The sequence below is a fragment of the Erinaceus europaeus genome, chromosome 12, assembly GCF_950295315.1.
Source record: "Erinaceus europaeus chromosome 12, mEriEur2.1, whole genome shotgun sequence".
Taxonomy (NCBI): Eukaryota; Metazoa; Chordata; class Mammalia; order Eulipotyphla; family Erinaceidae; genus Erinaceus; species Erinaceus europaeus.
This window is the reverse complement of record NC_080173.1, coordinates 51,303,995-51,425,890: the sequence shown is the minus strand read 5'-3', so window position 1 is coordinate 51,425,890 and position 121,896 is coordinate 51,303,995. Positions and strand designations below refer to the sequence as shown.

At 49.6% G+C, this 121,896-nt stretch overlaps 1 protein-coding gene across 8 annotated transcripts; it reads right to left on the bottom strand.

Annotated features, from left to right (window-relative positions):
- Nucleotides 1–4,839: 4,839 nt before the first annotated feature.
- SRCIN1 (SRC kinase signaling inhibitor 1) lies at nt 4,840–80,011 on the bottom strand. 8 transcript variants are annotated; one of them, XM_060203603.1, is made up of 23 exons: nt 79,716–80,011; nt 51,133–51,434; nt 48,233–48,331; nt 41,439–41,462; nt 36,846–37,041; nt 36,129–36,327; nt 35,629–35,722; nt 34,314–35,176; nt 33,212–33,304; nt 32,939–32,982; nt 31,913–32,100; nt 30,737–30,912; nt 25,665–25,795; nt 25,427–25,574; nt 24,219–24,465; nt 23,523–23,757; nt 21,867–22,021; nt 21,407–21,559; nt 20,858–20,980; nt 18,059–18,637; nt 17,199–17,345; nt 8,368–8,401; nt 8,023–8,154 (listed from the first exon to the last, which is right to left on the bottom strand). In XM_060203603.1, the coding sequence occupies exons 1-22, from the start codon at nt 79,837–79,839 to the stop codon at nt 8,399–8,401; spliced, it is 4,323 nt and encodes a 1,440-aa protein (XP_060059586.1). In that variant the 5' UTR covers nt 79,840–80,011; the 3' UTR covers nt 8,023–8,154; nt 8,368–8,398. The 8 variants fall into 8 exon arrangements, with proteins under 8 accessions (XP_060059585.1, XP_060059590.1, XP_016047105.2 ...); XM_060203602.1 differs by lacking the exon at nt 8,368–8,401 and having other exon boundaries at nt 4,840–8,154; nt 79,716–80,010; XM_060203604.1 differs by lacking the exons at nt 8,023–8,154; nt 8,368–8,401; nt 18,059–18,637 and adding an exon at nt 12,747–13,237 and having other exon boundaries at nt 79,716–80,009.
- Nucleotides 80,012–121,896: the final 41,885 nt, after the last annotated feature.

Here is a 121,896-nt window from a genome sequence, read left to right as displayed (position 1 = left end):
CTCTACCGCCCAACTCTCATATATATTTTTTAAATATATGTATTTTCCCCTTTTGTTGCCCTTGTTTTTTTATTGTTGTAGTAGTTATTGTTGTTGTTATTAATGTCATCATTGTTGGATAGGACAGAGAGAAATGGAGAGAGGAGGGAAAGACAGAGAGGAGGAGAGGAAGATAGACACCTGCAGACCTGCTTCACCGCCTGTGAAGCGACTCCCCTGCAGGTGGGGAGCCGAGGGCTCAAACCGGGATCCTTACGCCGATTCTTGTGCTTCATGCTACGTGCACTTAACCCACTGTGCTACCACCTGGCTGCCACCTGTATTTTTGTCATCTAAATATCTTTGTTATCTCCACTTTATATAAGGCACAGAAACAAAGACACAGAGAAGTGACATTATTTGTCTAAGGTCAGAGAGCTAGCAAGTGGTGGAGCCAGGGTAAATCTAAACTCAGAGGAAGGACAAAAGAGCAGGTGCCCACTGGGTCACCTTTTCTGGACTATAGTAGGCTTTGGATAAAAATGCATCAAAATCCTTTACTTTCCTTCAAAAATAAAGGAGAAGTGAAACAACTCCTTTAAAGAAAAATGGAGTTCATTGTTAGTATACTTGTCCTACAAGAAATACTAACGTAAGCTGAAATGAGACTAGATAAAAATCCCCACAAGTGAAAATTCGCATAAATGGAATTTTTAACCCACACAAAGAAATAACAAACACCAGTAAAGGTGATTACATAGGTGTTGTGGAAAAGACAGTATAAACATCTTTATTTTTATTTATTTATTTATTTTATTTAATTTTTTTTTTTTGCTTTTAATGAGAAACTGCATATAGCAACAATTACAAGAATACTGACAATTTTATGCAGATAAAAAATTCCGAGGCAGGGCCAGATTGTTGAGTGCACAAGTCACAATGCTGAAGAGCCCGCTTGAGCCAGTGGTCCCCCAGCCACAGGGAGAAAGTTTCACGAGCGGTGAAGTAGACCTTCAAGTGTCTCTGTCTCTCTCCCTTTCTCTCTTCCTGCCCCTCTCAATTTCTCTCTGTCTTTATCCAATAAACAAAAATTTAAAAATATATAAAAAAAGAAAAGAACAGGAGGCTGGGCGGTGGCACAGCAGGTTAAGCGCACGTGGCGCAAAGCACAAGGACCAACATAAGGATCCCAGCTCGAGCCCCCGGCTCCCCACCTGCAGGGGAGTCGCTTCACAGGCAGTGAAGCAGGTCTGCAGGTGTCTATCTTTCTCTCCCCTCTGTCTTCCCCTCCTCTCTCCATTTCTCTCTGTCCTATCCAACAACGATGACATCAGTAACTACAATAATAAAACAATAAGGGCAACAAAAGGGAATATATATATATATATATATATATATATATATATATATATGAAAACTTAATATTGGGAGCTGGGTGGTAGCGCAACGGGTTAAGCACATATGGTGGGAAGAGCAAGGACCAGTGTAAGGATCCTGGTTCAAGCCCCCTGTTCCCCACCTGCAAGGGGGTTGCTTCGCAAGTGGTAAAGCAGGTCTGCAGGTGTCTATCTTTCTCTCCCCCTCTCTGTCTTCCCTCCTCTCTCGATTTCTCTATGTCATAGCCAACAACAACGACAGCAATGACAACAATAATAATGATAACAAAATGGGGAAAATGGCCTCCAGGAGTGCAGTGGATTCGTAGTGCAGGCCCTGAGCCCCAGCAATAACCCTGGAGAAAAAAAAAAGAAAGAAAGAAAGAAAGAAAGGAAGGAAGAAAGAAAGGAGGAAGGAAGAAGGGAAGGAGGGAAAGCAATGATGGTTAATGTCATATTAAGTTTATCTTAAGACTTGAGGTAGTACAGGACTAGAACTCTGGACTTGGAGATATGGGGTCCTGAGTTCAATCTCCAGCACGGAATGTGCTAGAGAGATGTTCTGCTTTTCTCTCTAGTAAAGGAGAGAAGACTAGGCCTTCATCAGATTTCAGGTGTGTTGTTTGTTGTTTTATTTTACTTCTTTTGTTCACGGGGTCTTCCTGCCCCCAGGACAAATTTTTCAGCTAGAAAGAGGTAAAGAATGAAAGTTACCACAACTCTGAAGCTTCCTCCAGTGCAGTGGGGACTGGGCTCAAACCTGGATCTTGCATATGACAAAGCAGGTGTGTTATCCAGGTGAGCTATCTTGCTGGCTCCAGATTTCAATCTGTAAGGTAGTCTCTTCTCTCCTATCAATTAGGATCCCACTCTGAGGCTAGCCTGATATTAGCTGAATCCTGCTTCATTCATCAGATTTCTCCATCAGTAAAGTGGAAGTAATAACTGTAGACCAGGGACACTTAATAACTGGCAGTGGTATTATGAAGCATTAAGAAAGCATGGCCCTTGGGAGGATTAAGTCTGGGTTGGAATTCTGGCGCCATCATTTCTGAACTACAAAGTTTCTGAGGCTCACTGCCGTTCACTTGCCATGAGTGTATTAGGTTTGAGCCCAGGAAGCGCCACCTGCCCCCGTCTACACACACACACACACACACACACACACACACACACACACACACACACATACCAGCTCTGCTCTCATTCTTGTCTGCCCCTCCTCTGCTCACACACTGCAGTCAGAAGTAACTGCTGAATGTCAGACTGTTGGATCATGTGATTTCCGTACTGTAAACCCTCCAAGGGATCAGGGCTCTAAGAAGAAATCCACCTTTAAGCAAAGAGCTCTCAGAAGGCATCTACCCTGCACTCTGACCTCAAGGCTTGCCTCCTTCCCACTCCTTGTCCTATTTGAATTTCATTCCAGGACCCACAGAGCACTTCCCACTTCAGGAACTGCTGCTTGAGACACTCAGCCATCAGTTGCCACGAAGCCACTTGTCATTTGTAAGGTCTCCACTCAAATGTGACCTCAGGGTCACTCCACTGTGGTGGCCTCCATTATTCACTGCCAGTGGCTACAGACCTGCTTCCGGGTGGCACTACTCACTCTCTGTCTAGATTTGCTCAAGTATTTGCATCCTGAGGCTGGCTCCCCTGCTAGGTACTGAGCCACAGTACCAGCAAGCAGATGAGTAGTGCCCTGTGGAAGAATGAAAAAAATGCCAGGTATAACTCCTTGTGACCAGTTGGTGATTTCATTTGTTACTTGATTTTGAACCATCAATGACAGTTCAGGGGGTGACTCTAGGAGATAAGGGGGTTTTGTACATACTCCCAGATTTCTGGATATTGGAAGGGAGAAAGAAGGCAAGATCTGCTTGTCTTTTTTTTTTTTTTTAAAGGACATAAGGAATGAGGTCTGACTGGTTGAGAGTCTGGAGGACTCTTACAGAAACTAAGCAGAATCACCAGTTCCTATCTCCCAAGAGGCTATTGGCCTTTAGAAGAAAAAGGTGATGGGGGCTCCAACAAGGGCTGGAAGGGCAAGGTTCCATGACCTCATGGATTAGAAAAGATGGTTCTTGGTGGGCGTGGGTGAAAGTTATGGAAGACCAAGAACATCTCAAGCCTCAGTCAGGCAAAATGCCTAGAAGGAAAACCTCCAGAACTTTTAGAACTTGCTGGAACAATGTCACAGCCTTCACAATCCTAAGAAACCCTGAAAACTCTCATCAGGCTTTCTGACACTCCCCCCCACCCCCCAGGGACAGCTGGACTCTGACATGGTAATGTGCAAGAATCCAGGCAGTTTGCTGGCTACAGGGTCAACACCCAGGGCTTCCACTGAACAAAATCAAGGGTAGATCTCCTCAGGGGGTCATGTAATTTCAGAGATTATGGGGCAAGTGGGGTTAGCCAACCTTGGCTGAGGAGAACGAGGAAATGAAATATGATCAAACCTGAACCCAGATCCTCAGATATTTTTCAGATTGAGTGTTTTGACCCATTAGAGCCTCATGAAATCAATCCAGTGGATTATGACCAAAGTGTTCAAAATTTAGTGGAAAATTCCAGAAAGCACTGTGTACTCTAAATGCAATTTACTAAATATGTGGGTGGTCATGCATACATAGCTCAGTGATTAAGATGTTAGAAATACTTTAGATTTTATTTTTATTTATTTATTTTTAATTTTTTCCCTTTTGTTGCCCTTGTTTTTTATTGTCATTGTTGTTATTGCTGTCATTTTTGTTGGATAGGACAGAGAGAAATCAAGAGAGGAGGGGAAGACAGAGAGGGAGAGAAAAAGATAGACACCTGCAGACCTGCTTCACTGCCTGTGAAGCAACTCCCCTGCAGGTGGGGAGCCAGGGGTTCAAACTGGGATCCTGATGCTGGTACGTGTGCTTTCTGCCATGTGTGCTTAACCCCCTGCGCCACTGCCTGGCTCCCTAGATTTTATTTTTAAGTTTGAAAACTACTGTTTTGGAGAAGATGGGCAGACACGGTAAAAGGGTCATTCTACCCAAAGTGTGAGATGTCAAGAACTAACCCAGGGACCTTGCTGGAGATATTCAGAGCCAACTTGGTTTTGGTGGGGAAAGTTTGCAGTTAGGCAGAGCTGGGTTCAGTCCTTACAAGTTGGATGACTCTAGGCATGATGCTTAATACCTCTGGCTTTGTCATTTGCACGCAGATGTAAGTGATGCCAGTAGCTTCCTCACTGGGAGAGGGGAGGCACCTGGCTGAGAGCTAGTACTCCACTGAGTTAGTTAGGCGCCTCTCTCAAGAGTCCTGGATGCTGTTGCTTCCCTTCCAGGGCAGTGGTGGCCCTACAGGCCCCTGCTCCTTAATGCCCACCTGCTATGCTATGGGGCTTTTCTCTGCCGTGGCTCCCCCATCCATTACCTCCATTCACACTTCCCAGGATGCAGATGAGAAATAAGGAAACTGCAGCCTCTAAGAAGGAGATCCAGGAGAGGAAAAAGAAACCAGTTTTATTGAAGCCCCAAACACTTGGCTAGAAAAACCGAGAAGGAAAGAGCCAGGAAGTAGGGGAAGAAAAAAAGGACATTAAAAAAGAGAGACAGAGAAAACACAGCAACCCTTTTCCATTTAGAAATTGTCAAGTTACACTGACAGAGGTCACAGAATATCCACAGAAGCCGTCACTGTACACCAACACAGGCCCTACGGGGTGGATGGGGTGGGGTATGGAGCCAGGCTCGCCCTGGAGGGACCACTCGGGATCCCTAGCAGAGCCCCGGGCCTGAGACTCCTGGGGAATCAGCGTATTGTGGCAGGGGTGGGAGAGAAACCCCCCATGCGAATAAAACAGCACAGAGGGCAGGAGCTGTGGGGACCACTTATAGGGGTCCCCCCCAGACATTTTGGTTTTGTCTTGGGCAAGCACACACTGATGGACAGAGCAGCGAGGCGCATGCAGCTGGGGGGCTTGGGCGTGCTGCCGCCTTTGAGAGGGCCTTGGACGGCTCGGGGAGCAAAGCCACAGCGGGCTGAACGGGGGAAGATGGCGCTCTTAGGCATCACGCATGTGCACACGCACATGCCCACCACCTCCACTGCTCTATCCGCGCACGTGGCCCCACACAGACAAGGCTTTCAGCCCCGCACACCTGCACACACATGCACTCTCACACAGAGCTGCTCCCCACTGACATGCAGGTGGGCACGTGCTGGTGCGAAGGGGCCACATGCACCTGTGAGCACACGCCTCCCTGCAAGCTCATGCTTCCCCTCCCTCCACGCATACACGAGTCAGTGGGCCCGGGCCCGTGCATGCACGCTTGCACTCGTGGGCCGGGTGTGGCTCCATGCAAAGCACGCCTCGCTGTCCGTGGGTGAGTGAGCAGGTACGCAAGCAGAAGGAAGATGCGAATCCCGCAGGGCTTCATGTGAGCCGGCAGTGTGGGCCCTGCGACTCCCTCCACCTGCCTCCGAGTGGCTAAACACCTCCCCCCACCTCCCTCTCCCCCACAAAGGGACATTCAACTTAGGACAATGACGGTGGGGTACACATTCAGGTCACAGGGCTGAAGGGGCAAGGAAGGGGACAAGCGAAAAGTAGCAAGCAAAGAGTAATGGAGCAGAGGAACAGGGACACCGCTCCCCATTCCCCTCCCAAGTCCAGGGGTTTCTATACAGCCAAATCAACCAAACCATTTCACTGGACCACAGAAGCCAGGCCGGTAAGCCCACCCTCCAAAGCCCTCCCCTGCCAAAACAGCGGCCAGGGAGAGAGTGCCGTGGTTTTCTTCTTTTTTTTTCTTTTTATATATTTATATATATTTATATTACGTATATTATATATATATAATATGTAAATATATTTTTAAAACAATATAAAATGTTAAGACACTTCACTTAAATGTAAAGAGTTGCCTGCAATTAAAAGTAATTGCATCATTTATGAGGTCCTTTTTTTTTTTTTCTATTTTCCAGGGTTGTTTTTTTTTTCCCAGGAGGGATTTTTTTTCCTCTTCTTTTGTTATTTTTCAAAAAGGCATGCTTGCCTTTATACAAAAATGATCCAAAGCTATAAAACAAGGATGAATCAACGAAAACAAAACAAAAAAAGAGAAAGAAATGGAGAAACACAACCCAATTTGCCCTCCCTTCCCAACCCTCAACAGCTCCTCCAGGCCCTCCCCCTTCAGGATAGAAACCTTCTCCCACCAGGCCCCAAGGGTCTAGGAGGTTCAGTCCCTCTGATGTCTCCTTCATTCTGTGCTTACTTGGGGAGACTGATCCTAGCCTCCTCCCCTGTGCTCACCCCACTTGTGCTACAAATAGAAATCCTCTTCCCTGGGGACCCCAACTACCCACAGAATCTCCCCGCTGAACCTTCACTGTGCCATCTGGGGGTCCAGGGCTGAGAACAAACATTGGTCTCTTCTCATGACCCAGCCCAAAGCCTCAGTCAACAGCCTCTGCAACACAGGTGTCCATGTTTTGGGGCTGCTGACTGACTGGTTAAGCCTTGGGGACCTTCAAGGATCTCACCAAGGGTTGCTGGCTGCCCATTTAAAACCATGCCTCACCCCTTCCCTGAAAACCCTCAAATCTCAAGAAGATGGCTGAAGTTTAAGTCACCATTCGGCCAGAGCCGTCTTCATTGTCCCCCAAAAGTCCCCTTCTCAATGCCCCCACCCCCACAACCAGACCATTCCCACCCATCAGGCCCCAAAATCTAGAATGTAGGCCCTTCATTCTTGCCCCCCACCCCCTTTTAAATAAGTTAATGTCATTTAAAGTGCTAAATTAGGAAACTAAAAGTACTATGTACCCCATATTGGGGTTGCCCTCTTGCAAGGCAGTGTCCCCAGTGTCAGGCTGCCTGCTCAACCTGCTGTCCACACATAGTCCCATGGGGCCCCTTCTTCTGCAGGGCCCAGGCTGCTCCTCACCACAGGAAAGGAGGCCTGAAAAGTCAACACCTCTTCCAGCACACACAGATTCAGCAACCTCACTCCCATGCCAAGACCCTTCAGACTGGCCTCCCCACCCAGCCCATCTGCGTTGGTTCCAGTCCCGCCAGGGCACAAGTGGAAGGGAACAGCAGAGTTCAGTCATGTCTGGAGGTTGGACAGGGGGTGCCTCCAGGGTCAGAATCTTCCAGTGCCTCTTGTTTTCCAGCCTGATACTGAAGTTGGTCCAATGTCCAGGTTTTCTTCCAGGAAGGTTTCCAAGGAAGGGGAGAGGGTGTCTCGTAGCTCCAAGTCTCCGTGGCTCAGAGTTTATTTGGAGAGCTCTTGGGAAGTTCCAGGGAAGGTGGGAAGGGAGGGGAGGGACTTCAGGATGAACATGGGAAAGAAGGAGGGAAAGAGAAAAGGGAGGGATAATGACAGGAAGTATGCCATTTTGGAACAGGAAATCAAGTGGTGTGTTTTGGTTTTTAGTGTTACTGTTATGCTTTTTATTATTTTTTTAAAAGATAATTGGAAGTGAATTATTAAAACAGAACCAAAAACACCCACAGGGGATGGTACAGAGAGGGCTGAGGAGGACCACATCTGTGGCAAACCCTTAGGAAGGTCTTGAGAATGGGGTAGGGTGAGTGGAGAGGAAGGGAAGAAGAGGGAGAGAAATGGCAGAGGTAAGGAGGAAGGCAGGCTAGGGCAGAGGTGTGAGAGGACTTCTAGAAGGAGATGGAAGAGTTCCTTGCCCCAAAGGAAGTCAATACGGGTATGGAGGTTCTGGAAGCCGAGGGCTTTTCTGAGACTGGGCTTGAGGTCTCATTTGACCCGCTCATCTCTTTAGATGGTTTAGTGGCCTGGAAAAAAACAGGGGTCAGGGGTCAGAGAGGAAGGGAGAGCCTTCATGCAGGCTCCCAGCTGAAATGTGTTAAAAATGAAAAACCTCCACAAACCCAAGAGAAAATCAGCTACAAATGGAAGAAACTAGAAGGCATCTGGGGACAGGGGCAAGAGGTGGGGGCTACAGCAGGGGCAGAAAGGGGGAGGTGCATAGGGTTGGACCAACGGACCTGGAAACTGGGTGGGAGGATAGGTCTGTGGTTACTGATAGGAGAGAGAAGGTGGAAGAGAGAGAGAGAAGTACAAGGAGACCATGCCCAGGGCGGGCAGACAGGGGTTGAGGAGGGGTCAGGGGAGGGAAGGGGAGAAAGAAAAAGTGAAATGTTAGCTGCCACAGGGGTGTGAGCCCTTGGTGCAGGGAGGTTTAGGAAAGCAGCTCTGCCTGGTCCCAGCCAGAGCACCTCCAACCTCTGCAGCAAGCTGATTCTTAGGTCTTGTAGTGAGCTCGTCCTCCCTGGTTATCCTTCCCTAAAGAGCTCTACACCCCTGGGAAGGTGGGAGAGAAGGTGCCCACCATTGCACCCAACCCCCCAGGCAAGGTTGGATGCCCCCCTGCCCCCCCCCTACAAGTATTTTCTGTTCAAAGCTGCTGAGAGGCACTGCCCATCCCAGCAGACTCTCTGAGTTCATCTGTCTACTCAGTCTTGGAGCTTGGTGTGGCCACAGAAATGTCTACATCACCTCAGGGGTGTGCATCACAAATCAAATTCCTAGACCCTGCTCCACACTCCATCTCCAGCATGGGCTCAGGAAGCTGCATTTCAGGCCAGTGACACAGGATTTTCTGTGCTCCACCAGCTGTCAAGAGTCTCTGGATTCGGACAGCACAGGACAGGCTGGGTCTCCTCCCTGTAGGTGTAGTCATAGTCCCTAGATCTTGATTAGCTACTGGTGTGAGAAATCAACTAACTTGATTTAAAAAATAAAAATAACAGAGTCAGGAGACAGTTCACCTTATAGAGCACACACTACTCATGCACAAGGACTGGGGTTCGAGCCCCAGCCACCACAAGGGAGGGCCATGCAAAGGGGGAGCTTCACAAGCAATGGAGTGGTGCTGAAGTATTTTTCATTTTCTCTGTCTCTCTCTTCTCAGCATCATTTACCCACTGCCTAAGGGGGAAAAAGGAAGAGCCCACCAAAAGTGGTGGAATCACTAAAGGGGAAAACCTAGTTAAGCCCTCATGGGGGGGGGGGGAGAAGAAATAGGAGGAGGAGGAGGAGATGGAGGAAAAGAAGATGGAGAAGGAGAAGAAGGAGGAGGAGGAGGGGAGGAGGAGGAAGAAGAAGAGGAGGAGGAAGAAGAAGAAGAAAAAAAAAAAGAAGAGGAAAAACAGAAAAGTGAACAGGGAGGTGGCTCAACGGGAAAAGCTTGCATGCATGCATGTGGCCCCAGGTTTAATGTCCAGCACCTCAAATCACAAACTGTGAAGCAGTACTCTGGTGTATCTCTCGCATAAAACAGATAAATATCTTTGAGGAAAGTCTTTTGCAGAGTGCCAACCTGGTGTAGTGGCTCTGTACATGGACTCTGAAACTGACAGAGCTTCAGGTTCAAACCCTATTCTCACCAGAAGCCAGTGGTTCACCCCTCCTGTGGGGGGGGGGGAGAGAAAATCTTTCTAGTGGTCTGGGAGGTGGCACAGTGGCTAGAGCATTGGACACTCAAGCATGAGGTCCTGAGTTCAAACCTCAGCATCACATGTGCCAGAATGAGGCTCTGGTTCTCTCTCTTATTTTGTTTTTCAAGTCGTTCTAATATTAAAAACAAAAAGGACAGAAATAGGTGGGTTGGGAACATTCTAACACTGACAGAGCCCTCCTATAGATCAGGGCTAGGTGGGGCCGCTCCATTTCCCAGGACCTGCACTGTCTCCCACTGCTGAATAGGTTCTATCTACTAAGAAAGGGAGAGCCAGGTGGTGTCTCCAGGGGAAGGAGGAGGCCACAAACCTACCTTCACTGTGGCTGATCTCCAGTTCCCTGTGCACATATGCAGAGCAGGTCTTCCAGGCTGCTCTCTGTCTATATTTGTCTCTCTGGGTCCTCTGCTACCCAGCTCTCTACCAGGGCTGCCAATTCTCTACCAAGAGGTCCTGGGCCTTAGCCACAGTCCTTCCATTTGCCCAGTCTTGTTCCAGGCCTGGCCCTATTCACGGGGCCTAGAGACAAACTCGGTTAGGAGAAGCTGAGCTCTTCTTTGCTGGTCACCTGCCTAGACTCCACACAGCCCTCCCCCCCATCCTTCCATAGCTGCTTCCAAAGCCAGGGGAGGGGAGCACTTGACACAACTCCCCACATCCCTGGCCCCTTTCTGGCTACCCTCTTTATTCTCAGCCCAGCTCTTTACTTAAAAGCGTCTTCTGTCCCTTCCCTTTAATGTTTGTCAGGAGTCTATTCTGAGCTTTGGTCTTTGGGAAACCTGTCTTCCAGGTGGAGCCACCAGCTGGCTCCTGTATTTGCTCAGGTGGTGTGTCCTCAGTGGAGTGATGTCCTCCTTCTCCCACAGCCAGTGACCAGACCTTTAAACATCAGCACGTGTCACACAGTGGCTGGTGTTCTCCTACTGCTGCTCTGTGAGCATCTGCTGTGGAGAGCCCTCTTGAGCCTAAGTGACACCCCAACTCCACTTTCCTGATGCAAAGGGAACAGGATCAGCAGCACTTGGTGACCCTGCCCTGTGCTGCTTACAATTTTCACACTGCTTGTATCTCTTCCATGTCACCAGTCAGTACTCCCCTGCTGCTCCCAATTCTGTCCAGAGAAACAGAACTATTCACCTTTGTGTCAAGATGCCTCACAGATGTGGGGCATTCAGATGGGGCAGTCTAAACCTCACACCCACAGCTCCTACGGATCAGTCCAGCACCCACTCTGCCCTGAGCATGCTGACTATATAGATTTCCATATGGAGATAAAGCAGCCTGGTGTACCAAGCCCTTCCCAGGCTGCACCCTGCCCACATCCCTTTCTTCCTTTTTAGTTGCCCCAGACACTGAGCTCTCAGGAGAGGTGGGGTTCTCCTCAACCCAAAGGGGGCATGGGTCCTAATCTAACTTCCAGGATTCCTTCCTCCTTGCCAGTGTCTGATTTAGGAGCAATGAGAACAGACAATATCAACAGGGGTCTTCTGGGAAAGGTTCTCCTACTCCTAGAAAGATCTGTGTGAGCAAGGCCCCTGGGATGAAGCCAGCAAGGGGGCTGAGGATGATTCAGGCCCATAGGACTGAAATGTGAAAGGAACTCAAGTCCTGATAACTCTAGGCTACTGAAACCCCCAGCCTAGGGACCACCTTGCTTCCAGACTTCGTGTTTTGTTAGATAATACCTTCCCCGGTTGCTGAGGCCATTTTGCACTGCAGTTTCAGTTACTTGTAGCTAAAGAATTTGCACTGATACACGAGGCCCAGTGCTACTTCTCTGAAGCTCTATTCAGAGCACTACTGTCACCAGTGTGATCTCACCAAGACTTGGAGATCCCCACGGGGGTATGTTCCCTGCCAAAGCAAGAGAGTCTGGCATTAAAACAGCAAAATCGTGCAAAGCGCAGAGACTGGCGTAAGGATCCCGGTTCAAGCCCCCGGCTCCCCACCTGCAGGGGAGTCGATTCACAGGTGGTGAAGCAGGTCTGCAGGTGTCTCTCTTTCTACTACCCAACTCCCATAAATAAATAAATATTTTTAAAAAGTAAAGAAAAAGCTTCTCCTGGGAGTCAGGCGGTAGCGCAGTAGGTTAAGCGCAGGTGGCACTAAGTGCAAGGATCCCAGTTAGAGCCCCCGGCTCCTGGTCTGCAGGTGTCTGTCTTTCTCTTCCCCTCCTCTCTCCATTTCTCTGTCCTATCCAACAATGACGACATCAATAACTACAAAAATAATAACTACAAAAATAAAACAACGGTAGGGCAACAAAAGGGAATAAATATATAAAATAAATAAAAAATAATAATAAATAAATAAAAGAATTATTTCAAAAAAATAAAACAACGGGAGCTGGGCGGTAGCACAGCCGGTTAAGCACAGGTGGCTCAAAGCGCTAGGACCAGCTTAAAGATCCCGGTTCAAGCCCCTGGCTCCCACCTGCAGGGGAGTCACTTAACAGGTGGTGAAGCAGGTCTGCAGGTGTCTGTCTTTCTCTCCTACTGTCTTCTCCACCTCTCTCCATTTCTCTCTGTCCTATCCAGCAACAACGACATCAATATCAGCAACAATAATAGCTACAACAATAAAAAAAAAACCCAATGGCAACAAAAGGAAATGAATAAAAATAAATAAATAATAAATAAAACAACAAGGGAGTCAATATTTTTAAAAATTAAAAAAAAGAGAAGCTTCTCCCCATTCCTGCTCCCCTTGGTGCTTGTGACAGGCAGCAGCTCCTGTCCTCTTGATCTTTCTGGATTCCCTACCCCACTCCCCAGGGAGACAATATCCTATGCTCACTAGCCTCTGGGTGCCCCAACATCCCTGTTAGTTTCCTCAACCCTCTGCAACCTCCTTACTGGAGCCACTGGAGACTCACCAGGAGTTCAACAGACTTTTCAGCCTTAGTGCAATTTCACACCTGGACCAAGTTCTTGATCCTTGTACCATGGGCATCTGACTTTATCCCATCCTTGGGACCGAGCACAATACCCTAGGCCTTGTCCTCCAATCATTTCCTTTGATTTTTCTGCAGTATCCACCTGCAAGCCCCCCCCCCCCCTTCCTGAACTTCTCTGTCTCTGGCCCTGCACTTCTCTTCCCCTCACCCTCACTATCAAAAGCAGTTCAATCATGTCAGAACAACATGATTGTTGTTCTGGGATAGCTCTCTGCCCAGTTCTGTCCCTGACAACCGTGCAGACCAAACAAGGACAGAGAAGCACATTAAGGTCCTCAAAGTTCTTTCCTGGGGAGCCAGGAGATGGCTCACCTGGTAGAGTGCACACATTACCATGTACCAGGGCCTGGGCTCAAGCCCTCCGCTACCACATAGGAGCACCATACATGGCACAGGAGAAGTTTCACAAGCAGTGGAGCGGTTCTGTTGTGTCTCTTCTCTCTGTGTGTCTCTCTCTGTCTCTGAGATTGAAAGGGAATTGTGGGAAGTTGGGCGGTAGCGCAGCAGGTTAAGCACAGGTGGCACAAAGTGCAAGGACTGGCGTAAGGATCCCAGTTCGAGCCCCTGGCTCCCCACTTGCAGGGCAGTCGCTTCACAGGCAGGAAGCAGGTCTGTGAGTGTCTGTCTTTCTCTCCCCCTCTCTGTCTTCCCCTCCTCTCTCCATTTCTCTCTGTCCTATCTAACAATGACATCAATAACAGCAATAATAACCACAACAACAATAAAAAGACAACAAGGGCAACAAAAAGGAAAATAAATAAAGTAAAAAAAAAAAAAGGGAATTGTGCAGGTAGAAAAAGTACGATAGCAGCATGAGGTCATAAATTCAGTCCCTGGCAGTTCATGTACCAGAGTGATGCTGTGATTCTCTCCCTCTCTCTCTCCCCTCCTTTCTCTCTCATTAATAAATTATTATTATTTTAATTTTATTATTATTATTTTTACCAGAGCAATGCTCAGCTCTGGCTTATGGTGGTGCAGGGGACTTTGGAGCCTCAGGCATGAGAGTCTCTTTGCAGGACCATTATGCTATCTACCCCCACCCTAAATAAAATCTTTAAACATATTTTTTAGACGTCTCAGTAACAAAAAGACAAAACAAAACAAAAACAGAAAAATTAAACAACAGAAAGTTCTTCACCACACCCTATATGAGATGAGCTCAAGAACCCTGCTGCTGGGCTTTCGTCCCCCCTGTTGTCTTGAAGAAAGAGCCTGGAAAAAGCAGAGGGCTTGTTCAACAATTTGTCTGGCTTTGTATGTTAACTCTCTTTTCAGCCACCAGATTCCAGATGCTAGAAGGATGCCGACCAGACTTCCCTGGACAGACAACCCTACCAATGTGTCCTGGAGCTCCGTTTCCCCAGAGACTCACCCTACTAGGGAAAGAGAGAGACAGGTTGGGAGTATGGACCGACCTGTCAATGCCCATGTTCAGCGGGGAAGCAATTACAGAAGCCAGACCTTCAACCTTCTGCAAGCCACAATGACCTTGGGTCCATATTCCCAGAGGGTTAAAGAATAGGAAAGCTATCAGGGGAGAGGTTGGGATACGGAGTTCTGGTGGTGGGAATTGTGTGGAGTTGTACCCCTCTTATCCTATGGCTTTGTCAGTGTTTCCTTTTTATAAATAAATAAATAAATAAATAGATGAATAAATAAATAAAAGCAGAGGGCTGGCCAAGGTCACTGACAAGTGGCTGTTGAGCAGCATCTGGGCCGAAGACAGAAGGTTAGGTGTGTGATGCAGTGTGAAGGGCAGAGGGGCTGAGTTAGGCATGAAGCCTGGTCACCACATGAAGGGTTGTGTTTTCTCCCCAGCAGGGCCGGGGTTTTGAGCTGGGTGCTGTTTTCGTATACCCATCCCCCACTCCTTCCCACCAAGGTTGGGGAAAACAGGTGTGAGGTGACAGAAATCCCAGAGATCTTTGAAGGACCTGTGTTTAGGTAGTGAGGCATGACATAATCATCCCCTACCTTTTTATATTTTTACTTTTTAACTTACCCACATGGAACATGGCTTACTGTATTAAGGAAAAACATTGTTAAGACTACTAGAAAAAAGCAGAGATGAGAAAGAGCCAGCAGACCAGCCACTGCAGTGTAGAGAGAAGAGAATTTTGTATATTTAGGTGAGGGAGAGGCATACGTGGGCGGCTGCCTGGGGGCGGGTGACATTTCCTGAGGGGAAAGCAGTTGGGGCAGGCTGGAGCTCAGAACAGGGATCAGGCAGGACAGATGGTGCGTGTGTGGCATGAGGAACCAGGTGAACCTGAGAGGTGGGCAGAGGGGAAACGCCCAGTAGGCCGTCAGGAGGGTCAGGGGAGGATGGGGGGAGATGTCAAGGAAAGGGAGTCTACACAAACTGGAAAGAGGGAGTGTGTGTGTGTGTGTGTGTGTGTGTGTCTGTGTCTGTGTGTGTGTGTGCTGCAGAGGCAGAGTGAGCATGTAGTGAAGTGCCCTTGGAGCCCAGTTCGGAGTGAAGACTAGAGGTAGGTGGGATGAAGCATGAATGGAAGACTGCATGGAGGCAGTGGCACTGAGCTGTGGGCAGGAGAGAAGACATCAGGAGGAAAAGCAGGGCGCTGGGGGAGTGAAGTGATGTCAGGGTGAGAGATAGTGGGACAGAGACAGTGCTGCTAGCTGAAGATGTATGTCTGCACCTGAATCCCACTCCACCACTCATGAGCTATGTGACTTCACATAGAGAGCTTCACATTTAGAGCTTCAGTTTCCCCTATCTGCCATGTGGGGATAGTAAGGGCCTTCCTTGGAGAGGTATAGAATGAGAGCACATGTGTGCCTGGTACTAGGAAGCCCCCCAATAACATCCACGCCTCCTTTTAGCTAAAGGAGGAACTAGTTTTCACAGGATGAGGGGAATAATCCACCATGGAGCCGGCAGAAGTGAGAGGAAGGTTTGTAGGCTGTATCTGGAGCTCTGAGAAGGTGAGGGGTGAGTGAGGAGAGGCTGGTCAGGGGGTGGGATGGCCTACCTCTACCAGAGTCTCAGGAAACCCAGGGCTGCCGAGGGCATGTGGAGGGGAGGACCGGGGCTCTGGGGCCCCACACCTGGCTCCATGTCATCTTGCAGTGTACTCTGGGGAGACTCTTTCCCTTCTTTGAGGGCCCTTCATCGGTAAAGTAGGTGGCAGGGCCTGTCCATCTGAGCATAGAACCTTCTTCAAGTCACAACATGGGGGCATTTCACAGGCCCCATTTCCACCCGGCGTCCAGAAAAGGCATGGCATACAAGGATGGCTCAGAAATTTATACTTGGGAGTCAGGCAGTAGCACAGCGGGTTAAGTGCACTTGGTGCAAAGCACAAGGACTGGCAGAAGGATCCCGGTTCGAGCCCCCGGCTCCCCACCTGCAGGGGAGTCGCTTCACAGGCAGTGAAGCAGGTCTGCAGGTGTCTGTCTTTCTCTCCCCCTCTCTGTCTTCCCTTCCTCTCTCCATTTCTCTCTGTCCTATCCAACAACGATGATGTCAATAACAACAACAATAGTAACTACAACAATAAAACATCAAGGGCAACAAAAGGGAACAAATAAATTAATTAAATTTTTAAAAAAAGAATATATACTCAACTAAGCCAGTCTCTCTTACTACCCAGGCCCAGGACCAGCTGGTACCTCTGACCTTACCAAGGGTCACAGGGTAAAAAGACTCACCCATAAGGCTGTCATTTCTATATACTGTCTCCAAATCTGCCACTTGGGGGCCACAGTACCACCCCTCTTTGAATGTCGGCTGGGAAACTATGGAAAACCTAAATACAAGACTTACAGATGAAAAACCAGTGTCTTCCTTGGGAGACACCTCAAGAGCTAAATGGCATGGCCAGTGGACAAGGCCTCAGACTCTTGAGCATGAGGTCCTAAACTTGATACCCAGCATTACATATGTTAGAGTGATACTCCGATTCTCTCTCTCTCTCTCTCATTAATACATAAATACATCCTTAAAAAAAAAAAAGCTAAGAGGGAGGCTAAGATGGGTGGGTGAGGGCACTGGGAGGGGGGAGAGACAAAACAGGTATGACCTGAGGCAGAGAAAGGAGGAGGAAAGGATCAGAAGTTGAAAGACAAGACCCCTCCCACACCTCAGGCAGACCAGGCCTTCAGAAGGGATCGAGGAGCACTGAGGAGAAGACTCTCTCTGGCCCTGAACCAGGGGCTTCCTGATAAGGGAGGTGTGTAGGATCTGCTCTCAACCAGATTCAGAGTCCTGGGGTTACAGGCAGGAGGGAGAGGATGGTTCAGGGAACTGGAGGGGCTGTCCTGGCAGGAGGCATCTCTCTGGGCAGTGAGTGGTAAGGTGGTTACAGAAACACTGGCAGGAGATGCCCAGTACACAGCACTGGGGTGGAGTGTGTGCCCCCAAGGTGCCCAGGCTTACCTGCTGCTGGGCCTGGATCCGCATGTACTCGGCCCTCTGCTTGCCGTGCTTGCCTTTGTCGGGGCTGCCTGTTTGGCCCTGGGCTGCTTTCAGGCGAGAGGCCCCCGGAGTCACCACCTTCATGGGTGGCACACTGCCACCACCACTCTGCGGAGAAGGAAGAGGGTCAGGCATGAAGGACCCCATGTGGTGTGGAATCATGCAGGAACCCCAGGCACAGTTCCCCGGTGGGGTTCCTTGAGGCCTGGGGGACTCCTCCCGGGCCCCACACCTCACACTCAGAGGCCAGTTTGAGGGCCTCCCTACAGAGAAGGACGGTGGGGGAGGCTCTCAGCTGAATCCCCAGCACCTCCCAAAATGAACTGAAGGATCAGCAGCCCCAGGCTGCGTCTTACTCTGGTGGGGTGGGGGTGATGTCTCTCTGGAGAGGGCCAAGTCTGGAATCCCTGAGCCACCCCAGGCACCAGATTTGCCCAGAAGGGCTTTAGGGAAGCAGAGGCGCAGGCAGAGAAATGGCAGAGACAGAGAGTCAGACTGGGTGGGGGGAACAGGAGGTAGAGAAGGGACAGAGAACTTTATTTGTGAATGTCCAGATACAGAGCAGAGGGGAAGGCTCCGGGCATTGCCAGGTGGGGGGGGGGGGCAGAGCCCCGGGTAGGCCAGCTTCCCAGCCACCCTGGGGTTCTGTCCGCACATCTCCTCCAGGTGCCGGGTCCCCAGGGAGGCAGGTAGGAATGGAGAACAGACTGGCAGGAGGAAGAGGCTGGAGAGGCAATCCTGCAGACCCCCACTCCCAACGGCTTGGAAGACTAAGACTGGAGTATGAAGACAGGATGGAAAGACAGGGAGGAGTCAGCCACCTGGGGGATAGGGGGCATGGGTGGGGGACTTTCAGGGGGCCCCGCAGTGGGATCCATGCCCATCTGGCTCAGGGTGGCTTCTAGTTCCCGGAGAGTCTCTTCCAGACTGTCCACACGCCGGGTACGGTAATCTCTTGCTGCACAGCCTTCGCCAGAAGCTTGCTGGCCCTGAAACTCCATGTTTCGGGGCTGAGCATCAGGTCCAGAGTTCTCAGGGGTCTCTTCAATGGTAGAGGGCTCCTGAGTCCTTCCTGGAGCTGGTCCCAGAAGACAGGGCCCCTGGGATCCTCTCTCTTCTGGGTGGCAGCCCAAGGTCAGACACTTCTTCACCATCAGTGCTGCCTCTTCCTTCTCAGGCATCAAGTGGGTCCTGGGAAGGGAGGGCCCTGCCACACCCCCTGGTGGGCCTGGTGCTCCATCCCAGCCCCTCCCACTGCCCGCCAGTGTCCTGGGCCTTGGGGTTGGGATCATCCTGAGACTGGGTGCTTCAAGCCTGGCTTCCGGTGGAGAGGGAGAGCTAGGGGCACATTCTGTCAAGATGATCCGGGGGACGCAGAAGACCCTGGGGCCTGGGGCAGCCTGGGGAGGGAGAAGAAAGAGAAGGACGAAGTGTGATCCCTGCAAACCCAAACACTCCAAGCTGAGGGAAGGTGGTAGAGCCCAGACCCTTTCCTTCATGGGTAGGCAGATTGAGGGAGAGGAGGGTCATGACTGAGTTTGTCCAACAAATTAGAGGCAAAGTTGAGACTAAAATTCAGGGACTTCCATCACACCCTGGGGACTCCCCGTTTCTGAGAGAGATACCACTCAACCTATCACCCATGCTAAAGGTTGGGTGCAAGCCTTATGGACATGTCCGTGAATGCAGCCTGGCCATCTCTGCCTCAGTCCACAGACGTGGGTCTGCCAGGGCAGAAAGTGAACTCACGGATGAGCTGAGAGTGGCGCTCGGCATGCTGTGAGTACTCCATTAGTACTCTCTGTGGAATCTGACTGAACACCTGAGACCAGAAGCAACATGGGGACAAGGGCCAGGTGGTGGCCTCTGGCCCCTAGGGAGGGGCTGCTACCCTCTCAGGCTAGAGGCTCCCGGCTCTGATCTCTACTACTGTGAGCTCTCTCCAGGGGCCTCACCACCACACAGGATCCAGCTGAGGTCCTTACTGCACACAGACTGGGAGAAGCCAGACTATCTGCTTGTGCATGTGCAGACCAGTTCTGGACATGGCAGGCACAGAGGGAGAACCCCAGCCATCGTCACCCAACTTCTGAAGACTCTGGTCTAATTCTGAGCACTGACCTTATGTCAGGCTCTGCCATACTTGTCTTCATCTGGAATCCTTCCTGCCACCAGGGAATGGCTAGCACTGTCCTCTCCCCTACTTTATAGGAACCAAGGGTGAGGGGTGACATGATTCCCCCTTAGCTAGTCAGTGGTGGAACTAGGACTTGAACCTAGGCAGTCTGGCTCCAAGTACAGTTCTCTTTCCACTAAGGAAGCAGGGGGAGGTTTGTAAGGGAGGCAGCATGGACGTGAGATGCCCCCCTCCCAAGGCAGGAAACCCAGAAGCCCTGCCACCTGCTTACCTTGAAGTGTGGGGTGCAGACTGGGAAAGCAGAGAGGCACCCCATGCCTGCCCAGCTCCACTGCCCGATGGTGCCTCAGGATGCAGAGGGTCAGGCAGGCCCCCAGAGGCCAACAGAGGGGCTTTGCCCACTGGGCTCCTTCAGGGCTGGCTCCCCAGGCCAGAAAGGGGGCAGGGGCTGGATACAGTGGGCCAAGGAGCCGAGGGCACAGCCAGTCTGGGGAGCACCCCTTCCATACTGTTCACCCTGGGGCTGCTCTGCCCAGAACATAGCTCTGTCCCCGTCTGGTGCCTGTCTACTCTTCCTGGCCTGGGAGACAAGGCACCTCCAGAACTCATGCCAGGCCATAAATCTGGTGGCAGCCAGTGTGGCATCCACCACAGGCCAAAGAGAATCAGAGAGGCAGAGGAGCTCTCTGGTGCTCGAGAGACCACTCTCCCCTGGCCAGCGGCATTCCTGCCCCAATCTACTGAGCACAGGGAGCAGCTCCCAGCCCACCCCCCACTCAGCTCCTCCTCCCCAAGCACAGGCCCCTGGGGATGCAGACAGCAGGTTCACCCCAATTCCCAAGAAAGAGGAAGTCAGTGCGGCAGGAGAGCAGCAAGGCTGAAGTTAGAAGGAAGAAGCTCCTAATGCCGAAAGATGCAGAACCAGCAGCCAAGGAAGGGCAGGGTCTCTTCCAATCCGACCTCCCTGAACAGAAGGGCAAGAGGGAGCCCCGGGATTGAGGGCAGCTGCTTTGGAGATGAACCTTCCACCTGATCTCAGGCACCCTGGTCCCAGGCACAAGGCCTGGGCTCTGGTAGGAGATGTGGAGCCTCACATGGCACAGGCATCAGAGTTGCAGGTGGGTCCTAAGCAAGGGCTCAGGAAAAAGTCAGACTTGGAGTTGGACTCGTGAGCAAGATCCAAAATCTAGTCTCAGATCAAGGCAAAACAGACCATCTCGGGCTGAGGGCCAAGTCTGGGAGAGAAGAAAATGCAGAGCCAAGGGCCTGCTAGCATTTCCAAGAGGGAAGGAAGGGTTGTACCCATCTTTGGATTGGGGGTAGAGGGAGGGGATGAGTTCTTGGGAGTTAGGTTGTGGCAGTGGTGGGGACTAAGGGCCGTGACTAGTGTTCTAGCAGGTTAGCATGACAGGTGCAGAGAGGAAGCTGTGGAGGCACAGGCAGAGAGAGCTGTGAGAGGTGCTGGTGGCGGGCAGCCCGTTACCTTCCATGTGGGGCCTGGGGCTGAGACCCCGGAGGACCCCAGGTCCTGGGGGGACAGCAAGGTGGGGATCGGCTGGCGGCGGGGCGTAGGGGGGAGAGAAGACACTGAGCTTCTCTCAAACACCTGGGGAGCAGAAGGTGGAGGAAGGTTTGGAGGAGGGAGTACAGGTATGCTGCAAGCCTAGGGCTCTGGCATCAGCAGAGAGGACTGGCCAGGGTTGGCACCCCACCTCACTCCTTGGCCACTCATCACCATACTCTCCAGTATGTCACTTGCCACAGAGGCTCCAGGGAATCTAGTCCCAGGGTACGGGAAGGGTTGAGGGGGCTGAGAATGCTTGAATAAGGGTGGCTTACAGCACTGAAAGGGGCTCAAAGCACTTGGGTCTGAAGGTGTCTGAGGGAGACAGAGCACTCTGCTAAAGCGCTTTGTTCTCAAAACATTTGGGGAGGTGGGTCTCAGCACAGTGGGGTCTTGGGGAACTGAGGTCAGCTCATTAGGGCAAGGGGAGGGGTCTGGCTGATACAGGGCCACGAGTATCCCACGCACCTCCAACTCTGCGATGATGCGGTCCTCGTCATCCTCATCCTTAATGGCAGAGGCCATGATGGGAGGCGTGGAGGCTGGGCGCACCACCTCCGACACTGTCCGGCGCAGTTTCACCTGTGGCTTCTGTACTTCCAGCTCCTCGGATTCAGCCTTCTGCAATACCCAGGCCCCGTGGAGACCAGGCTCTGGCTGCCTCGAGCACTGGCTCACGTCCTAAGCCCCCAATTATCTCCCACCAACTCCATCTCTTCATTTGCCATCCCCTCTGTCCCTTGCCAAGATGGCAGCCTCCCCACAGCAAGATTCCAAGCCTGGCAGGTGTAATCACCACTGGCCAATCCCCTCTTATCCCTCTATTTCTCCAGAGAGGGAGGCCTGCCACAGGGTCTCCAGAGGTTGTCTCAGGCACAACCCCCCCAAGCTCAACCCCCTCATCTTTTGCCCAAGGTGGGGATGGTACCTTGATGAAGGCCGAGTCCTTCTTGCTGGTGACCACAACCTCCCCTGTGCGTGTGGTGGTTAGGCCATGAGAGGAGGGGAAGCTCCGGCGGGGAGGGGGTGGCGGAGGAGACTTTGAGGGCTTCTCTGTGCGGTAGCGGGGCACCGTAAGTTCATCTGCAGACAATTAAAGGCTAGCTGTCAGGTCACCTACTGTCCAGGAGCCTGTGAGCTACAGCTGACACCAGGGAGGAGTGGAGAAGACACAGGTCTTTCCCTCCTGTTCTATCTCCCTCTGCAATCCATCTCTCCACACCGTGTAGACTCTCTTTTCTTACTCCCCAGAGGCTGGTCCCTGAGCCAGCAGCACAGGACACGCCCAGATGTTTATTAGAAAGGCAGAAGCTCGGGCTTCAGCCAGAGCTGCTGAATCAGTATCCACTTTTGAACAGAACCCACAGTGACATCATATGCACATCCAAGTCTGAGAAGCACTGTTCTAATCCATCCCCTTCCCACCCCCTACCCCCAACCCTTAGTCCCTGTCCTAGTACGGAGAGCCATCTTGTCCCCATTAGACTGGTAAAATATTGCAAGAGTCTGTCCTTACCCTCTAGGCCCTCTTTTCCCTACAGTTCTAAAGAGGGGTGGGAGGGTGGGCTAGGGAGGAAGGGGTGACTAGAGACTGTTTCCAAGGCAACCTGCAAAAATGTCACTGGAAGCTGACACTCTTTTGCTTTTGATCTCCAGTGGCTTCCAATTACCTCTACCCTTACCCAAGCTCCTTGGCTCAGCGGTTTCTGCACTTGCCAATCTTTCTGCTCTGTTTGCCCTGGCACAGACCCAGCTTGGCAACACCACACACACACCCTCCAGGCATCTGCACTAGCACTCCCTGGAATGCCCTTCTCTCACAAGCCAGGGACACACCTACTCACTTACTTGTTTTCAAGACCCCAGTGGAAAGTTCTCTCTTCTGAGAAGCTCCCGTCCGTCCCCTCATGGCCACCACTGACATTACAGTTAGCACCTGCATTCTATTTCTGCTTTATACAATGTGTACTGAATGGGACATATCACTTAAGCAATTTGCACCTTACTCTCCCTCACCTGTAAAATGAGAATAATTACTATAATTGCCTTCTGGGTGGTTGTGAAATTATAAGGACTGGTACACAGAAAGCACTTTGCATTCTTGTCACATGATAACTGCTTGGTAAACATAAGGCTTAGTTCTACTGTCTGAATACATCTGAAGTGCCCTAAAAGTAAGCAATTTCGAATCTCATCCTGAGCAGCTAGCACACAGTAGGTGCTTAGTACACAAGTGTGTCAATTAATGGATGATGGCTGCCATTTCAGAGATGAAGTTCTGCCTCCCCTTCAGGCCCCAAAGCCTCTGGGAGCACAGTCTCTATGAATGGACCCAGTGCGCCCGGCTCAGGCTCAGTGAGGATGTGCACGCAGTGGCCTTCTGTGGTCCGCTATGGACTGGAGAATGCTTGTACAGAGTGCAGGGTTTCCTTTTGGAGACCAAGGACCTGGCTGCAGAGGTGCCAGCACCTGCCTGCCCAGGCAACCTGGCCACAGGGACTTCCAGCCCACGGGCTTCCCCCCTCGACCCGGGAGCTCCTGGGGAGGGGGCAACCTCCTCTGGGCTCTTCTACCTGCCCCATACCTGAGCCCCTCCTCCCGCTGGGCTCCGTTCTGGGAGCTGTCTTCTGACCATGGGGGACTTTGGGGGGCTTGTGGTCAGGCGTGGGGGCCACACCCGGGTGGACCTTGCTCGCACAGTCCAGATCAGGGATGGCCTTCAGCAACTCCGCCTGTGTCTCTTCCAGCAGCCGGTTGATGTCCTTAGCACTGTACTGGGTCAGGGCTGCCCGTTTCTCCTCCCAGTCCCGCTCAGCAGCCTGGAGACAAAGTGACAGGAGTCAGGACTGAAGGGCTGGCCTACTTGGGTCTTGGCTCTTCAGTTCCCTCACTTACACGCTCCTAGCCTCATACATGCAAAGGACAGGAAGGGAGTCTCATGTTCAGTTGGCCCTGCAGGGCCCTCAGACTTCTTGGACATTGGCCACTTTCTCCAGGAAACTGGAAAGCTACTTTCACTGTATGCCTACTCTCTTAATATATTGAGATTCTGTTTCACTGATCACATATTAACACCACATGGCTTTCATTATTATAGATTTTGCATATGTTTTTCTGTCTACCAGGGCTGTCACTCTTTGTGTGCTTCTCTGACTTCTGTGAGGTGTGAGGGAATTGACTCTCCTCTCCCAGCATGTAGGACTCACATGTGGCCACTCTCACCCTCCCTCAGATGTGAAGTTAGCTCAAGTACCCCACTCCCTAATCCAGAGTCCAGCACCTCAACAGACACAGCCTTGTCCATGCTTCTCTTGCCAGAAGTGTCCAGGACTTTGGTAGGGTTGCTCCCCTTGGGGACAGGAGGGACCCCTTCAGTGGGTCCACTCAGCTCATGGAGACTTATCAGAGGGCTGGGAGGTGGCATTTCAAACTCCAAGTTCTTGCTGAAGTCAGTCTCGGCCATCACCTTCTTGGGGGACTGATTCAGGAGGTTGTTGGGGGGTGGCCACAAGCCCTCATCCACTTGCCTGAAATGTAGAGAATCAGGAGCAGTCTTTAGATAAATGGGGATGAGTGGGGGGGGACATGGGAAGAAGACTGGTCCTAAGGAGGAATGGTGTAAGGAGGGCTCTGGACTTTTGCAAGGAAGACAGAAGGGCCTGGGAAGGGGTGGCTGATGCAGAGAAAGGAGTCACAGCATGCAGGGGCTCACAGGACAGGGTGGAGGGCACCACCAGCCAGCACATGGTGGGGCCACTGTGGGGCACAGGCTGGCTATAGCACTGAGCTACTCAATGACTCCAGGGGACAGTGCAGGTCAAGATAAGTGAGCAGAGATAGGGGTCAGTGCATCTAGTATAGTGAACATACTACCATGCTCAAGAACCTGGGTTCAAGCCCCTGGCCCCACCTACCACAGAAAGCTCCATGGGCAGTGAAGAAGTGTTGCCAATATCTCTCTTTTTCCCTCTCCCCTTCCCTAACAATTTCTCTCTGCCTCTCTCTCTCTCTTTTTTTTTTCTTTCTTTTTTTTAACCAGAGCACTGCTCAGCTCTGGCTCGTGGTGGTGCAGGGGATTGAACCTGAGACTTCAGAGCATGAGAATTTGTTTGCATAACCATTATGCTATCTACCCCTGCCCTCTGACTGTCTCTATTCAATAAATAAATAAATAAATTCATTTACTTTAAAAAATATTTATTTATTCCCTTTGTTGTTTTATTGTAGTAGTTATTGTTGTTGTTATTGATGTCGTCATTGTTAGATAGGACAGAGAGAAATGGAGAGAGGAGGGGAAGGCAGAGAGGGGGAGAGAAAGATAGACACCTGCAGACCTGCTTCACCGCCTGTGAAGCGACTCCCCTGCAGGTGGGGAGCCAGGGGCTTCTTATGCCAGTCCTTGCACTTTGCGCCACGTACTGCCCGACTCCCTCATTTACTTTTAAAAGTTAAAATGTTAAAAAGGAGAAAGAGCAGGGATGGACTGACCTTCGGATCTGAGCCAGTGTGTCAGTGACCCCACGGCAGCGCTTGAGCAGCCCATCTAGGCGCTGGGGCTCCTCCTTCAGGAACTTGACGGCTTCCACCTCCACGCGCAGCACCACCCGCATCTTGCTCTGCAGGCCTGGGAAGTGAGCTGAGGGGCAGGGCAGGGAGCATCAGCTGGGGAGCAGGACAGGGTGGGGTAGAGGTAGCGCTATGGCAGAGACCCTGCCCCCAGCCTCACCTTTGAGCTCAGTCAGTGTCTCTCCAAGCTGCTTCAGCACCAGTGCCTTCTCCTCCAGCTCAGGCCCAGGGACCAGCCGGTGGTTGTGGGACACATCTCTCTGGATCTTCTCCACTGACTTCTCCAGATCACTGCAGCCACAGAGAGACCCTCTCAGCCCCTCTGGCCCCAGCCCAGCCCCCTGAAATTGGTTAGCTAGAAAGAAATTAAACCATCAGTCAGATCAAAATTTAAAGTTATCACTAGGTCACAGGCCCAAATGAAGACAGAAACCCCCATCCTCAGTGGTGAGACTTCAAAAATGCTCCCTAACAGACATCCTGGGACCTCCCTGGTGAGATTCAGATCTTAAGTATCTTTATTATAACCTGCAGCCTCTGGTTCTCATTCTGCCAGGAAACATCAGAGCACATGACCCTCAAGGGACCCCCTCTACCTTTTCTCAAAAGATCTAGATACTCAGAATCTTTTCTTGGGGACAAAAGCTGCTTGCTGTTTTCAACTGGTTTATACTGAGCTTGGTTCTTGGAAACCTCATATCATTCTAAAATGAATTTTTAAAAGGAAAAAATAGCCTCTAGGAGCTGTGGATTCATAGTGTTGGCACCAAGCCCCAGTGATAACCCTGAAGTAAAAAAAAAAAAAAAAAAGCAGGCTTAGGGCTGCCCGTTTTCCTCTAATTGCAACCCCTTTTCTTTCTTTCTTTCTTTCTTTCTTTCTTTCTTTCTTTCTTTCTTTCTTTCTTTCTTTTTGTTGCCCTTGTTTTATTGTTGCAGTTATTATTGTTGTTCTTGATGTCATTGTTGGATAGGACAGAGAGAAATGGAGAGAGGAGGGGAAGACAGAGATGGGGAGAGAAAGATAGACACCTGAAGACCTGCTTCACTGCCTGTGAAGCGACTCCCCTGCAGGTGGGGAGCCGGGGGCTCGAACCAGGACCCTTACGCCGGTCCTTGCGCTTTGCACCACGTGCACTTAACCCGCTGCGCTACCGCCTGACTCCCTGCAACCCCTTTTTCTTGCCTTTATGGCTTGCTCTGTTTAGAACCGTCTATAAAATCTTAGAGGTCCTTATATGTGCTACTACTGTCTGGGTTTTTATAACACCACTTCCTCTGCCTAGCACAGTCCATTCCCTTATACAACACACACACACGCACACGCACACGCACACGCACACACACACACCTAATTTCCATTCATCTCATGTCTCAGTGGGAGCCTATTCCCCACTCTCCCTACTATAGGGTTGGGGATGGGAGAAAAATCACTAGAGTTCCTACTTGACTCTAGTTGGACTGTGTACTCTAGACCACTAGCCCCAGGCAGGAAGGAACTATGCTTTCTGGATTTATCTCTGACTCCCAGCACCTGGAACAGTGCCTGCAGCAGAGCTGTGCAGCAAATAATTGTGGAATTAATAGTAAGTGAAAGAAGAATCTGTCCAGGTAGGTCATCTCAATCCGGTACTTGAATCACTGACACTGCTGACCCACATGTGGGCCTTTACATGCATTTCTGTCAGATCCCATCTTCCGGATTTCAGCTCAATGATCTGGGTGGGAACAACTTTCGCATCTCAGCTTAACCATCCAACAGATTTGCTTCCCTTTTAGCTCTGTGTCATCAGCAAATCTTATCAGCATGCCTCACACATCATCCAACAAGAAGGTGAAAAGAGAGACAGCGGTGGAGCTGAGGACAAACTCCCATGACTCACTCGGCGCTGCCGTTGAAGGAGCTGTCTCGTGTGAAGTGTTTACCACATGCCAGGTGTCACGTCCAGCCCCTCACTTATATCACCCCGCTTCACCCCCACAGCAAGTCCTCAAGGGGAGGCCTGTATTAGCCTTGGTTGACACATAAACACCAGCTCGGACACTAGGCTGTATTCCCCCACTTCCCTTGCAGTTAGGAGTGAAGGTGGACATTTGAAGGTGGCTACTGAGGCCTGAACAATTGTAGTATGTGTGAAGGGGCACATGCTGCTTCCAGACCTAGCCCAGAAAACCTGCCTGTGGTGGCGCACCCAGCAGAGCACACACATTACCATGCACAAGGACTGGAGTTCAAGCCTCTGGTCCAACCTGTTGAGCAGACACTTCACAAACAGTGAAGCAAGTGTCTCTCTTTCTCTCTCCCTTCCTCTCTACCCCCCTCCTTTAACTCTCAATTTCTCTCTGTCCTATCAAATAAAAATAAGTAAGTAAGAAAACTCGCCTTTGTAAGCACTTCCATGCTTTTCCCCCTTACTTATCTCTACCTCTAGGAGATCCTAGGAGGCAGCTGTTGAAGATGGCAAGTCTTCCATCACCCTGGGCCCCTGAATGACTGCATGAAGCAGCATCATTCCAACAATCCACCAATACTCATGAATAGGAAAGACCATCTCTACAACTGCTGACCATCACACAATTGTTAGCACTGCTTACCCTAAAGATCACGAAGGGTATGGCACTAAATAGCAAAACAATGATGAAACTCATGCAAGACTTGTGTGGCAAAAATGTGATCTACTCATGTGTGACTTCAGTCATGTTCTGCTGCATCTCACTTCTGTTCTAGACTCTTATCACTCTACAGCCATCCACGGTCCTACTAAGTCCTCTCTCTACTACAAGGGTTCAGAAAAGCAACCTTCCCTTGCCATGTGTGAAATCTGACTAGCTCAGGGTGGACCAGTGGTGGGAAATGGCCACTCTCCAGCATCATTCTGAGGAATAAGGCTTTCGTTTAAAGGACTCAGGTAAGCTTCCAGGGGAAGATAGCTTAGAAACTCTCAGGCAGAAGAGTACAGACCCCTTTGGTCTCAATTAGCACCTCATTTGTTTTATTATTCACTCTGTGCAAATTTGGAGGCTACTACCTTGGAGAAACTTTGCAAATGAGTTGCAGACCAGCAAAAGTCCAGACACTGGCAAGTGGATGGACTTGTCAGATCCCATTTTCATCTTGGAGGGAGAGGATCAGGACAGAACCAGTTACAGAATTTGTGGGGCCCAGTGCAAAGTTAAGATCGCTACTAGTTCAAGAAGTACTAAGGATTTCAAGACAGCAATAAAAGAGTACTAAACCAAGTAACAGGCCCCTCTAAGTGTGTGTGTGTGCGTGTGTGTGTGTGTGTGTGCGTGTGTGTGTGTGCGTGTGTGTAAATCACATGTCCACAAAACCAGCCTAGGTGAGGAAAAAGAAGACTCCAGAAACCAAAAAATATCAGCAGTTGACCCTAAGTCTTACTTACACAGAGTTCAAGTTTGACTAGATGGACAGGTGTATGAGTCAAATAGAATGAAGCACATATCAGTCTTAACATCCAGCAAGGTATCAGGGCAAAAGGAAGGGGCAGGACAAAGCAGAGAAAGTGCACAGGGGTTACAGTCAGAACAGGAGTGGGAATGGGTCTGCTGTAGGCTGACCCATTGAAGGCCCAAGGAGGCTATTGGGAGTGGGACAGGGAAGCAACTGTTGGTCACACTGGAGCCACTAAAGTACACAGCACAGTCTAGGTCCCATCCAAGAAGAAAAAAAAAGGGGGGGGGGCAGAAACACCCTTCAAAGAGGATAGAGAATCCTGCCAGAAACAAGACTTCAGCCCCTAATTTCTCACAAATGAGCAGTCAGCCTGAGTAATGGGCTTTATATCAGGGGACACGGTGGAGAAATCTGTGTTCCTGGAGAACTGAGGCTCCTGGGAAGCTGAGGACCAGACTCTCAGATGGTGGGAGGATAAATCCATCCTTTCATCTCTTCTGCCTCTGTGCTTTTATATTTCCTTTCATTTTCCTTTAATGTCTCAGTAAAGTTCCTTTTGAAATTCCCAACGCAGCTCTTCTGTGAAAGTGGAAAGGGACAAGGAAAGGCTGGAAAGTTGGGTAAATGGAGTTGGGGGAAGGAGGGTGGCAGCTGCCTTTCTGCTTGGAGATATGACTGGAAATGCCATAGCCTTGCACACCTGGAGTGATGGGATGACTGCTAATCTATCTCTGTGTGGAGTGTTCCCTTCTATCACCTCAGACTCCCCACATGGGGTCACAGACTCTGCCTTCTGTTTTGCTGGGAAGCACAAGAGCTGCCAGGCTGCATGGGTTTGTGGCTTAGGCAGACTTCCTTCTCAAGCTGACCTCTTGCAAGAGGAACTGCCAAATATGATGTGGTGAGGAACTGGGTACCTCCGAGGGTCTTGCCTGGTGCCCTGAGTCTCTGGCCAGAAGAAGCTAAGCTCTCTCTGGGAAAAACTATGGACATCATCACACATCATATGGCTGAAGGAACTCATGAACAGAGACCGGCAGACACTGCTTTATGACAGCCTCTTAGGCCTGCAGCTGCACCTCAGGTCCCATCACAACCTGTGCCACCAAGAGGGAGGGCAAATAAAGGAGCAGGGCCCTTACCTCAGACCACAGTGGGGTGGGGGTGAATGGACAATGAAAGGCAGCTCTTCCCTTCAATGGTGCCAGACAGTCTAATCTTGGCCAGACAGTCACTTGCTAAATTTGGATCAGAGGACTATCTCCTGTTAACCCTTCTATGGCTAAGCATTTGGGGGGAGGGATGTGAAGTGTCCTCTGCTTCTCATTCCTTCTGGGGAAGCTAGGGCCTTGTTTCAGCTGCAGTAGGATAATGGAAAGAGGGTTTTCCTTGGCTAGAGTTGGTCTTAGAGTGAACTGGGGTGGTAGCAAGTATCACTGATTGGCAGGAAGCTGATCAAGCTGGAAACACCTGAATTCCACTCATGGTGTGCACAGGTCAGAATGAGGCAGGCAGAGGACAGAGCTAAATCAGGCTGCAGGCCACAAGGAAGCCAAACTGTGGACCACTAGGAATCAAGACCGTAGCAAAAGCAGGCTCTGAGCCAAACAAAGAAGTCAGGCATTGTGCCAGATGGACAAAGGTTTGTGGGTCAGAGAGAAGCGGGCCACAGAGAAGGAAACCAGGCTTCGGAACAGAGCAATGTCAGTCACCTGTGAGTCAGAAGCAAGGGAGCATCGTCTCCCAGTGCACACAGGTCGAGGGCACCGGGGCCGCACCCTCAACCCTCAACCCTCCCGGGCAGCTGGGCCCAGCCTCACTTGAGCTGTTGGGTGATTAGCTCTTCGTCGTTGAGGTAGCGCAGCCGCTCCTCCTCCACCAGAGTGCGCTGCCGCTGCAGCGGGTCCTCCTGCCGCCGCGCTGCCTCTGACACGCGCATGCTCAGCTCCGCCTCCGTGCCCTTCAGCAGCGCGCGCAGCGACTCCTGGTTTTGGAGCTGCAGGGTGCAAATAAATGGACTGCTGGACAGGATGGGAAGGCTGGAGGCGCATACCACGGAGAGGGCTGGCTAGGAGCAGGCTGGCAGAAGACTGCCCGATACGGGGCGGCTGCACAGAAGATGCCATTTCTTGGCCGTGGCCTCGAGCAGATCAGAGGGGGGTTAAGGGAGGAATGAGGATAGTGGAGGGAAGAGTGCTAGGCTGGCTTCTACTGGAGGCGGAAGGTGCGGTTGGCTGCAGGGTTGTGGTGGTGAGCAGCAGTGAATGGAATAGGGTGATGGCAGCAGGAGGCTAGAGTTACATTCTAAGGAAATAGGCAGAACAGGACTTTGGGAGGGGGGACCAGAGGTGGCCTTCTAGGACCCAGCCTGCCTCACAGCTGCAAGGTCAATGGCTTCAATGAAAGACTTTAACCCTGGGCGTGATAGAGTTAACGTGGCTGAGATGGAAACATTATGGGGAGCCCTTTTTTTTTTTTTTGCCTCCAGGGTTATCGCTGGGGCTTGGTGCCTGCAGTAGGAATCCACTGCTCATGGAGGCTATTTTTTCCCCTTTTGTTGTCCTTGTTGTTTATCGCTGTTGTTATTATTATTGCTGTCATTGTTGTTGGATAGGACAGAGAGAAACTGAGAGAGGAGGGGAAGACAGAGAGCCCCCATGGGGAGCCAATTCTAAACTCAGTTGGTACATGGTGAGGGCAGGAGAGATCTTAGCCATTGCCCATATGGCCACTCTGTGCCCCCTTTCCAGCCTGTCTCTGCTCATTATTCTCACCTGACGGGCCTAGGATGACAGGCTCTTGACTGGTGGGACCATCTGCCAGGCAGGGCAGTGGGAGGGAGACTGCGCTAGCTTGGGAAGGGGGATCTGAAGGGCTAGGGGGAGGGCTTCTGCCATAAAAGGGGAAGAGGAAGGAATGCATGGGCAGGAAGGAACTAACTGGGACTGCCTTGAGGGATACTGACAGAGGCAGGGGGCTGTGTGGGGTGGACGTACCTGGAGTTTCCTCAATTGCTGAAGCTGATTGCGCAGGTCACTGGTGCTGCTCTGCAGGCCACGCAGATACAGCTGCATCTGCAGTCGGCTGACAGCAGTGGGCTGCCCTGCGGGGGTGCTGCTGGCTGAGGGTGCTGGAGGGCCAGACACTGGGGTGACCCCACTGCTCCTGCCTCCTGACCCGCAGGCTGCAGAGAGGGATCACGGGCATTGGTGAAAACAAATTGTGAGCCTGGAAGAGTCTGGGGGCAAGAGCCTCTCCACTCTACTCCACACAGTAGCCAGTGAAGCACCTGGTTCTTACTTCCTATCCCTGTTGGTAGCCAACCCCTCTGTAGGAGCCAAAAGGTCAGAGTGAAATAAAACATGTCAGGTTAAGGTGATTCCTTAGTCCAGTGGATCCTGACAGTGTAGCTGTTGTTTAAGAGAGGAACAGGGGGGAGTTGGGTGGTAGCGCAGTGGGTTAAGTGCATGTGGCGCAAAGCGCAAGGACCCTCGTAAGGATCCCAGTTCAAGCCCCAGCTCCCCACCTGTGGGGGAGTCACTTCACAAGTGATGAAGCAGGTCTGCAGGTGTCTATCTTTCTCTCCCCCCTCTGTCTTTCCCTCCTCTCTCGATTTCTCTCTGTCCTATCCAACAACGACAACAATAATAACAACAACAATAAAACAACAAGGGCAACAAAAAAGAATAAATATCTAAGAGAGAGAGAGGAACAGGGAAGCTTGGAGGTGTGGACTGCTTGACTGCACATTTTATCATGCACAAGTACCTTAGTTCAAGCCCCTGATCCCCAGCTGCAGAGAAGAAGCAGTGCTACAGATGTCTCTATCCCTCTCCCTATCTCCCCCACACACCTCAATTTCTCTGTCCTATTAAATAAAAAGAAAGAAAAAAAGAAAGAAAAAAAAGCCACCAGGAGTGTCAGATTCATCATGTAGTTATCAAATCCCCAGTGATAAGTCTGGTGGCTTTTTTTTTTTTTTTAAAGAGAGGGAGAGAGAAAGGGGTGGAAGGGTCACTCACGTGCTGAGGGAGTGGCTGCTCCATTGGAGCCTTCAATCTTCTCACTGTGACACAGGAGAAAGATGACCCTCAGGAGGCTGCCCTGGTTCCAGGCTGTCATACTAGGGGAGACCTCCTCCCATCCCCTCATCCCAGGGTGAAGTCCCAGAGAAAGGGAAGAACTCACTCAGGGTCACGAGGCAGGGCACTGACAGAAGTGAGTCCAGGCTCCTTCTGCCTTTCCTGTCTGCCCTCAACCATAGACCCCAGCACTGGTTAGGAGAAGAGGCTTACCTGGGTGTCTCAGGCTCTGAGCCACGAAGTAGAGCACTTTGCACCAGGCCTGTGAGGCTGGCGATCTGCTTCTCCATGGCCTCCATGCGTTCCCTGGGGTGGGGGGTGGGGTGTTACAGACATCATGAGGATACCCTCCTCAGAGCATGGGGCTCCTCCTGCCCACCACTTGCCATCTGATAGTACACAGACAAGTCACAGGGCCCCAACACCTAACATTAAGAGGACAAGCCCACAGTCCCCCTAACAATGGCAAGTTCCTTCTCCATCTGACAGTCACCCCCTGCCTCTTCAGACTCCTCTCTCACTAGGATGGGTCCCACCCCAGTCTCTTTGTGCCTCTGCAAACATTCTTCCCTGCCTGGAACCCCCCCCACACACACACACACACACACACACACTTCTCTAATGTCACCCCAGAATCCCCAGTAGCCTTGAGAACTCCCTCCTCCCACACCACGTGTACGACTTCTCAAAGGAATGCAGCCATATGTGCCTCCTCCACCAGAATGGCAGGAACCAGGTTTGCCCAGCATGGAATCAGTACTCAGTGGAATCAGTACCCAGTGTAGTGCCTGGCTGTGCCCTGCTCCCAAGAAAGCTGTGTGCATGTGAGCCACCTCTCACCTCTCAGCAGTGCTGCCTGATGGCAGAGAGGTTTGACTAGTTCCCTTAGTGCCTTCTCATCCCATCACCATTAGGAGAGAGTGGAAGGAGTTCCATTTCCTCAGCTCAGAGGCTAAAAGAATGTGTGTTGCTATTTCTCCCTGTACTCAGTCCCTACTGAACTTCAGCCCACCTTGTGCTGGACAGCTCTCATGGCTGCGGATTGGCCCAGCAGGAAAAGCACTATACAATTCTGATTTAGTCTCATGTTTAGCAGGGGAAACTGAGATTCTGGGAATTGCTGCAAACCCGGGTCTCTAGCGTCCTTGCCTAGGGTCCCCTGGTGCAAACTTCAAGGTTATGGCATGCCAGTCCCTCCAGTGCCTCCTCCACCATATCCAAGAAACGCCAGCTATCCCTCCTGGTCTACTCTTCCTGATCTGCCCTGTCCTCTTCCCTAGCCTTAAGTCACCCTCTTCTACCCAGCTTCCTTCACCTGGTCTCCGTGTCCTTGGCCGGCACCGGCGGACCAAACCCGACGAGCGGGCGGTCCCCAGGCCCTGGGAAGAGCTCGGGAGGGGGAGCACCGGTCGTTGAGGAGCCCCCGGTGCTGCGGGTCTTGCCTCCAGGGCTCTCGGCGAAGACAGACGAGGAGCCTGAGTCTTTGCGGAAGGACTGTCGCACAGGTGAGCCGCGACTGGGAGGCCCCGAGTAGGGGCTGTGCGGCTGCGGAGGGGCTCCCGGGGGCGCCGCCACGTCGGTCAGCTTCTGCGGCGACGAGGGCGGCAGGCGGAAGCCGTAGCTGTCACCATAGAGCTGGCCGCCGCCCGCCGCCTTATACAGGGAGTCCTCCAGGTCGGACTGCAGCGCGGCAGCGGAGTAGGTGCTGAGCGAGCGCACCGAGCCGCGCTTGTACAGGCCTCCCGCGCCGGGGTAGGCGAACGGGTCGCCGGCAGCCGCGGCCAGGCTCAGGCGGCCCTCGTGGAGCAGACCGTAGGGGTCGGCGTAGAGGCCCTCGCCCTTCACCAGCACCATGCCGCCGGCCTTGCCCGCCAGGTCTTCGTCGGGCTTCACGTCGCGCCGCTCCAGGATGGCGCTGGGACTGGGACTCACGCCCTGGGCGGCAGGGGCGCCTCCCAGCCGCTCGGCCGCATGGTGCACCGGGCTGCCCGCATAGGAAGGAGGGCGCCCCCCGGCGTAGGACAGGCGAGAGCGCGAGGGCGAGCCCGATGGCAGCCCCGACGGCAACCCCGAAGGGAGCCCCGGTGGGGGCGAGCCCGAGGCCAGGTGCTGCGCTGGAGACAGGTTGTTGAGGCGCCGCGTGGGGGACGATTCCCGCGATGCATACACCATCTCTCTCTGTGCAGAACACAAACCCCGCACCCCACGTGGCTAGTCACAAAGGATAGCCCTAGTCCCTAACTGGAGGGGCCACCGGGCGCTTAGGATGTCTCACGGCCTTGCTCCTGATACATGCGGAGCCCCTTTCCCATCTGGACTCCCAGCGTGGAAGGAAAAGTAGCAGATGGCGAGGCATCAGAGGGGCAACCGCAGCCCACCCCATGTGAGGGCTAGAGAAGCAAGAGGAAAGGGTGATTCCTGAGAACAACCCCCCCCCCCAGTCTTGAGATGTGTTAGAGAAAACCTGAGCAGATAAGGGGAGGGGCTCCCCCAGGTAAGTCCACAATTCACTGCTTCAGGCCCTATGTCCACTTCTCTAAAGCTAGCTCAGGCTCTTAGTGCCAACTGTCCAGACCCCATGGAACCCATCTGCCCAGCCTCCCTCATGCCTGGGGCATTGCTAGTCATACCCGGAGGTCCCCGTTGGTGAGGTGTGAGCCAGGGAAAGCAGCATAGAGAGGTTCCTTCCTGTAGATCTTGATAATGCTGCGGTCCTGGATGTCCCTGGGGGGTGCGGGGAGGAAGATGCACAGTCACCACCACCGCCCAGCTCAAGATGAGGAGGGGTAGCGTGTACTGCAACCAAGAGGGATCAGGAGTTTCACCCCCTCCTAAGACCTTGCTCAGTGGACCTCATGCCTCAGGCTAAAACACACATGCACACACTCGCACACACATGCACACCACAACCTTCACCCTGCATCCACTTTCCCAATCCTCGAGGGCCATCCCCAAGCCCCACAAACGAGTGGAGAAAGGTTTGGGGGAAGGACGGGACTGGGAAGACAGGTAAGGGTAGGGCTGTAGCGCCCCGCCAGGAGGAGAGGGGAAGGCGAGTGTCCCAGGTTGTGCAGCACCCCTTCAGGGAAGGATTCTAGGGAGCCCCACCCCACCCCGAGGCCACACCCACCGGACGTCCTCCAGCTCGTAGAAGACGTTGCGCGCTTCGTCCTTGATGAGGATGGCGGTGTTGGGCGACTTGAGCATGCCCATGGTGAGCTTCTGCGGGAACATGTGCGCGATGAGCGCGTGCAGCGTGTCCAGGCTGCTGACCTCGTGCGTGATGTGCACGCGCCGAGTCTCCTCCCCGAACTGGAGGAACAGTACCCCTGCGGAGGCGACACCGCGCTCTCGGTCAGTACAGCCAGCACGCCGCCGGCCCGGGGAGCCCGGGGGGCCTTGGGGAGCCGCGCTGGTCCCGCAGAGGCAGGGTCGGAGGCCTGACGCCGTCCCGGAGTGCAGATGTACCCAGTGGCTCATGCTGCCCTTCTCGAGACGGGTCGGAGCCCCGCTGGCAAGGAAATGGGACTGGGGGCTGGAGCAGGTGGGGCAGAAGCTGAGAGGTCTGGAAGGACAGAGTGGCTGGACGGGCATGGGGGAGGGGTGAGACGGAGCGGATGGGGGAAGGGGTCAGTGCAAAGGGGTGAGAGGAAAAGAGAGAATGCTTGCAGAGAGATAGGGAGGGGGGTAAGGGGTAAGGCAGCGGATTAAGAGATGTTAGAGACAGAGGTGTGGGAAAGAGAGCCAGAGAAGAGAGAACTGGAGAAGACAATGAAGGAGGGATCCTGGGCAAGCAGAGAAAAGGGAGGAGCCAGGGACCAGGAGGGAGGATGGACTGAGGATGTACCTGGCGAGCGCAGCTTGGTCTGGCTTGCAGAGCGGGAGAGGGGCAGGCTCTGACGGAAGCGGTTCATCCTACTGAAGCCCAGGGGCAGCTCAGCCTCAGACATGGTCTCCAGCGACTCAGCTGAGGCATATGACAGCTTGGCTGCCTGGTCTGCCAGCCCGGGCTGGGCTCCCTGAGTGTGGCGCGAGCTGCGGGTCTGCAGAGGCAGGGCGGGGCGAGAGGAAGCAAGCCTGAGCCCCCACCTCCAGGAGCCCCCTCTAGGCAGTGACACTCTGGGGAGAATCTTCAGGATTCCAGCCTATCTGTATGGCTGCAGGAGAGCTCCCCTGCCTCCTGCCTCTTGGGGCCTTGCCTCTCTAGGACACCCAGCAGGTGAGAAGTGGGCAAAGGACTCAAGTGCCCTGGGAAGCGAGTCAAGAAACCATCTGAGCAGGAGCCATGGGCACGCCTGCTATTTTAAGCTTCTAGAGAACAACAACAACACAAATTTGTCACCGAGGTGAGCAGCAGAATCATTGAGCAAATTGGGGCATTAGTTCCAGACATTAATTAAGCGGCGGGTTTGTAAGCGGCGAATTTATCCTTGGTGGAGCTCAGAGGGTGGGGTAGGGGAGTGAAGCAGGGCCCGGGGAGAAAGTAGAGAGAGCTAGGAACCCCAGGGCCCCAGCTCTGGGAAGTATGGACCCTCATAAAACTGAACAGAATGGCGTGGGGTAACTGACAGAGCCACCATAAACACTCCAGGGACAGCTGGGCCCCAGTTTTTCTTAAGACAACCTGCTCAGTCCATGCAAAGCACATGCTAAGTTCTGGGGGTCCACATAAGTGCATGGCAGATGTGTCAGTTCTCAGCCAGCCATTCAGGCCACAGGCCTGGCTACCCTCCCTGAAAGGCCTCCCCTGCTACCTAGCATGGCTGCCCCTTACCCTGAAGCTACCACTGGGAGGGACCCATCTAGCACAACAGGGGTAGAGAGGGTAGGGTGTCACCCCTTGGCCTTCCCCTATCCCAGGGCAGGACTGCCTGCTCTTTTCAAGTACTGCCTATTGACAGGCCATGTTCCAATTACGCTTTAAGAACCTAGTTTTACAAGATCAGAAGAGAAAACACAAGTAGAACCTGATTGGAATTGGTGTATCGCACCAAAGGAAAAGACTCTAGGGTGGGGGTGGGGAGAACACAGGTCCAAAAAGGATGACAGAGGACCTAGTGGGGGCTGTATTGTTGTATGGAAAACTGGGAAATGTTATACATGTACAAACTACTGTATTTACTGCCAAATGTAAAACATTAATTCCCCAATAAAGAAATTAAAAAATACTAAATAAATAAAATACAGAACTATCCCCTTTTAAAATCATTTGTGTTGAGTAACAAAACCTAAGGCATTAAAAAAAAAACCAAAATGTCAACTGGGACATCACTATCTGACAAAGCTATAAGCACTTTTGTTTTCAGGGACCAGGTAGTAATACACCTGGAAAAACATACATATTATCAAAACCTATCATATTATCATATTACAAAGACCCAGGTTCAAACCCCCGAGCCCCTACCTGCAGTGGAAAAGCTTCATGAGTAATGCTGCAGGTGTCTCCCCTACTTCCTGTTTCTCCCTATCTCAACCTTTTACTCTACCAAAAATAAAAATAAATCAATACATATTTTTATTTTTCTATCACAATTTTCTTTAAGTCATATATCAGCTTGAATAATGTATTTATCAGCTTGAATAATGTATAGTTCATGTCTAATGAATTCATGCAGAAAAGCTAAAGCCTTTAGGTTTAATCATCAAATGTTTAATAAAAATACAGGGTTATTTTTAGGGTTATTGAAATGTTTATAATACCTTCTGGACACAAAACCCCAGTAAGGGAATTACTAAAGGAGGTTATGTGGAAAACTGAGAAATATTACACATATGCCATCTACTATATTTTACTGTTGGCTGTAAACCATTAACCCCAATAAAGGAAAAAATATTTATTTAAATAGTAAAAAACAAACCAACAAACAAAAAACCTAGTTTTAGCTAAAGGCTGGGGCTGTCACTCACGGCCTCAGCTCCTGCCATTTTACCCCAGCCACCCCTCTCAGACATGTTCTCCACACAGAAATTCATTTATTTCAAGGGGAAAGAGTAAATGAATCAGGTCAGCATTCCATGTTATGTTTATATGCATGTATATGTATCACACATCCATGGATATTATTCAGTGTCAAGAATAATCTGGTTTCCTTATTGTATTATTTTTAAAGAACTGCCTATTGACAATAACAAATGACTCAAAACCATTAACATTGGCTATTTCCAGGTTGAGGTAGAGCATTCTCTTTTAATTTCATGTATCTCTTCACTGGGTAAATTTTGTACAATCAGAATAGACTGCTTTTGCCATAAAAGAAAAAAAAATCTCTAAAAGGAACCATTTATTCTCCTCAGCTCCCTCCTTCCTCAAATCCTGATTAGCTCCTAATTAATCTCTATTTTCGTATTAGCTCAATTTAATGTTCCAATCGGATTAACATTTTCAAAAAGAGAGGATCTTCCTGTGATGGGTAGTATACTCACTATCTCCATGGTGGCTTCAGGGGGGTTGGTGAAATAAAAGGTCAGATTTGAGGGCCTCAGACAGTATCCACCCTCAAGCACAATGTTAGTGGGCCTGAGTGTGGAGAGGAGAGGTGTAGCTTAGGGACTAGATCCCCTTGGAGGATGTGTGTGGCCCTATTTGGGACTCCAGCTGAAGTCTAGACTGATTACAGTCTAGTGCTAGCCTGTACTGCTCTGCTACCTCAGTCCTGAGCAAGTGTGGGGGAAGCAAGTCTGGTGGTCACAAGTTCACCAGGAAACTGAGATGTCAGTGTTTGTCAGGCTGGTGTGACCAAGAAGCTACAGAATGCAGGCAGAATGGAGCAGCTGTGGCAGGGGGCATACTGCCTGGGTGTACAAGGAGAGGTACCACTAAAAAGATGGAACAAGGTTCAGGATGAAGGGGCAGGGAATTCTAGGGATGCTAGCTGCTGAGAAGGCAGAACCCTGCCCAGAGGACCCTGGGAGATAAGATGTTCATGTTTCTTGTCCCACGAGTTCTTGTGTCCATCCTGGCTCTTCGGCACCTTTCCCTATTCACAGTCTTTGTAGAAAACCCGTTAAGGTGAGAGGAAGCCCCCAGCACTCCCCTCTATCCCTGGGCTGAAACAAAAGGGCAGAGGACAGCAGGATACTCAAAAGTATGTCTTGGCTAATGAGGGAGAAGGCAAGAGAGCAGAACAGTGGTTTAAGCAGAGCTCTCCAAAGATGGGAAAGTGATTGCTTCCCAAACAGCACCCATCAGGGAAGCAGTTTTATGTTGGAGCCAGTGACTGGGCAGAAACTGGGCAGTGGGAATCTTGAATAAAAATTCCCAAAGGCTGTCCAGAAACTGCAGCAGAATCACTTGAGAACTGTTAAAACACTACAGCAGCCCACTGGAGTGAATCTAAATCTTTGGGGCAAGGCCTGGGGCTCAGGACTTTTGACAAATTCCCAAAGTGATTCTGATCTGCAAGTTTAGGAATCAAGTCTGCACCTGCAACTCTGACAGCCAAGGAGGTCACTATGTAAGACTCCACATGAGACATGAGTCCTGACTAGGACATTCATGTTTTCCATCTTTATAGCAGTTCTATGATGAAAAAAAAAAAATCTCCATTCTATAAAGGAACAATTGAGGCCCTGGAATCATGCAACTTGTCCCAGGGCACCGAACTGGCTAGCAGCAGACTTGAATTCACCACCAGGCAGCCAGCCTCTGGTTCTGCACTGAATCACTGTACTCTGCTGCCTCCTCCTCCAGAAAGTCTGTGCCTGAAGCCATGATTTACTGCCTTCAGGCCTTCTCTCTGGGACAGTGCAACTAACAAGATTCCCAGGGCAAGATAACACTTGTAGAGTCTGGGATGATTGCCTCCCAGCCCATCATGATAGTTAGGAGACCAAGGGCTGGAAACTCTAGGAGGCCAGCAGCAGTATAACATGGTTCAGCTTTAGCTCTGGATACCACAGAAGATAGAAGAGACACCCCAGGGATCAGTGGGGCACATTTTGTGGGGAGCAGACAGCTCTCTAGCTGTAAGTTATCCAAATCCTCCTGAAGAGGCACAAGAAGGCACCCCTCCCTGGGCTGAGCCCTGCAGTTGAGTAGCAGGTTAGGGTGCTGGGCTGTGTCTTGCCCAGAGCAGACCAGTTCTCCCACAGTGAGGAGTAAGAGGGATGAGAACCCACTACAGACCCAGAGTCTCCCTGAAAGGGGGAGATCAGAGAATAGGGCTCTGAACAAAATCCTGTTCTTCCCACCAGTCTGTTGTTCCCCCCTCATGGTGTGAGGACAGAGTATCAACAGCCCAGACCCCCAGCAGAGGTGGTCCAAACTCCCACACTGGCAGGTGAACCCAGACATTCTCAAAGCAGCAGCCACAGCCTGCAGACTCAAGGCCCACCGCCCGCAGCAGACACACACCCCTGTGCCAAGCGTGGCGGGAAGGGGCAGGGGTGGGGCAGGACAGAACATGCAGGTGTCACAGAAGCAGAAGCACCACACACTGACCTTAAAGCTCCAGTAGTTTGGCTGCTGATGGAAATAAGAGAAGAGATAGTTACAAGGAGCCCAGGATGGGAAGGCTTGGGGCAGGAGGATGCTAGAGACCCTTGGAGCTCATCACTCACCCCAGAACATGGGCCTTCCACCCAACCAGGAACAGGAGGGAGGGAGGAGCTACTGAGAATGAGTATACACCACTCTCTGCTGAGACCCAGGAGGCTTGAGCACCTCCAAACCCTGTTGGTAAAGGAACATTCCAGGTGTTTACAAGCCACTTATCTTCATCACAGTAACTATCTTCAGAGAGTTAAGGCAGGCAGAAGAGCAGGGGGCCATGATACAGGGGGACCATGAGTCACTGGAAGAGCTGAGTCAGAGCTTTGGGGTCACAGCAGTGACCTTTGGGTGAGGGGCAACTTCAGGGGTCAGGTGAATTTGAACTGGGTCTTGGAAAATGAGCAGATGGAAATTGGGAGGAAGTGCATGCTGTGCTGAGGCAGTGTGGACAGATGCCCAGGAGGTAGGCCGGGGGAGAATGTGTTGTGGGAACGGTCATCAGTCCAGTTTGGCTGGGGAACAGGGCATAAGAAAGCAGAAGCTTAGTTTGCAAAGAGAGGCTGGGGGTCTAAAGAGTGCCCTTCACTACTGAGTGAAAGTAGTGAGACTCAGCTGAGGGGACAGGCAGAGAGCATGAGTACAGCAGGATGAAATCAGAGTTGGACCCTGGAGGACTGATGGAGCCAGAACAGAAGAGAGGCCTAGAGGCCAAGGCCAGGGCAGAGTGGATGGATAACAGTAGTGGACAGATGTCATTCACCCCACAGCACTGGGTCATGGGTGTGAAGTCAAGGGCAGCAATAGGTACTGGGGAGACTGAGAGCATGGGCCATATTTTTGGCTGGATAGATGAAAGCAGGGGACTCTGAAACCCTAAGATGCAGGACCTCAGGTACTCCCCATTCATAATAACCTGGGGTCACCCAACCCTCCCTGGAGACCAGAAGGCCCTTCCAGATGGCTAAGAACTAGGGAGGAGTGGCCTGGAGGCTGGGCTGACTCTTGGCAAAGCTGCAAGTACCCTGCTGACCAGTGCCAGGCTCAGTAGAAAGACAGAGGTCACAGATGGCTTGGCCCCGGGGTGTCTGGCACCAGCAGACAAGATTCCCCAGGCCTCAAAGCCACTGATGGAGTAGAGGGACACTGAGGACCCCTGGTGGGGGAAGGACACCTGGCTGGGACTTCCCGTGCCATCTGAATTCTTACTGAAAATTTCATCTATTAAGCAGAAAGGAGCTGGACACAGGCTGACTGAAGGAACACCAATGGGATGAAGGCTTTACTAAGCTATACTTTCAAGGTGGGGTGGCACTGGGTGAGAACTGAGAAGAAGTCCACTCATAGGGGGTCGGGTGGTAGTGCAGCAGGTTAAGTGCACTTGGTGCAAAGCACAAGAACCTGCGGAAGGATCCTGGTTCGAGCCCCCAGCTCCCCACCTGCAGGGGAGTTGCTTCACAGGTGGTGAAGCAGGTCTGCAGGTGTCTGTCTTTCTCTCCCCTTTTCTGTCTTCCCCTCCTCTCTCCATTTCTCTCTGTCCTATCCAACAGCGAACGACATCAACAACAACAATAATAATCACAACAAGGCTACAACAACAAGGGCAACAAAAGGGGGAAAAATGGCCTCCAGGAGCAGTGAATTCATGGTGCAGGCACTGAGCCCCAATAACGCTGGAAGCAAAAAAAAAGTCCGCTCACCAAGAGTACCCACACACACACCCTGAGCCATGATCACTCTCTCCCTCTCCAGAACTGACTCCAAGACACACACACACACACACACACACACACACACACACACACACACCTCTTTTGCTGGTAAAGGGAAGGGAGCAGCAAAGTGAGCAGCAAAGTCTGTGCCTTATCCAGTGCTTGAAACAATCTATTGGCACATGCCACCCCCATGGGTACCAATGGTGCCCACAGGTGTTAAAGGGAGAGGAGGGGCTGGAGTATCAGCCCAGATCCATAGCAGCTTGTAGCTGTGGGGTGGTGGCAGCAGAAGGAGTGGGTGAGAGGGAGCAGGGAGAGGGCATAAGAAGGCCAGCTCTGTAGAGAAGGTGGTGTCCCCCACCCACCACCATCATACCAGGGACCCAGGCCACCCACAGAGCCTCTCAGCTGGCCTCCAATGAGGACATCACCATGAACATACCCAGAAGCAACAAAAATAAACCCACAAAGGGATACAGACTCCTTTCATAGTTAGCAATAACCCCAGGAAGAGAATCTTAGGGAAAAAGATATTCACATGTAGCCCTCCCCTACTTACACACCAACACATGAACCAAGGAACCTGACTTATTCACAGACACTCCCACCTGTCACAACCCATACTAACCCCTAGAGTGACAGAAACAGACTCAACATCCATTCATGTGCACACACTCACACTAACTTCAGACAGACAGACACACACACACACACACACACACACACACACACACCTGTACACAGTACAGACATACATACAAAGAGGTCTTATTCCTTCTTCACTAGCCAAATCATGGTGCCTCTGACCACCTCAGCCACTGCCCATGCCTATCATGTCCCAGATACCACATGTCATGTAGATAAAATCCTGATTCAAAAAAGACAAAAATAGATGCCTCCTGTCCCCATGTCCAAAAGTCAGATTCTGGATGTGCAGGTGACTGGAGTCCCTCTCATATATCTGGGGTGGGGAGAGGGATAGGCCTGGCTACAGTATGCCAGCTGTGCCCTCAACTTGGGTCTGCCTCCAGGGCCTGGGGCCAGATCACAGACATGGGGTACTCAGACCTGAAAGAGTGGGGTCAAGACTTGAGGATGGGAGGCAGCAGCAGTTCCAGAGGAAAGGCCAGCCCAGCCTCTCTGGAGCAGAAAGATGGAAAACTGGCTTAGTGGTTTGTGCTCTGTGAAACAGAGTTGGGCTGAGCTAAGAGTCCTAAACCTCTGGACTCCGCTCCTTCATCCTCTGGATAGTGGGGAGAAAACCACCCTTTTGTTGGCAGAAACAGGAATGAGTCACACAATCCCCAGGTAACTCAGTGTCCTTGGGGGGAGGGGAGTGGATGAGAAGTCCCTGGGGATTCAGTTTCTTTTTTTCAGGGTGCTAACTCCACAGGATGGTTTGGGGTGACTTGACAGAGGGCTCCTCCACTGCTATGGTAGGGCCCTCTCCCTCCAGCCCTTTACCACTTCCCCTTTTTCTGGGTTGTCTGTTTCCCCTGCTCTGCCTATGAATGAATTTTAAGGAAAGAGGACCAGCCCCAAATGATGGGTGTGTGTGTGTGTGTACACCCTGGGCTGGCAGTCCTCGGTCTTCTGGTTTTTCCCTCGAAATTTCCTGGCACCCAAACTACATTGGAAGGAGGGCAGAGGGCAAAGGGCACTTTCCTCCTAACCCAGCAGAAGCCTCTGTCCTCCTTCAGCTTCCTCAGGGGGGGGGGGGGGCGACACACCAGACACTCACTTGGTGGGAAAACTTAAAAGGTTAACGGGGAGGGACCCCACCAGCGGGTGAGCATTTGTAGAGAAGACTATTGCAGGACTGAGGCAAACCGAGGTGGGCTCTGGCAGATTAAGACGTATGCAGCCACCCACTGCTTGGGGACAAAGCTTCAGAACGGGGGAGGAAAGCTTCCCAGAGACTCGAGGAAGGAGACCCGGGTGATCTTGAACTCCCGGGGTGGGGGTGGGGGTTAGAAACCCCTTCTTTCCCCTAGGGCTGAGGCGTGTACCCTCTGTCTCCCTCCCGCAACCCAGGTCCCCTCAGCTGGGTTCCTTCCGCCTGCAGCTGGTTCCCACTCCCAGCCGAGGCCTAGGATGGGTGATGCCTGGGTTCCGAGGATACTGAGTTGGCCCGCCCAGGTCTGTCCCCTCCCACCGCAGGCGTCCCTTGGGTGGGAGGAGCGACCCCCTCTCAGCCTCAAGCCCCCACGACTCACCCTCCCGACTGCGGGGACAACCCGTAGGTGGTACCCCGCTCCTGAGCCCCTGACTCTGGCGCGTACACCCACATCTAAACTCGGGTTCACCCGCGTCCGCGTGAACCCCCGCCCCCAGGATGGGGTTCCGAGGCGCGCCCCCGCCTCCCTCCGCCGTGCACAGCTCGGCGCTGCCCGTGGTGCCCACAGACATCCTCGCCCCAACCCGGGGCGGGGGGGGGGGGCTGCGGGACCCGCGCTGCGCAGGGGGCGAAGGCGCACACCCGAAGGTCATGACTTTTCCGAGGCTGGGGGAGGGGGCGCCCGCTGCATTTCGGGGAAGGGAACAGAAAGCTGAAAATGCGGTGGGGGAAGGGAAGGGGCGTTTCTCGGGGACCCAGAATCGCAAGCGCACCCCTCCACCAGTGCGGCCCGGGTCGCCGAGTGGATCCCCCACCTCGCCCTGTACCCCGCTCCTCCCCCCAAGAACCCTAGGCGGCGCCCCCGACCCCCGCAGCCGCTCCCCCTTACCTGCGGCCACAGGTGTATGCGCGGGGACCCACAGCCCCGGGTCCCGCGTGGGGCGGGGGAGGGAGGGCGGCCCCCTACTTCTACCCGCCCGGGTTCTCCCCTCCCCCGGCCGTAGCCGCCGCCGGTGCCCTTTGCTGCAATGCGAGAGCCGCCGCCGCCGCGCCGGCCCGGGCCCTGGTCGCCCCGGTAACCGCGACTCCACCTGGCGCGGCGCGGCGCGGCGCAGTGCTCATCCTCCCTCCAGCCCCCTCCCCGCGCGGCCCCGCCAGCGCAGCCCCGCCGAGGAGCGGCGGAGGCTGGTGGCTGCGTCGCCGCGGTCACCCGATACGCCCGCCCGCCGCCCGGGACTCGGGTTGCAGGAGGGAGGGAGGTTAGACAGCTAGTGGAGGCGGGGGAGGGGCTGCGGTGGGAATTCTAGCATCTTCCCCTTCCCGGGAGTCCTTTCCTGAGCCTCATCCCTAAAGATCTGCCTGGGGCAGGCAGGGGGGAAGAAGGGAGTCCTGTATCCTGACCTGACACACCCACCCCAGCCTCTTCCCACCCGGGTCTCAACTGTGCACGCTGCCCTGTAAACTCTCTTTCCTATGACTCAATCCCCAGCCAAGCTTGGAAGGCTTGGACTGCCTGGGTTTCCTGGATGGCCTCTAGGCCTGCTCTGCTGTGTGACTGATGTCTCTGGTCAGGTGCTTTACAAAAAAAAAAAGAGCTCCTGGGGGGCCAGGTGGTGGTGTACCTGGTGGAGTGCACACACTACAGTGCTCAAGGACCCAGGTTCGAATCCCTGGTCTCCACCTGCAGGGGGAGAGCTTCACCAGTGATGATGCAGGGCTGCAAGTGTCTCTCTATCTGTCTCTCTCCCTATTTCCCTCTTCCTTCTCAATTTCTAGCTGTCCCTATCCAATAAATAAAGTAATAGTGATTTTTTTTAAAGCCCCTGACTAAGCCATGGGGAATGACAAGTACGGTACGCACTAAGTTATCACATGACAACAACAAGGCCACTTTCCTCAGTAATCAGCCTTAGGGCCAGGGTTCCTTCAAACTCTATTCTCCACCAGAGCAGATTCTAGATGTGGACAGACATAGAACCCATGGCCTGGAAGAGCTGAACTCCCCTTAGTCAAGCCTCACTCCTCTCAGGCACTAATTCCAACCAGCCCAAAGGCACTCTACTGAGGGAGGACTTCAGAGTGCCGGGGCCTACACATTTGTCCTCTGCCCTCACATCCCTGCCTCAGCACCAGGCTAATCTCTTCATGCCTCTACTTGGCCACTCAGGACAACTCTGTCCCTCCTGTCACCCAACCTTGAGGGCAGACACATCTTTGTTCCCTGGAGTCTAGTCAGGATGGGGCAGCGAGCAGGAAGAGGAAGTGGGTTGAATGCCCCAAGAGTGATGCCAAGTGTGCCAGTCTGTTCCTAGACTTGAGTTACATGCTCTGGAGCCTTGTCCTGGGCTGCCACATTTTTCCTCCTAATTCCCTTAAAAAGGTCAAGCTTGGCTGCCTGTGCCCAGTGAGGACGTGAAGCTGGCACCATGCTGCCCATTGGCTCTCCTGCTCTACACCCCCTCCACCTGCCACAGCAAAGCACCTGCAGCCAAGACATCCTTGGGGCTGTCCCTTCCCACTGTCACTCCCTATTCCTGGCCTGAGGTGTCTCCTTTTCTCCCAGGTGTGAGTTTGGAGCCCAAGCCCTGCCTCCATGTGCCCTCTTCTGAGCTAAATACATCGTCTCATCAAGGAAACTGAGGGTTGGTGGGGAGTCAAGGAGCAAGTTCAAAACAAATGGCTTGATGCAAAAGCCCTTTTAGCACTTTGAGATGAAGCCTTGAACAAAACAAGGGGGATGAGAGAAACATCAGGGAGGGTGAGTCTGCTCTAATGTGGAAGGGTGGGTGGGGACAGGGGACAGGAGAATGAGATGACTGTGAGGGGAGGAGGTGAGTACAGGGCATAAGAGACTCCTGAAAATCAAGTGTGGGTAGAGAGACAAGGAGGAGAGGGACTCTTGTTTAAAGGAAAAAAGAATATATATATTTCAAAATCTGAACATACTCCCTCAAAAATTCCTTCCCCAGGCCAAACGTTGCCATAGGTTTGAGGAGGGAACAGAAAGAGTAAGACATCTCTGGGAAGAATAAAGGCCATAGGAGTCTCCTGAAAATATGGAAGGGGTACTATGTAAGAGAAATGGGCACAAAATTTTTTTTTAAATCCTGGTTATCCCCCCTCCAAAAAAAATGCCTCCCCAAAGCCAAACTCTGTTGTAGGTTTGGGGGGTGTGGTGGAGGTGGGTGACTCACCTGGGCCGGCTGGCCAGCCCCGGAGGGGGCGGAGTCGCCATGGAGGTGGGAGCAGAGGGAGCTGAGGAGGCACACAGGGTCCACGGTCCAGCCGCCAACCTGTGTGTGCGAAGCGGGGGGGGGGGGGGGGGGGGGGTGTTGGGGGGGGAACACCCCATTAGGGGGAGTGGGCAAGAGCCGCTGGGGTTGTGCTGGGACAGGCTAGGGAGGGGTAAGCTTTGGCATGGAGCTCAAGCCACAGAGGGAACCTGTGACACTGACTTATCGCTCACTTGAGTCTCAACTAGAATCCTGCACCTGTTTCTGGATTTTTCTCTCCTGACAGACTGGGTGCTCCCAGAGTCCTTGAGCCTGAAACCCATTTCTCCCTTACTTGGCCACCTGCCTCCCTGTCCACTATGCCAGGCAGCTGTCCATCACCTCCACCTCCTCCAGCTATCTCTAACAATGTCACCCCCTATTTCAGAGAAACAGAAGCATCCAGAAGGTGCCTCAGTCTCCACCAAACACTCTCTCCCCTGGCATCTTAGAGGGACCGACTGACTTTTTTCTTCTTTCTTCTTCCAGCCTTAGGAGGCTGCACCATGCCATTGACTTGCAGCCCATGCCTCCTGACTTCTCCAGGACAGGACCTCTTCCCCCTCCCATCCTCAGAGTCATTCATCTGCATTCATTCCACAGTGACTGAGCCAGCAGCATGCTTAGGCACTAGGCAGTCCAAGGCAAATGAAATGGCTGTGGATGCTGCTTACATACACTCAGAGGGAGGGAACGGATGAGCAAATGAATAAAGGAATGAATCTGGAAGGGAGTGGCTGCACCATTAGCCACTTACTAAGTGTTTCCTGAGGACCTACTCTGTGCCAGTGAACATGCCAACCTACCACCTCCAGAGGATACCACCTGGGAAGTCTCCAGCTTTTTTGCAAACCTCTGCAGATGGTGTGAGGTTTAGGCCAGGGTCCTATGCCCACAACACCTCCAGTCTCCCCTATACCCATCCCAAACTGGCTGCTACCTTACCATCCCATGAGCAATGGCCACTCTGTCCCTCTGGACCCAGTCAGTTTTGATGTTTCTCTCACCCATCCTTTCTGTCTTCTGAAGGGCAGGGGCCCTTCTTACCTCTTCCTGTAATGCTTCCCCCTGCCCCCAGCTGTCCGTGGGCCTCTCCTCTCTCAGGTCCCACACTATCTTGGCTGCCATGTTTATGGCCCAGATTCTGCTTCCTGTCCTGATTAGGATCAACCCCCTCCTGAAGTCATGGACCCTTTGGAGTCTTGAATCAAACACACAGTACGGATTCCCTTGAATGATCTGTACCCACTCTGAATCCAGCTGCCAAATCCCTCAAATGTTCCTCTCCCAACCCTCTAGTTTTCTTGAAGGCACCACCCACTGGCACTCCACACTTCCCGCTGTTCTCACCTCAAGCCTCCTGGTCCAACCAGGTGGGGTTCTGTGCCATTCCCCAAACAGACCCAGATCTATGCTCACCTTCCATCTCCCATCCCCTAAAACACCATTCTTGTCCCTGATGCCTATTTATAACCTTTTTTTACTTTCTAACTGTACTTTAAGTACCTTCTTCTCCAGGAAGCTTTCCCTGACCAGTTCACCCACCTGACCCCCACTCCTCTAAACCCTCTCCCAACTGACTATGCTTAAGTTTAAACATCCTTTCACATACTAGGTAATAAATGTCCTGCTTCCTCCTGCAGCCAGAGCACACAGTAGTAGAACCCACAGAGAGGGGCTCCCTGAGGGTAAGGACGTTCTCTCTCCTTCACCTGTAACCTTCCCTTATGCCAACTGAACTCTGCTCCAAGAGAACTCTGAATCTGGGGACAAGTAAAAGCCAAACAGAACTGGTAGTGACATGGGGGTGGTGGTGCAGATAAGGTACCAGAAATGCACCAGTGTGTATCTGTTCCCTGAAGTGAGGATGGGAGTAGGGACACTCTCCCTTTTTCCCAGACAACTCCAGCGATACTGGAAAATGGACAAATCCAGACAAGGATGGGAGCAAGGACTGAGACCCCAAGACTCAACTGAAATCATGCTGATGAGGTGCACCCCCCACCCCAGAGTGAGCGAGTAATGCAGGTTTCAGTCACCAGGGAGGTGCTTCACCAGCATGAGACCGTGAACAAAAGACTACTCCCAAGAACCAGCCTTCCTACACAGAGGAAAGTCATTCTTGGATGGACCGACGCATCCAGGAATCCAAGGATCTGAGAGTAGAAGCACCCAAAGCATCCCACCCCTTTGGGTGGAGGAAACCATCCTGATGCTCATCCCAAGTGGGCGGGGTGCACTGACTCCTCTCTTAGCCTGACTGGTGGCAGCAGAGGAACCAATCCCCAAAAAGAGGGGCCTTCAGCTCAGAGTCATAGTGCCAGTGTGTGTGTGGGGGGGGGGTGGGGGGGTGCAGGAGGGAAGGTGAAAGCCAGAGGAAGGAGAGAAAGGGTTATGGCAGCTCTGGGCTCTGGTTTTTGAGGCTGGGCATGTTAAATTCAGGCTGCTGAAGCTCTCTAGAGACTATGTCACAGAAATGCGACCCCAAACATCCCAACAGAGATGGATGGACCTTCACAATCGACATAGTCACCAAGGCTGGCCCTTCTCCCACCACTCCTTTGGTCTCTAGGCCTGCTGTCTTGTCTAAACACTGGAGTTCAAGACCAGGCTCTCTCCATCCAAACTTCAGGATTGCAGGCAAAGATCTGGAGGCTGAGTCCCCATCCCCATCCTCTCCTGGCTCCAGAACAGGCCAATCTGAGCAACTGCCCAAGTCTCCTTGTCCTACCACTCTCCTCCCCAGGTGGCTCTCAGAAGACATCTGGGGGCAGAGGATAACAGGGGCATCCGCTCCCGGCCCACAGCCCAGCCACACTCACCTGCTCTCGCATCCTGTCCTGCTGGCCCCTGAGCGCCAGGGCGTGCTGCGGGTACTTGCTCTTCAGGTGGTCCATGAAGGCATCACGCTTGCGGTCCGCATCGGCCTTCTGGAGTCCGCTGAGCGCCTCCAGGCTCTGGGCGGCGATCACCGTGTGCCGCCGCTCAGACGTGTGTACCAGCCCCACGTTGGAGAAGCGCCGGCCCCCGCTGCCCCCGCCACCCCCACCCCCCAGGGTCCGGTACTCCCGCGGGTACTCGGCATCATCAGCAGACAGCATGGGGGGGCTACTCCGCTCTGGATCTGCGAGGGGGGAGAGGGGGCACAGCAGGGTCATGGCACGCCCAGCCTGGGCTGCAGATCCCCCCACCCAGGACGCTGCCCATCCCCACTAGGGGCCAGATGGGGATGAAACTAGCGCTCCAGGAAGGTGGGGACAAGGGCAGGGGTCAGCTTCCTACTCTTTAGCAGGTGGAGTTGGAGGGCTAATGCCTTAAGGTGGGGTGCTGGTCTCTGAGGCTACAGAGTGTTTGGAAGAAGGGGCCCTGGACGTAATACTTATCTCCACACACTGATGTGAGCAGGGAAGAGCAGGGAAGCCGCTTTCAGTCGTTTCCTGAAAGCGCGGGAAGGACCCTGCACTGTCTTTCTCTCTTGAGCGGGGTGTGGGGGAGTGAAGTGTGTGTTAGCCTTCTCCTTCAGGCTAGCGTGCCCAGGACATGCTGACCAAAAGGACTTGGGAAGGGGGTATTTGGGAAAGGGCCAGAACTGGGCTCCACTTTGGAGAATACTACAACAATCCCACTCAGGGTTTCTCAAGGAGACGGAGGCCCAGAGTCTGGGGCATGGAGCCTCCCCGCCTCCCCAGAGACAGACGATAGACAGGAGAGGTTGAACACAGAACAGACAGTGAGGGATGGACTGGGGACAAACTCAAAGGAGAAAGCAGACAGACAATTCAAGCTCTCCCCCCTGGGGCCCTCCCCCTTGCCCTTTATTTTAGGCTCTCCGACTCCTCACCAATGTACACACAAGCTCAAGACCTATAGGGGACACACAAGGGACAAAGCACAGTACAGAAGCAGAACAAAAAGAGGCCGGGGGTTGCGGTCCCCACGCAGAACTTGGAATCCTTTCCCCAGATTCCTGCCAGCCCTGAATGCCTGATCTTCCCAGTTACAATCATGTCCCCTGCCCCTGGTGGTGACTCTCCAGAGTCCAGTAGAGGACAGTATTATGCATACCCCTTGGGGTGAAAGCTTTTGGGGTTCACCCCAAATTCCTACCCATATATGTCCTCCCTTGTCCCAAGAAGTCTCCTCTGCTGGAGACTAATATAGTCTCCCCCATGCACCTGTAGCACCACAATCCAATAGCCTTAAAGCAGCACACCCTAAGCAGGGCCTAGGCCTGGGGCATCAGGCACCACAGCTGACATGTACCTACGAACATCTGACTGGGCAAAAGAGGAGCATGCTGTAGCTTCTTGAGACCCAGCCCCGCAGCCGCACTTCAATGCCCTCCCTGCATATAACCATTGAGCACCAGACCCCTGCACAGCCACAGGAGGAGAGAGAAAAGCCAGACACCTTTCAGAAAAGCACGCTGATACCCACAAATATGCAGTACCCCCCCACACACACACATACACACACCCTTTCTCTCTGCCCTGGCTATCACTGAGGTTACATAGTTCTGGAGGACAGAACCCAAAGGGACCCAGCACCTCCCTCTCAAACCAAAGGAAGAATTGGCCCCCTGGAAGCAGAAATGCAAACTTTCCAGGACCATCACCCTGGACTGTGAGCCTCCCAGCCCCCTGTTGGGTGGTGCTATTTTGGTTCAATTTCTGAGATGTGACTGCCAAGGTGGGAGTAGTCCAATCCTATGTTAAAATCACAGTAAAGGTTTAGAGAGGCAGCTTGCTGACTAGAGCACCTGCCTGCCTGCATCAGTCCCTGGCACCACATGGGAGTTGTCACTGGCACTGGGAGAAGTTCTGGTGCTGTAGTTAGTGTCTCTCTATCTCTCCATAGAAAAGTAGCCTGGTGGCAATGAAATCACACATGGTGCAAGGCCCTGTGTCACAAAAAAAAAAAAAGTGGTTGGGTGGTGGCACACTGGGTTGAGTGCACGTATTATAGTGTACAAGGACCCAAGTTCAAGCCCCCAGTTCCCACCTGCAAGGGGGAAACTTCATGAGCAGTGAAGCAGTGCTACAGGTGTCTTTCTCTCTATCTCTCCCTCTCCCTTTCTCAATTTCTTTCTGCCCTACAAATAATAAAAAAAAAAATCGGGGGTTGGGTGGTAGCGCAGCAGGTTAAACGCAGGTGGCGCAAAGCGCAAGGACTGGCATAAGGATCCCAGTTTGAGCCCCTGTCTCCGACCTGCAGGGGAGTCACTTCACAGGCGGTGAAGCAGGTCTTCAGGCGTCTATCTTTCTCTCCCCCTCTCTGTCTTCCCCTCCTCTCTCCATTTCTCTCTGTCCTATCCAACAACGAACAACATCAACAATGGCAATAAAAGTAACCACAACAAAGCTACAACAACAAGGGCAACAAAAGGGGGGAAAATGGCCTCCAGGAGCGGTGGATTCATGGTGCATGCACCGAGCCCAGCAATAACCCTGGAGGCAAAAAAAAAAAGAAAGAAAAAAATCTTAAGTGGTCATTTTAAGTGGCTAGAGAAATTACTTAACTGGCTGAGCGCAGGACTCACATGCCTTAGGCTCTGTGTTCGATCCCTAGTGTCACATTTGCAGGAGTGGTGTTCTGGCTTCTCTCATGTGAAAACTCTCCACTTCATATGAATTTTTAAAGCACATCTTTTAAAACTAAGGTCACTGTGAGTTCTAGAAGTCAGAAACACAGTGTCTGTAAGGACTCCCTCCCCTCCTGGCCAGACAGCAGTTCACACACACACACACACACACACACACACATACACACACACACAGCTCTGTGGCTGGCACTGGATGCTTCTCCTTGTTCACCTACTGTCTCCCCACCATGGATGGCACTAGGTTTGAGGTCCTGCTGCTGTGCTCCTCAAAGCAAAATTATTCAGATACAGAGATGACCTTGCAGGGAATAGCTAAACCTTTGTTTTCGTAACGTTAAGAAACCAGATGAGCCAATCACTGACTTTGTGGAGCTAGTCTCTTGGGATCTTAGTGAGAGGTTTCTTTTTAAATGAATAATGAAGAACACTGAGTTAAGGCCACACACAGGCTCCCTCATCTAGAGGGACTTCCTGAAGCTGGCCCCTGACTGAGGTGTGTTAACCTGCTCACCCTGCCTCAGGCACTGAAGAAGATTCTGGCCACAATGGTGGAGAAAGCTCGTTGCTCTGAAGTAAAAGACACTGCAGGAAGGTGGGCTTGTTGGTCCCCTCAGGACTGCCTGCTCACTACCCCTGCACCCACTCAGACCCCAAGTCTTTCAGTGGCCCTGACCCTTGGGAGGACAGACGAAGCAGCCAGTGAAACTCCAGACGATGGATTCCTGTCTAGCAAGCACCAGCTTGGACACAGAGCAGATCAATACTTCCTGCTCAGGGCAGGGGAATCAGTGAGGGGCCATCTGGGCAGGGATCTTGAGGTGGGGGCACCAAGGCAGGCATCTGGGAGTTCTAGAGGCTGGGGTCTACTGGGGCAGGAACATGGGAAAGACAAGAAGTTCTTTTGGAAGGGGCTGGGTGGAGAAGGCCTGGAGGGAGCAGCAGAGCTAGGGACACTAGAGGGACACTGGGAACTAGGGCTCCTGGAGGGGGGCAGGGACTGGAGGGTTCTCTCTCCAAGGACCATCCATGTGCAACAGCCATCACTAGTTTTTTTTTTAATATTTTATTTTATTTATTTATTCCCTTTTGTTGCCCTTGTTGTTTTATTGTTGTAGTTATTATTGTTGTTGTTGTTGTTGTTGGATAGGACAGAGAGAAACGGAGAGAGGAGGGGAAGACAGAGAGGGGGAGAGAAAGATAGACACCTACAGACCTGCTTCACCGCCTGTGAAGCGACTCCCCTGCAGGTGGGGAGCCGGGGTTCGAACCGGGATCCTTATGCCAGTCCTTGTGCTTTGCGCCACCTGTGCTTAACCCGCTGCACTACAGCCCGACTCCCATCACTAGTTTTTTAACCAGAGCATTGCTCTGGCTTATGGTGATGCCAGGGATAGAACCTGGGACCTCAGATCCTCAGGCACAATGAAAGTCTTTTGCATAAACATTATGCTGTCTCCCCAGCCCTCCTTATTATTTTATATATATTTGGCACTAAGAAATGCACCCAGGGCCCCACAAATGTATAATACCACTGCTGAGAACCTCCACAGGCTAATTTTCTATTATTGATTTTTATGAAGAGGGAGGGAGGAAAGGGGGGGATAGAGAGATAGGCAGAGAAGGGGGGGAGGGAAGGGGGAAGAGAGAGATAGGCGGAGAAGGGGGGAGGGGAGGGGGAAGAGAGAGAGAGAGAAGCTTCAGACACACCAGGGAGAGACAGACAAAGGGGAGAAATAGCAGAGCACCACTATACTATCCATGGAGCTTCCCAGCACCATTTATGGTACTGCCATGTGGTGCCAGGGTTCAAACCCTAGACCTCACACTTGGTAAGGGATAGGCTCTAACAGGTGAGTTCCCTTGCACCCCTTCCAACCATCCTATCGGAGCCAGAGAGTCAAGCTACAGGGAAGATGCCCAGGACAGGTGACATCCAGTTCAGAGGAAGGGAGCTCTACTGAGCCTTTCTGGGGTAGGGCAGTGGGAAAGATGAGGAACCTCAGGCAGGGGTGAAGAGGGAAGGTGCTCTCCCCCCCCCCCCCAGTGGCTGGCTGCACATAAGGGTGCAGGTGCTTGGCTGGAGAGCAAGGCTGGTATTTGTTCCATCCCTTCCAAATTGCACGTTTATTTATGAGCCTGATTTATTTTTATCCTCCTCTGCTTTCTTTTTCATGAGCTCACTGTAACTCATGAGGAGAATTAAGAGTCCCAAGTTTCAGTGGCACTGTCTCCTAAGCCATCAAACCCACCCCCACCTGGTGTCTTTATTCCAAAGTCACCATCCCTGCTCTGTCCTCTGGCTGCTGTTAGGCAACATTCACACATGACATCATCTTTAGAGGAAAGGAATGTGGAGGACAAGAGAGGGGGAGGGAGAGGGAAGGAGAAAAAGAGAAAGGAGAGAAGAGCCAAGCTATAAGCTGTAGAAAAGAGAAATTCAAGGACTCTGGGGGGAGGGGGATACCTATGAGGAGTCCCCCTTACCCCCCCATACACACTTTCTATGCTCAAAACCTGGAGTCCAGGCCCCTGTCTCCCTCCCCAGAAACCAAGAGGCTGGGCAGGGTCCCTTCCCTGGGGATCTGAAAGGCCTCACCAGTAGACAGAGGTGGGGGCCAGACACCAGCTCAAGGAGCCCCCGAGGCCAGGGTCAGATCCCAGCAGAGGCCTATAGGTGGGGCAAGGGAAGGGGTATAGAATTGCTAGAAGGCTGAAGAGATAGACCCTAGGGTGGCCACACAACAGCTTCACCACATGCAGCTCAAGGCTCCCCTGGCTCCACCATCTACAGCCAAAGCAAGAGGAGCCCAAGTCACCCAGGAGGAGCCCCAGGCAACTGTCACCATCAATTGTGCTTGACAACTCCATCCTGCCCAGTGCCAGCTTCAGGCAGGAAATACACCATGTCGGGAGGTTGGAGGCCAGAGGACAAAGGTCATTGAGGAACCAGCTACATCCCAAGCTTGGAGGGGGGGGAGCTGGGTCCCTCAAGAGGGCTGTCTCCACCCTCACCGCCCCCACCCATCCCCACCCACCACTGAAAAGAGCCGGCCTCAGCACTGGGTGGCTGAGCGCACTTGTTACAATGCACAAGGACCTGAGTTTGAGCCCCTGGTCTCCACCTGCAGGGGGAAAGCTTTGCAAGTGGTGAAGCACTCTCTCCCTCTCTATCTCCTCCTTCTCTCTCAATTTCTGGCTGTCTCTATCTGATAAATAAAATAAAAATAAAAAAGATAATTGAAAAAGGGAAAAGAGCTGGCGTCTCTAACTTGAGGTGCCCTTGGTTCTGCACTCTTGTGTGACCACAGCCCTGCACCCCTGTTGTCTGTCTGTCTGTGTCTATTTTCTAAAACCATCTTTTCCACTCCATACCACAACAACCAGTCATTTTCCGGGTAATTGCCTTTCTGTAAACAATCCTGTGTAATGTCCCCCCAAATTGCTAATGCCCAGCGCCCTGTTGAGTCTCCTTGTCACTCCAACCAGAGCCTCAGTGGTTGGGGGCGGGCAGAGGGAGGACAAGCCAGAGAGGGGACTGGCAACTGGCTGGGGAGTGAGAACAGGCCTTTATGTACAACTCCTGTAAACCCCCTCCCCACCATGTTTCTCCATTCCTTACTAACCCAGCACCCCCAAATGTCAGGTCACCTCAGGAGGAAAGAAAAAGGAGGGGGAGCCCTTGGGAAGGAAGCCTGAGAGGAAAGCAAGTGGGAGGTGGTTGGACAGTAACAGTAACTTCCTGGTGACTCAGAGCAACACTAAGGAGACAGGGGCAAGGACATTGGAGAGCTGTAGTCATGGGGTCCCCAAGGAAGGCTGGCTTCCCTGCCCTTGATGTGAAAGGGAGGACAGGGAATCAGGAAGAAGCCAGGTGGAGCCAGTCCTCCTAAGTGGGCCCCCACATATAGGCTGCAGTGGTGGGGCCAGGAGACAGGCAAGAGGGTACCAGAGGCAGGGTGGTCCTTGGTGGGCAATATGCCTGGTGCCCACACCCTCTCAGCACTAATGTACAGAACCCCATGGGGAGGGGCCCAAAGAGTTGTTAGGGTGGTAGGGCCTGGCTCTTGCTGCTCCTTCTAGAGCTTTCTGTGCTTTCTCCAGGGATAGAGGATGGGCTGGGGTGAAGTTGAGGCAGGAATGGTTAGAGAGAGCATCACCCTAGCCACATGCCTTCCCTACCAGCCCTTCCTCCTCCCCGACTCCCTACTTCCCTCCTTCCCTACCACTTGACTCTGGCCTGCTGTCTGTCCAGGCTGACAGTCCTCAGAGTGCATCAAGGGAAACTGAGGACCAAAGAGGTTGTGTGGTTTAAGGAGAGCCACCCAGTGGGACCCCTTCTCCAGATCTTGGGGAGAAGAGGATTAGGACTGTGGTCCATGGCCCCCTGTTCTCTTCCACCTCCACCCCCAGGCCCTGCTTGTCCCTAGGGCAGCAGAGCTGGGAGACTCAGGCTGCACGGAGCTAGGTGGGATGAGTACAACAGGGACACCCTTCCAGTCACAGCTTCTTGCAGGCAGCAAAACACAAACCAATTTGAGCAGATTTAAAACCCACCACAGGCCACTTAGTTGGTAAATGAGTTGGAATCTAATTAAAGGACTTCAGTGGGGGTGGGGGGAGGAGTATTCATTTCTAGGACTTTCTTAAGGGATCAGACTCCCCCACAGGCTGACTCTGTCCTGCTGAATCTCAGGATGGGAGCACTTATATTTGGGTAGATCTCCAAGATGAGGGGAAGGGGTCCTCTCTCTTGGACTACACACACCCCCAGGGCAAGATCTGGGTAGGCCCCTGACTACCCCCACAAGGTTGGAACCTCCCTTTAAACAAAATCCTCATCTGCTCGTCCAGACTGAGACGCCACTCCGGCTGATGGATTGTCCTTCAGGACAGAGCTGGGCAGGGTGAGGAACCCCACGAGCCACCTCAGGAGTGGGGTGGGGGACTGGGGACAAAGGTCTTACTTCCTCTCACCTGCTGCCCCACCCCCAGTGCACACACCACACACCACACAGCAACCCGGAGCCCTGGGATGAGGCCCTCCTGCCCTCTGCTCTTATCTCAGGTGAGTAGTGACGCACCACTACATCATCCTACTTGTTCGGAAAACTAATCTGCTCTGGCTCTAGCCAAACACCTTTCACAGAAAGGAAACTGAGTAACAGCAGGGCCATTCAGTGGCACACCTGATTAAATGCACACATTACAGCGTGCAAGGACACAGGTTCAAGCTCCTGGTCTCCACCTGCAGGGGTAAAGCTTCACTGGTGGTGAAGCAGGGCTGCAAGTGTCTCTCCCTCTCTCCCTCTCTATCTCCTCCTCCCCTCTCAATTTCTCTCTGTTGCTATCCAATAATAAATCAATGAAAATATTTTGAAAAAGAAAAGAAAAAGAAACTGAGGCATAGCAAGGAAAGATAGCCAGGTCATCATGGAGGCAGAAGCAGGACCAGGAATGGAACCCAGGTGTCCTGGGCCCCAGAGAGAAGGTTTTTTCCACTCCACTAGGCTGCTTCCCAGAAAGTACTCACCAGGGGAGCCCCTCTCCAGGCCATAGGCCCCAGGAGGATGGGGACTAACACCCTAATCAGAAGCAGCTAGCAGCCAGACAGAAAACATGCCACAGCACACTGAGCCCAAGACAGTGAACTGTGGGGTGTAAGTCAGCAGCAGCCCCTGTACCCAAAGTCCCTGCACACTCTTCAACCGGGCAAAGCTATGATGTGACCAAAAACAAACAAACAGCACTGAATTTAGGGGTGAGAAAGTTCTGTAGAACTGACTTGTGTGACTGTGAGCAAATCAGCAGCCTCTATGAGGTCCAGTCTCTCATTTGCTTAACATTTTTTACATAAATTAAAATAGGGGGCCACAGGGTGGTGCACCTGGCTAAGCACACATGTTACAATACTCAAGGACCCAGATTCAAGCCCCCAGTCCCCACCTGCAGGGGGAAAGTTTTGCGAGTGGTAAAGCAATGCTGTAGGTGTCTCTCTGTCTTTCTCCCGCTCTATCTCCCCCTTCCCTCTCCATTTCTGGCTGTGTCTATTGAATACATAAATAAAGATAATAAAAAATCATAAAAATATAAAATAAATAAAAATAAAAAACCAGGCCAGAGAGACAACATGATGACTATGCAAAAGATTTTCATCCCTGAGGCACCAAAGGTCCCAGGTTCAATCCTCAGCACCACCAGAATCTCTCTAATCTCTCTGTACCTCTCTCATTAAAATAACAAATAAAAATAAAATAAAATAAATAAATCCGAGCTCACAGCATTCAGACAGGTGTGAACAAAGGTGCCATCAGTTTTCCCCAGATCCGCCCCATCATCCAATTCCCTTCTACTCCATCATCAGAACTTTATCAGCCTCAGGATTGTGGAACTTTGATTTTTTAGCTCTTAATGAAGGTCTGGTTAATTGGCTTCCCGGAAGGCCGGGGGTGGAGGTGCTGAGGGGAGCATGTCACCCCAAGTCTGGATCCCTTGCTGGGAACAACCCTGCTGGTGCCCACAACACGTTAACAAGCTGACTCCTGCACAGCACCGCCACCATCACGAGTCCGGGAAGGTGCCCTGTCAGTCTCCTTGGAGAGGCAACAGAGAGGAACAGGGGCTGGAAGGGAGGGAAAGAGTGAGCATGTGAGGGAGCAGAGGGAGGGAAAGAGAGGGGACCTGTTCTCCCAGCTTTGCCAACCACTCCCAGAAGTTTCTCCTCCAGGGGGACTCCAACCCCAGGGCCAGACAATGGTGATCACAAAGGACTCTCCACTAGCCCCTTCTGCCCAGTCACTGGAGGTCTGTGTCCACAGGTCCACATGGCCACAGAGGGCTTCAGAAGCACTGGGCTGCAGCCTCAGCCTTGCTTGGCCTCTCTTGTCCTCCTCAGAGGCACACTGGCTCTCTTGAAGGCCTTTCCCAGCCTTAGTGTCCAGTGCTCAGACAACTCCAGAGTCTGGTGCCTCCAGATTCCAAGAACACATTTACGCCCACTCCTCTGTGCATTGGCAGTGCACACCCATGTGCCCAGCATGTGCCCAGGTGCAAATGGCCTGACCTTCCCTCACGGTAGGCATCCCCAGCAGAGGAGAACACCTGGGCCCAGCCAGAACCGGGGTCACTGCACAGACACCACCCAACCACCTGACATGCTCTGTGTCATGCATGTTTAAGACCTCTCCCCATGAAGTCACAGTGCATTTGGGGGTTCCTTCAAATGCTAGGTTGATGTATCTCCAGCTGGGGGAGCAAGGCAGAAGGGACCCCATTTGCTTATCCTAGGTCTAGCTACTCCTTTTTTAAAGATGTATTTATTTATTTATGAGAGAGAGTGAGAGAGAGACCAGAGCATCACTCTGGCACATGTGATAGCAGGGATCAAATTCAGGACCTCATGCTTGAGAGTCCAGTGCTTCAAGCACTGAGCCACCTCTCAGACCTCTAGCCACAGCTTCTTAAGGAAGCAGCTTCTTTCAGCCCTTCTACTTCACCAGGCTCAAGGTGTCCTTGATGAAGTGTTTACATCCTCTCTTGAAATAGAGGAATGAGGCCAGTGACCTCAAGGCCACTCTGATCTGATCAAAGTTTAACCTGTGAGGTAATGCCAAGAACTGAGACTCTCCTCTTGGACCAACACCTCTAGCTCTTGTCCTGCTTCTATAGGTACTTGGTCAACTTAACCAGGGCAAGAGGACCAGAGGACCTTTGGCCCACTTTCATCCACTGCTGAGGAGTGAGGCACTGAAGAAAAGGGGCTGTGGGGTTCTTGGGCCCAACCTTCATGAGTTAATTACCCTTCTACCCTGCAAAACATCTGAGAACAAACAGTCAGCTCTGAATCCCATTATTTTCTTTCCCTGGGGATGCCAAGGTTAGCATTACGAAAGGCTCTGGAGGATGGAGGCAGGAGGAGAGTGTGGAGTTCAGAGAAGACAGAAAGGCAACAAGTTTCCTGCCTGGCCTCTTCTGGGGCCAGGCTGAGCTGGGGAGCCAGATCAGAGACGAGAGGCACCTTTCAGAAAGTCCTCCCTGCTAGCTGAGCTGAACGCTGCCTCCAGAGCAGGACGAAGGCAGGGAGGAAGCAAACAATAGCCCTGTCCATCAGCCAAAAGGCTCAAAGGCCCTGCCATTCTCTTCCAGTTTCATCCATCTGGAGTGGTGAGACTGGCAGCCCCTGTCAGACTTGCTGGATGCCCTGGGAAATACTGGCCAGACGCAAATCCTGTCCCAACAGTCCACAAGGACCCCTGGCCACTACTGATTCAGGCCCCAGTCACCTGTGGGACAGGTGGGGAAGTGGAGGCTCAGGAACAGGTGACATGTACATGACAATAGAGAAGGTTGCGCAACTACAGCAGTTCTCTCAGCCAGATCCTCCTTCTTTGCCCTGCCCCATAGGAAGGCGCTGGCCTCCACCCAGCCAGGGCTTGGATATCTTCAGAGAGGAGGAGCTCACTATATCTGAACAACTTGTGAGGCTCCTTCTTCCTTAAAATGAATGTCTGTGGGAGTCGGGCGGTAGCACAGTGGGTTAAGCACACGTGGTGCAAAGCACAGGGACCAGCATAAGGATCCTGGTTCGAGCCCTCGGCTCCCCACCTGCAGGGGGGTCACTTCACAGGCGGTGAAGCAGGTCTGCAGGTGTCTATCTTCTCTGCGCCTCTCTGTCTTCCCCTCCTCTTTCCATTTCTCTCTGTCCTATCTAACAACGACAACATCATCAACAACAACAATAACTATTACAACAACAATAAAAACAAGGGCTACAAAAAGGAAAATAAATAAAATTAAATAATTTTTTTTAAAAAATGAATGTCTGCACCCACAGCCCTCAGAGGGCCCAGAGGCTGCCAAGAATTCTGCCTTCACAGAAGGATGAATGCACCTGACCCCAAACCTGCTTTTCAGAGGCCAAGACCTCAACCCCAGGTCTTTGCAAGTGTGGCCTGATTCCAATTCCTCCAGTCTCACCCTGCATTATCCTACTAGGTGGGTCCCACATTGTCATGTCACCACTCCTCATAGTTGGTGGCCTTCAAAGTTACTCTAGTGGTCCAGATGAGGCCTGGGCATAAAATGGCCTCTCTGTGCATGCCCCACCTCTCAGTTCTCCATCTGCCCCAGTGAAAGCTGGTGTCTGGAGCTCAGGCAGCCCTGCTGGGGGACCGACCATAAGTGCTTCCTTGCTGGACTCTCAGTTCCTGGCCCTCAGGTCTTGGTGGTCAACTTTCTATGTGAGAGGAATGACTCTCTGGCAAGGTCAGAAACTTCTTGCTTCTTCCAGGCTCTTCCTTCTTCCCTGTGGATCCCAGTCTTGCTAATGTCACTTGAGGCATCTGCTTGGGGTCTCAGCCCCTTCTCAGCAACTATGCCCAACTATACCCCAGGAAGGCAAGTCCAAGCTGAAGGACACAAAAGGTGTACCAGGAACCTGAATGGGCAGACTCATCTCCCTTTATTTCTCTGGGCAGTGGCCTGAGACCCTGGATGTCCTGTCCAATAGCCAGAAGACACCTCAGGGCTTTGCCAGGCCACTTTGAGGACTGAAAAACCACAACCCATACGATGCTTTGGGGTACTCCATAACCACACACTGCTTCCTCTTTGCTAATCTACTTCCTCCTCCCCACTGCTGACCCTGGCTTACTGTCAGGAGGCCCTGGGCTTGGAAGAAGAGACTTCCCTACCCCCAGCTTGCCTGCACGGTGCCCTGTGTCTGCAGCCCATGCTTGTGGGGTAGCTAATTCTGGCATCTCATCAGACAGTAATTATGGGGGAATCAGCAGTGCTGTCATCTTATCAGCTCAGCACCTGTCACCACACTGCCATCCCCAGGCCGCCTGGATGGGACCAGAAGCTGAGGGGGGGAGGGGTCCTTTTGGAGGAGAGGCACAAGACATGCAACGCATGCCAACCAGGCGGCCACCAGCCAAATGAATGCTCCCTGTTACTTGTTTAGTACCGAGACAGGGACTAAGTGCAGTGTCTTGCGTCACACGTACACGTGCCAGCCAAAGCTCCAATCTTGTCCTGGCCACTCCCTATATTTGTGGTCTTGAACATGTCATTTTACTCCTCTGGATGCCAAATTCTTCTATGACTAAATGGGGAAAGTTGTACCTGCCTTGGGATGAGAGGAAGCACTAAGTTTGCTAAGTATCCAGCAAGTGCCTGGCACATGGATGATCATGCATTCACTCAACAAACAATGAGGACAACCCTAGTATCTGCTGGAGAATGTAGGTGTGGTAAGACAAATGCAGCAGGGTTCAGCAAGGACCACACTGGGGGCACACCCAGGCGTGGGCATTCTGCTCGGCTGTTTGAATTTCAGTGCCTTTTTCTTTTTTTTTTTTTTTTTTGCCTCCAGGGTTATTGCTGGGACTCAGTGCCTGCACCACAAGTCTATTGTTCCTGGAGACCATTTTTCCCCATTTTTGTTGCCCTTGTCGCCCTGGTTGTTGTTATTATTGGATAGGACAGGGTGAAATAGAGGGAGGAGGGGAAGACAGATAGGGAGAGAGAAAGCTAGACATTTGCAGACCTGCTTCACTGCCTGTGAAGTGACTCCCCTGCAGGTGGGGAGCCAGGGCCTCAAACCAGCTCCTTATGCTGTTACATGCACTTTGTGCCATGTTTACTTAACCTCCTGCACTACCACCGGTCCCCTGAGTTTCAGTGCCTTTAAGGAGCAAATGAATACTTACCCCTCATCACAATCCCAGCCACCCCCTGTTTTCTTCACCCACTATTTCATGCCTGAGCGCGCTACTCCCAAAGAGATAGTAGGGGACTCTGCCCAGAACCAATGCCACGGCAGATCTGACAGCATTCCAGCTCTATCTCAGAGGGACAAGCCCAGAGGCTCTCAGGGAAGTGGACATCAGGGAGGTGCAGAATATAGGTGAGAAAGGAAGGGTGACCTAGTCCGGGAGGGAGCGCAGTGGATAAAGCATTGGACTTTCAAGCATTAGGTCCTGAGTTCAGTCCCCAGCAGCACATGTACCAGAGTGATGTCTGGTTCTTTCTTTCTCTCCTCTTATCTTTCTCATTAATAAATAAATAAAAAGAAGAAAAAGAAAAAAAAAGGAAGGGTGACCCTAGAAGATCAAGCACAGGCACAACGCTCACAGAAAGGAAAGTCTCGTGGGAGATTCTCAGACCAGGGCCTCTCAGGAGGCTCCCCCAGGTCCCAGCTACAGCACCTACTTTTCCAGAATGGCTTCCAGGTGGCACCCATGTAATACCACCTCCCCTTGTCCTGTAATGAAGCCACGTCTGCTGTCACAGCCAAGTCAGTGAGTCACTGCCCTGTCCCCATGAGATTCTTTTTTCTTTTTTCTTTCTCTCTTCCTTTCTTTCTCTCTTTCTTTCTATAGAGAGGAACTCGGCTAGATTTGACAATGAGAATGTCCTAGCCACCAGTCTCCTCCCCACCCTCTAATGCAGAGTCTAGAAGCCTCTGACAGGGAGTGTGTGTGTGTGTGTGTGTGTGTGTGTGTGTGTGTGTGTATTCTTGTGCAGAACCAAGGTGGGGGTGGGGAAGGAAGGTAGAAATGAACCTCAGAGTGAACTCTCAGAGGCACAAACAACAAGAGCAAAGACACAGCATTCCATACACAGTGCTGGAGGGGCCAGGCCCCTGTCCAACCAGTTCAGGTGAAAAGCAGATGGAGGGAAGGGGAGTGAGGCTGAGGCTGCCAGTGAGGGCACCCTTAGGTCTGCCTCCTCCCCCACCAGAGACAAGAGCACAGAGCCCATAAAAGGTGTGTGAGGACAATGCTACCCACCACAGGCACAGAGCTTAGCCCAGCACAGGGCTCATACAGTGTTAAGAAAGCATACCAAAACACAGCTCATTAGTATTTTCAAGATTGCCAGGAATGGTTTCTCAAGACTTAGGAATTACAGAATGAGCCCACCACACCCCACTAGCCCTTGGCGCTCCTCTCTCAATCCAGAAAGATCTGGGAAACCAGACACAACAGTAAAGAGAGAGGCTGAGCACACACATTACCATGCATGAGCAAAGACCTGTGTTCAAGCCCCTGGTTCCCACTGCTTCAGGTCTTTCTCTTTCCCTCTCGATCTCCCCTTCCCTCTCAATTTCCATCTTATCAAAGTAAAAATAAATAAATAAATATTTTAAAATTAGATTGGAATCCATATTTAATTTTTTTTAAAAAAGTGAAGAGATGGCCCAGCATCTACCCCCAGGCATCTATCACAGCACTTGTTCAAAACTTACTCACATTTAGCTTTTAGTTCCAAGCTGGCAGGTAATGGACACACACACACACACACACCCCTACTGCTGTTTCTGGGGAGGGCAGAGCGGGGCAGCTGCTGCATTCCCAACTGCTCCTGCTTCCTCCCTGCAGTGGCAGCAGCGGGTGGGGGAGGGGGTGCGGTGCGGCATCACTACTCTTTTAGGAAAACTGGTGATTTTAATTAAGAGGCAGACAAACGAGCGCTCTGTAGATTGTCTCCAAGCAAAGTTATTAAAAAGTCATCAAGACAGCAGCAGCCACAGTGGCATGAAGGGCTGCCTCCCCCATCTGCCTGCCCGGATTGAGGCTGAGAGAGGTCTTGGGAGAGCTGGAAGGAGGTACAGCTTAGGTTTGATGAGAACTGCAGCCCCTGACCCCAGGGGGACAGAGGCAACAGCCAGGTACAGGCTGCCCAAGCCCAGAGGTGGACACTAGAGGCACAGGGCCCAAAAGGAAGCCAGCAGTGGGGCAGCCCCAACGCTGAGGCTCACAGAGAAACAGTGGTATGTCCAAGTCTGCACAGCCAGGAAATGCCTTGTATGAGGCAGGCTGATTCTCAAGGTCAGTGTTACAGCCACTTGATCTTGGGCACAAAAGTCAGGGGTGGGGAGGGAGGTTCTAAGCCTGGGCTCCCTGAAGTCCTCCAAGTAGTCTCAGCACTGACCCAACAATGCTGCCTACAGTCCCCATGGTCCTCAGGGACCCAGGACCCCAGTCACGTCTCTGTTGGCTGGGGCACACCATGAGACCAGCACCATCAAGCCAGGGACGTGTAGTATAGACAGCTGTCAGCAAGGAGAGCAGGGGAGGGGAGGGACAGTGGGAACCAGGTGATACACAGTCAGCTGATCAAGTCACAGACCCAGGCTCCAAAGAAGGTGAATTTTCCCAAGCCCTGCATCTTTGTTGGCTCACCCCATACATAAGCAATGAAAGAACCTTCTCTATCTTGTTCAATGTCAGAATCAACCTAGCCCAGTGCCTGGCACAGAAAAGGTATTCAATAAACCTTTATTGAAGGAGTAGTTAGTAAAAAAAAATTTAACTGAAGAACTGAGGTTGACGGGGTTGAGTGGTGGTGCACCTGGTTGAGCACACATGTTACAAAGCACAAGGACCCGGGCTCGAGCCTCCAGTCCCCACCTGCAGGGAGAAAGCTTTGCAAGTGGTGAAGCAGTACTGCAGGTATCTCTCTGTTTCTCTCCCTCTCTATCAACCCTTTGCTCTTGATTTCTGGCTGTCTCTGTCCAATAAATAAATAAGTAAACATTTAAAAAATTGAGATTGAGTGCCAGGCAGTGGCACACCTGGCTGAGTGCACACATTATCATGTACCTGGTTCGAGTCCCCGCTGCCCACTTACAGGGAAAAAGCTTCAAAAGTGGTGAAGCCAAGTCTACAAGTGTCTATCTTCCCATTTTCCTATTTATTTCTCACTCCCCTCCTCCATTTCTCTCTGTCCAGTCAAAGACAATAGAAAGAAAAAAAGGAATAGGGGGCTGGGCAGTGGTGCACCGGGCTAAGCACACTTAGTATGAAGGGCAAGGATCTGAGTTCGAGCCCCTGGATCCCCACCTGCAGGGGGGTTGCTTTACAAGCAGTGAAGCAGGTCTGCAGGTGTCCTTTTCTCTCCCTCTCTATCTCCCCCTCCTCTCTCCATTTCTCTTGGCCCTATTTAAAAAATTGAAAAAGTGGCCATAGGAGCAGTGGGTTCGTAGTACCAGCACCGAGCCCCAGCAATAACCCTAGAGACAAAAAACAAAACAACAACAACAAAAATAATAATAAACTATTTTTTAAAAAAAGGAATAGATTTTTAAAACTACAGAATGTCACCACTCTATACTAAAAAAAAAAAATCTGTAGTTTTAAAACGCAAGTTCTGAATTTAAGGAAATCTCATTTAAATGTCCATTTCTTTCCTGTTTTTATAGAGTCTCTTCCTTTATAATTAAGGTAGATTTCTAATCAGAAATGCTGTGGGTAACAGCAGGAAACTCAGGTATAAAGAACCTTGGTTTTACTATTTGAAGGAAATTGAAATTGTTCTTTTTATAGAATTAACTCTAAGAAGTGGCATAAAAATGCTATTTATAATTCAATATTACTATAATGAGAGAAATTTTAGGCAAGTATTGTTGAACTCTTCCAGTATGGTGTTTACTTGGTAGCCTGATATGTTTTTGAAGGACTTTCTGAGAGAGAACTTGTGGCTTCACTCACTAAACTCAGTTAATGTCATATAACTAGGTAACCTAGGAACCCTATTCAGGCTATAATCTGTCTGTAAACAGAAGCCAGCCTGTCCAGCTTGACTATAATATATATTAAGTTGAATTTTACAGAACAGAAGTTCAAGCCTCCTTAAGTCTTTTTCTAGTTTAATTCTGATTTTAAAGTATTATAAGTTCTCTGTAGCCTTATTTTAATGTGAATTTCTTGAACATGAAAAGTATCTGATGCAACAAATAAACTGTGAATATAGGGAAAAAAAAGGAATAGATAGCTAATGGTAGCTGTGAATTCATAGTGTGTGCACTGAGCCCCAAGATAACACTGGTAGCAAATAAATAAATAAATACTAAAAAAAAAAAATTGAGTACCCTGGGAGGTGGCCCAGTGGATAAATCCTTGTACTCTCAGGCATGAGGTCCCAGTTCAATCCTCAGAATTACATGTGCCAGAGTAATATTCTGTAATATTCTGTAATTTCGCCACCTCTCACCCTCTCATTCTCTCTATCATAAATTAATTTTTTTTTAATTGAGATTAGGATGTCCAGGAGGTGGCGCAGTGGATAAGGTGTTGGACTCTCAAGCATGAGGTCCTGAGTTTGATCCCCAGCAGCACAAGTACCAGAATGATATCTGGTTCTTTCTCTCTCCTACTATCCCTCTCATTAATAAATAAATAAAATACATATATATATATATTGTCTCCAGGGTTATTGCTGGGGTTCGGTGCCTGCACTATGAATCCACTGCTCCTGGAGGCCATTTTTTTCCCTTTTGTTGCCCTTGTTATTGTTGTTGTTGTTGTTGTTGCTGTCATTGTTGGCCAGGACAGAGAGAAATCAAGAGAAGACAGGAAGACAGAGAGGGGGAGAGAAAGACAGACACCTGCAGACCTGCTTTACCGCCTGTGAAGCAACCTCCCTGCAGGTGGGAAGACGGGAGCTCAAACTGAGACCCCTGAGCTGGTCCTTGTGCTTTGCGCCATGTGCGCCTAACCCACTGTGCTACCGCCAGGCCTCCAATAAAATATTTTTTTAAAAGTTAAGATTAGGATCGGTGAGACAGTGTAATAGGTAAGAAGACTTTCACACCTGAGGCTCTCCTCACACACTCACTATGTCTTGCGTGACAATGGCACCCTGCCTCCAAAACCTCCCAGTGTCCTGCATCTGGCTCCTGCCTCAACAGCCACCCAATCCACAACTGCCTGAGCAGGGTCCCCCTCAGATGTCTCCCATGGGCCTCTCTCCCACTCTGCAGAGTGAGGTTCAATTCCCTATAAGCAACACTATAAGCCAGAGCTGAAGAGAGCTCTGGTTTTTCTCTATATCTTTCTGTCTCTCTCATTAAAAAAAAAAAAAGTATAAAAATAAATAAAGATAGAGAAATATATACTTTTTTAAGTTGAGATTCTAGGCTTCCAAGTGCCAATACACTAAACAAAGCTGTACTCAGGTCTGATGTGGTTCATTCTCCCACCCCTCTCCCCTTAGTCATTGCTGGTACTGTTTTTCCCCAACCTCCATGACAGGGGGTCCCCCCACATTCCTGACCTCTCTCCCCAGGCCACCATTCCCTCATCTGTGCTGGGCTCCTGGCTCCTGCTCCCTCCCCAGCCCCAATTACATGGAAGCTTCGCAGCCAGCACACACAGGTGCGTGCACATGTGCTTGCACACACAGAGACATACATGCACACACGTGCACACACAGACACATTCTCTGCCAGGCAAGGTGCCCTCCCCAGGGTCAGGTCTCTGCTGCCTCATCCCTGGGCCTACTAAGGACTGCCCCACCCCCACCCCACTTCTGGCCCTCCAGGCTGCGAGTGGGTGTCTGGCTAAGGAGCAGTGGGAGGCCGGACGAAGAGGGGAGGCCTCCCTCCTGGCTTACTAACCTGGAGACTTTAAACAGAGGGAACAGAGTCCTGGAGCCTTCCCTCCCGCTGCACGCTGGAGCCCTGGGTGAGGGACAGGAAAGGAGGAAAGTCGTGAATGAGTGCCCCACAGGCTGAGGACAGGCTGAAGAGAAGGGGCTGGGGGAGGGCTCCCACAGTCCCTGGGCTGGGGAGGGGGCTTGGACCATGGGGGCAGGGGGAGGGAAAGAACAAGGCAAAGCTTCAGATGCTGCCCCTTTGGGGGCCACTGGGTTGGGGTGGGGGGTGGGGGAGGCAGGATAGAGGTTAGGTGTTGGAAGAAAAGCAGGAACTAGGGGAGGGGCAGAGACACCAGTGAGAGACAGACAGGAAGACAGACTTGGACGACACAGAAAACATGAGGTCCCGGTGATAGACAGCTGACACACCAGGCCTAATCCTCCTCCCTGACACAGAAGCAGATTCTTCACTAGGGAGCCCACATTAAGATGCTAAATGGTAGCATCTTAGAGGGCTCATCTGCCTCCCCCAGCCAATATTATCCCATTCTGGAATGTCAGTTGGTTCAATGATGTCATCATTGCTCTGCTAACATTGCTCTCCCATCTCCCAAGCCCCACCCCACCTCCAACTGGCCTCACCCCTGACCCTGACGAAGGCCCCTCCCCTGCCAGCAGCAGAGGAAGCAGGCATTTCACACCCAAGTGGTCACACACTCACTGTGACAGGGTCTTTCATGACAATGCCACTCTGTCCCCCAAACCTCCCAGAGTCCAGCATCCAGCCACCCAATCCTCAACTGGCTGGGCAGGGTCCCCCTCAGTTGTTTCCCATGGGCCTCCCTCCCACTCTGCCTCAAAATCCAGGGCACACACACGAGAATACACACTGATTTGAAAGCATATATGGAACAGGGAGACAGCATAATGGTTATGCAAAAGACTTTCATGCCTGAGGCTCTGAAGTCCCAGGCTCAATCCCCAGCACTATCATAAACCAGAGCTGAGCAGTGCTTGGTGGGGGGCTGAGTGGGTGGGAGACATGGAAAGAATATACACATTTCTTTTTTAAATTTTTTTTAAATTTTTAATTTTTATTTTCTTAATTTTTTAATACTTATTTATTTCCTTTTGTTGCCCTTGTTGCTTCATTGTTGTAATTATTATTGTTGTTGTTGATGTTGTCATTGTTGGATAGGACAGAGAGAAATGGAGAGAGGAGGGGAAGACAGAGACGGGGAGAGAAAGATAGACACCTGCAGACCTGCTTCACCGCTTGTAAAGTGACTCCCCTGCAGGTGGGGAGCCGGGGGCTCTATCCCGGACCCTTAAGCCGGGCCCTTGCGCTTTGTGCCATTTGTACTTAACCTGCTGCGCTACCGGTCAACTCCCGGATATACACATTTCTATGTTCAAAACTGCACTATTTGCAATTGCCATAATACAGAAGCAACCTAAATGCCCAATAACAGATAACTGGATAAAGAACTTATGGGATATATATTGAATGCAACACTGCTCTGCAATTAATTGTACTCTTTCCCTCATGCTGTACCACCCATCTTCTGGGGCATGCAGCACTGAGACCCTTCCAGTCTGGAGACGACACTGACCCAGGACCCTCTGAGGCACAGCCCTCATACAGCTGGGTCAGGCCCATCCATACCCATATCACCTCTGGCTGCAAATGCTCTCAGAGCCCTCTGCCAATCTCATGGTTCCAATTTTCCCACCAATTACCCAAGACAAAGGCATCCCAGGGAGAAGCAGCTGTTGTTGTACCCAGATGTTGGAACACTGACTAGGGGGAAAAAATCAAGAATGCTCACTAATTTATCTAGTTCCAAAGGGTTTCCAGGGTGGGGCAGTGGCAGTTGGGGCTAGGGCATCTTGGACAGAGGGTTATTGGAAAGGAAAAGTAAAGACTTGGCAGGAGTAGCTGCAGCTTCCTTTAAGCCACCACCCTTAAGAGTTCACTCCAGGAACACAGTCCCTGGGTTTTAGAAAAAACAAACAAGGGATAGTCTGGGAGATGGCATAGTGGATTCTTAAGCATGAGGTCCTGAGCTCAGTCCCTGGCAGTGCATGTGCCAAAGGGATGCTCTGGTTCTCTATCCTCTCTCCTCCTATTTCACTCCTAAGTAAATAAATAATAAAGAAAAGGGGAAAAAGAGGCTTACTTCTGTGTGCCCCTTCCTCCAGGCAGAGCTGTGCCCTACTCTATCATTCTGATGAAGAAGCAACTATGTACAAGTTCTATCAGGAACTCAGACTCATTTGATCCTGGTCCCTGGCTTGTGATGGTACCTCTGTTATCAATCCCAACTTACAGACACGGAAGCTGAGTTTCAGAAAGGTAAAGCCAGGGGTATAGCTCAGTGGTAGAGCATTTGACTGCAAAAAGGTAAAGCCACTTGCCTCAAGCCTCACAGCAAGTGAATGTCAGGGCTGTGGTGCCAACCCACTTCTGTCTGACTCAGTAACCTGAGCTCTTGGAGGCTTCCCACCTCTCCTACCCAGTTTTGACTGTCTCTCAGCAGTGCCCTTAGGGAAAGTCCTGCTGACAGTCTAGCTGCCTACAACAGCCTACATTTCTTTCCTCTCTCTCTCTCTCTCTCTCAATATTTTTAAGATTTAATTTATTAATGAGAAAGAGAGAGAAAGAAAGAAAGAAAACCAGAGCATCAATCTGGCATATGCAATGCCAGGGATCAAACTTGGGACCTCATACTTGAGAGGCCCACTGTGCCCTAAGCATTTCTTAAGGACCATAAATGGAAGAGAAGTTTCCACTTGAGTCTCTATCTGCCTCATCCTCTGACAGGGAGATACATGATTCTAACCCTATGCAGCGGACAGACCTCGGATGATGGGAGGGTAGAGAGGCTCAGGAGAAGTGGGCGCAGTTCCCTGAGCTTCATCGTTAAATGACTTCTTTCCTGACCAGAACAGACCCTCTTCATTGCTCTCCCACCTCCATCCTTAGAAGAGATTTCAGGAAGGCCCTCAAAGACTCTGTTTTATCATCCAGAAATCCCCAGTGTGCCCAGGTAGAGACCGGCCCAAAAAGGGGGAGGGGGCAACAAAGTGAGAGTCCTTGGCAGTCCTCACTTCCCTCACTCCTCCTCAGAGTCTTAGCCTTCAACTCAGGAGGTAGGACCAAGACAGGGAGTCCTAGAATCAGCCTGGCCACTAAGGCAGGACAGGTGGGAAAAGCAGGGGACTGATGCCCCAAAAGGCAGGCTCTGCTGGGTGTGCAAAGACTCTGGTGAGTTATGGAATGCCTCCCCATGAGCTGAGATCTTAATTCTCCTCCAGTGAAGCAGATGCCAGTGCCTGGGGTGAAGCCACAGATGCCCACTCTGTTTTACATTACCACATGTTCCCTGGGGAATGGAGGGATCTCAGTAGGACGGACGGACACACACACACACACACCCTCCAATGCTCTGTACAAACATCTCCAGCTACAGTCTCTCCATGGGGATCCTGAGCCTGGGGTTTCTGTGTGGGTCTCTGGACCTGGACACCCACCACAACATGTTCTGTAGCTAGAGTGGGGAAGGCGGCTGCATGCAGGGGTGCAAGGCAAGCGTGTGAAATCCAACTCCCTTCCAGTCTTGAGGATTCCATTCCAGGACATGCTAACCACTGGGCCAGGTGGTGAGGCTACAAAAACCAGCAAAGTTGTGAAGGGAGACAAGTGGCCAGTAGGAGTTGTCTATACAGAAAATACGGACTGGATCACATTCCTGGGTGGAATGGAATGTGGCAAGGCCCATTCTGCTGTGGTGGGAATCAAAGTTTATGATTCAGACTACAGCCAAATAGAGTTTATGATTCAGAGAATCCTGGAGCCACTCCTTTCTCCATCCTTAGGATGGACAGGACAGGTTTAGACAAGGTTGCCTTCACATCAGGAGGGACTGCTTATAAGGTGTGTGTGTGTGTGTGTGTGTGTGTGTGTGTGTGCGCGCGCGCGCGCGCGCGCGCGTGCGCACTCTCCTTGGTCCAAATCTCCATTTTCCTTGTAGCTGGAACTGGGAAATTTTATCTATGTGGAAAGCCATAATTATCTCAAGAGCAAGGAGACTGCTGGCTGGAATGAGCTGGAAGGGACCTTAGGTACTCTCTGGTTCTACTTTTCTCACAAAAAGACACTGAAGAACAGAGGAGGCTACTAACTTGCCCAAGGTGATACAGAAGTGGGTGAGGCAGACTTCCTGACACCAATTCAGGGCTTGCTCTTTACATCGTATTTCACCTACCCATTAGGATCAAAGAATGACTTCCTGTGCCCTTCTCTCTTTCTTTTCTTTCTTTTTTGTCCTTTCCACCAAGGTTATTTCTGGGACTCAGCCCCTGCACAACTCCACCATTCCCAGTGGTCATTATTATTTTTTTTATAGAGGGTGAACGACACAGAAAGAATGGAAGAGATACCTGCAGCACCGCCCAATGCTTCCGAAGTCCCCCCACACACATTGCATGGGGGAGTGGGACTTGGAACCTGGAGCCTCACACATGGTCACGTGTGCGTGATCAACAGGGCGAGCCACTACATGGCTCCTGAACTCCATTCTGTCACGGCCCCCTGCTCTGCTCTCTGCTAATCACAACAATCACAAGAGGCCAAATGGACTGCCAGCACATCAGTAGGGCTCGGAGGTCATCTCAAGGGTCACACCAATTAGTCCCTTCCCCTAGGTGCCACACTAATCCAGTCACTGCCCAACTGAATAAGAGATGCAGAAACAGCTCGGGAGTGCCCCACCATGGAGCAGCCACCCTTTCCTTTCTCTCTAGCCACCATTCTTCTTACTGCAGCCTGTTTCCTCTCAAGCTGGCCTGTGAGAGATGGGGGAGGGGGGAACAGGTGTCCCAGCCTCCAAACCCTTCTGTCTGCCTTCCCGCAGTGGGGAGGGCAAAGGCTGGGCCTCCATGGATCATGAGGAGTGGGAATCCTCAGACGGAGTTCTGTCAGGTCAGCCTGCATCACCCCTCCACCTCCTCACCCTCTGCCAGTTCTTGCCCAGCAGGTTAGAAGAGAGCTTACGCTGGACCCAGAGGTCTGTTCCCTCTGCCACACCTTTTACTGAGTGTGCACTCTGTGTCAGGCACCAGGCTGGATACTGTCCCCTATTATCTCATGTCCCCCTCACAGTAATGACATGATCAGAAATGAATCCATCCCCTGGGGCAGTCCTTCTCTAAGATGAAATCTAACTTTGATCCCTCTTGCTGCATTTCCTCTGACCTAGTCCTCCTTGGCAAGGCTGGGATCTGGGATCCAGGTCACTAGCCTGTGCCAGATGGGGAGTGGGGTAGGAGACCCTGGGGTCATCCCCATGAGGACAGAACTGAGGGCACTTGGGTCTCCCTTGCTGGTGACACCTCGGAGCTTGCCTCCCCTGTGGTGGAGTGAGGAGGCAGGGCCCAGAGATGCAATGATCTAATCCTTTCTCAGGGACCATCTCTGAAGTCCAGGTTCCAACTTGCACAGATCCAGAGCCCAGGAAGCAAAGGCCCCTGCTGGCAGGACTTGCCCCCAAGCTATGTGGGTGGGAGTTGAAGTCATAGGAGGAATTCTTCCATATCTCCAAGCTCCTGGCATCCTGAGGGTGGAGGGTGCTCAGACCTGGGGAAAAGCGGTCACAAGTGCCTCTCACATACCCTGTGGCAGCCAGAGGTAATGTTATGAGTTCACACTCCACTGAGCTTCCCTATTTGGATCTTTGGGGACAAGAGAAACGAAACGGGACAGCAATCCTTTTCCTACCATGATCACCTCACCCCTGCCTCTTGCTTCCAGCACAGCTGTACTCAGCACCCTAAAGAAGACTTAGTTTCAGACTCCCAAAGCATGAGACGATGAGACAGGGGAGTTGGAATGATGAGTGGATCTCTGTCTCTGTGGGTGACCCATTGATACATGCAGAGAATACACATACCACCCAAAAGAGAGACATAAGCCCACAGGAAAAGCAAAATAAACCTTGGAGCCTATGCCCCCTCCCTTCACAGGTAAGGAGAAAGGCCACCTGGGGAAGAGATTCCCTCAGGGTCATGTGGTTGTTTGGGCATTGGGGGAGGATCTTTCCACTCAGTCCTGTGTTCTTTACATGACATCACATCTTTATGGGTGGTGGTGGGGGAGGGGAAGAGGAGGTTACATAAAAGCAGCAAAGAAGCTCACTTTTCTGTGTATATGATCTAGGTTTGAACCCGGCCCCCACCACATTGAAGGAAGCCTTGGTGCTGTGGTCTCTGCCTCTCTTGGCCTCTCTGTCACTATCTAAAAATAAAAATACATTTTTAAAAGCAACAAAGGGAGAAAGCCTTTGGGAAGTGAAGAGATACAACAAAGAAGCTCTCTAGACCCCTCCCTTCCTACCTCTGAGTCTAGAAAGGGCCTGGTGGGTGTGGGGGAAAACAGACAGCAAGGGTAGCATTGTGCCTGGGATGATGGGCGACTCTCGGTGTGAAGAGGACAGAGGTATTGGTCTCCTGCAGTCAAGCAATAGTAGAGGCAGCAGGTAAATGGAGTCTCTGGAGCCCAATGTCATGGCAAGGTGCCCGCTGTGGTGTGGGGAGGGGACAGCCCTCACTACACACACATACACCACATCACATCCTTGAGTGCTCAAGTGTCCCTTGCTGCCTGGACTCTGATCTCTATAGCACTTGACAGACCATAATAGTCATCTCAGGTCCATCCTGTCCATGCCTGTGGCCACCTCCCCCACCTCCCCCTCTCTCCAGATCACCCACCTACACACACACACACACACACACACACACACACTTGGCATCTCCACCTTCAGACAGTCCTGGAAAGCAGAGCTGGGGCTGAGGGGAGGGTGACAGACAGACAGGAGCAGGGAGGTAGAGAAATGGAGAGCCTAAATTGGGGAGGGAGCAGGAAGGGTGGAGAAGAAGAATAGGACAGAGTGAGGGAGGACCAGGAGGAGGGCAGTGGGGAGACAGGGGCAGAAAGGGGAACTGCGCTGGCAGTGGCACAAAACAGCCAGGAGGAGAGGGCTCTTGACATCGGGGAAATGAAGGACCAAGCTGGAGCCTGGTGTGTGTGTGTGTGTGTGTGTGTGTGTGTGTGTGTGTGTGTGTGTGTGTTTGGGGGGGGGGCGCTGGGAATAGGAACCCCAGAATTAAGGCCCAGAATGCTACCTTGTCCCTCTGCCCACTTCCCCAACAAGCCCCCTGCTGCCAGGAAATCATTCCTCCCTTTCTCCCCCCTGCCTCTCTCCCTCCCTCAGGGCAGGCAAGCACTGCTTCCCAGCCAAATTCAAAGCCTTCATCTCAGCTTTTCAGAGCTGGGAATGAAAGAAGGGGAAGCAAGTGCAGCCCTCAAACCCGCTGACGGCCAGATTTTTATTATCTTTGCTCTAATGGGCCCTGGGAAGCCAACAATGGAGTCTTCAAAGAGCTTCTGAGTGGCGCATTGAAGCCCACACCTGCAGTGGCCCACCCAAGGCAGCCAGTTGGGGTTTGGGGGGCGCAACCTGTCCCCTACCTCTGGCCAAGCCCAGATGAGAGGCAGCCAGGAGCATCAGCCCAGTATCCCATATCTAGACACAGGCCAATCCTAGCCAGTCTTAGGGGCCAAAACGAGGCCTACTGAGCCATCAAGTCTCTGCCTCACCCAGGCTGGTCTCTGAGGATACAAACCAAAGCAGGAATCAGATCTCTTTGCCAGGGTTTGGAGGAGATAAATGCTTGGGATTCCTCGAAAGAGAGCCTTCCTGCTTTCACATGCACATGGTCCAAAATCTCCCTACCCAACCCACACCCACAGGGTCCCCTCCGCAATCTACTGGCTCTCCCTCACAACCACAGCTGCCCCTCCCTTCAAACCCACTGGTCAGGATGACAGACTGCCCAGACTATCTGTCATTAGTCCCTCCCCCTCATCAGTCTGTCACCCAGTTCTCCTTGTTCATCTGAGTTCAAATCCTCATCCCCAGCTCCTGCCTCCACCCCTACCCCTGGCACTTGCTTCAAGGAGTCCAGCTCCCACGCCAGGCACGGGCACTGGCAGAGCTTGCCAAGGATGCACCGAGCAGACAGCAGCCATGCCACCTTCACACCCCCACCAGCTCTAACCACAACATTGAGATCAATGCCTGAGGCCAGAGAGGGATCAATGGTTCTAATTAAACCCCTTTTCCAGGCTGGGTCCCTGGAGAGAGAGAGAGAAGGAGAGAGATATGGAGATGGGAGCGTCAGCCGCCCTGCATCCCAGCACCCAACACTTTACCTGTGTCTTTTTCAAAACCACGGAGCCCTACAGGAATAACAGTGTGAAGACCCCAGGTCCCACCTTCCACCCCATCCCATAGCATTAGGTGAACAGACACACAGAAGGATGAACTGAAAATCTGTGATGGGGCAGGCATCTCAAGGGCTCCTTCCCAGGGGGCCCTTCCCCAAGGAGAGTCCTCACTCCACTCAGCACTGCCTGAGGGTCACAGTTACCTCTTCCATAGAGACTGGGTAGAAGTTACATGGAAGCCACACACTCCCTCCCAGCCCTGGTGGTCATCATAGAACCAGCCACCATGGTAAGTGTGGAAGGAACAAGGCTGGGGGAGGGGGGTAGAGACATTGGACAAAGCCCCTCTTGTCCCCAAGGCGGGGTGGCAGTAAGCCAGGGCAAGCCTTTGCACTCACTGTCAATGGTGCCTGGGTGCCAGGCAGTCTGGGTGGAGGAAGGCACTTCTGATTCTTGGAACCCCTTCCCCTTTATGCCCAGAGTCCTCCCCCCAGCCCTTGTTTCTCCAGTAGGGTACCAGCTAAGTCTCAGCTTGTCTGCAGCCCTCCTCCTGCTGTGAATACTTGTCCTGATCCTGGCCCACAATGACCCCCAACACCAGCCAGCACCAGCCAGTACCCTCACACACAAACCAAAACTGCCCTCACAGCCAAGCCAGCAATCACTACTATCTCAGCTGCCACCAGTGATACCAGTCTTACGTTTTCACAGTGGTGACAGTCTCTATCAAATGCATGATTCTTTAAGACCAGCAGGTGGGAAAGGGAAGGGAATGAAAGAAACTGAGGCAGAACTGGACTGCAAAGCTGTGGTTCAAGGTCACCCACGCCACAGTATCCAGAGTCAGAAAAAAATATATCCTACCTCCCCCCCACACACACACAAGTGTTTAATCCTCCTCTCCTGCCAAGAAATATCCAACCTCCCCCAAACCAAGCCTGGAAGTCTGGGCAGCTACCCCCCATCCCAGCCTCATCTCTTCTTCCCCAAAACAACAGCAGCTCCCACATCTGAAAAGCTTCAGCTGCTTCCCTTAAAGTTGAGGTTCATGACCTCCTAGTTCCACAATACGTTGGTGAAGAGGAGCACACAGTCCTGAATCCCCTCCTTGCACAATCGCTCTCCCTGCTCACCTGGTTCCCCTCGGCCCCCGGGGTCCCTCGGTCCAGCCTCCTCCCTAGGAGAGCGGGAGCGGCCCTCGGCTGTCCGCTCCCACCAGGCCAGGGCAAAGCGCCGGAGGCACTGCCAGGGCTGCATGGGGAGGCGCGGGGCGGGGGGACTTGCACGAGCAGCGGCACACGTCCCGCCGGGTCCTGCCAGCCGAGCTGCGGAGGCACCCGGTCGGCCCCCTCTGCTTCCACCAGCATCCTGCTGCACCCACCGACAGGACTCGGAGCCGGCCGGGGAGCTTCTGACGTAGCTGGGGGATGCGTGGGAGGGGAGGGGGGGGCCACCACAGTCCCCTCCCCAGCCCCACCCTCTGCCCCTCTGCAGCCGGTGGTCCTTAGCGCCTCGCTCACCCTAGATGCTCTCCCCAGCTGGGGGCGCCCTCCCCTGCCCTCTGGCCTCCGCAGGGGGAGGGCTTAAGGTCAAGTAGCCCCTCCCCAGCCCCTCCTTCTCGTGGCCCCTCCCTGCGCAACCCGCGAGCAGGGAGCAGGTCCGCAGTTTCTGAACTGCTGCCTAGGCGCCCAGGTCTCCAGGGCTGGGGCCTCCAGGTGAAGGGGGGGGCGCGGCCTTGTATCCTGGCAACACAGCCAGCCCCGCAGGCGCTCAGCTTCTCCCTCCCCTGGGGGCCGGCGCAAAGGGCCTGCCACCGCCGTCCAAGAGCATGCACCCCGTTATGGGACCCCAGCGAGCGGCTGGCCTCCGATGACCCCCCCCTCCACTTCTCCATCCCCCTCGCCCGTCCCCCACTCACCCCTCCGCACCTCCGCCTCCCCCACCCCTGATGGACCACTCCCCTCCCCCACCCTCACCAGCCATCCTCTCTTCGTATCCCCTCCCCTCCCCCTACACACAGATCCCCCTCTAAATTTTAACCCCTCGGGCCCCTCCCAGGGTGTCGTGACCCCCCTGACCCTCTCTCTGGCCCCAGCTCTGCGCTGGCCCCGGCCCTGCTCCCAACCCCGCGTGGGGCGGCCACCCCGCCCCCACCTGCACCCCAGCATCCCTCACCCGCCGGCCGTTCGCCGCCCCCGCCCCCCGGCCGAGGGGAAAACACACAAAGAAAACAGAAATACCTTCCACTTAAGCATGGAGGCACATTAGGGAGGAGAGAGACAGGGACATGCCTTGGGACGGAGCGTTCCCCATCGGGTGGGGGCGCGGGGGGCGGGGGCCCCGGGCCGGCCTGCCTGGCGCTCGCCCTCTCGCCGCCTCGCGGGCTCCTCGCTCGGCCCCAATCCCGGGGCGCGGTGCCAGGCGGGAGGGCCGGGGGGCGCGGGCCCCGCCGGGTGGACCAGCTGGGAGGGCGCCGGCGACCGGGCGTGTGGGTGCGTGCGTGCGCGGGCGTGTCACCGAGTGTGCGAGAGCGAGAGTGAGTGTGTGTGAGTGTGCGAGCGCGCGCGCGGCCCGGCGCGGGTGTGTCACTGCGGGCGGGGGCGCGCGCGGCGCGGGCACGCGCGTGTGGCCGGGACGTACAAAGGGCCGCCCGGGGTGGCGGGGAGCGGGGAGGGGAGGGGGCGCCGCGCCTCCCGCCGCCCTCCAGCGGCTCGGCGGGGTCCCGCGGTGCGCGGCCGGGGCAGGGCGGGGGCGCGCACACGCTGCCCTCGTCACTCCACCTGCTTCTCCCGCCGGTGCCATCCTCGCGACGCGGAGACAAATACATAAGGGGGGGTGGGGGTGCTCGTCCAGAGTGGGGGACTTCTCTCTCGGTCTCCAAGCCCCGGCGAGTCTGGGGATGGAGAAGCATTCGCGGAGAGAGAGGGTGAGGGGAGACTCCGGACGAGACGCAACGAGACCCGGGGGACCACTCAGCCAAGGTGACCTCCGGAGCTACAGCTGCCCAGCGTAGGGGGAGCCTGAACGCTGCTCTGCCTCTATGGGAAATATCCCCCTCCCGCCCCATCTTTAGACACCGCGTAGCGCCCGGACCGAGCCCCCTGGCGCCCCCTGCTGGACTGTCTCCTTGCCCCTCCTGCTCTGATTGCGCCCCAACCCCTTACAGGTGTCCACAGAAACTGCAGGAGCGGGAAGAGTCAATGCTCATCTCTCAAAAAGGACCTTAAAGGATGGCGCTCCAGAGACTGTTGCATTCTCACACCTGACCTGGACGTGCCATCGCCGCTCGCTCACAACCTGTGGAGCAACCCTCCCCCTCTCTCCCACTCTGTCCCCCTCCCCCTTCCCAGCCTTGTTCAGCCTGCCCGACCTGGACCTACCTGTTGACCCCTCAGGCTTCTCCAGTTCCCACCGCCACTGACCCTGATCCTTCCACCTGTCCTGGTGACTACCTCCCTCTCTCTTTCCAGCTCTCTGCTCTGTCCTTCCTCTCTCAAGCTTCTCACGGGGAGAGGAAGACAGGTCGAATCCCCGGGCCCTTTTATTTATCCCCGGCATTCTCTAAGTCAGCTTCGATGAACTCGGAAGAGGTAGAGTGCGTGTTTCAGGCCAGCAGGCAGAATGGCAAGGCAGACAGAAAGGCAGGAGGGCCGACCCCACCCCAAGTGCCCCAAATGTCAAACCGGTTCTCCCACTTCCTGCTCTACCCAGTTGCAGCTTTAATCTAGGCTTTCCTGCTTTCCTGCCTGCCCCCAGGCCTGTCCCTGAGCCTGGGGGCGGGCAGGATGCCTGGCTAAGGTCAAGGACCCAGATGCCCACTGGCTTACTCTCCATCCCCAGTATCTTTGGTTGGGCAAGTAGAGGAGAGGGCTCTTCCTCTCTGTGGCTGGGTTGCTCAGGAGTGCAGCCAACAGCCCTGTCTCAGGCATGGCGTCTTGCCACACGACCCCAGCAGTCAGCACCTTGACTTCTCTTCCCCAACCAGCTGCCTTTCCCTCTGCCAACTGGACGGTGCCCATCTTTTGGCTTCTGAGCAAGCATTGGGCATTCGTCCAGCTCCTTGCCTGGCTACCATCCCAGGCACTATAGGGGAGGGGTCAGTGAGGGATGGGGTGACTTCCCCTTAGCAGCATACAGTCACACACCCCCAAGCCTCTCAGCATCCTGAGATTGGGGTCTTGGAATGATGATGCTGATCCTTATTTCCAGCCCCCCTCCCCCAACTGCACACACTCTGTCCTTCTCCCTATGAGGTCCCCCCCCCCAGACGTCTCTTCCTTCCCCCACACTGCACCCACCTAAGAAGAAGGCTACTGACAGATGCTTTATCCACAGTGTTTCCTTTACCCTCTCCACACTCCTACAGAAAGCATGTATTTCCAGCTCCATTTCAGAAATAAAGGAGTTGAGGTCCAAGCTGTATAGCCACATGCCCAATCTAGGAAAAGCAAAGCTGAAATTTCAGCCCATGTCTACCTGACTCCAAAGCTCCAAGTTTCTTCTATCAGCACCGCTATCTCCTAACCCAGAGGACCAGCCTCTGGCACTCACAGTATGTGGACAAGAGCTGAGCTCAGGCATGTGACTGTGGGCTAAGCCAGGCAGCTCTGAGATTGAAGGAACTGTGTTTTAGCCCCTGTATCATAACTGAAAGATGCTGATACGCTTGCACAGAGACTTTGCTGTCCTTACATGAAGTGCCAAGAAGCTACTGGGTTCAGAGGGTTGGAGAGAGAACAGTCCCCTTAAATCAGCTCCCCAAAGATTGAGAACAGTTCCAAAGTGTTAGGAAGACAGTACATCCCTCCTTTCCTACCCTAACATAACCATCTTCATCATTTAATCCATAGTTAAATCAGATTCAGGAAATCTCTATCCTTATATTTACTACTGCTGCTACTGTTGTTGTTATTTTGCAAAACCTAGGTCTCAAGTTTCCATGATTTCACCACATTTTCACACAGAGAGATAGATGGATCGGTAGAGACACCACAGCACCAGCGCTTCCCTCAGTTCCGTGGACCTCCTGTGTAGTGCCGGGACTCAGACATGGGCCCTGTGCACGGTGTCCTACCTGGTAGTTATCTCTCCAGCACTGATCCAGGTAATAGTTTTTATGTGCGCATCCCACTTTGCAATAGGCTTATTTATTTATTTTATTTTATTATTATTATTTTTTTTTACCAGAGCACTGCTCAGCTCTGGCTTATGGTGGTGTGGGGGTATTGAACCTGGGACTTTGGAGAATCAGACTTGAGAGTCTGTGTGCATAACCACTACACTATCTCCCCCACCCTGCATCTAACTTCTTTAAAAGGATTTTATCTATTATATACCTGAGAGAGTTTCACATAAGGCAGAGAGAAAGAGAGGGAGAGAGACAAGTCGGGGCACTCTGGTACATGCAGTGACAGGAACAGAACTGGGAGCCTCAGGAATAACAGTCTGATTGATGCGCTAGCAGTTGAATTATTGCCCCAGATGCAATGATTTGCTTTTTAAAAAATAAGCCCTTAGGGGCTTGGTGGTGGCACACCTGGTTTAGTGCACACATTACAATGTGCAAGGACCCGGGTTTAAACCTCTGTAGGAGGAAAGCTTCACAAGTGGTAAAACAGAGCTGCAAGTGTCTCTCTCTCTCTCTCTCTCTCTCTCTTCCTCTCTCTCCTCCTTCCCTCTCAATTTCTGGCTGCCTCTATCCAGTAAATAAACATAATTTTTAAATTTAAAAAAATAGACCCTTAACATTTTTTATCACACTCAAGAATTCTCCCCTCAACTACTTCCTCCACACCCACCCAATCCAGCACTTCAGCCTCTGGGGGCTGTAAGGGGCTCAGTCTGCAGAGAACCAAAGGGGCTCAACCTGCAGAGGGCTGGAAGGAGCTCACCCCCTAAACAGAAGCAAAGACCATGACCTCCCTCCCAGGTTTAATCAAAGGACCATGTCCTGTCATCATGCTCCCTCACTGACCCATCTCACCCTCTACCTCACCCCCCCCCCCCCCAGGAAAGATAGATGCCCCTTCTCCACCATCAACTTGCAAAAGCAAAAGCTTCTGGGATAGGGACTGGGAAAGTCATTGCCACAGAATAGGACAGGAGAAACATCGGTATTTCTCCAGATGAGAAACGAGAATTACTCCTGTAAGCTGGCATGGTGCCCAGACACAACCCATGTGCCAGCTGCCTCCCCCTGAGATGCCTCAGGTGCCAGCCCACCCCCACTCTCATTCCTCAACAGGTAACTTTCCTCAGGCCTTCCTCCATCCTTGCACCTCTACCATTTGTTACCTGTTAGGAGGGGGCAGCTGATATCTTTGAGAAAGTTTTTTTTTTCTTTCTTTTCTTCTCTCCCAATCTCTCTCTTGCTCTCTCTTTTCCACCAGAATGTTTGTGCTGGGATTTCACAGTTTCGCATCTGCATGACTCCATGGCTCACAGCAGACTCTTTTTTTCCTAGCTAGAGAATGGGGGTGGAGTTGGAGAAGGGCACACCACAGCACTGTTCCAACCCTTATGTACTTCCCCTTTTTCTTTTTTTTATTTTTGCCTCCAGGATTATTGCTGGGGCTCAGTGCCTGCACCATGAATCCACTGCTCCTGGAGGCCATTTTTCCCCCTCTTGTTGCCCTTGTTGTAGTTATTATTGTTATTTTTGATGTCGTTCGTTGTTGGATAGGACAGAGAGAAATGGAGAGAAGAGGGGAAGACACAGAGGGGGAGAGAAAGATAGACACCCGCAGACCTGCTTCACCACCTGTGAAGCGACTCCCCTGCAGGTGGGGAGCTGGGGGCTCGAACCGGGATCCTTATGCCGGTCCTTGTGCTTTACGCCACATGCGCTTAACCTGCTGTGCCACTGCCCGACCCCCCCTCCCTTTTTCTACATGATAAAGTCTATGCTCTGCCAGATGAGCTCTCTACATGTCTAGAGCTGCAAATTCTAACCAACCACCTTATCTTTCTCAAACTCTCTTCCATCCCCTTGCCTGCAGGAGGGAGGGCACGTGAGCGCCCCCATGGTGAAAATGCGCGCAGCCTTACCTCTCAGTTGGGTGGGAACATGGGTCCTACCTGTCCAAACATCTGGGCAGGAAGTGGAAGAAAGGGCCTGAAGTGGTCAGAGGGACACATAAGCATCTTGGAGGAGAAGCAAAGGGAAAAGAACAATGTAGGAATTATGGATGGGCCTGGCAGTAGTGTATCTGGTTAAGCACACACACTACAGTACACAAGGACCCAGGTTCAAGTCCCTGGTCCCCACCTGCAGGGTAAAGCTTCATGAGTGGTGAAGTAGAGCTGCAGGTGTCTCTCTCTCTCTATCTTGCCTTCCCCTCTAAAGTTCTCTCTATCTCGATCCAATAATAAATAAATAAAATTTTTTAAAAATTTAAAAATAAAATAAATTATGGCTGTTGAGCCAGCAAGAAAGCTCACCAAGGAGGATGCCTACATTGATACGCTAGCAATCCCCTGGCACATGGTAGCACTATGGCACTGGGGGAAGCTTGGGCACTGTGATGTCTTTCCCTTTCTCCCTCTCTTAGTCTTTGGAGAAATATATACCACAAAAAAGGAGACCTGGAGCGCATGTGCACACACACACACACACACACACACACACACACACACACACACACACACACGTGGAGTGGGGGGGGAGAGAGAAAGAAAATAGAACTGAGACCAGAACTGCTTACTGCTTGCTCTGGAGGCCCCAGCCAAGGCTATTCAAGCAAGTCCCAGTCAGTGCAGCTATTGTCTGTCCAGAACATTTCATGAGTTATGCTCCCCACCCCCATCATCCAATCTCTGGGTGACCCAAAGGCAGTGAGGGAGCTGAGACTGGGACTGACCTGTTTCAGGGAGTGACATGGCAGCTGGGACAAGCTGGCATGGGAAGAGGTCTCCCACCTCCCCCAACCCCTCACCCCAGTCCTGCATCCTCGACCACAGCCTTCTCTTCAGGTACCCTTAAAGGCCTCATCTTACCTTTCTCCTCTCTTCTGTCCCCTCCTACTCTAAGGGTCAGGGATGAATGGCAGTAAGTTTCAAAAGACCCTCCCTGCACCCCACCCTGATCCTTATTGTAATAAATGTTAAGGCTTCTCAACTATTGATACATCATGAGCACATCAAACCCACGCTCTGAAGAATGGAGAGAGAATGTGAAAGGGGTGGGGAAGGGGTTCTCTGGGGTCCTGACTGTAGCCATTTTCTGCCAAAGAAACTCCCTCTGGTGTTTCTAGCAGAGAGGGCCCTCCTGAGAGGGACTTGCAGCATGAACTGGGATGCTCCTCTGACTGGCAGGTTTTTGAAATACAAAGTAGTCTTCCTGTCAAATGACAAGTGAAGCCCCATCTCCCACCAGACTGGAAGTTCCAGACAGGCCCTGAGGCTCCCCCCCACACACACCCCAAGAACTAGGGTTTCTCATCAGGGCAGGGCAGTGGTCGCTTGAGTGAATAGCTAGAATCTCCTGGAGACCTTGTGAAACTATACTTGATCTTAGCCAGAAGGCCGAGAAACAATGAGGCCTTGTGAAAATAGAGATTGTTTGACTTCACAACGCAAGTGTCTGATTCTGGACAGCTAAGGAGAGGATTGAGAGTCTGCATTTCTTTTCTTTTGTTTTTAAATTTTATTTATAAAATGGAAATATTGACAAGGCCCTAGGATGAGAGGGGTATAATTCTACACAATTCCCACCACCAGAACTCTGTATCCAGTCCCCTCCCTTGATAGCTTTTCTATTCTTTGTCCCTCTGGGAGTATGGACCCAAGATCATTGTGGGATGCAGAAGGTGGGAGGTCTGGCTTCTGTAATTGATTCCCCGCTTGAACATGAGTGTTGACAGGTTGATCCATACTCCCAGCTTGTCTCTCTCTTTCCCTAGTGGGGTAGGGATCTGGGGAGGTGGGGCTCCAGGACACATTGGTGGGGTCATCTGCCCAGCGAAGTCAGGTTGGCATCATGATAATGTCTGGAACCTGGTAGCTGAAAAAGAGTTAAGATATGGGGTCAGGTGGTAGTATGGTGGGTTAAGCGCACTTGGCACGAAGCACAAGTCGCTTCACAGGCAGTGAAACAGGTCTGCAGGTGTCTCTCTTTCTCTCCCCCTCTCTGTCTTCCCCTCCTCTCTCCATTTCTCTCTGCCCTATCCAACAACAACATCAGTAACAACAATAACAAAACAGCAACAATAAAAAAACAAGGGCAACAAAGGGAAAATAAATATTTTAAAAGAGTTATAGATTCTAAGATTTTATAGATTCTAAAAAAAAGAGTTAAGATATAAAGCAGAGCAAATTGTTGACTAATCATGAACCTAAAAACAAAAATATTGCAGATGAAGATTTGGGGTCTCCATTTTGGAAAAAGCTAGTAGGTCTATTTTAGGTATATTCCAAGGGGCCCATAACCCTACTAGTTTTTGCCTGAGCTTGACATCTGATATGCAGGCATTTCTAAGAAGCTCCCAAGTTGCTGCTGCTGGTGGGGAGCCACATTTTGCCAGCCAGTGAGGTGGAGACAGCCCTCTTTGCCATGCTGTGGCTGGAGACTTAATTTAGCCAGCTGCAAGACCTGGATTACAGGGTCTGCCCAGAAGGACAGGGGTGATGTGCTCTCCTCTCCTCAAACCATAAGACAGTTCCTGCCACCATGAGTGCCCCAGGCCCTCCTCTCTTCCCAGACCTTTGTCTTTGCTACTAAGGGCAAAGATGACCAGGCCTGGGTTTCCTGCCCCTCTGCTGCATGCCAGGCCTATGCTTGCGATGGGTCTCCTCTCTTAGGAGGAGGAGGGAATACAGGTAAGGGGGAGGCTTTCCAGTAGCTCCCCTAACTTAAGAGTAACCGGGGAGTCTGGCGGTAACGCAGCGGGTTAAGCACAGGTGGCGCAAAGCGCAAGGACTGGCATAAGGATCCTGGTTCGATTCCCCACTCTCCACCTGCAGGGGAGTCGTTTCACAAGCAGGTCTGCATGTGTCTGTCTTTCTATCCCCCTCTCTGTCTTCCCCTCCTCTCTCCATTTCTCTCTGTCCTATCCAACAATGACGACATCAACAATAATAACTACAACAACAATAAAAACAAGGGCAACAGAAAGGAAATAAATAAATATTTCTTAAAAAAGAGTAACTGGCCAGGGTATAAGTGGGGAGAGGGGCTCATGGATGCAGTTTATGGACCTATATGTCAGCTCCCCACCTGCTTCCCTCCCAACCAGTTCCTTGGGCATAAGAAGTATTGCTGAGAGGGGAGAGGGGAGGAGAGGAGTAGATTCATCTACAGATTTCAGAGACTACCTTCTTTGGAAATGGGAGTTTATGTCCACATAATAATAGAAGGGAAATAGAGATTGGAACTGCATTGACAGACCCAAGTTCAAGCCCCTCCCCAGTCCCACCTACAGGGTGAAAATATCATGAGTGGTAGAGCAATGCTGCAACTCTCTCTCTCTCTCTCTCTCTCTCTCTCTCTCTCTCAAAAAGAAAGAAAAATGCTTCCAGGAGCAGTAGAGTCATGCAGGCATGAGCCCCAGAGGTAACCCTTCTTCTTCTAGCGTTTGTCCTTCTTCCGTAGCCAGTCAACAGCGTCAGGTTAAAAGCTGTCAGGAGCTGCTTGTTGCTGGCTTTGAAAGTGACTGGGATCCATGTGGATTCAGTCGGCTAGGAAGGATCATCAGTTTCCCCAATGAATGGGCAAAGAGAGAAAAAGAGGGAGTGAGCAAGGAAAAGTCACATTCTTCTAGTCAACAAAGTCTTGCTGGGTCTGCTAAGCAGCTTTATAAGCCTGTGATGGGTAGTGAGGAATGGAACAAGCTTCATCCTGTTTTACCTAAGGAGACCTAGTAAGAATTTCCTAAATTTGAAATAATGAAAAAAAAAAAAAGTTGCCTGGGGTGGGTGGATGGAGAGAATACAGATCCAAGAAGGATGATAGAGGACCTAGTGGGGGTTGTATGGAAAACTGGGAAATGTTATGCATGTACAAACTATTGTATTTACTGTTGAATGTAAAACATTAATTCCCCAATAAAGAAATTTTTTAAAAAGTTGTAGGAGTCAGAATATAGTGCAGCGGGTTAAGCGCACATGGCGCAATGCACAAGGACTGGCATGAGGATCCTGGTTCGAGCCCTGGCTCCCCACCTGCAGGGGAGTCGCTTCACAAGCATGTCTGCAGGTATCTGTCTTCCTTTCCCCTCTCTGTCTTCCCCTCCTCTCTCCACTTCTCTCTGTCCTATCCAACGACAACAACAATAATAACTATAACCATAAAGCAACAAGGACAACAAAAGGGAATAAATAAATAAGTACATAAAAAAGCAATTGGTGCTATATCCACGCAAAAGTACTCTTTATTCATAAAAAGAAGTGAAGTAGTAACACAAGCCTCAACATGGATGAAGCTTGAAAACATGTGATTAAAGCCAGACAGAAGATTTCTTACTACATGATTCCAATTACACAAAATATTGAGGTGCAGTACCTCCTCACAAATTTACCTGGGGGGGGGCAGTGCTTAATAGCATGTGGCTTCCTTTGGGAATGATGGAAATGTATTGGAACTAGGTAGAAATGGCACTAAATGTCACTGAGTTGTTCATTTTGCAATGGTTACTATCTTTCTTTCGTTTGTTTGTTGTTTTGTTTTTTTTTTTACCAGAGGACTGCTCAATTCTGGCTTATGGTGGTGCTAAGGATTGAACCTGAGACCTCAGAGCCTTAGGCATGAGAGTTTTGTGCATTAACATTGTGCTGTTTCTCCAGTCTGCAAGGGCTAATTTTGTAATGTGAATTTCTCCTCAATTTAAATAAGGTCATAATGAAAGTAGGAGTTTTCCCCAACCCTATGGACATCTAATCTTTGACAGAGGGGCCCAGACTATTAAATGGGGAAAGCAGAGTCTCTTCAACAAATGGTGTTGGAAACAATGGGTTGAAACATGCAGAAGAATGAAATTGAACCACTGTATTTCACCAAATACAAATATAAATTCCAAGTGAATCAAGGACTTGGATGTTAGACCACAAACTATCAGATACTTAGAAGAAAATATTGGCAGAACTCTTTTCCACATAAATCTTAAAGACATCTTCAGTGAAATGAATCCAATTACAAAGAAGACTAAGACAAGTATAAACCTATGGGACTACATCAAATTAAAAAGCTTCTTCACAGCAAAAGAAACCACTACCCAAACCAAGAGACCCCTCACAGAATGGGAGAAGATCTTTACATGCCACACAGCAGACAAGAGTTTAATAACCAACATATATAAAGAGCTTGCCAAACTCAACAACAAGACAACAAATAACCCCATCTAAAAATGGGGGGAAGACATGGACAGAATATTCACAACAGAAGAGATCCAAAAGGCTGAGAAACACATGAAAAAATGTTCCAAGTCTCTGATTGTCAGAGAAATGTAAATAAAGACAACAATGAGATACCACTTCACTCCTGTGAGAATGACATACATCAGGAAAGGTAACAGCAGCAAATGCTGGAGAGGGTGTGGGGTCAAAGGAACCCTCCTGCACTGCTGGTGGGAATGTAAATTGGTCCATCCTCTGTGGAAAACAGTCTGGAGAACTCTCAGAAGGCTAGAAATGGACCTACCCTATGATCCTGAAATTCCTCTCCTGGGGATATATCCTAAGGAACCCAACACATCCATCCAAAAAGATCTGTATACACATATGTTCTTGGCATCACAATTTGTAATAGCCAAAACCTGGAAGCAACCCAGGTGTCCAACAACAGATGAGTGGCTGAGCAAGTTGTGGTTTATATACACAATGGAATACTACTCAGCTGTAAAAAATGGTGACTTCACCGTTTTCAGCCGATCTTGGAACCTTGAAAAAATCATGTTGAGTGAAATAAGTCAGAAAGAGAAGGCTGAATATGGGATGATCTCACTCTCAGGCAGAAGTTGAAAAACAAGATCAGAAAAGAAAACACAAGTAGAACCTGAACTGGAATTGGCGTATTGCACCAAAGTAAAAGTCTCTGGGGTGGGTGGGTAGGGAGAATACAGATCCAAGAAGGCTGACAGAGGACCTAGTGGGGGTTGTATTGTTATATGGGAAACTGGGGAATGTTATGCATGTACAAACTACTGTATTTACTGTTGAATGTAAAACATCAATTCCCCAATTAAAAAGAAGAAGAAAGTAGGAGTTTCTCAGACAGTTCATTAAGTCAGCCCATCAATAAAACAGTCAGGGGTTGGGGGTAGGAACACAGACCCAGGGTGGCAGGAATTGTGTTAACTAAGTTAATTCTATTAATTTATAGTATTATAAATCATTATCTAATCAATATGAAAGGGAAAAACAGATTGAATGTCTCAAGCTTTCTAATGCATAGACTTCAGTTCTGAGTATATATTCCTTCAATCTAAGCACCCAAAGTTTCAAATCAGTAAACTGATTGAATTTTAACACTGGGTTCAAATTGTTAATGCATTTTTAATAATAACTTTTTTCTTTTTTAAAAATATTAAATCACCTATAATCTTAGACCAGGGAGACCAGGAACAACCAGTCTTGTCAGTATATAAGATACAGTTATCTGTAAATAACGTTAAATGACATAAATTATGGTAAGATCTTGTGTGGATCCTCTTTGCCTGTTTTTCTTCTTGCTTCTTTTGGTCCATACCATTTGATACCACATCTGTTGGTCTCAACCAAATCAAGGCAACCAGGGCCACCTCGACATGTTTCACTTCGAAATGTGTCCAGAGATGCCAGGCCTAGGATGTCATCCCTCCAGCTTGAATACTCGGGTGAGACCATTCCTAGCTTATAGGACTCCTAAGTTCCATTTCAGGTGGCATAACTTCTGGCAGAGTTATATAACCTAGATATAGACCAGGGCACATGAGATAGGGCACACGTACACATGTAACCATAAGTTAGGGGAAAATATACACCTTAAAGTAAAAGTGTCCAGTAGTCTACATTGACTCAATAAGTGCAGCAAGCAAGTAGAAAGACTTAAAAAAAGACACCATAAGGGGCCAGGTAGTAGTGCACCAGATTAATTGCACATAGTAAGAAGTGCAAGGATCCTAGTTCAGTTCAAGTCCCCAGCTCCCCACCTGAAAGGGGGTCGCTTCACAAGTGGTGAAGTAAGTCTGTAGGTGTCTATCTTTCTGTCCCCCTCTGTCTTCCCCTCCTCTCTCAATTTCTCTGTGTCCTATCCAGCAACAACAATAATGGAAAAATAGTGGCCACCAGGAGCAGTGAATTTGTAGTGCAGGCACAGAGTCCCAGCAATGACCATGGAGGGAAAAGTGAAAAAGACACCATAAATTACTTAATCAAATATTTTCTACTTAGATGCCCTCCTCACCTACTTCCTACTTCACTTCCCCCAATCACTCTAAGCCTAGCCTTATCAGATAAAGTACAGACTACAAAATCTGAGTAAGAGTAAGAGACTGGCACTTTTTTTTTGCCTCCAGGGCTAATTGCTGGGGCTCAATGCCTGCATTACAAATCCACTGCTCCTGGCGGCCATTTTTCCCTTTTTGTTGCCCTTGTTGTTCTTGTTGTTGTTATTGCTATTGTTGTTGTTGGATAGGACTGAGAGAGGAGGGAAGACAGAGAGGGGGGAGAGAAAGACACCTGAAGATCTGCTTCACCACTTGTGAAGTGACCCCTCTGCAGGTGGGAAGCTGGGGGCTCCAACCCAGATCCTTACTCTGGTCCTTGAGCTTCATGCCACATGTGCTTAACCCGCTGCACTACCGCCCAACACCCAAGACTGGCACTTTTTAATGATGGCCCTTTTGGTCATTACCAGGCCATCCCATCATCTGGGGCCCTAGTCAGGGAATCCTGGGATTCCCATACAGATATGATGGGCCTAGACTTCCAACAGAGCCCTCTCTCCACCATTACTGGCCATTTCCATCAGGAACATTATTAACTCTTGTGGGTCTCTACAGAGACTTGCCCTCAATGTAGAACAACAATGGTAGAAACTGCCCCACTCTCTGAAAGGAGGCTAGTCAACATACTGTGCCACTCGAGGAAGACAGGTCCTGAAATCAGTGCAGCCTACAATGTTCCTAGCTATGACCATGGAATGAGAGTTCAGACCAACGGGAATGCAGAGGTTACACAGGTTGTACTAAGTATGGATAGACATGGGTCCTAGATCAGATCGATGGGGTCTACAATTAATGGTATTTATATACTTTCCCTGTATTTGGGAGCTACTCTCTGCCCTGACCCAGCTTTCTAGTTCTATTTCCAACACCATTTTCCCAGACAATATTTTCAGCCTACCTGCAAGTTAGCTGTCAGGCTCAGGCAAAAATTACTAAAGTCATAGGCTCCTTGGAATATACCTAAAATAGACCTACTAGCTTCTTCCAACATGAAGACCCCAAATCTCATCTATTATGATTATACCTTTAGGTTCCTGCTTACCAAACATATTGTTCTGCTTTATATTTTAATACTTTTCTGCCACCAAGTTGCAGATGCTACCATGATGTCAACCTGACTTCCCTGGGCAGATGACTTCACCAAGGAGTCCTGGACCCCCACCTCCCCAGAGCCCTACCCCACTAGGCAAAGATACAAACAGGCTGGCAGTATGGGTCAACCTGTCAATGTCCGTGTCCAGTGGGAAAGCAATTACAGAAGCCAGACCTCCCACCTTCTTCATCCTATAAAGATCTTTGATCCATACTCCCAGAGGGATAAAGAATAGGGAAGCTACTAATGAAGGGGATGGGATGTAGAATTCTGGTGGTGGGAACTGAATTGTGTGGAATTTTACCCCTTATCCCACAATCTTGTTGATCATTATTAAATCACTAATAAAAAAATAAAATAAAACAGTCTACTTTCTTGGGAAACAGAACATATGCACAAATCCATCCCAATCTTTCCTGATGTCCCAGGGCTCCTGGCATCATTCTCAGAAACCTGGGATGATGTTTGCTGCATCCCTAATTCCTCCTCCTCTGGCTTCCACCCCAAAAGAGCCTCACTTTCAGTCTCCTGCCTCCCAAGATCAGCTCCCTATTTCTAGCTAACATTGTGCTATCTGCCCCAGCAGCAGACCCGCCCCTCCTCTTGCTACAAATATAGCTTGCAAAATTCCTCCAGTTTTCTTCACCGTGGATTATTTCAGTCACCCCTAGAGTAGGCCCTCTGCTTTCTGAAATCTCACACTCCACCCCCAAATCCTCTCTCCATTTGCCGGCCTGTGGGCTGACTGCTTTGGGTGCCGGTGGGCAGGGGAGCAGCCCTGGGATAAATCAGGTACATTTACTGCTTGATGCTGCTCAAAACCACACTAGATCCTTCTACTCAAAGACTATCAATGATCACTGTCTATAGCAGGGGAGTGTGTGCTCTGGGAACACTTGGCCCTCTGAGCTCCTAACAAAAACTTTGCATCTTCTCCCTAAATAGCCTTTTTGAGAGAGAGGGGGGGGGGAGGGGGAGGGGGAGGGGTAGGGGGAGGGGGAGGGGAGAGGGAAAGGGAGAGGGAGAGAGAGAGACTATAGCTCCAAAGCTTCCTTTAATGTGGTGGGTTCCAGGCTCGAACCTGAGTCTCACACATGGCAAAGCAGTACACTATTCAAGCGAGCTACTTCACCAGCTCCCTCTTACTAAACAAATGAACATGTGCGTGAGAACTCTGTGGGTCTCCCAGACTACTCAGATTGTGGTCCACAGACCAGAAGCATTTACTGGTGTACAAGAAATAAGTATAGCAGGGGTAGATAGCATAATGGTTATGCAAAGAGACTCTCATGCCTGAGGCTCCAAAGTCCCAGGTTCAATTCCCTGCACCACCATAAACCAGAGCTGAGCAAGGCTCTGGTAAAAAAATAAATAAATAAAAAATAAAAAAGAAAGAAGTATAGAGCGCTAAGCGCAGGTGGCGCTAAGCGCAAGGACCGGCGACCGGCATGAGGATCCCGGTTTGAGCCCCCGCTCCCCACCTGCAGGGGAATCGCTTCACAGGCGGTGAAGCAGATCTGCAGGTGTCTGTCTTTCTCTCCTCCTCTCTGTCTTCCCCTCCTCTCTCCATTTCTCTCTGTCCTATCCAACAACGACAACATCAACTACAACAACAATAAAAAGACAACAAGGGCAACAAAAGGGAAGATAAATAAATAACAATTACCAAAAAAAAAAAAAAAGAAAAAAAAAAAAAAAGAAAGAAGTATAGAAATGGAGAATAAGCACTGAGAAACCTTTCTAGCAGTTTGACATTGCCACAGCATCCCAGTGCATGGTGGCTATATTTTACAAAAGTAATATTGGGTTCACAATCAGTTATAGACTGGGGGAGAAGGTTCTTCACTGGATTGTTTACAAAGCACTAATTACGGATCATTAGCCTCAGGAAAGAATGCCCAACCTATTCAGTAAGTGCCTCAGCCTGGCATTCAAGGGCCTCCATGGTCCTGTGCCTTGACCTTTCCAGCACACACACAAGAAGACACATTCACATGCCTGTGTACACATTCACATACACACAGGCACATGCACCTGCTCACCATCATGCCTCTCACATCTTGCCTCTCACTCCTTTATCATTCCCACCATGGTGGGGGGTCCTTTCCCTCTTCTGCACCTGTGGACATCTGACACCCATTTCCCTGCCCAGATCAAATTCCACTTCCTCAACAACAGCCTTCTAAAACCCCACCCCTGCTCCTTCTTGCACACAAACACCTTCCAGTTGAAATTCCCTCTCCCAAGGGAATTTTCATAATACCTTCTTAGCTTTAGAAATAGGTTTCTTGGAAGTTGGGCGGTAGCGCAGTGTGTTACGTGCACGTGGCACAAAGCGCAAGGACCGGCATAAGGATCCTGGTTCGAGCCCCCGGCTCCCCACCTGCAGGTCGGTGAAGCAGGTCTGCAGATGTCTAACTTTCTCTCCCCCTCTCTGTCTTCCCCTCCTCTCTCCATTTCTCTCTGCCCTATCCAACAACAATGACAGCAATAACAACAACAATAATAACTACAATAAAACAACAAGGGCAACAAAAGGGAATACATTTTTTTAAAAAAAAGAAAAGAAAAAAAGAAGAGAAAAGAAAAGAAAAGAAAAAGGTTTCTTATTGACTCAGTCAATCAGTTGAAATTCTGTGGGGTTTTGTTCTTAAAAGTCTGGTGGTCTATAGTTAATCCCCTGGCCTTCACCTGCAAAGGCAAAGTTTCATGAGCAGTGAAGCAGTGGTGTAGGTGTCTCTCTTCCCCTCTTGTTTTCTATCTGCACATTACAATGTTCAAGGACCCAGGTTGAAGCCCCTGGTCCCCACCTGCAGGAGGAAAGCTTCATGAGTGGTGCAGCAGAGCAGTAGGTGTCTCTCTGTCTCTCGCCCTCTCTAGTCTCCCCCTTCCTCTCAATTTCTGGCTGTCTCTATCCAATACATAAATAAAGATAATTTAAAAATTTAAGAGAGAGAGAGACCTGCAATGCTGCTTCACCATTTACAAAGCTTTCCCCCTGCAAGTGGGGACCAGGGGCTCAAACCCTGGTCCTTGTGCTTTGTAACATGTGCACTCAACTAGGAGCACCACCACCCTGGAAATTTTTTAATATATTTTTTTACTGAACAGAGACAGAAATTAAGAGGGGAAGGGGAGAGAGAGAGGGAGGAAGGGAGAGGGAAAAGTACACCTACAGCACTGTTTCACTGCTGGGGCAGATAAAGGATGAGGGCTTGAACCTGGGTCCTTGTGCAAGGTAATATATATGTGCTCAACCAAGTAAACAACTGCCCAGCCCCTATTTTAGGATTTTTTTTTCCTCCAGTGCTAGGGTCTTCCTACATGCATAATTCAAATGCTCACAGGCCAACTTTGTTTGTTCAATTCTTTTTAAAAATATTTTATTTATTTTATTTTTGAGAGAGATGCAGAGAGAGAAAGACACAGAGAGAAACACCAGAGCACTGCTCAGCTCTGGCTTATTGTGGTGCAGGGGATTGAACCTGGGACTTTGGAGCCTCAGGCATGAGAGTCTCTTTGCACAACCATTATGCTATCTACCCCCATCCTGTTTAATTATTTTTATTTCAAATAGAAACAGACAGAGGAGAGACACCACAGCAACACTCCATTATCTGTGGAGCTTCCCCTGCTACCATGGCACCCCCACATCAGAGCTTTGAAAATGGGAAGACATGTTCTACTGAGTAAGTTAGGTATTTTAGGATTTTTTTTCCTCCAGTGCTAGGGTCTTCCTACATGCACAATTATGGTCCCTATAACATGTGTGCTAAATAGGAACCACCGGGTGTTGCCCTGACTCCCGGATCCATATCAACCAATCTTTCCAAATAGGGCTATTTATTTCTCTAGTTGGGGAAACTGAGGTAAGAGTTAGGCTCCCAGAGAACTCAAAGCTGGGTAAGGAACCTGAAAACAACAAGGCCAACATTCAGCAGTTACCAAAAGCCCTCAGTGTTCAGTGCTATCCTGCCAACCTGGACACCCTGGGTCTCTTCAGATCTTAGGAGCTGAGTATGGTCAGGCCTGGACAGTACTTAGAGCATGGGGGAATGCCCTCCAGGAGCCTGCCTACCATGGGAAACAGAATGGAGGAGGAGATGGCTAGCCTGAAAGGGGAGGAATGCATGTCACCTCCAGTGGGGACGAGAAGGCAAGCCAGAGAACACCCAAGGGATTCTTTGCCAGCAGGAGAGACAGAAGCTAGCTCGGAGCGTGGACTTTCTGCCAGTGCAGTAGCAATGACAGCCTGGCACAGGGTGGGGTAGGGAGGAATTCCAGCTCAGAGATCATTAAAGCAGGATTAAAGGTGGAGGACCAGCCAGGCCTGCTGGGAGGCTGAGGACTGGGGCAGGCGCCCACTTAAGCCTCCCTGTGAGCCAACAGCTGACTGAGGTGAAAAGGCTGGGTGCTGGATTAATGAGACAGGTCCATAACTTTCTAGTCTTCAAAGCTATCCCATAATCACACCTTCAAGGGCAACTGAGGACTGTGAGAGGCTGATAATCACATTGCTGAGAAAACTGAAAGCCCAGAGTTCACAGTTGAACTAGAACTTGAGCTCAGTCCATCAAGCCCCAGGTCCCATAAGATGTCTTCCACAGCCCTACCTTCTGGGACCACATGATGGCCAGGATCTGCCCCGGGCCTCCATCCTTCATGCCTTCACCAGCTTCTCTGGGTTAATCAGTACCCCCACCTCCATCCTTCCCTCCCCACCAGCACCCCAGCCACATAGCCTAGAACAGGGTGGGGACTCCTAAGAGAGCCTGCACATCCCTCTCCTGCCTGGCAGCCCAGAGAGGAAGCAAGAAAGAGGTGGGAACAGGTCCCAAACTCCCATCTCATTTGTCCTCACCCTTCTCAGTTTCAGACTCTCTCGTGATGAGAAAGTAGGCCAGTTTGGAATATGTCACGGATATTTTCGACATCCCCATCTGTACTACAGCTTTGTGTGCAGCCAAGTGGGGTGGAGCTTGAGCCTCCCTGCTGGATGAGGGGGTACACCTGCTACCTCTAGGGCACAGAGCCCAGATTGGGGCTGGGTAGGTGCACAGGAGACCCTAGAGGATACTTGGCAAGTAGCCAGTAGCCTGGACAGGCAAGACTGGGGGGGGGAGAGGGGGGCAGTTACGACAGCCAACTTCCCAGAGGATCTAGCTCAAACCAGATGTGACCCGTGGACACCATCCCACTGTGCCCATGACAAACACTGCGTGTCTCTCTTAGCCACAGGGCAGTGGAGCATTGAGGAAGGAATGGTTAGTCCAGCAGGGAAAGGAGTCTGGAGAAGCCTTACAGGCAGACCCATAGATATCTTAGCTGAACCAGGAAAGTTGAGCAGGATTTGGCTGGGTGGAGAAGGGCATTCTTAGCCAAGGGGTGTGCTTGCAGTCACTGTGGCTGGCTGGACTGGAGGGTAGAGGGCTGACCGAGGAGTGGCAGCAGGAGAAACCGAGCAGAGAAGAGCTGGCATTGGAGAAAAAGCTGTTAATGCTAAGTGCATGGCTGAGAAGTTTGGGGTGTGCTCGCTGGTGGCCTTGAAGTTTTTTAAGCAACACAATTCAGAAAGAACACAGTCGTGAGCAAGGATGCAGAGGAGAGGTGAGAGGCTCTTAGAGGCACAAGCCACCCCACCCCCTTCTCCAGCCTGCTGGCAGGGGCATCCCTGCTGACTGGAGAAAAAGAAAACAGAAGAAGATAATTCCAGGGAGTCCGGTAGCAGCGCAGCAGGTTAAGCGCAGGTGGCTCAAAGTGTAAGGATCCTGGTTCCAGCCCACAGCTCCCCACCTGAAGGGGAGTCCCTTCACAGGCGGTAAAGCAGGTCTGCAGGTGTCTATCTTTCTCTCCCCTTCTCTGTCTTCCCCTCCTCTTTCCATTTCTCTCTGTCCTATCCAACAACAACAACAACAATAGCTACAACAATAAAAAGGGCAACAAAAGGAAATAAATAAATAAATAAATATTTTTAAAATATTTTAAAAAGAAGATAATTCCTTGTAGAGGTGTTAGAGGTAGAACAGCTATAAAGGAGCCAAGGCCAGGCCAGCTTTAAGAGCTTCTTCTGTTTTGTTAGGTACTTTAAGGTGTCTTTTTAAATCTTTCCACTTGCTTGCTTCATTTATTGACTCACTGCAAATTATTGTGTACTTTTGCTTTAAAGTATATATTTTCCCCTAACTTATGGATACATGTACATATGCCCTATCTTATGGGCCCTGGTCTACATCTAGGTTTTGAGGTTTTGTTAAGAAGTGCACCCATCACCTGAAATGGAATTAAGGAGTCCTGTGAACTAGGAAAAGTCTCACCAGAGTAATGAAGCTGAAGGGCTGACATTCCACACCTGACGTCTCTGGACACAGTCCAACATGAAACATGCTGAGGTGATACCGGTTTCATTGATTAGGTTGGGATCAGCAGATGCACTATCAGTTGGTATGGCTTGAGAGAAGCATGCAGGAAAGTGAGCCCCACCCTAGAGGTTCCAGGCCTGGGAGATGTATGGGATTTATAGAGAAAGGGGAAGGTTCCTGCTGTCTTAGGGTTTAAGAAGGCAATAGTTATAAGATACAACTATATATATATAGCATAAAAGGACACAAATTATGGTGAGGTCTTGTGTGATACAGGAAATCCTAAGAATGAGATTTTCAAAGTTAACTCAATTGATAAATAATTTGGTTATAGCAATAACTATCTATTGCCTTCTTAAAGCCTAAGACAGCAGGAACCTTCCCCTTTCTCTATAAAGCCCATACATCTCCCAGGCCTGGAACCTCTAGGGTGGGGCTCACTTTCCTGCATACTTCTCTCAAGTCATACTAACTGATAGTGCATCTGCTGATCCCAACCTAATCAATGAAACCCAAATGAAATAGTTTCTACTTAGACCTAGATACCCTCCTCACCTACCTCCTATTACACTTCCCTCAATCACTCCAAAGCTAGCCTTGTCAGGCAAAGTAAGGACTACAAAAGCTGGATAAGAGCAAGAGACCAGCATACTTTAATGATGACTCTTTAGTCATTACCAAGCCACCCCATCACCTGGGGCCCTAGTCAGGGAGTCCTGGGATTCCCACACAGACATGAAGGGCCTAGACCTCTAACCGATCCCTCTCACCACTGTCACTGGTCATATCCATCAGGAACAACATAATGGATCCTTTTGGGAGCCCCTATAGGACCTTGCCCTCAATGTGGATCAACAATGGTAGGGAATATTCCATTCTCCGAAGGGAGGTTGAACAACATACTCTACCCACTACCTGAGGAAGATGGGTCCTGAAATTAGTGCAGCCTGGAATGATCCTAGCCGTGACCAAAGAATGTGAGCTCAGACCTACAGGGATGCAGAGGTTACATAGGCTCCTTTGCTGAATATGGGCCCCAGATCAAATCGATGGGGTTTACAGCTAACAGTATTTATATAGTTTTTCCATATTTGGGAGCTACTCTCTTTCCTGATCCAGCGTTCTAGTCCTTTTTCCAACTATGACACTGTCTCCCCAGACAATAACCTGGGTCCACCTGCTTATTAGATGTCAGGCTCAGCTAAAATCTAGTAAAGTCATGGGCCCCTTGGAATATACCTAAAATAGACCTACTAGCTTTTTCCAAAATGGAGACCCCAAATCTTCATCTGCAATATTCTTGCCTTTAGGTTCATGATTAGTCAGCAATTTGTTCTGCTTTATATCTTAACTCTTTTTCAGCCACCAGGCTTCAGATGACCAACCTGACTTCCCTAGGCAGATGACCCTACCAGATCCCTGCCCCACTAGGGAAAGAGAGAGACAGGCTGGGAGTAAAGATTGACCTGCCAATACCCATGTTCAGCAGAGAAGCCATTACAGAAACCAGACCTATTTACCTTCTGCATCCGTAATGATCCTAGGTCCATACTCCCAGAGGGATAAAGGATAGGGGAGCTATCAAGGGAGGGGATTGGATATGGAGCTCTGGGGGGTGGGCACTGTGTGGAAATTTACCCCTCTTATGCTACGGTCTTGTCAATATTTCCATTTTATAAATAAAAATTTTTTAAAAAAGAGCTTCTGGCACGAAGCACAAGGACCAGCATAAGGATCCTGGCTTGAGCCCCCGGTTCCCCACCTGCAGGGGAATCGCTTCACAGGCAGTGAAGTGGGTTTGCAGGTGTCTTTCGCTCCCTGACTCTGTCTTCCCCTCCTCTCTCCATTTCTTTCTGCCCTATCTAACAACTATGACATCAGTAACAACAATAATAACTACAATAACAATATAAAACAAGGGCAACAAAAGGGAAAATAAATAAATAAATAATTTAAAACTCTTAAAAACAAAAAGACGGTAGTGTAGTGGGTTAAGCGCATGCAGTGCAGAGCACAAGGGCCAGCTTAAGGATCCTGGTTCGAGCCCCCAGCTCTCCACCTGCAGCGGAGTCGCTTCACAGGCGGTGAAGCAGGTCTGCAGGTGTCTATCTTTCTCTCCCCCTGTCTTCCCCTCCTCTATCCATTTCTCTCTGTCTTTCCTAGCAACATCAATAACAACTACTACTAATAACTAATAATTTAACTAATAAATAATAACTACAATAACAATGAAAAAACAACAAGGGCAACAAAAAGGGGAAAATAAATAAATAAATAAATAAATATAAAACAAAATTTTTTAAAGTGTTTCTTCTGGAAAGGTTGGTAAAGAACACAACTGTAGGGCTGGATGGTGACACACCTGGTTGAACACACATCTTACAATGTGCAAGTACCTGGGTTTAAGCCTCCGGGGGGAAGCTTCAGGAGTGGGGCCGGATGGTGGCGCACCTGGTTGAACACACATCTTACAATGTGCAAGTACCTGGGTTTAAGCCTGCAGGGGGGAAGCTTCAGGAGTGGGGAAGCAGGGCTGCAGGTGTGTCATTGTCTCTCTCCCTCTCTATCACACCCTTCCCTCTCAATTTCTGGTTGTGTCTATCCAATAAATAAGTAAAAATAATTTAAAAGAGAGAACCTCACTTAATACATAAGCAAGTCCAAGAGGTAGGTATGCTTTCCCTTTATTTGTTTGCTTTGTTTTTGTCACCAAAGTTTTTATTGGGGCTGTGTTCCTGCGTGATTCCAGCGAGGTCTCTCATCTGCAGAAGTGTTTTGCTCCCAATTCTGAGTGTAACACTGAAAGGCCAGGCCTTTCCATTCAATAGCCTTCCTAAGTCTAATTACTTCCTCCACCGCCACACCCCTGTTCTAGCTACTGCCACCATCAGTAAGTACCTGCATGATGAAACAATGCTGTGGTGTCTTCCATTTACTCTCTGCCTCTCACTCTCTATCTAAAAACAAGAGTTTTCTTTTTCATGTGTGCGCGCACGTGTATGTGTGTGTGCGTGTGTGTTTTACCAACAAAAAAAAATTTAAGTAGCCAGTTCCTTGAATGTGTGAAGTTCTAGGCTTAATCCCCAGAATGATGTTTTGATCTCTTATGAAATAAATAATAAATAATTCATTTGGGGGCTGGGTGGTGGTGCATGTAGTTGAGTGCACATATTACAATGTGCAAGGACCCAGGTTCGATCCCCTGGGTCCCCACCTGCAGGGGGAAAGCTTCACAGGTGGTGAAGCAGTGTTGCAGGTATCTCTCTGTCTCTCTCCCTCTCTATCCCCCCTTCCCTCTCAGTTTCTACCTGTCTCTATCCAATATATAAAGATAAGTTTTAAAAAATTACAAATAAGAGTCGGGAGGTATTGCAGTGGGTTAAGCGCACTTGGCGCAAAGCCCAAGAACCGGCATAAGGATCCCAGTTTGAGCCCCCAGCTCCCCACCTGCAGGGGAGTCGATTCACAGGCAGTAAAGCAGGTCTGCAGGTGTCTATCTTTCTCTCCTCCTCTCTGTCTTCCCCTCCTCTCTCCATTTCTCTCTGTCCTATCTAACAAAGACAACATCAGTAACAACAACAATAACTACAACAACAATAAAAACAAACAAGGGCAACAAAAAGGAAAAACAAAATGGAAAATAAATTAAAATATTAAAAAATAATAATTCATTTATTATTAAGCATTCATTTATTATTAATGCTTAAAATTAATCTTAGAAGGCTGAAATGTGGGTGGTGTAAGAACATTTAACATCATGCACAAGAACTGGGGTTCAAGCCCCCAGTCCCCACCTGCAAGGGGGAGGATTCACAAGTCACAGTGGAGCAGTATTACAGATGCATCTCTCTCTTTCTCCTCTCTAGCTCCTTCTTTTATTTATTTATTTATTTATTTATTCCCTTTTGTTGCCCTTGTTGCCTTTTATACCCCCCAAAACTTTTGGTCCATGTGCTATGATGGGGGAAAAGACAGGGGAAGATGACCAGAGGGCTCCAGACCCCAATTCCACAGAACCCAAATCATTTGTCACCTGAAATCTTTGTTTTCATACCACCACTGAAAAGGAAATGAATCTGGAAAACAGCAGAGGAATCCAGGCACTGTTTCACTTATCTGAGAGAGAAGAGGAAAAAGGAAGGACACTCAGAAATAGTAATGGGTGTAGGTTTGACTTAGAGGAAATGAAAGGAAATGAAGGCAGGACTGTAGAAAAAATAGGAAATATATATGGAGAGAGAGATGTAGATACAGATATAGTCAACCCCTATCTATGAACTATTTCAGTTTCTGCTAGGGGGGATGTTGACACAGGACTCTGTGGTGGAAACAGTGTGGAATTTCACCCCAATTTTCTTGTAATTTTGTAAATCACTAATAAAAACATTTAGAGAAAACAAATAACAAAAGCAAAAAAAAAAATAGCCTTTAAAGCTCAAGATGATGGGATAGCTGGGAACTGCTTGTCTTAGCACTAATCCAAATGTACCATAAAACAGTTGGCATTACGTGTAAGAATAGGATTTGACTTCACACATAGCAGGCACGTCACAAACATTCATAGAATGTACAACACAATCAGCGAATTTCCCTGACACTTATAGACTACTATAAAAAAGCAGAAGGAAGCCAGTAACTACAGAAGGCATTTTCTCCAGTATCTATTGTGACACTCAGAGCTGACCATATGGTAGACCATAAGACAAGTCATAGCAGATTTCCATTTAAATTATTTTTAAAAACTTATATGCTCTCTGAATCCCTAAAAAGTTTAGAAATTAAGCAACAAGTCTCTGAAAAAAATGTTGAGACCAAAGAAGCAACCACAGTAAAAATTATAAAATACTTTGAACTGAATAATAGTGGGGTACAGCAAAAATCATGCTTAAAGAGAAATGTACAGACCTAAATTCATATATTAGAAAAGGAAGAAGGATACAAATCAGTAATATGCAGATCCATTATTTCTTTAATGTTTAAACAATAGTAATTGAAATCTTCTCAAAAAGTAACAGAAGGGAAACATAAACAAAAGTAGAAATCGATAAAATAGACAATGGACATTCAATAGAGCCAACAAAGTAAAAGCTGATTCTTTGGAGCCACCACTAAAATTGATAATTAAAAAAAAAGTCTAGAAAGAAAATCATCTAATATATTAATATTAGAAATAAAAAAGGAAGGGGCCAGGTGGTGGCACACCTGGCTGAGCGCACATTACAATGCGTAAGGACCCAGATTCAAGCCCCTGGTCCCCACCTGCAGGGGGAAAGCTTCATGAGTGGTGAAGCAGGGCTGCAGGTGTCTCTCTGTCTCTCTTTCTTTCTACCCCACCCTTTCCTCTTGATTTCTGGCTGACTATATCCAATAAATAAATAAAGTTAATAAAAAAATTTTAAGAATATTTAAGAAATGTTTCTCTTTTTTATTTGTATTATATTTATTTATTTATTTATTGGATAGAACCAGTCAGAAATTGAGAGGGAAGGGGGAGATAGAGAGGAAGAGATACAGAGAGACACCTTCAGCCCTGCTTCACCACTCGCAAAGCTTTCCCCTTGTGTGTGGGGACGAGGACTCGAACATGGGTCCTTGTGCATTGTAACATGTGTGCTCAACCAGGTATACCACCACCCGCTCCCTAGATATTTTTTTTATTATTATCTTTACTTATTGGATAGAGACATCCAGAAGTCGAGGGAAAGAAGAGGATGATAGAGAGGGAGAGAGACAGAAAGACACCTGTGACACTGCTTCACCACTTATGAAACTTTCCCCCTGTAGGTGGGCACTGGGAGCTCGGACCCAGGTCCTTGTGCCTTGTGCACTCAACCAGGTACGCCACCACTCAGTCCTTGTTCTGATACTTTTTAAAAAATATTTTATTTATTATTTATTAGAGACAGAGAGAAATAGAGAGGGAAGGGAGAGATAAAGAAGGAGAGGGGACGTCAGGGGCGTGGCTGGTCAGGCACACTCTGTTGGTTCAGCACACATATCACCATGCTCAAAGATCAGGGTTCCAGCCCCCACTCCCCACCTGTAGGGAGGACACTTGATGAGTGGTGAAGCAGGTATGCAGGTGTCTATCTTTCCCTCTCTCTTTTTTTTAAATTTTTTTATATTTATTTATTTATTTTCCCTTTTGTTGCCCTTGTTTTTTTTACTGTTGTTGTAACTATTATTGTTGTTATTGATGTCGTCGTTAGATAGGACAAAAAGAAATGGAGAGAGGAGGGGAAGACAGAGAAGGGGAGAGAAAGATAGACACCTGCAGACCTGCTTCACCACCTGTGAAGTAACTCCCCTCAGGTGGGGAGCTGGGGGCTCAAACCGGAATCCTTACGTTGATCTTTGTGCTTTGCCCCAAGTGTGCTTAACCCACTGCGCTACCGCCCGGCTCCCTCTCTCTCCATTTCTATCTCTCCTTCCCTCTCCTTCCCTTTCTCTCTGTCCTGTCAAATAAAAACAAAACAGAAAAAAAAAAAAAAAAGGAAAAAATGGCTACCAGGAGCCATGGATTCATGGGGCCCACCCTGAGCCCCAGTGATAACTATGGCGACCATAAAAACTAAATAAAAGGGAGTCAGGCAGTAGCACAGTGGGTTAAGCGCACATGGTGCAAAGTGCAAGGGACTGCACAAGGATCCAGATTTGAGCCCCCAGCTCCCCACCTGTTGGGGTGTCACGTCACAGGTGAAGCAGGTCTGCAGGTGTCTCTCCCCCTCTCTGTTTTCCCCTCTTCTCTCGATTTTTCTCTGTCCTTTCCAACAACAACAGCTATAACAATAATAACAATTTTTTTAAAAAGTACAGCAACAAAAATGGGAATAATAACCTCCAGGAGCAGAGGATTCATGGTGCAGGCACCAAGCCCCCACAATAACCCTAGAGGCGAGAAAGAAAAAACCCAAAACCTAAATAAATAAGTAAATGCACCTGCAGCAATACTCCACCACTCATGAAGCTTTTCTCCTGCAAGTGGTAAACATGCATCCTTGCATATTGTAATATGTCAGCCAGGTGTACCACTGCTTGGCCCCAAGTGTTCTTATTCTTGAGACCACAATAGACATAGGTCTGTTAAAGAAATGGAATCCAGGAGCCAAGTGGTAAAGCAAATGCTTTGTATTAATGAGGCCCCGGGGTTCCATCTAGATACACATAAAATGGCAAAACAGTGTGAAGGTCTTTTAAAAAAAAAAAAAAAAGCAATACCTAACTTAAAACTTTTCAACAGGAAAAAAAAAAACTTCATATCCTAATGGTTTTCTTAGGGAGTTATCCCAAATATTTAAAGAAGTCATGGGCTATATACTCCATGGAATACTACTCTACAATCAATAAAGAATGATATTGTGTCCTTTGGGACAAAATGGATGAAACTGGAGGCAATTATGATTAGTGAAATAAGTAAAGAGATTAAAGACAGCTACAAGATAGTTTCACTCATATGTGGAATTTAGAGAACTTGTAGGGGGGGGACTGTCTCTAAGACTTTGAGAACTTTGGTGGTGGGTATAATATGGAACTATACCCTGCAATTTTACAATCGTGTAACCCACTATTAATCATAAAAAAAATGATTCACAAAAAATTCAATAAAGAAATAATTTAATCTGGGAGTCGGGTGGTAGTGCAGTAGGTTAAGCACACCTGGTGTGAAGCATAAGGACCAGCGTAAGAATCCCGGTTCGAGCCACAGGCTCCCCACCTGCAGGGGAGTTGCTTCACAGCAGTGAAGCAGGTCTGTAGGTGTCTATCTTTCTCTCCCCCTCTCTGTCTTCCCCTCCTCTCTCCATTTCTCTCTGTCCTATCCAACAACGACATCAATAACAACAACAATAATAACTACAACAACAATAAAAAAACAAGGGCAACAAAAGGGAAAATAAATATAAAAAAAAAATTTTTAAATGGTGGTCTGGGAGGTGGCACAGTGGATAAAGCAATGGATTATCAACCATGAGGTTCCGAGTTCGATCCCCGGCAGCACATGTACCAGAGTGATGGCTGGTTCTTTCTCTCCTCCTTTCTTTCTCATGAATACATAAATAAATTCTAAAACAAAACAAAACAAAAAAAACTGATCAATGCTCTGGTTAAAAAACATTTTTTAATTAAAAAAAAAACCAAATAATGTAATCTTACATAAGGGGCCAGGTAGTGGCACACTTGGTTAATCACACATATTACAATGTGCAAGGACCCAGGTTCAAGCCCCTGGTCCCCACCTACAGGGGGAAAGCTTCACGAGTGGTGAAAAATGTTTCAGGTGTCTGTCTCTGTCCATCTCTATCTCCCTCACCCCTCTCAGTTTATCTCTCTCTATCCAATAATGAATAAATTAAATATTTTTAAATATTACATAAATTCTGAATGTAGAAATGTGAAAGAGAAAAAAAAAAGAGGAAGAAGAAGAAAGGAAGAAAGAAGTAGAAAGAAAGGGGAAAGAAAGGGGAAAAAAGAAAAAAAATATCATTTCTGAGACTTGAATAGCCTTGAACTTAAAACCTGACAAGGATATTACAAAAAAAAAAAAAAAAAAAGTTAATACAGGGGACCGGGCTGTAGTGCAGTGGGTTAAGCACACATGGCTCAAAGCACAAGGACTGGAATAAGGATTCCGGTTTGAGCCCCCGGGTCCCCACCTGCAGGGGCCTTGCTTCATAAGCAGTGAAGCAGTGAAGCAAATCTGCAGGTGTCTATCTTTCTCTCCCCTTCTCTGTCTTCCCTTCCTATCTTGATTTCTCTCTGTCCTATCCAATAACAACAAGGGCAACAAAATGGAAAAAGTGGTTTCCAGGAACAGTGAATTCATAGTGCAGGAACCCAGCCCCAGCAATAACCCAGCCGAGCAGTGCTCTAGTCTTTCTGTCTTTCTCTCTGCATCTCTCTCATTAAAAAAGTAAATAACTATCCCACAATCTTGCTGATCATTATTAAATCACTGATAAAAAAGTAAAAAAATTAAATATTTTAAAAATTATCTTTATTTATTTATTGGATAAAGACAGTCAGAAATCGAGTAGAGGGGGGTCGGGCGGTGGCGCAGTGGGTTAAGCACATGTGGCGCAAAGCGCAGGGACCGGAGTAAGGATCCAGGTTGGAGCGCCTGGCTCCCCACCTGCAGGGGAGTCGCTTCACAAGCGGTGAGGCAGGTCTGCAGGTGTCTATCTTTCTCTCCCCCTCTCTGTCTTCCCCTCCTCTCTCCATTTCTCTCTGTCCTATCCAACAACGAATAGCGTCAACAATGGCAATAATAATAACCACAACGAGGCTACAACAAGAGCAACAAAAGGGGGAAAAATGGCCTCCAAGAGCGGTGGATTCATGGTGCAGGCACCGAGCCCAGCAATAACCCTGGAGGAGGAAAAAAAAAAAAAAAAAAGAAATCGAGTAGAAGGGAGAGACAGAGAGGGAGAGAGACAGAAAGACACCTGCAGCCCTGCTTCACCACTCACAGAGCTTTCCCCCTGCAGGTGGGGACCGGGGGCTCGAACCTGGGTCTTTGCACCTTGCAACATGTGTGCTCAACCAGGTACGCCACCACCTGGCCCCCCAAATTAAATATTTTTAAAAAGAAAAGAAAGTGTGTAAGCCTTCCAACATCTTGTAATACCAAAAATATAAAACATTGCTTTGAGAAGTGAAAGGCATCTATAGAGAGAGATGATCCACCTTCATTGAATGATAGATGAAACATTATTAAGATGTCATGAGTTGCTCTAAAGACTCAATGTCGGGAGTCAGGCGGTGGCCAGCAGGTTAAGCGTAGGTGGCACAAAGCACAAGGACCAACAGAAGGATCCCGGTTCAAGCCCCCAGCTCCCCACCTGCAGGGGAGTCGCTTCACAAGCGGTGAAGCAGGTCTGCAGGTGTCCCTCTTTCTCACCCCTTCTCTGTCCTCCCCTCCTCTCTCCATTTCTCTCTGTCCTATCCAACAACGACAACAACAATAACTACAATAAAACAATAAGGGCAACAAAAGGGAATACATTTTTAAAAAGAAATAATAATTTAAAAAAAGACAATGTCATACAGTGAAAATGCCAGCAGGTTGTTTGTTTGTTTGTTTACTTGCTTGTGGAATCTAATGCATGAGAGATTTCATTGCTCGGAGTCAATCTTTTCCTTCAAGGAGAAGCAGATTGGTAGAGAAAGGGAGAAATGTCACAATACTAGAGCTTCCATTGGTGCCGTGTACTTCCCTCCATATGGCACCGGGGCCCCAACCTGGCCTGCACAGATGGTGGGACATGCACCCTGCCTGGTGAGATATCTCTCCAGCTTTTCAACAAGTTTTTAAACGTGGTAACTGACAAGTTAGTTCTGTCATGTGTTTGGAAATGCAAAGGACCTAAGATAATTTTTTAAATTTATTTTATTAATGAGAAAGATAGGAGGAGAGAGAGAGAAAGAACCAGACATCACTCTGGCACATGTGCTGCGGGGGACCGATCCCCGGACCTCATGCTTGAGAATCTAGTTCCTTAGCCACTGCGCCACCTCCTGGACCAAGCGGACCTAAGATAATTATAGAATCTTAAAAAGGTATACTTGAAAAACTTACACCGTGTGATGCTGCGACCAAGACTTACTACAAAGCTCTAGTATCGAGATAGGGTAGTACTGGGGTAGGATAAGCAACTGATCAATGAAGCATTGTGTGCTTATGCACATATATAACTTTTTAAAAAATGTATATTACTTGGGATTCGGGCGGTAGCGCAGCAGGTTAAGCTCAGATGGCGCAAAATGCAAGGACCTGCATAAGGATCCCCGTTCGAGCCTCGGGCTCCCCACCTGCAGGGGAGTCATTTCATAAGCAGTGAAGCAGGTCTGCAGGTGCCTATCTCTCCCCCTCTCCATCTTCCTCTCCTCTCTCCATTTCTCTCTGTCCTATCCAACAACAACATCATCAATAACAACAATAATAACTACAACAATAAAACAAAGGCAACAAAAGGGAATAAATAAATAAATATTTTTTAAATGTATATTACTCATTATATATGAAAATTCTACAGAAGACAAAAAGAGAGAGAAGAGAAGAAGGGAAGGGAGGGAGAGAGAGAGAGAGAGAGAAAAGCCAGAGTTCCAGCCTGGTATATGTGACACGAGGGGTCAAACCAGAAACCTTAGACATACAAGTCTGACACTTTACCAGCTGAGCCACTTCCTCACAGTTACTTTTTTTTTTCACAGTATTACAATGGAAAACAATTTTGATGCTGGAACAATTGGATGAAATCTAGCTCTCATCTTATCTTATATAAAGATTAATGCCAAATATATCATAGACCCAGATATAAAGTTACAATAGAAAGCTTCTTTTAAAAAATGAATAACACTGGAGTTGGTGTATTGCACCAGAGTAAAAGACTCTGGGGTGGGTGCGGGGGAGAATACAGGTCCTGGAAAAGGATGACAGAGGATCTAGTGGAGGTTGTATTGTTATATGGAAAACTAAGGAATGTTATGCATGTACAAACTATTGTATTTACTGTCAACTGTAAAACATTAATCGCTCAACAAAGAAATTTAAAACAAAATGAATAACTGCATTCTTGGGGTAGATCAAAATATCTTAGGATACTACACATGAAAGGAAGTAATGGATAAAATGGACTGAATTAAAATTAATTTTTCTTTTTTATGTTTATTTTATTTTAGTGAGAGATACAGAGAGTAAGCAATGCTCAACTCTGGCTTATGGTGGTGCTGGGGATTGAACCTGGGAGAATCAAAATCTTCTACTCATCAGATGATACCCTTACTAAATAAACAAGTCACTGGGAGTTGGGCGGTAGCACAGCAGGTTAAGCACACGCGGTGCAAAGCGCAAGGACCAGAGTAAGGATCCTGGTTTGAGGTCCCGGCTCCCCAGTTGCAGGGGAGTCACCTCACAAGTGGTAAAGCAGGTCTGCAGGTGTCTGTCTTTCTCTCCCCCACTCTGTCTTCCCATCCTCTCTCCATTTCTCTCTGTCCTAGCTAACAATTACAACAACAATAATAACTACAACAGTAAAACAACAAAGGGAATAAATAAATATTTTTTTTAAAAATTAAAAAAATAAATAAGTCACTGAGTGAGAGAAAATAAGTATAAATACCCAATATAGGATTTATTTACAGATTAAGTAAATAAATTTCATAACTCAATAGTAGAAATTCAAACATTTCTTTTTTTATATTAGTGACTTAATAATGATTGACAAGACTGTAGGATAAGAGGGGTACAATTCCATACAATTCCCCTTGGAAACCAGAGTTTAATACCCCTCCCCTCCATTGGAAGGTTCCCTAATCTTTATCCTTTTGGGAGTATGAACCAAAGATCTTTATGGAGTGCAGAAGGTGGGAAGGACTGGCTTCTCTAATTGCTTCTCCATTGAACATTAAAAAATATTTTATTTATGTGTTGGATAAAGACAGAAATCAAAGGAGATTGGGATAGATACAGACACCACTGGTGAAGCAGTCCCCCAACAGATGGGGGGCCAGGGGGCTGGGGGCCTGAACCCTGGTTCCTCCACATTATGCCACATGTGCTCTACCAGGTACACCACTACTCTTAACCATTTTTTAAAGATTTTTTAAAAGCTTTATTTAATTGGATTGGACAGAGAGAAATTAATAGGGAAGGGGGGTAGAGAGAGACAAAAAGAGATACAGAGAGACACCTGCCGCACTACTTCACCATTTGTGAAACTTCCCTCCAGCATGGAGGGCCAGGGGCTTGAACCCAGGGCCATGAACATGGCAATGTGCTCACAAATAATGGTTTGGTTAAGTAAATAGTCTAGGGGAATAATTCAGCTGAGATAGCACAAGACTATCATCTCCACATGTACCACAGTGGTGCTCGGTTTCTCTCTTTCTAGCTCTTTCTTGTGGATCTCTCACTACCTCATATGAAATAAGTAAATCTTTTAAAAAGGAGCCTTGGAGGAGATGATGCAATAGTTACAGTATTAAACTTGGAAGTAGAAGTCCCAGGTTTGAGCCGGGGCACTGCATAAGACAGAATGATGCTGGGGCTGGGCAGTAGCGCAGTAAGTGTACATGGCTTCAAGCACAAGGACCGGCGTAAGGATCCCGGTTCCAGTCCCCAGCTCCCCACCTGCAGGGGGTCGCTTCACAAGCGGTGAAGCAGGTCTGCAGTTATCTTTCTTTCTCTCCTCCTCTCTATCTTCCCCTCCTCTCTTGATTTCTCTGTGTCCTGTCCAACAATAAAGACAGCAATGGCAACAATGACAATGACTACAACAAGGGCAACAAAATGGAAAGAAAAAAAAAAAGATAGAATGGTGCCCTGGTTCTCTCTATCCACTTTCTCATATCAATAAATAAAATCTTTTTAAAAAAGAAAAACACAGCATCATGCTTAATGATAAAATATCATCCTCTACTTTTAGCTTGAAAGCAAAACAATAAAGTCCACACTGCATTAGTTTTATCCAGTGCTATTAAGGAAAAAATTGACATGAAAATTGAAATGGAGGGCAGAGGAAATAGCATAATGGTTATACAAAAAGACTTTCCTGGGGCTGAGTAGTGGCACACCTGGCTGAGCACACATGTTACAGTGTGCAAGGATCCAGTTCAAGTCCCCAGTCCCACCTGCATGGGGAAAGCTTCACAAGTGATGAAGCAGGTCAGCAGGCGTCTCTGTCTTATTCCCTCTCTGTCTCCCCCTCCTCTCAATTTCTTGTTGTCTCTATCAAACAAATAAAGGTAATTAAAAAAATTTTTTTGAAAAAAATTTTCCTGCCTGAGGCTCCAAATTCTGAGGTTCAAAACCTCACATCATCATAAGCCAGAGTGCTTGCTCTGTCGCTGTATCTTTCTCTCATCAAAATAAAATATAGGTTCTAAAAAATGGAATGGAAGGGAGTCAGGCGGTAGCGCAGCAGGTTAAGCACAGGTGGCACAAAGCGCAAGGACCGGAATAAGGATCCTGGTTCCAGGCCCCGGCTCCCCACCTGCAGGGGAGTCGCTTCACAGGCGGTGAAGCAGGTCTGCAGGTGTCTGCCTTTCTCTCCCCCTCTCTGTCTTCCCCTCCTCTCTCCATTCCTCTCTGTCCTATCCAACAACGACAACATCAACAACAATAATAACTACAACCATAATAAAACAACAAGGGCAACAAAAGGGAAAATAAATTTTAAAAATAATTAAAAAATGAAATGGAAAAAGCTAAACTATCTAATATATATATGTGTGTGTATACATATTTATATATATATATGTATGCAAACAGGCCATTGATGTGGAATAGAAGCCTGAAACAGGCTTATACATATAAGTCACCTAATTTACAACAAAGATACAACTGCAATTCATTGGGGAAATAATGAAGTTTTTCAATTAATGGTGCTAGAATAACTGGCTATCCACATGGGGGAAAAAAAAATGAAATCTTGGTTCCTATACCAAACATACTTGAAAATTGATTTGAGGTATACTTAAGTATAAGGAAATAAAAATAACAAAGCTTGGAAGTCGGTTGGTAGCGCAGCAGGTTAAGCCCACATGGCGCCAAGCTCAAGAACAGGCATAAGGATCCCCGTTCGAGGCCCCGGCTCCCCACCTGCAGGGGACGTCGCTTCACAAGCGTTGAAGCAGGTCTGCAGATGTCTGTCTTTCTCTCCCTCTGTCTTCCCTTCCTCTCTCCATTTCTTTCTGTCCTATCCAGCAACAACGACATCAATAATAGCTACAATAATAAAAAAACAAGGGCAACAAAAGGGAATAAATAAATATTTCAAAATAATAATAATAAAGCTTCTAAAATTAAGAATATTTGTATGGACTTGAGGTAATATTTTTTTATATTTTATTTATTTATTTTCCCTTTTTGTTGCCCTTGTTTTTATCATTGTTGTGTTTATTATTATTGTTCTTGGTGTTGTTGTTGCTGGATAGGACAAAGAGAAATGGAGAAAGGAAGGGAAGACAGAGAGGGGAAGATAGACACCAGCAGACATGCTTCACTGATTGTGAAGCAACGCCCCAGCAGGTGAAGAGCTGGGGGCTAAACTGGGATCCTTACACCGGTTCTCGAGTTTCGCGCCATGTGTGCTTAACCCGATGCACTACTGCCTGACCCCCAGGGAAATCGTTCTTATTTTTTAAAATTTATTCCCTTTTGTTGCCCTTGTTGGCTTATTGTAGTTATTATTGTTGTTGTTGTTGATGTCACCGTTGTTAGATAGGACAGAGAGAAATGGAGAGAGGAGGGGAAGACAGGCAGGGGGAGGGGGAGAGAAAGACAGACACCCGCAGACCTGTTTCACCGCTTGTGAAGTGACTCCCCTGCAGGTGGGGAGCCGGGGGCTGGAACCAGGATCCTTACGCGGGTCCTTGAGCTTTGCGCCACGTGCCCTTAACCCACTGCGCTACCACTCGACTCCCGGTAAATCTTTTTTAAATCAAGACATATGAAGCACTAAGCCTAAAGTAAGAGATTGATATATTCGGCTTAAATAAAATTTTAAATAACTGTTAATCAAGAGACACCATTTAAAATGCAACCTGGCCTCCACCAAACTAGTGTAAGCTTCTGTGCTGTGGTATCTTTCATTCTCTTTGTTTTTATCTAAAATTTCATCTCCATGAACTAAGGCCCCAGCAACAGCAACAATTATATATTTATATATATATAGTCTCCAGGGTTATCGCTGTGGTTCAGTGCCTGCACTACAAATCCACAGCTCCTGGCAGCCATCTTTTTTTTCCATTGTTGTTGCTGCTGCTGTTGTTGTATAAGACAGAGAGAAACTGAGAAAGGAGGGGAAGACAGAGAGAGGGAGAAAAAGACAGACACCTGCAGACCTGCTTCAGCGCTTGCGAAGTGACCCCCCCCCCCACCCCGCGCAGGTGGGGAGTGGAGGCTTGAACCGAGACCCTTAAGCCAGTCCTTGCGCTTCCGCACTGTGTTGCCTAACTGAGCATGACCAGATATGAAAGCCAATTTAAAAAAATAAAAACAACACACTTGGGAGTCGGGTGGTAGCACAGCGGGTTAAGTGCAGGTGGCACAAAGCTCAAGGGCTGCTGTAAGGATCCCAGTTCGAGCCCCCGACTCCCCACCTGCAGGGGCGTCCCTTCACAAGTGATGAAGCAGGTCTCCAGGTGTCTATCTTTCTCTCCCCCTTTCTGTCTTCCCCTCCTCTCTCCATTTCTCTCTGTCCTATCCAACAAGGACAACATCAATAACAACAACAATAAAACAACAAGGGCAACCAAAGGAATAAATAAATATTTAAATAGATAAATAAATAAAATAAACAACACACTTCACAAAAGAGGATATCCAACAAATACATATAGAAAAGAGTTAAGATTAATAAATACCAGGAAAAACTCAATTAAAATCACAATGAGGTATCAATATACTCCTATAAGTATGGCTAAAGTTTTAGAAATTGACATTTCATTATGCGAGTATAGATTGGTACACTCTGGAAAACGTTTTTACAGTATCTATGGAAGATAAACACAACATACCCTATGATCTGACAATTTCAGTACTAGTTGCAAACACAAAGATACGAATGCATATTTTCAGCAAGCTAATATGCAGTCAAGATATGGGAAAACTAATCAGGAAATAACTCAACAGGTAGAGTACAGGAATTGTATGCCTGGGGCTCCTGATTGAACACTCTGTGCCCATGGACCTGGTTTGTCACCCTCTTTCTTTCTCTCTCATACAAAATTCTCTCTACCTCATATCAAATAAATCTTTTTTATTTATATTTATTTATTTTCCTTTTTGTTGCCCCTGTTGTTTTTTTAATTGTTGTTGTAGTTATTATTGTTGTTATTGATGTTGTCATTGTTAGGACAGAGAGAAAGGGAGAGAGATGGGGAAGACAGACAGGGAGAGAAATATAGACACCTGCAGATCTGCTTCACCGCCTGTGAAGCAACCCCCCTCCACCCCCGCAAGTGGGGAACCAGGGACTTGCATCTGTAAAGGATCCTTGGATCCCTGCACTTTGCACCACGTGCACTTAACCCGCTGCGCTACCGCCCAACTCCCAAAATAAATGTTTTTTTTAAATAAATGTTTAAAACTGGAAAAACAAGATGTCTATTAGTAATAGAATAAAGAGTGTTACAGAGGTACAGCTGAACTCCATGTCACATGACAATGAATTACATGTAACAATACAGATGAATCACTAAGACATAATATTGAGTGAACAAAACTGGATACAAAAGAGTATGGACCACATAGTCCTATGCTGGAATTATTATTAATCCCATAGTCAGTATGAAGCTTTCCCCCCCACAATGGGGGGGGGAGAAGAACAGGAAAAAAATCTAAGTTGATAAAAGAAAAATGATTACAGGGAGGGAGTAGATAGCAAAATGGTTATACAAAGAGACTCTTTTTTAAAATATTTATTTTATTTATTTATTCCCTTTTGTTGCCCTTGTTGTTTTATTGTTGTAGTTACTATTGTTATTGATGTCAATGTTGTTGGATAGGACAGAGAGAAATAGAGAGAGGAGGGGAAGACAGAGAGGGGGAGAGAAAGACACCTGCAGATCTGCCTCACTGCCTGTGAAGAAACTCCCCTGCAGGTGGGGAGCTGGGGGCTCGAACCAGGATCCTTACGCCGGTCCTTGTGCTTTGAGTCACCTGCACTTAACCTGCTGTGCTACCGCCCAACTCCCAAAAAGGAGATACTCTATATCTTGACCTTTACTTATGGAAAATTTCATCATGTGGTCCGGAGGGTGGCACAGTGAGTAAAGCACTGGATTCTCAACCATGAGGTCCCAAGTTCCATCCCAGCAGCACATGTACCAGAGTGATGTCTGGTTCTTTCTCTCCTAGCTTTCTCATGAATAAATAAAGTAAAAAGAAAGAAAATTTCTTCATGGAGGCCAAGTGGTGGTGCATCTAATTGAGCACACACATTACCAAGTGCAAGGACCCAGGTTCAAGCCCCTTGTCCCTACCTATAAAGGGGAAGCTTCATGAACAATAAAGCAATGCTGCAGGGGTCGCTCTGTCTCCCTCCCCCTCTCTCAATTTCTTTCTGTCCTGTAAGGTAAAATAAACAAGAGGAAAAATGGAAAAAACAGCTGCCAGAAGCAGAGGATTCATCATGCGACCACTGAGTCTCAGCAATAACTCTAGTGGCCAAATCATCATCATCATGCTATGAGATCTGTGTACTTTACCCAGTTACACTTTCACTAAAAGGATGCTAATAATTATTGTATGCTAATAAATTATAAATTTGGGAGTCGGGTGGTATCGCAGCGGGTTAAGTACAGGTGTCATGAAGCACAAGGACAGGCTCAAGGATCCTGATTCGCCCCTGGCTCCCCACCTGCAGGGGAGTCGCTTCACAAGTGATGAAGCAGGTCTGCAGGTGTCTATCTTTCTCTCCCCCTCTCTGTCTTCCCCTCCTTTCTCCATTTCTCTCTGTCCTATCCAACAACAACAGCTATGACAACAATAACTACTACAAATGCAACAAGAGCAACAAAATGGGGAAAATAGCCTCCAGGAGCAGTGGATTCATAGTGCAGGCACCGAGCCCCAGTAATAACCCTAGAGGCAAAAAAAAAAAAAAAAAAAAAGGACAAACACTCCCAGGTGAGCTATCTCCCAGTCCACTGTCATTTTTTTTTTCTTCCAGTGTTACTGCTGGGGCTCGGTGCCTGTTGTTTTCGACGGGTTAGGTTGTTTTCGCCGGGCTGGCTTCACGGGCGGGTAACAGACGACCAGGGACTCATGGTTGAGCTGTAGGCAGTATCTCTTTATTCATGCAGGACGCAGCACAATCTAAGCCGAGCTGAGCTAAACTAAAGGTACTGTAAAACTCACAATGCTGTCTTTATATATACTTGCGAAGTAGGGTGGAAACAGGATGTGACATAGAGAGGGTGGAGAGAAAAGTGACTGGTGAAAGTCAGAGTGTGACAAAGAGGGGGCAGATTAGGCGAGAATCCTATCACTGAACCACAAATGCCCTGGAGGGAGGGTGGAACTTGTTAACAGTGGTTATGTAAATAGAATGAAGTGGTTATGTAAATAGAATAGTGTTAAGCAGGGGGGATTTAAACCAAATGAAACAGAAGGGGTCTCATGCATACCAACAGGTGCCTGCACTACAAATGCACTGCTCCTGTGGCATTTTTTTTTTTTTTTTTGGATAGAGCCCAGAAAAATTGAGAGGGTAGGGAAAGACAGAGAGGAAGAGAGAAAGATAGACACCTGCAGACCTGCTTCACCGCTTGTGATACAACTCCATGCAGGTGGGGAGCCGGGGGCTCCAACTGTCCACTGTCAATTTTTATTGTTGTTGTCATTGAGTCTTCTTCACTCTAAATCTTTTTTTTTTCCAAAAAAAGAAGAAAAGACACCACAGCACCCAAACTTCCCCCAGTGTGGTGGGGACTGGTGTTTAAACCTGGGTCACATGCATGGGAAAACAAGTGCCCTTCCAGGGAAACTATTTCACCAACCTTCAACTTGTGCTTTATGTGGTTTTAACTTGATTAAGTCAATACACTTTTTGAGTTGTGTCCTCTTAGTGAGTGCCCCTTTACCATTATGAAATGGCCCTTTTAGTCTCTGTAGTCAAAGTTGCTCTGAAGTCTGTCTTGTCTAATGCTAATGCGAACCTTCTGAGTGGCATTACTATGATACACCCTTTCACTTTTCTCCTTTTTTTTCTAGTGTGCCACTCAGTTCTTGTTATTGCCGGTACTGGGGACCAAACCCGGGACTTCCCACATGCAAGTCCAATTCATCACCACTGAGATCTCCTTTCTTTCACTTTGCACTTACTTAGGTATTTATTATTTTGCCATCACTGGGGCTTCACCCATCCAGACTAACTTTTTCAAGATAGACTGACTGACTCACTGACAGACCAAAGTGTTGAGAAACAGGAGGTACCTGGAGGGTACCATCCAGAAAATGGGAGTGGTGACAGGTGTGGCTTAGAAAGGTGGAGGGAAGGCGCAGCAAGTTAAGCACACATGGTGCAAAGCACAAGGACCTGCTTAAGGATCCCGGTTCCAGCCCCCGCCCCCCCCCCACACAGGGGAATCGCTTCACAGGTGGTGAAGCTGGTCTACAGGCGTCTGTCTTTCTCTCCCCCCTCTGTCTTCCCCTCCTCTCTCCATTTCTCTCTGTCCTATTCAACAACAACGACATCTATAACAACAATGTTAAACAACAAGGGCGACAAAAGAGAAAAATAAATATTTTTTTAAAAATTTAAAAAAAAGAAAGTTGGGGGGTAGGAGTGGGGCGGTAGCGCAGAAGGTTAAGCGCACATGGCACAAAGTACAAGGACCCGCACAAGGATCCCAGTTGGAGCCCCTGGGCTCCCCACCTGCAGGGGGGTCACTTCACAAGTGGTGAAGCAGGTCTGTAGGTGTCTTTCTGTCCCCCTCTCTGTCCTCCCTTCCTCTCTCCATTTCTCTCTGTCCTATCCAACAATGATGACATCAATAACAACAACAATTACAACAATAAAATAAGGGCAACAAAAGGGAATAAATAAATATTTTTAAAAAAGAAAGAAAGGTGGAGGTGGGCTTGGATGTTAAAAACTAGACCTGAAAGCTTCTCTTGCTCTCTGTCTCTCCTGGTCATCATGTAAGTACTATCTCTGCTTCTCTCTCTATCTCTGCTTTCTCTCTCTCTCTGCCTAACCTGAATGTTCTCAATTTTCCTGGACAAAATTCCTGAAAATCATGCTCTCTCTCCTCAATTCTTTGTTGAGATAATGTGTGACAAACTTTTTAAATGTTGGGGAAACATGTGTCGGTCCCCCCTTGCAGCCAATACAAAAGCTTCCTCCAATGTGATGGAAGCTGGGTCAGATGCATAGCAAAGTGGTACACTATATAAGTGACCTATGCTTCTGTCCTGTGTCTTTATTTTTAAAATAGACTTATATAGACAATATTTAGTAGGTCTAACTTTTGGGTTTTTTTTGTTGTTTGTTTGTTTGTTTGTTTGTTTGTTTTTTGCCTCCAGGGTTATCACTGGGGCTTGGTGCCAGCACTATGAATCCACTGCTTCTGGAGGCTATTTTCCCATTTTGTTGCCCTTGTTGTAGTTGTTATTGTTGTTATCACTGTTGTTGTTGTTGTTGGAGAGGACAAAGAGAAATTGAGAGAGGAGGGGAAGACTGAGAGGAGGAGAGAAAGACACCTGCAGATCTGCTTCACTGCCTGTGAAGCAACCCCCCTGAAGATGGGGAGCCAGGAGCTCGAACCGGGATCCTTGAGCTGGTCCTTGAGCTTTGTACCACATGCACTTAACCCACTGCGCTACTACCCACCCCCCAAGTCTTCCTTTTCTATGTGCTTTCATTTGGTTGTCAGAACCATGTATATTGATTATTATTATTAGCGTGGTCGAGTTTAAATCTGACATCTTGGCTGCACAACT

Bases quoted from the DNA above. Each gene is read 5' to 3' on its own strand.
- SRCIN1 (XM_060203602.1), bottom strand. From the start codon at position 79,839: ATGCAGCCCTGGCAGTGCCTCCGGCGCTTTGCCCTGGCCTGGTGGGAG. The intron at 30,913-31,912 runs GTACGTCCACCC...TGCACCCTGCAG, and splicing joins AGCAATTGAGGAAACTCCAG to CTCCAAAACCAGGAGTCGCT. The intron at 25,796-30,736 runs GTGAGGCTGGGC...CTGTGGCTGCAG, and splicing joins CTAATCACCCAACAGCTCAA to TGATCTGGAGAAGTCAGTGG.